Source organism: Acanthochromis polyacanthus, chromosome 6 (assembly GCF_021347895.1).
Source record: "Acanthochromis polyacanthus isolate Apoly-LR-REF ecotype Palm Island chromosome 6, KAUST_Apoly_ChrSc, whole genome shotgun sequence".
Lineage (NCBI taxonomy): Eukaryota > Metazoa > Chordata > Actinopteri > Pomacentridae > Acanthochromis > Acanthochromis polyacanthus.
The window spans coordinates 43,523,919-43,668,097 of record NC_067118.1 but is presented as its reverse complement, the minus strand read 5'-3'; the positions used below and the strand labels follow the sequence as shown (position 1 = coordinate 43,668,097).

General features: G+C 40.7%; 6 protein-coding genes and 1 long non-coding RNA gene across 46 annotated transcripts in view; 5 read left to right on the top strand and 2 right to left on the bottom strand.

Annotated features, from left to right (window-relative positions):
• prkar2aa (protein kinase, cAMP-dependent, regulatory, type II, alpha A) overlaps nucleotides 1–26,053 on the top strand; it is a 54,527-nt gene extending 28,474 nt beyond the window's left edge. The window contains exons 3-14 of one of the 38 annotated variants that reach the window (XM_051949474.1): nucleotides 5,911–5,946; nucleotides 11,608–11,744; nucleotides 13,591–13,697; nucleotides 16,977–17,118; nucleotides 17,491–17,592; nucleotides 18,208–18,282; nucleotides 18,359–18,424; nucleotides 20,643–20,781; nucleotides 24,033–24,498; nucleotides 24,918–24,983; nucleotides 25,074–25,117; nucleotides 25,163–26,053. In XM_051949474.1, coding sequence (XP_051805434.1) covers nucleotides 5,911–5,946; nucleotides 11,608–11,744; nucleotides 13,591–13,697; nucleotides 16,977–17,118; nucleotides 17,491–17,592; nucleotides 18,208–18,282; nucleotides 18,359–18,424; nucleotides 20,643–20,781; nucleotides 24,033–24,157 — 929 coding nt within the window. In that variant the 3' untranslated portion in view covers nucleotides 24,158–24,498; nucleotides 24,918–24,983; nucleotides 25,074–25,117; nucleotides 25,163–26,053. The other 37 variants (XM_051949465.1, XM_051949472.1, XM_051949471.1 and 34 more) reach the window with 37 other exon arrangements.
• On the bottom strand, nucleotides 1,680–3,086 carry LOC127534399 (uncharacterized). Its single transcript, XR_007942512.1, has 3 exons — nucleotides 2,029–3,086; nucleotides 1,906–1,987; nucleotides 1,680–1,864 (listed from the first exon to the last, which is right to left on the bottom strand). It is a non-coding gene; the product is annotated as an uncharacterized LOC127534399 (long non-coding RNA).
• Nucleotides 26,054–28,191: 2,138 nt separating the features above from the next.
• Nucleotides 28,192–29,907, top strand: naa80 (N-alpha-acetyltransferase 80, NatH catalytic subunit; the record flags this gene model as incomplete). Its single annotated transcript, XM_022203323.2, has 1 exon — nucleotides 28,192–29,907. A coding segment is annotated over one exon (786 nt), but the record flags the coding sequence as incomplete, so codon positions are not given.
• Nucleotides 29,908–30,537: 630 nt separating this feature from the next.
• Nucleotides 30,538–34,875, bottom strand: si:dkey-20d21.12 (uncharacterized protein LOC556245 homolog). Of its 2 annotated transcripts, none has more exons than XM_051949792.1 (4): nucleotides 34,601–34,875; nucleotides 32,831–32,971; nucleotides 31,972–32,205; nucleotides 30,538–31,496 (listed from the first exon to the last, which is right to left on the bottom strand). In XM_051949792.1, the coding sequence occupies exons 2-4, from the start codon at nucleotides 32,958–32,960 to the stop codon at nucleotides 31,354–31,356; spliced, it is 507 nt and encodes a 168-aa protein (XP_051805752.1). In that variant the 5' UTR covers nucleotides 32,961–32,971; nucleotides 34,601–34,875; the 3' UTR covers nucleotides 30,538–31,353. The 2 variants fall into 2 exon arrangements, with proteins under 2 accessions (XP_051805752.1, XP_051805753.1); XM_051949793.1 differs by having other exon boundaries at nucleotides 31,972–32,190.
• A 752-nt stretch (nucleotides 34,876–35,627) lies between these two features.
• Nucleotides 35,628–47,491, top strand: amt (aminomethyltransferase). The gene is made up of 9 exons (XM_022203322.2): nucleotides 35,628–35,859; nucleotides 39,361–39,528; nucleotides 39,846–39,926; nucleotides 41,077–41,208; nucleotides 41,281–41,359; nucleotides 41,538–41,683; nucleotides 43,731–43,911; nucleotides 44,109–44,264; nucleotides 46,194–47,491. Exons 1-9 carry the CDS (start codon nucleotides 35,632–35,634, stop codon nucleotides 46,367–46,369), a joined length of 1,347 nt encoding a protein of 448 aa, XP_022059014.2. The 5' UTR covers nucleotides 35,628–35,631; the 3' UTR covers nucleotides 46,370–47,491.
• Nucleotides 47,492–50,365: 2,874 nt separating this feature from the next.
• ifrd2 (interferon-related developmental regulator 2) lies at nucleotides 50,366–75,297 on the top strand. Of its 2 annotated transcripts, XM_051949004.1 has the most exons (13): nucleotides 50,366–51,165; nucleotides 52,775–52,831; nucleotides 60,687–60,803; nucleotides 62,556–62,640; nucleotides 62,769–62,893; nucleotides 64,326–64,483; nucleotides 66,472–66,525; nucleotides 67,104–67,282; nucleotides 68,436–68,544; nucleotides 68,863–68,997; nucleotides 69,234–69,362; nucleotides 69,959–70,051; nucleotides 73,925–75,297. In XM_051949004.1, the coding sequence occupies exons 1-13, from the start codon at nucleotides 51,123–51,125 to the stop codon at nucleotides 74,003–74,005; spliced, it is 1,365 nt and encodes a 454-aa protein (XP_051804964.1). In that variant the 5' UTR covers nucleotides 50,366–51,122; the 3' UTR covers nucleotides 74,006–75,297. The 2 variants fall into 2 exon arrangements, with proteins under 2 accessions (XP_051804964.1, XP_051804963.1); XM_051949003.1 differs by lacking the exons at nucleotides 50,366–51,165; nucleotides 52,775–52,831; nucleotides 73,925–75,297 and having other exon boundaries at nucleotides 59,060–60,803; nucleotides 69,894–70,026.
• Nucleotides 75,298–81,459: 6,162 nt separating this feature from the next.
• Nucleotides 81,460–117,764, top strand: zgc:136971 (S9 family peptidase). The gene is made up of 21 exons (XM_022203321.2): nucleotides 81,460–81,902; nucleotides 84,133–84,268; nucleotides 90,328–90,403; nucleotides 90,518–90,593; nucleotides 95,701–95,813; nucleotides 97,162–97,296; nucleotides 97,464–97,555; nucleotides 98,058–98,095; nucleotides 98,173–98,294; nucleotides 98,363–98,423; nucleotides 98,641–98,735; nucleotides 100,016–100,067; nucleotides 100,693–100,796; nucleotides 104,604–104,736; nucleotides 108,632–108,715; nucleotides 108,790–108,870; nucleotides 109,011–109,099; nucleotides 110,212–110,405; nucleotides 110,484–110,586; nucleotides 111,963–112,069; nucleotides 116,840–117,764. The coding sequence occupies exons 1-21, from the start codon at nucleotides 81,785–81,787 to the stop codon at nucleotides 116,937–116,939; spliced, it is 2,109 nt and encodes a 702-aa protein (XP_022059013.1). The 5' UTR covers nucleotides 81,460–81,784; the 3' UTR covers nucleotides 116,940–117,764.
• Nucleotides 117,765–144,179: the final 26,415 nt, after the last annotated feature.

The following is a 144,179-nucleotide window of genomic DNA, read 5'->3' as shown; positions in this document are numbered from 1 at the left end:
CGTACAACACAAGCAAGAATTCAGACATCAGGAAAAACCTGTAGTAAGTGCAAAAAGTGCTTCAAGTGTGATTGGTCAAAGGTGTTGCCATCAAGTTGCAGAAGAATTGCTACCCCCCCCCCCCCCCCCCCCCCCTTTTTTTTTCACTACTTTGTCAGCGCTAAATAAGTGCTGGGTTTTGGACCACCTGACTTATTCTACCCCTAAGGTGGAGTCAGATTAAGTGCCTAGGTGTTCTCTGAACATTTGAGTCTTCAATTGTCTCTTAAAAGTAGAAAGGGACTCAGCAGAACGCACAGAGTTTGGTAGTTTGCTCCACCATTTGGGAACAACAGAGGAGAAGAGTCTGGATAGAGATATGGAGCCATGCTGGACTGGAACACCAGGCGTCTCTCACATGCAGAGCGAAGTGGGCGTGAAGGGGAGTAGACCTGGATCAGGGACATCTATGGACATCTGTTCCAGCTGAGCAGCTGTTTCCAGCAGCTGGACCAACGATACCTTCAGTTACCAAGCAGCTCCATCATGTAGATCAGCTGTCAGGTCAACACTTCAGATAATTTACTTCTGAGCACTGCAGCTCACTGATACTGGATTTTGTTGGGCTAATTGTTTAATAAATGAGCTCATTATTTGTTGTTACCTTATAATTGAGATACCTGATGTTTAAGAACAAACTTTAAGAGTCAAAGGTACAGAAATAGATCAGATAAATCAGCATATGGAAAGTTTGCTGCTGTTTTTCATTCATGTCAACGATCAGTAGATTGTCAGAAAATGGTTTGAAGTTTTTATCCCTAATTTCAAGCGTGTCTTAAATCTGTATTCCTGAGACTTCTGTGTTTTCCGACCACAGGTTTGGTGTCACTTTATCTGCATTTAGTTTATCTTGTGGCATCATTGAATGGATAGTCTTCCTGTTTCAGCTAATGTTCATTAGCACTTCCATCCAGTCTCATCCAAAGAAGAACCAGAGGTCACTGGCCTCTCTTTGTGTAGAGCCAGTTTGTGGTCAGAATGTACCATAACCTGACCTGTTTAACTGGTTCTGATGGTGTTTGCTGGTTTGTCCATTCTTTATTAAAGCATGATATGTGGACAGGCAGAAGGAAGTTTCAGGTTAGCAGATCCCAGATGAGGCTGAATATCTGGTCTGAATGTGAGAGTTAACACCTGGATGCAAATAGAGTTCAAAAGCTGAAGCAATTTCTTGTGAATTTTTCCTCTGTGGTGCAAAAACATCTCTTTCAAACAGTTACTGGACTGATTCAGATGGTTTCCTTAAATAAGCGACAACATCTTCATTTCCATTTGTAAATGCCACAGATGTCAGTAACTCAGACCGTGGTGTGGATTTATCTGCTGAGTGATAGTCGGAGTGATCTTCAGAGAGAACAGAGTGTTAAACTCCGTCTGTCCCCCCGGGCCATGAGGGAAAGTGGTGTTTATGTGAGAGTTTCCCCCAGGCTGCTGTGTTCACAGTCTGGATCTAATGGGCTCTGACAGGATGGTAATAAGGTAGAACGGACACATACTGTGTGTGTGTGTGTGTGTGTGTGTGTGTGTGTGTGTGTGTGTGTGTGTGTGTGTGTGTGTGTGTGTGTGTGTGTGTGTGTGTGTGTGTGTGTGTGTGTGTGTGTGTGTGTGTGTGTGTGTGTGTGTGTGTGTGTGTGTGTGTGTGTGTAGCGCTGTACCATCCACATGCTGGATAGTAACAGCCTGGCATTAGAAAGCAGGTGTTTAGGACACTGACCTCACCCTCTGAGTGCGTAAATGAGCGTTAGACAGCCACAATACATTATGAAGGACAAACACATACTGACCTACAGAGTCCTCTTATGAACTACTACACCAGAATACTGACCTACAGAGTCCTCTTATGAACTACTGAACCAGAATACTGACCTACAGAGTCTTCTTATGAACCACTACACCAGAATACTGACCTACAGAGTCTTCTTATGAACCACTACACCAGAATACTGACCTACAGAGTCCTCTTATGAACTACTGAACCAGAATACTGACCTACAGAGTCTTCTTATGAACCACTACACCAGAATACTGACCTACAGAGTCCTCTTATGAACTACTACACCAGAATACTGACCTACAGGGTCCTACAGACAGGAGAGGTTTCCGTGTGCAGTTAGCAGTGAAGAGGAGAGGTTTTACTGTGTGGTTTACTAAAGTCCATTTCATGTTTTATTGTTGTATTTATAATGATTCACAGTTTTTATTAAAAAATCATCTGGATAAATGATTATATGAAAGTTTAGCTGTTTCTGGAAGGGATGCTGTTGTATGACTGTTTTTATTTGTAGAGCGTGGGGCAGAACTTCTCTGTTTGAGGCGGAGTTTTGTAGCGATAGACGTCTGTCTGTCTGTCTACATCATTCCTCTGAAACAGACCAACAGATTTGGATGAAATTTCAGTGAAGGTCAGAAATGACTCAAGGACCAAGTGATCAGATTCTGGCAGTGATGCAGCTTATAGTCTGGATCCATGGATTAGTTACAGATTTCTGTATCGTTGCCAGATAGCAGCACGGCGTCACTGTAACCATGACAACCAGTGAACACTACAATATATACATGTAAACAACTATATTTTTATATAATTGTTTACATGTATATATTTTATTTTATTTTATTTTAGAAAATGTTTGTTTGTTTTTGTATTCATCAGTCCGATGGTGAGCTTGTTGCATCAGAATTTCTGTCATAATGTGCACCAGCTAGTGTATGTTCTGGTTGACAATAGAGTGGCTCTTCTGTTCTGTTCTATTGTATTGTATTCTATTCTACATCAGCTGCCTGCTGACGATCACATGATTGTGTTCCTACTACAAATCCACCTCTGAGGACTTATCAGGACTTATCCATCAGAAATGATCCAAAGACTGAGCAGCCTTGGAGGAGGACCGAGGAGCCTTGGAGGAGGAGGACCGAGCAGCCTCGGAGGAGGAGGACCGAGCAGCCTCGGAGGAGGAGGACCGAGCAGCCTCGGAGGAGGAGGAGGACCGAGCAGCCTCGGAGGAGGAGGAGGACCGAGCAGCCTTGGAGGAGGAGGAGGACCGAGCAGCCTTGGAGGAGGAGGAGGACCGAGCAGCCTTGGAGGAGGAGGAGGACCGAGCAGCCTTGGAGGAGGAGGAGGACCGAGCAGCCTTGGAGGAGGAGGAGGACCGAGCAGCCTTGGAGGAGGAGGAGGACCGAGCAGCCTTGGAGGAGGAGGAGGACCGAGCAGCCTTGGAGGAGGAGGAGGACCGAGCAGCCTTGGAGGAGGAGGAGGACCGAGCAGCCTTGGAGGAGGAGGAGGACCGAGCAGCCTTGGAGGAGGAGGAGGACCGAGCAGCCTTGGAGGAGGAGGACCGCACTCTGAGTGCTGTTCTTGTTAGCAGTGTAGTATTAGAAGTGTTGTTATTGTTTGACAAATATATCACCACTACTAAAGCTGTATGTTACTAAGTCCTTGTGGACTGGATGCTACAGGTAGTATTTCTGTTTGTGTCTGAGTGTTGTGAAGCTGAATACAGTGAACATGTAAACAGTGTGATGAACCAGGTCTGAAAGAGCAGCAGCAGGGTTCAGTAATGACCATATTTTCCTTTATTTGAATATATTTGTAGTTTCCTTTCCAGAAAGTTTTAAAGTAGAGAAACATCATGTGTGATCCTGGCGGCTCAGGAACATTAATACTAACCCTATAACAGCATCAAACACAGCGACAGCTTGAAGCTCACACAGAACTCTTCCAGTCCTAACATAAACCGACACACATGTTGCTGGTTCAGATTGATGACCTCTAATGAGATCTGTAAACCACCGTGTGATGGATCTGATACCAACACTGTAATTATCTCTTCTATTGCATTATTCCTTATTTTATTAACTTATTAAAAACACAATAACCTGTGGCTTCAGGCAGTTATTGTGATTATTGCACCTGAGTGTGGTCATGTTTAGTTTTTATTTTCAGTTTTCTCATGCTTTTTGTAAAGTGTGTAAATGAGGATCAGCTGATGTGGTTGTTCAGGGTTAATACTGATGTGGATCATTAGTATCTGGAAAGACTGATAACTGATGTTTGAAACCAATATAAATGTTTTAACAGCATGCAGTAGCAGGAACCTGTCATTAATCAGTAGGCCTCTTCATTAATAAGGTTGACTAACTGAATATGTAAAATAGAAACGGCAGTGATTAATTTTGATTGCTCTGTTTATGTAGAATCCATCAGTTTGTCTCCTGCAGTTACGCATATCTGCTGTTCTTCTGTTCTCTTAATATTTCACTGTTCGATCACTTTTATTGCCAACTAAGGTCCAGATCTTAACGCTTTATTAATTATTGTTTTACAAACTCTGTTTCGGGTTAATCTGCAGCTGCCTGCTAACTTAGCTGCTAGCCATTAGCGTGGCTTTAATAGCTAATTACCTGGTTTGTGGTAGCAGTCTCTGTTTGAGAGATATTTCTGAGACCACAGAGTGACAACAGACAGAGAGGAGACAGCATCAGACCTGAAGCAGAACATTTAATTTAGCAATAATCAGATAATAGAAATAACGATAGAAATAATTAGAAAGAAGCCAAATAACAGCCACATCTGTCTATTCCTAGTGTTTATATACTCTACAGGTCTGATCACAGTAGAATACATTTGTATACACTAGGGGTGTAACGATTCAGTTCTCAGTTAAGGGAAAAACAAAACCTGCTGATATCAGAGCTGGTCTGACTTTCTGCTGAAGTGTGGATGAGAAGAAGCTTCATAACGGGCTCTATCACCTAAAGTAGGAAATATATTTTAATGTAATTGCTTTTTTAAAACAATGCCATTTAGTTAGGCTCTTGTTTACCAGCATAAATATACTAGTAGGCTAAAAAAATACACAATCTAGTCATTTATCTGTAGCAAAGAGCAGTAAAGTTACTGTAAGCTGACCTTCATCTTGAGTTTAAAACCTCAGTTCTGAACAACGGAGTATGGCCGTAGATCTGCTGCTATGAAAACGCCATGGACTTGGTTATTGCTTTAGCCCGTTCTGAAATGCTAGGCAGGGTTTGATGAAATGATGCTGGGAGCATCGTTTGTACAGTTCTGTTTTTTCCTAGCAGCAGGGATAGCTACACTTGGATGGAGCTTTTTCTAATGTGTGTCTCAGTTTGACGTGTTGCTGGATGCAGAGCTGAGGACCGCTTCAGTGTCGGCGTACGGCTTTCGTCTGGTCCACTTGTTCTTCTACTTTTTCTTCACTGGGAAACCGAAGTGATCCCAAACTGGTGATTTTAATGACGGTGGAGCGTCTTCCAGCTCTAGCTTCTTGTAGTTGTTGCTAGCATTAGCTATGAAGCTCCAGCAGGAGAATAACGATCCGTCACATCCTGTGGTTCCCTGGAAACTCCTGCTTGTTTTTAGTTCTGCAATACTGCACTACTGTGTGAGGTGGAGAAGGTCCACCGCAGCTGTGGGCACTACAAAGTTTTAGGTTTCGCAATTAAAACAATTCTGTACGCTCTTTATGGTCTTAGAATTTTCATACTGCGGTTCACCTCTGTACCCAACCGAACGGGCCTGTACCGAACGTTTCGGTACGAATACGTTTACCGTTACACCCCCAGTATACACAGAATATTAACTTGGCATAAAGTCCTTCATCCTGCTTCTTGAATTCTTCCTGTATCAGATCTTCCAGGTTCTTCTGTGTTTCCTCCTGTATGTCAGTCCTACTTTGTCTGATCAGCCGTCTGATTCTTTCTCCTTCTAATCCACTGTCAGCTCCTTTTGTCCAGTTTTCTTCTCCTGAATCTCCTCCTGTTACTTCAGATATTCTGAACAATCAGGAAAGCGTGTAAAATGTGACCTTAAATCAACAACTATATTTATTTCTCTCTTCTTTTCTATTCCAGCTCCTCCACCCAGCAGATTCAACAGGAGAGTGTCAGGTAAGTTTTGTGTGTGTGTGTGTGTGTGTGTGTGTGTGTGTGTGTGTGTGTGTGTGTGTGTGTGTGTGTGTGTGTGTGTGTGTGTGTGTGTGTGTGTGTGTGTGTGTGTGTGTGTGTGTGTGTGTGTGTGTGTGTGTGTGTGTGTGTGTGTGTGCGCACATGTGTGTGTGTGTGTGTGTGTGTGTGTGTGTGTGTGTGTGCACATGTGTGTGTGTGTGTGTGTGTGTGTGTGTGTGTGTTTGTTCCTGCTATTCCAGTGGGGACTTTGACCTGACTATTTGCTATAAAGGTGGGGACTTGTCTTACGGTGGGGACCTAAAATGAGGTCCCCACGGGTGGCAACACCGTTTTCTTGGCCATATTGTTGTTAATAAAAAATGTAAAAGTGCAAAAACGTTCGTTTAGGGTTAGGCATTGATTTGGTGATGGTTAGGGTTAGGAGTTAGATATGAATGGGAGTCAATGGTAAGTCCCCACCGGTATAGAAAAACAAACATGTGTGTGTGTGTGTGTGTGTGTGTGTCGTAGCGTCTGGTGTCTCCAGCGTCACAGCACTGCTCTCTGATTAGACTCTGGGTGTGTCGCTGATCTGTATCTGCTGTCTTCCCCACAGCCTCGTTAAGGTTAGCGAGGCTGTGCTGCTGTTAATTTGTACAGTTGGTCTTCCAGTGCTGTCCCACTACATGTAGCTGTAATTATATGGACACATAGTGGTTGGAGGTTCCTCTGAGGTACCAGCAGAGATGTTGTCAGACATAATGATCAGTTCTGAACCGAGGAGAACTAATGTCGATACGACAGACAGAACGTCACCATGAAGCTCATCAGGTTCTCCAGAGAAAAGTCTGTCTTCAGTTATGTGACAAACATTTTCCCTTTAAAGTGTTTTCTTTTTCGGGTGTTGTACATCTAGAGTTTCCTGAATAAAAAAGAAATCTAAAACTTAAAAAAAAAAATGCATCCATTCATCACTAACATATATTAACTATAAAGCTGTGTGTGAAGCTCCCTGTTTGTTTACACACAGTTTATTAGATAATTGGTAGAAATAAGCAGATGTCACAAGGACACACTCTGAATAAAGGTAGTCTTTGCAGCGTAAATTGCAGAAATTAAAATAAAGCAGCATCCTTTCATTTCACCTGGAGGTAATCAGTGTTTTATCTAAAGTTATTATTGATGGAATTAATTAAAGCTCTTCTTCCTACATTCACAACATTGTCTAGAGAAATCTATTTTATAAAAACAAATTTTACCCAGTCTTCAGTGACTTGTAAAGCAAAAACAGTTTAGATCCAGACATATTCACCGCCTGAATAGAAAGCTCCGTGTTTCCTGTTTCCAATCTTTAAGTTTCCTCCTTCATCGAGTCTGTGACCTGTGGACATACGATCAGCACTACGTTAGCCTAGCATCAGCTATGTTAGCCTAGCATCATCCTAACATGAAACATTAGCCTAGCATCAACTACGTTAGCCTAGCATCATCCTAACATAAAATGTTAGCCTAGCATCAGCTATGTTAGCCTGGCATCATCCTAATGTGAAACATTAGCCTAGCATCAACTATGGTAGCCTAGCATCATCCTAACATGAAATGTTAGCCTAGCATCAGCTATGTTAGCCTAGCGTCATCCTAACATGAAACGTTAGCCTAGCATTAGGTACATTAGCCTAGCATCAGCTGCATTAGCCTAGCATCCTAACATGAAACGTTTGCCTAGCATCTTAGCATGAATCGTTAGCCTAGCATCGTAACATGAAACGTTAGCCTAGCATCCTAGCATGAAACGTTAGCCTAACATCCTAACATGAAACGTTAGCCAAACATCCTAACAACCTAGCATGAAATGTTAGCCTAGCATCCTAAAATGAAGCCTTAGCCTAGCATCCTACCATGAAGGTGGTTCTGCTGCTGTGAATAATAACTGGAATCTGCAGGTTTTTAGTTCTTCAGGTGCTGGGAGGACCTGGAGACTTTAGTGTTCAGTCTAGCAACCAACAGCAGAACATTTGGTGTTCATAGCTTCTATTTTATTTTACAGAAGTTAAATAAATATGACTGTGTTAATAGCTGACATGTTGTATAGAAGTTCAGTAAATAAATCTTCTTATTCTGAGGTTCTTTTGGAAGTAGAGAGGTAAAGTTTGAGCTACAGGACTGTTGGTTCCTTAGTTAGATAAAATCAGCTCAGTAATGTCGTTACTGCTTTGTAAAGCTCATTTAATGGTGGAGAGACTCGAGGAACGACAGAAATAAACTTCATAATGGCTTTTACTTCACACTTTCCAGTTCATAACAACCACAAAACACAATAAGATGGCTTTAATGTAGAAACACACATCCGTTAAAGATTACAGAAAGGCATACATGTTTGTTCCTGTGAGAGGTTTATCAGTAATCTGGTCAATGAGATGGCTTACATGAAGGGAGTTAAATTCTTTGAAAGTGGCTCTATGTAGCACAGCTAAACGGCTAACTCCACATTTATAATATGTTAAACCATCACAGAATGTCTAAGTTCTTATTTTTATTCCTCTTTTAGTGCTGGAACCTGTGATTTAATGTAGAAATCCTGAACTATTAATGACTTTGTGTGGGATGGTGTTCGGCTATTTAACCATATTATTAATCAGTTAATCATTTTTAGGTTTTTCTGAACTTCGCCTCAGATGACAACAAATGAGCAATATTCATGAAATTGTCTTTAACATGCACCAAATTACAAAAGACAAAACTAACACAAACTATAAAATTAAAAACCACTCATGGCTTCATTATTGTGCTGCAAGTTTTATTTTATTTTTAATTTAAAGAATCTGGTTATACTTTCACATAATTTTTAAATAAGACATGTAGAATAAGGTGATTTTTGAGGAAATGTGTTTTTTTTTAACAGAGCAGCAGATCAGAGGAGTTCATTTTGGTGATTTTTTTTTTAAATCTATTTTTTAAAGATAACATGCCTTTTAAACAGACCTAAGCCAGTCCTATGATTTACATGGTATAAGTCGCGTAAATAGACTGAATTGTTCTAAAATTGATCTAATAGATGCGTATTTTGGTATTTATTAATTACATCTTGAAAGGATTCTAACATACCATTTCTTTTGATCATCAAAGCGTCTAATTCTGGTCTCCTCCCGTATTTAAAAGGCTGACTGTCAGATTAACGGTTAAAATGATCGGGTCTGCAGTCGGCTGCTTACCGGTAATACAGTATTTAAACTAAACCTGTTCCTCGTTATCTTCTGTAAATCCACATTCATTCCCATTATAAACCAGTTTATGTTGAGGAATCAGGCTGACATCTGTGGTTTTTCCAGATTATGTCTGTGTTTATTTCTCAGAAAACACAGAAAAGGATTAATATTTTCCTGAAAGCTGCTGAAACATAAGAGCTTCAGAAAAAAAGAGGCTAAAAGACAGTTTTTTATTTTGTGTCATGATTTACATTCCTAGATTGGAATATTTATCCTGCGTGATCTCAGTAGGAAAGATTTCTTTCTCTGTCAGATATTAATTCAGTTTCTGAGCCGTTAATACTTCCCAATAATTCAATGAACAAGAGGAATCAGGCGGATGTTCTATTCTAGTTCCTGTTTAGTATTTTAGATATTTATGGTCTGATCTAAGGTCAGATTGTGTTCCAGCTGAGGACACAGTTATCTGCTGTGTTATAATGATAGCTTTAAGGTTTTTATAGAACCAATAAATCAAAAAACTGTTGTTCCAGCAGTTAGATTTATGTCATACGGTGAATAAATAATTTAAATCAAACACGCTTTCTGCATCCAAACATGTGATCAGAAGCTCATACATGACATTAAACTAAACCAGCTCCTTAGATTAAAAAGTGAGGTGAGTATTTTCCTACATGAGAAACATATGATCCGTCACAACATGGGTTAAATCCTGACTTTATTACACAAACCTGCTGTAAATTAGCTACAGCTGACAGACGCTCCAGAGCAGCTCACTGGTCCCAGAGGTTTGGCTTCATGTGAGAAACAAGAAATCAGATTCAGCTTCATGAACCTGATGAAGAACACAGCTGAGCCTTTGTGAGGAGAACTGGGAGCTGCAGTGCCATGAGAATCTGCATCAGCATGTTTTTATTCTGTTAGCAGCTGATCTAATGCTAACGCTGCTGATATTACAGCTAATAGAGCACTGGTTGGTCTGCGGAGGTGCAGGAGGTTTTATCTGTGAACATTCAGTATTTCACTACATTTACCTGAAGCTAGACTCATTTCCACACATCCTTCACTACTGGACGGCGTCGTTCCTAAAGGCTCTAAACTGCACTGAGAGTGGTAAAATAACTATATTACTTCCTCATTTAACTATTTTCTACCATAGATGTTTATATTCTGTTCCTCTAACTGAATGATCGGTCCGTTTAGTCCAGAAGAGTCCAATGATGCCTCAAACGTCTGCTTTAATGGGAACACACACAGAAAACATTCACATGATGTCTGCTGGAGTTTTACGTTTGGTTGAACCAACAACCAAAAAAACCTGACTATGTAGATTTATTTTGTAGTCAGACCCTCTGGATAATAAACCGTGCAGATGTCTTCAGGTTACTGTGAACTAACAGGTTCCTTTTCTGGGAAAACCTCATGAATTACATAAATTCTGTGTGTAATAGATGGAACTCTTAACGAAGCACTCAGTAGTGTGTCAGAAAACTCTTGGCTGCAGATAAACATTAAAGGATTAAAACATCCTTCACAATAAAAGCTTTGCAGTCTTTAATTCCATTTATTAAACCACACAGTGATTTTAAAAGGTGGTTAAAACAGCAGACCTGCCATCATGTCTGGTTTCTGTGTGCTCGTTTTGTTGCTTTCATTTGGCTTCTGTCAGATTGTGATCTTTCTGACCTGTAATATGACAGGAAGTTATTTTAAACACTGCTCTCGTTGATCTTTTAAGGATGAAGCTTTAAAATACAAAGCTTTAAAGCTGAAGTTTATCCTCTGCAGTGATGCTGATTCTCCTGAAAATGATCCTGATGAAGTGATAGAGATGATAAAACCTCATGGGAGGCGTGGACAGGAAACAGATCCTCAGTGACATCTGAAATGACCTGGTCGCTGTTTGTCATCCAGTGTGGCCGTGCACGTCGCTGTGCACGTGCCGTCACCTCCTTTTCTGTCCCATCTTCCTACCTTTCCCTGTGTCGGAGCGTTTAGCCCAGAGGAGGAGATGACGAAGCCCCTGACATGTTTTCGTCTTTGATTCTGAGCTTGTGAGGAAACAGAACAGAATTCTTTCACATCAAAGTGACAGAACTTTTCTTTTTACGTGTAAACATCTCCTCTCACATTAAACGCTGTCAGCTGAGCCCTCTGCCACCGTTGTATTCAAATAAACTCAGTGTTTATAGCTTTTAGTTTGCAAGTTAAATAAGAAAAGATCCAAAGGTCTTCCCTGCTTGGTTCCTTGGTGTGTTTTTAACAAGGCTGTCATCTTCTAAACGGACTACAACTTGTTGGATTGGCTGTTTTTGTCATGTTTATTTGGAGTTCTTTGATTGGAGAGTCCTAGTGTTTCCTCTTAGTGGCTTTGTTCTCGTCTAAAGCAGTCTGTAGAACACTTCTTACCACCATGTAGACACACAGTGTTTAAAGCTGATTTATGTCTTTCCTTCAGTGTGTGCAGAGGCGTTCAACCCAGACGAGGATGACGAGGACACCGAGCCCAGAGTGGTCCACCCAAAAACAGACGAACAGCGCTGCAGACTGCAGGAGGCCTGCCGAGACATCCTCCTGTTTAAAACACTAGACCAGGTACACGTGTGGTACATATGGAGGAGCTCAGCAGGACAGAAGGATGCTCACATGTGGATGGGGAAAAGAAAAATTAATATGAAGAGTCAGGAGCAGGTTCAGTACTCTGTGGTGTAGATTATAAAAACAGGGTGTCCCAAAAACAGCTGATAACTAACTAACCTCACACCACTAGACTTCTTTTTAAGGGGATACCTAAAAGGCAAAGTCTACCAATGAGACCTGTAACAGTCACTGAATTGAGAGCAACCATTGAACGTGAATGCACGCAGATACCAAGGAACTGTTTCATGATGTGTGCTGTTCCATCGCTTCATGTTGTCGGCAGTGTCTGGACCAGAACGGACATCAGTGTGAGAACAGGCGGTGACAAAACAATAGAATGATGTTTGTAAATTCTTTTACATGTTGAAAATTAAACAGATTATAATAAACACCTAGTTTACAATTATTTAAAGTGTGTATACCTTTTTTGGGACACCCTGTATATAGATTATACAGTTCTCTGGAACTCTACTGGAGGGATAACGTTCTCATTAAACCATTCACTCACACCTTTTCTGGCTTTTTTTACACTATCTTTCAACAGTTTGGGGTCATCCAGATAATTCCATGTTTTCCATTAAACTCCCACTTTTATCCATGTGCTAACATAACTGAACAAGGGTTTTCTAACCATCAATGAGCCTTTCAGCACCATTAGCTAACACAATGTAGCATTAGAACACAGGAGTGATGGTTGCTGGAAATGTTCCTCTGTACCCCTATGGAGATATTCCATTAAAAATCAGACGTTTACAGTTAGAACAGTCATTTACCACATTAACTATGTCTACACTGGATTTATCATTCGTTTAATGCTAGCTTCATTGGAAAAACTGCTTTTCTTTCAACAATAAGGACATTTCTAAGAGACCCCAGACTTTTAAGCAGTAGTTCACGTGCGCACATGCTGTCTGAATATTTACATATAAAAAAGAAAACCTGCAAAGGGCCCGATAGGACACTCCAACACATCCCATAATCCATTAGAAAGGGATAAAAAACAAGATAAGATTATTTCTAGTGAAACTGTGGAATTTCTTAGCAGGAGTTGGAGAGATCAATGGATCTACAGAAAGATTTAGTAGAAGCGAGTGTAAGGGGAGAGATTCTTTTTACTGAGGTTTTTTATTAATTTGTCACCTGTATGCTGAGGAACACATGAAAGACGTTTACCTTCATTAAACTTTACTGTGACCAGAGCAATGTTTATAATGCTGCTGGATCAGTCAGAGAAACAGCCAGCTAACCATTTATTAAACATGTTTAATCACAAACCAACACCGTCTCTGTTCAGATTCATCTGCTCGTCTCATCAACCCCAAACTTTTAATTTATAGCTGATTCCCAGTAAACTAACTACACCTCCTATATTTGGCCATAACTAGATCCTCCCTGTTTCCAGAACATCCAGAAATCATCTCTGTAATGTCGTTGTACTTGATTCATTCATGTTTGTTTTGGCTGCAGAGATGGGCTGAAAATATATGTGATGCTTTTGAAACCTCCTTCTATTCCTGAACAATACAAGACTGGGAGTTAGCTCTGATTAATGCGGGAAATTAGGATGGATTCCTCCTCTCTCTTCTCCCACATGGAGGTTCTCATGCAGTTCATCTGCTGGGATGATTTTATTTCATCTGATCTACCTTCAGGAGCAGAGTTAGGGTGAGGAGCTGAACCTGAGACCTTTGTTAAACTCTAAGCTCACCTTCACTGTTGTTCCTCATTAGTGGATGGATGAATGGATACATACTTTATTAGTCCTGAAGGATCTGACGTGGTTTCTTTGGTCCTGATCCAGGAGCAGTTCTCACAGGTGCTGGACGCCATGTTCGAGTTGAGGGTTCAGCCTCAGGAGCACGTCATTGACCAGGGAGACGACGGAGACAACTTCTACGTCATAGAGAGGTAAGAGTTGGATCTTTAGTTTGAGGCTAAACTTGGTAGAGGAGTTGGATTAAATGATGCTGGAAGAAACACATCTCATTTAGGCTTGATCCAAAAGTTCTCATGTGCACAGTCACGCGAATGCAGTGTGCACTAGCAGTAACTGTCATTATGTCCCATGACTCTACACTGTCAGCATCAGGAGCTGTGGTCCATGTTTCTGTTACCATGGAGATTTCTGTGGACCTTAAACTAGTACAGAGACAAAACATTACATGATCCACCCTTCATGTGGAGGACCAACCTTCATGTGGAGGACCAGAGGACCAAGCTTTATGTGGAGGACCAAGATTCATGTGGAGGACCAAGATTCATGTGGAGGACCAAGCTTCATGTGGAGGACCGACCTTCATGTGAAGGACCAAGATTCATGTGGAGGACCAAGCTTCATGTGGAGGACCAAGATTCATGTGGAGGACCAAGCTTCATGTGGAGGACCGACCTTCATGTGAAGGACCAAGATTCATGTGGAGGACCAAGCTTCATGTGGAGGACCAAGATTCATGTGGAGGACCAAGCTTCATGTGGAGGACCGACCTTCATGTGAAGGACCAAGCTTCATGTGGAGGACCAAGATTCATGTGGAGGACCGACCTTCATGTGGAGGACCAAGCTTCATGTGGAGGACCAAGCTTCATGTGGAGGACCGACCTTCATGTGGAGGACCGACCTTCATGTGGAGGACCAAGCTTCATGTGGAGGACCAAGATTCATGTGGAGGACCGACCTTCATGTGGAGGACCGACCTTCATGTGGAGGACCAAGCTTTATCTGGAGGACCAGCCTTCATGTGGAGGACCGACCTTCATGTGGAGGACCAAGCTTCATGTGAAGGACCAGCCTTCATGTGGAGGACCGACCTTCATGTGGAGGACCAAGCTTCATGTGAAGGACCAGCCTTCATGTGGAGGACCAAGATTCATGTGGAGGACCGACCTTCATGTGGAGGACCAAGCTTCATGTGGAGGACCGACCTTCATGTGGAGGACCAAGCTTCATGTGGAGGACCAAGATTCATGTGGAGAACCGACCTTCATGTGGAGGACCGACCTTCATGTGGAGGACCAAGCTTTATCTGGAGGACCAGCCTTCATGTGGAGGACCAAGCTTCATGTGGAGGACCGACCTTCATGTGGAGGACCAAGCTTTATCTGGAGGACCAGCCTTCATGTGGAGGACCAAGCTTCATGTGGAGGACCGACCTTCATGTGGAGGACCAAGCTTTATCTGGAGGACCAGCCTTCATGTGGAGGACCAAGCTTTATCTGGAGGACCAGCCTTCATGTGGAGGACCGACCTTCATGTGGAGGACCAAGCTTTATCTGGAGGACCAGCCTTCATGTGGAGGACCAAGCTTTATCTGGAGGACCAGCCTTCATGTGGAGGACCGACCTTCATGTGGAGGACCAAGCTTTATCTGGAGGACCAGCCTTCATGTGGAGGACCAAGCTTCATGTGGAGGACCGACCTTCATGTGGAGGACCAAGCTTTATCTGGAGGACCAGCCTTCATGTGGAGGACCAACCTTCATGTGGAGGACCAAGCTTCATGTGGAGGACCGACCTTCATGTGACTTTCCTTTTCTTCCAAGCATCAGAAGAGTCTGACTTATGCTGGGAGCCATAAAGAAGGACAAAAAGTTAGTGAATGCAGCACAATCCAAGGTGGAGTACAACCAGAGAATGGAAACGAAGACGTCTGATAGCACAGCGTGACGACGTATTCATCCGCTCTGCTCATCAACTAGTTCCATGTAACCAGTTCTGATGTATCAATGAAACGCTGTAAGTCGAGGACGTTGTAAACCGAGGACCTCCTGAACTACTATTGCCTTTATCAGTCAGAAATTAAACTCTGTAGTCACCTTAGCACACCACTCAGGTCTTTTATTTAGTCGCATCTTTAGGGCTTGAATTTTCCCCTCAAAACAGAAATATCTACAGTTTACAGATGACCGTGCAGCTCACTGCCAGAAATAATTCTTATTTGTATTTAGTGGTACTGAGATTTAATAAATCACTAATGTCCAATAGTGGACCATGCAGAGAAAATCCTGATTAAGCTCATGTCGTCTGAGTTTGTCCTTCAGCTACAGTACTACACCTCTAAACACACTCAGCATTTTATCATCTACATCTAGAAAACTCAAGTTTTAGAAGGAAACAGGACTTAAAATTCCAACACTTCTTCATGGTATTTATTCATCACGACTGAGTTTTCTGTGTTTCATTCAGGAAGTGATGAAAATCAAATATCTCTCTGTCCTGTTCTTCCTTTTTTTATTCCTGGTGTGAAACTGACCACAGCTTTCAGCCTGGTTTCATCCTCTGAATAAAGAGACAGCCCCCAGTGATCATAGTAATCCAGTCAGCTAATACTCCACAGCTACAGGATTTAGCCCCTCTGCTCAGCCAATGGGAGGACAGCCTGTCTTACTAAATGACTGCCTAATCCTGCCAAGCAACAACACTGCAAATTACCTTCCCCAGGTTTAATCCTCATAGAGAGCAGCATTACAATCTGCCAGATGAGTTACAACCAGGCTGTGTTCTGATTAAACATTCACTAATTAACTCCACATATTCGGCTGAAATACGTCATTTTATACCAGGTATTGTTACTCAGAGTTAACTATTAGAACCAGAGATCGGTGAACACGGGTTTACTGTGTCCTGTCAGACAACATTAGAGGACAGGTTGTGTTGATTAAAACCAGTCCACACGAGTTCCACAGGGTTGATACTGATTATTGGTGATTGATAAAGTCCAGTAACTGATGTTTGTAGAGGATTTAAATCTAATGTTTACCAGCATGTGATATCAGGAACCTGTCATTCATCACTAGACCTCTTCATTAATGAGGGTGATTATAACTGAATATATAAAATGTAAACAGGGGGATTAAATGATCTCTGTTCATCTGCTGTTCTTCTCTATGTTCTAAATGTTTCACTGTTCTGTCACTATCATCACCCACTAAGGTCCAGATCTTAAAGCTTTATTCCTTATTGTTTTCAGGTTTATCTGTGGCTTTGTTCTAACTTAGCCGTTAGCCGTTAGCGTAGCATTAGCCACTGAGAGAGCAGCTAATGTCCTGGTTTGTGGAAACAACTCTTTTTCTCTCCGTTTCCAGGAACATGTATTTGTTGTGTTTGTTTGCTGTGTTTGTTTATTAGTTGTGTTTGTTTATTAGCTGTGTTTATTTGTGGTGTATTTATTCCGTGTTCTGGTCTCTTCCAGGGGTGTGTACGACATCGTGGTAACAGGAACATGCGTGGGGCAGTACAACAATAAGGGCAGCTTCGGGGAGCTGGCGCTGATGTACAACACGCCACGCGCTGCCACCATCGTAGCCACCCAGGAGGGGGCGCTATGGGGCCTGGTGAGGAAACACAAACACCACATGGATTTAGGCATTATTGCTGTAAATGAGGATGGTTTTTTTTACAGTTTTACGTAAATAACTCCTGATATGTTTACTAAATCAGGTCTTTGTCACATTACAATCTTAAGAAGTTTTTTTAAACTCTTTTATCCTCAAGTTGTCTTCTGAGGATTTTATTGTGAAATTTTGGACCCTTCCTTTCTCCAGTACATTGAGCTGTGATGTTAAGAATGAAGCGTTTCAATCTGTGAATGGATCCGGTTAGTTTGTGCTGCTGCAGCGCCTCCTGGTGTACAACAACAGGAAGAGCAGCAGCCAGGCTGTCCAGAGCCTCTGTTTTCTTTTAATTTAGTTTTTTAATTTCTGTAGGACCGCGCTACGTTTCGTAGGCTCATTGTAAAGAACAACGCCAAGAAGAGGAGGATGTATGAGTGTTTCATTGAGTCTGTGCCGTTACTCAAATCCCTGGAGGTGAGTTTAGACTGGAGTGTTTTATATTAGAATATTATTATTGATAATAATAATGCCTTTAAATCCCTTATAAACAGGAATTTCAGCTTTTTCTCTTCTACTTCTGAATAACTTCAGGTTTCCACTTTAGTTCTGTGATTAGTGGTTGTTGGACAGAAATGGTCTTATAAATACTAAAACTGCTGAATTAATCAGCTTTAATGCAGCTAAACAAACTTATTTTTACAGCTGAGCAGCAGAAGATGTGAATCTTTGATTGATGAGAAATCAGAAACAGGTGTTTGTAGGTTTTCACAGACGAGGAGTTTGGTGTTTATTAGTAACATATAGATTAAAAATCTGTTTTTCAGGACAAATAAGAAGCAATAGTTCAAAGAAAATGAGCGGCAGGTCTAATAATGAGATAATAAGGCTTAGAAACTGATAAAAAATACTTCCAGAGTGCAGAAACGTGCACATTTATCACCTTAAATTTAGATTTTGGTCCATCTAAAGCTGAACAGGTGGAAGATGGAGAAGTAAAAAGGTTTCTGATGGACATCATCTGCAGTATTCTCCTGGTTTCCTCTCATTATTTATCACCTCCTGACCTCCTCTCTCTCTGCTGGTGTCCAGGCAACAGAGAGGATGAAGATCGTGGATGTTTTAGGAGCCAAGCAGTTCTCAGATGGAGAGCGCATCATCACACAGGTAAGAGGAGAATAATAGCAGATCTACATTCATATACATGCTGTAATTATATCTAACAGTGTGTTTTAACCCTCAGGGGGACAAGGCCGACTGCTTCTACATCGTAGAATCTGGAGATGTCAAGATCATGATGAAGAGTAAAGTAAGAAGATGAATCCTCTGTTTTAATTTATGTCACTGTTCATCTCTACAAGCGGAGCCTGAAAATAAATGGTTCATGATAAGCAGCAGGAGCTTAACATCTTCCTTCATCCAGTAGTTTAGCAGCTGAACGTCTTCCTTCATCCAGTAGTTTAGTAGCTGAACGTCTTCCTTCATCCAGTAGTTTAGCAGCTGAACGTCTTCCTTCATCCAGTAGTTTAGTAGCTGAACATCTTCCTTCATCCAGTAGTTTAGCAGCTGAACGTCTTCATGCATCCAGTAGTTTAGCAGCTGAATGTATTCCTTCATCCAGTAGTTTAGCAGCTGAACGTCTTCCTTCATCCAGTAGTTTAGTAGCTGAACGTCTTCCTTCATCCAGTAGTTTAGTAGCTGAACGTCTTCCTTCATCCAGTAGTTTAGTAGCTGAACATCTTCCTTCATCCAGTAGTTTAGCAGCTGAACGTCTTCATGCATCCAGTAGTTTAGCAGCTGAACGTATTCCTTCATCCAGTAGTTTAGCAGCTGAACGTATTCCTTCATCCAGTAGTTTAGTAGCTAAACATCTTCCTTCATCCAGTAGTTTAGCAGCTGAACGTCTTCCTTCATCCAGTAGTTTAGCAGCTGAACGTCTTCATGCATCCAGTAGTTTAGCAGCTGAACGTCTTCATGCATCCAGTAGTTTAGCAGCTGAACGTCTTCCTTCATCCAGTAGTTTAGTAGCTGAACGTCTTCCTTCGTCCAGTAGTTTAGTAGCTGAACGTCTTCCTTCGTCCAGTAGTTTAGCAGCTGAACGTCTTCCTTCGTCCAGTAGTTTAGCAGCTGAACGTCTTCCTTCGTCCAGTAGTTTAGCAGCTGAACGTCTTCCTTCGTCCAGTAGTTTAGTAGCTGAACGTCTTCCTTCGTCCAGTAGTTTAGTAGCTGAATGTCTTCATGCATCCAGTAGTTTAGCAGCTGAACGTCTTCCTTCATCCAGTAGTTTAGTAGCTGAACGTCTTCCTTCATCCAGTAGTTTAGTAGCTGAACGTCTTCCTTCGTCCAGTAGTTTAGTAGCTGAACGTCTTCCTTCATCCAGTAGTTTAGTAGCTGAACGTCTTCCTTCGTCCAGTAGTTTAGTAGCTGAACGTCTTCCTTCATCCAGTAGTTTAGTAGCTGAACGTCTTCCTTCGTCCAGTAGTTTAGTAGCTGAACGTCTTCCTTCATCCAGTAGTTTAGTAGCTGAACGTCTTCCTTCGTCCAGTAGTTTAGTAGCTGAACGTCTTCATGCATCCAGTAGTTTAGCAGCTGAACGTCTTCCTTCGTCCAGTAGTTTAGTAGCTGAACGTCTTCCTTCGTCCAGTAGTTTAGTAGCTGAATGTCTTCCTTCATCCAGTAGTTTAGTAGCTGAATGTCTTCATGCATCCAGTAGTTTAGCAGCTGAACGTCTTCCTTCATCCAGTAGTTTAGTAGCTGAACGTCTTCCTTCATCCAGTAGTTTAGTAGCTGAACGTCTTCCTTCGTCCAGTAGTTTAGTAGCTGAACGTCTTCCTTCATCCAGTAGTTTAGTAGCTGAACGTCTTCCTTCGTCCAGTAGTTTAGTAGCTGAACGTCTTCCTTCATCCAGTAGTTTAGTAGCTGAACGTCTTCCTTCGTCCAGTAGTTTAGTAGCTGAACGTCTTCCTTCATCCAGTAGTTTAGTAGCTGAACGTCTTCCTTCGTCCAGTAGTTTAGTAGCTGAACGTCTTCCTTCGTCCAGTAGTTTAGTAGCTGAACGTCTTCCTTCGTCCAGTAGTTTAGTAGCTGAACGTCTTCCTTCATCCAGTAGTTTAGCAGCTGAATGTCTTCCTTCATCCAGTAGTTTAGTAGCTGAACGTCTTCCTTCGTCCAGTAGTTTAGTAGCTGAACGTCTTCCTTCATCCAGTAGTTTAGTAGCTGAACGTCTTCCTTCATCCAGTAGTTTAGTAGCTGAACGTCTTCCTTCATCCAGTAGTTTAGTAGCTGAACGTCTTCCTTCGTCCAGTAGTTTAGCAGCTGAACGTCTTCCTTCATCCAGTAGTTTAGCAGCTGAACGTCTTCCTTCATCCAGTATTTCTGTGACAGTGGCAGCCCACTCTCTCCATTAAACCACCAGAGGACTGAAGGTTTCCTGGTTTCTTCCTAGCAGCAGCAGAGGAATCACAGTGATGTGCTGAGGAGGACAGAAGCCGGCTGGTGGTTTGTAACCTTTCCTGTGTTCTCTGCAGACGAAGGCGGACCATGCAGACAATGCGGAGGTGGAGATAACGCGCTGTAGCAGGGGGCAGTACTTTGGGGAGCTGGCTCTGGTCACCAACAAACCCCGGGCTGCCTCGGCCTACGCAGTGGGAGACGTCAAGTGTTTGGGTAAGAAAAAAACACTCCATTTATCAGCATCACTGTTGGTCCTCCTATCCACAACTGATCGAGTCATGCATGAATGAAAGTATAAATGATTATCTGCATTTGAAGCAGATTTTATTTATGTGAACTCTACAGTTTACACATGAATTTATTACCAACCATCACACAAACCCTTTCTAGTTGAACTTTAAATGAAACTAACAGCAGCTACTAATCGGTATTTAATCCTCTCTTGTGTTCATTTTACACTAACTGAACTGTGAGGAGAGGTTCTCCTGAAGTGCTGTTAGAGTTCTGCTTCATTCTTCTGGTGTGTTTGGTTGATGAAGGCCGTTCTCTAATCATTTCTGTTAAAGTGGTGCTCTAATTACAGCTCTACAGACGACCAGCAGCTCTTCACTTTGTAAAACCAGCAGCTCTTTCTGTGGTGAAAGCTGTTGGTGCTGCTTTTTATTTATCTTTCTTTGGTGCAAATCTTTGTTCTCCTGTTCAGCTTCAAGCACAGAAACAGTAAACGGTAAACTGTCTACCTGCAGCCACCAACTCACCTGTCCTCAGCTTTACTCTCATCCAGTCCTACTGCAGCAGCTCATGTTGTCTTAGAAACCATGAACCAGACTTGAGGGTCTCCTGAGAACATGGAGGTTCCATGGATCTTTAAAAAGTCTTAGACACTAATCTGAGGATACGGAGGTGATTGGTAGCTAAATGTTTAAAATCTGTCTGTTAAAGCCTTCTGATGGTGAGGTAGTAGCAACCAGTGACTGAATCATCTTACAGTAATGCTGAGCAGAGCATCATCAGAACAAACACTTGGATGTTGTTTTGGTCCTGATGCTCAGCAGATGTCTGCTAGCTGGAGACAAGTTAGGGATCCAGCCCAGATCTCACAGCAGCAGTGACCCGTTATCAGGAGATGTTTACGAAGATCAAACTGGGAATGAAGTCAGAGCAGAAACAGAAAAATGTCTGCAGATGCCACAAATGTACCAGTTCTGTTGGATCTTCATCTCCTCCACATCCACGCCCTGCAGATCTCCAGTCATTCAGGTGAACATCTCCACTGAAACATGGAGACCAAACGCTGATCATACAAGTCCAAAGAGCAGAAGACTTCTTCCACTCAGTGTTTCCAGACTCTAGAACTTCTACACATCCATCCATCATCCATCTATACATTATTTAATCCTCATCAGGATCATGGGGGGTGGAGTCTATTCCAACTGACTGAGGGTGAAGACAGGGAACACCTGGACAGGTAACAGGGCTACACATAGAGACATAGAATCACCAGTTAACCTCAGCATGTTTGTGGACTGTGGGAGGAAGCTGGAGAACCTGGAGAAAAGCCACACATGTACAGGAGAACATGGAGACTCCATGCAGGAAGATCCAGGAAGACCGGGACATGAACCGGGGATCTTCTAGCTGTGAGGTGACAGAGCTAACCACTGTGAAGCTCTCCTGATTAAACATAAAACCTAAAATAATATTTTGGTTATCAGTGATCCTGTTCATTTAGAGCAGTGATGGCCTGAACCTTCTACTGGCGGTGGAATGAATGTGTTCATTGTTCTCTCTCTCTGCAGTAATAGACATGTTTAACCCTTTATATTCTCTGTGCAGTAATAGACGTGTTTAACCCTTTATATTCTCTGTGCAGTAATAGACGTGTTTAACCCTTTATATTCTCTGTGCAGTAATAGACGTGTTTAACCCTTTATATTCTCTGTGCAGTAATAGACGTGTTTAACCCTTTATATTCTCTGTGCAGTAATAGACGTGTTTAACCCTTTATATTCTCTGTGCAGTAATAGACGTGTTTAACCCTTTATATTCTCTGTGCAGTAATAGACGTGTTTAACCCTTTATATTCTCTGTGCAGTAATAGACGTGTTTAACCCTTTATATTCTCTGTGCAGTAATAGACGTGTTTAACCCTTTATATTCTCTGTGCAGTAATAGACGTGTTTAACCCTTTATATTCTCTGTGCAGTAATAGACGTGTTTAACCCTTTATATTCTCTGTGCAGTAATAGACGTGTTTAACCCTTTATATTCTCTGTGCAGTAATAGACGTGTTTAACCCTTTATATTCTCTGTGCAGTAATAGACGTGTTTAACCCTTTATATTCTCTGTGCAGTAATAGACGTGTTTAACCCTTTATATTCTCTGTGCAGTAATAGACGTGTTTAACCCTTTATATTCTCTGTGCAGTAATAGACGTGTTTAACCCTTTATATTCTCTGTGCAGTAATAGACGTGTTTAACCCTTTATATTCTCTGTGCAGTAATAGACGTGTTTAACCCTTTATATTCTCTGTGCAGTAATAGACATGTTTAACCCTTTATATTCTCTGTGCAGTAATAGACGTGTTTAACCCTTTATATTCTCTGTGCAGTAATAGACATGTTTAACCCTTTATATTCTCTGTGCAGTAATAGACGTGTTTAACCCTTTATATTCTCTGTGCAGTAATAGACGTGTTTAACCCTTTATATTCTCTGTGCAGTAATAGACGTGTTTAACCCTTTATATTCTCTGTGCAGTAATAGACGTGTTTAACCCTTTATATTCTCTGTGCAGTAATAGACGTGTTTAACCCTTTATATTCTCTGTGCAGTAATAGACGTGTTTAACCCTTTATATTCTCTGTGCAGTAATAGACGTGTTTAACCCTTTATATTCTCTGTGCAGTAATAGACGTGTTTAACCCTTTATATTCTCTCTGCAGTAATAGACGTGTTTAACCCTTTATATTCTCTCTGCAGTAATAGATGTGTTTAACCCTTTATATTCTCTCTGCAGTAATAGATGTGTTTAACCCTTTATATTCTCTCTGCAGTAATAGACGTGTTTAACCCTTTATATTCTCTGTGCAGTAATAGACGTGTTTAACCCTTTATATTCTCTGTGCAGTAATAGATGTGTTTAACCCTTTATATTCTCTCTGCAGTAATAGATGTGTTTAACCCTTTATATTCTCTCTGCAGTAATAGACGTGTTTAACCCTTTATATTCTCTCTGCAGTAATAGATGTGTTTAACCCTTTATATTCTCTCTGCAGTAATAGACATGTTTAACCCTTTATATTCTCTGTGCAGTAATAGACGTGTTTAACCCTTTATATTCTCTGTGCAGTAATAGACGTGTTTAACCCTTTATATTCTCTGTGCAGTAATAGACGTGTTTAACCCTTTATATTCTCTGTGCAGTAATAGACGTGTTTAACCCTTTATATTCTCTCTGCAGTAATAGACGTCCAGGCGTTCGAGCGTCTCCTGGGTTCCTGTAAGGAGATCATGAAGAGGAACATCGCCCACTATGAGGAGCAGCTGGTGGCTCTGTTCGGCTCCAGCATGGACCTGAGAGACTGAACCTCCACCACCACCTCCGTGCCTTCTATCACACACACACCTACCCACACACACACACACACACACACACACACACACACACACACACACACGTTCTTCTCCCATCATGCAGTAGTGATACATACTCAGCAGCTTTACACACACGCATGAAGAAGTGTTCTTGGCTCACCTGCAGAAACATACACACACACAGAAACAAACACACACAGAAACACACACAGCTGTGTAGGCACTGAGAGACGTTCACTCCCCTTAATTTGATCACCACTTCCCCTCGTGCACATCCTATCTGAACACTCCTCCATCAGCTGATTGGTCGATGACTAGCGGCTGATTGGTCGGTGACTGACGGCTGATTGGTCGATGACTGACGGCTGATTGGTCGGTGACTGACGGCTGATTGGTCGGTGACTGACGGCTGATTGGTCGGTGACTGACGGCTGATTGGTCGGTGACTGACGGCTGATTGGTCGATGACTGACGGCTGATTGGTCGATGACTGACGGCTGATTGGTCGATGACTGACGGCTGATTGGTCGATGACTGACGGCTGATTGGTCGATGACTGACGGCTGATTGGTCGATGACTGACGGCTGATTGGTCGATGACTGACGGCTGATTGGTCGGTGACTGACGGCTGATTGGTCGGTGACTGACGGCTGATTGGTCGGTGACTGACGGCTGATTGGTCGGTGACTGACGGCTGATTGGTCGGTGACTGACGGCTGATTGGTCGGTGACTGACGGCTGATTGGTCAGGTGACTGACGGCTGATTGGTCGGTGACTGACGGCTGATTGGTCGATGACTGACGGCTGATTGGTCGGTGACTGACGGCTGATTGGTCGGTGACTGACGGCTGATTGGTCAGGTGACTGACGGCTGATTGGTCGGTGACTGACGGCTGATTGGTCAGGTGACTGACGGCTGATTGGTCGGTGACTGACGGCTGATTGGTCGGTGACTGACGGCTGATTGGTCGGTGACTGACGGCTGATTGGTCAGGTGACTGACGGCTGATTGGTCGGTGACTGACGGCTGATTGGTCGGTGACTGACGGCTGATTGGTCGGTGACTGACGGCTGATTGGTCGGTGACTGACAGCCTCGTCTGCAGCTGAACGTCTCACTGACCTCAGAACAGGTGAAGCAGAATCAGGTCATTAAGTTTACACACTCCAAACTCGTTTTTAAAAGAACTCACGCTTCATCTGTGCAGGCTTTACATTCACATGAACACAAGCCTCAGCCAAGGACACATCGCCCTGCACACACACACACACACACACACACACACACACACACACACACACACACACACACATAAAACACACGCACAGATACTCAGAAACAGACAAAAACACACATCGTGGTAAGAATGGAGACGACAAACTTTGAAAATCTCTGAAAGGAAACCAATCAAAAATGCAAAAACAAGAAAAAAAAGAATAAAGTTTAAAGAAGACAGATAAGTTTTATGAAGATAAGAAACAGAAGCTTTGATAAAATATTATTTAAATAAAAAACAAGTGTTTCCTGGTGGGAGGCTCCGTTTCTTCCTCTGCTGTTGTTGAGTTAGTGCTGGTGATTATTACCAGCGGAGGTAAAACCAGAACAACCCGCCGTTTGTGGGCCGTTGTTCTGTCGTCCACGCCACACGTCATCGTATTGAATTAATTATTAATGTATTGTTATTATATATTGAGTTATTATTTTTTTGTTTTACCTTGACCAATTCTGATAAAATTCACCATCCATCTCTGACAAAATGTAAAAAAGAGAAAAAAAAATCCAATAAAACATATTAGTGCTTATTTCTCCTTGATTATCCTTGAATGAGTTGTCCTGGATAAACAAAAAAAAACTGAAAAAATAAAGCAAACATTTTGTTAAAAAACTTCTTTGTTCAGTTTTTACTTCAACTGACCAAATCCAGAGTCCAGTTGGTAAAATGATGGATCTACATGATTCAGAGCAGAACTTTAAGTTATAGGTGACTATCAGAGGGTTTACTGATCTGACTGAACTGTTTCGGGGCGGCTGTGGATCAGGTGGTACAGCGGGTCGTTCAATGATCAAAGGGTCGGCGGTTCGATTCCCGCTCTGACCTAGTCATGTGCTCTAGTGTCCTTAACCCTTAACCTTAACCAGTGCTGCTCTCACACTGGTGTGTGAATGTTGGTGGTGGTCAGAGGGGCCGTAGGCGTGGATTAACAGCCACGCTTCCATCAGTCTGCCCCAGGACAGCTGTGGCTACAAATGTAGCTTACCACCACCAGAGTGAATGAATAATGGATCCATTGTGAAGCGCTTTGAGTTCCTAGAAAAGCACTATATAAATCTAATCCATTATTATTTCTGTCTTTAGTTTACTGTTGTAAGTAGAGATCTTTTGCACTGTTCTGTTAAAGCTGGAGTAAATAGGATTTATTCAAATTCTGTTGGTTTTTTTCTTCTTTTTTTGGGTCTTCCACACGTCTTCTTACTGCAGCTTTACTTTTCTCTCTTTCCTACAAACAACAGCTGAAATCAGATCTACAGATAAGAACAGTCTGACAAAAATAAAGTCTTTTAAAATGTGAAGTAAATCCGCTCTGGTCAACTAAGATGAACCTGTTTCACATGTTCTTTATTTTTTTCCCAAAACCACATGCAGAGAATTGAGATTTAAGTATAAACAGTAATACCTTGTTGAAAGAGCAGCTGTTTGTGTCGTATTTACTTTTAATGATGATTTCCATCTCACATCATTCAGACGCTTTCTGCTCTGATTTGTTTAAATCTCTATAAACTTTGGGTGTTTAAAATATTTCAGGTCTTTGTCATTCTTGGAGCTTCAGTAAAAAAACAGCTGGACTTCCATCATGTAAGATATTGAGCAGAAACGACAGGTAAACAACAGGAAACAACAGGAAACAGGTAAATAACATGCAGGTCTTTTTTAGTGTATTTTTTGATATGTCTAATACCACTCCCAGCCACAGGGGGCAGACATGACGCCACACGGCACCAGTGTTCTTCCGCTTCCGGCTGCCAGGAGGACGAATACTGCCTCTGAACATGTAGGTAAAGTTAGAAAGGAGGAGGAATTAGAGGTTTAATGACGAGAAACCAGCAGGAATTACAGGTTTTTGTCCTAGAATGGACACTAAACATGTCAGCGGTTCCTCCTGGTAGAGTCTCAGTGCTGAATTCACCTCTTCGGAGGAATATTTTGCCGGGTAGCATGAAGCTAACAGTGTTTAGCATTACCTTATATGGAAGAAAACTAAGGGAGGAGATCAAAAGGTCCAAAATAAAGCCAAATAAATTACTAAATAAGTACCTGTTTTATCATTCTAATGTCAGAGCTGCACAAACCAGGAAAAACGTTCAGTTTATCAGGATTTTATTGAACTTTTACCTGGACTTAGCAACATTTTAACTAAAGAAAACACATGGCTCACCACATGCTGTAATATAATATACCTGTACTAGTTACTGCAGTACTATAACTATAGCTACCTGTACCAGGTAGAGTACCACCAGTACATATATTAATGTATTATTACAGTAGAACTCAGTGATTGTGGTGCTCTAAAAGCAGAATGTGACTTTAATCAGCTTCTGATTCTCTGAGGGATTTTTCTAAAGGTTTGTTTGGTTCCAACTTATAAATGTGATTATTTATCGTCTTTCTGTGATGTTAAACTCAATGTTGTTGTGTTTTGAATCAGTTTTGGTAAATTCTGGTGTTTTGTTCATCCATCCATCCATTCTCTAAACACCCTAACCCTGTCTGTATAGGATTCATAAATGTTTTTAAGACATTAGCGATAAAACGTTTAGAAAATGAGAGAATTCCACAGAAAGTTTGGAAAATGAGCAGTTCTTGATTCAGTCAGTGAAGTTCTGAGGGTGTGTTGTTGTTCCACAGCAGTTTGATGATCATCATGTGAACTGGAACCCTCGATAGAAGGTCTCAGTCTGGAGATTAACCCCAGAACAGAAGAGCTGCTCCTTTAAACTCTTTCTGGTTGAATGGATTCTGACTAAAACCCTGATCACCACAGGTCTGAAGACCAAACATCTCCAGACCCAATACTGGATTCTGATGTTTGTGAGATCTCAACACTGAAGCTGGATGTAGAACCCTTAGAGAAGGTCCATGTGGTTCCCCTCCACCGGCGTCCGGACCTCCTGGTTCCTTGTGCAGATCTGGTGAACTCAGAGTGGCAGAGGAGCCAGGCAGCCCGGGTCCACGCCCTCCAGAAGTCCTGCTCAGAGTTCCCGGTCTGCCTGGTCCTCCTGCGGGGTCCCCGGGGGTCCGAGAAGCTGCTGGGTCACGCCCGTCTGTCCCTGGTGGTGGGTCATGGAGGCAGTCTGTTCGTGGAGTCGGTGGTGGTCTCCAGGCCGGAGCGAGGGAAGGGTTTGGGCCGGACGCTGATGGAGGAGACGGAGCGCTACGCTAAGAACCGAGGCTTCAGACGCCTCGTCCTCACCACCCACGACAAGCAGCACTTCTACGCCCACCTGGGATACGTCCTGTCCACGCCGGTGCAGAACGCCGGCGCCATGACGACCTTCGTTCCCATGGAGACGCTGCTGAGGTTCTCCAGGACGTCCAACGAAGAAACGGAAAGAAGGACGGAGAATGGAGTGACTCAGAGGAGCAGAGAGGCAGCAGGAGGTGGAGGAGGATCATCTCCAGCTCCTGTACCTCCTCCTCCACCTCCTCTTCCTCCTCTTCAGTCTGTGGAGCCGATACTTCAGACACTGACTGAAACTCCCTACAGAGATGCCAAAGGAGTTCCCATCTACTGGATGCACAAAGACATCTGATGAAAACACACATATAAACACACACACATAAACACATAAAACACACACACATACACACATAAAACACACACATGTTGTTTTCAGAAAGATGCTCTCTGCTGTCAAACCAAAGACACGAACATGGATGACCTTTAGTTCCACATTCAGACTCGGTCCTCTTCAGTCACGTCTTTATTTATCAGACTTCAGGTTTTCTGCATCTTTTATCTCCACGTCTGAGAACATGAACGTCTGAAGTCACTTTAAGCTGAACTCTGGTTCCAGCAGAGATCATGAGTCCAACCAGAAAGGAAAGTCTGAAGGATGATGAACACTAAAAGTCAGAAAATAATCATAAACCAGCGTTCTTTAACCCTCGGAGCCCCAAAATCTGCTGTCAGGTTTAAAAAATCTGCTAAATCATTTATCGATGCAGAGAAACTAAAAACAAAAAGAATCTTTGAGTTTCTACCTTCAGAAGGTCCTTAAACTCCTCTTAAAGCTCCAGGTCTCCACAGAGGAAGGACTTCAGAGGTTCTGAAATTAAACTCATTAAATATTTGGTTTTTCACGGTTTGAGGATTTTTTTAGTTCCAGAGAAGAAGAACTTCTAAGAATTTATATCTGGAGATCCGAGCTGTTGGTTTTAGATCCACTTCATCCAGAATTCTGGAGAGCGTTAACGTATGATCAGATGTCTGCAGGTTCCTCTGGTTTCTGGTGTGATGTTCAGAAATAAAATCACTGCTTTGGTCAAATGTCAGGTTTCTGAGCTGATCAATGGACTAATAAATAATGTCATAAATCAGACCTAAGTCTCTTATCTGCTGCTGTAGTTAAATTATGGGATGTTGTGAAGATAACCAGGAGTTCTGAATGTGCCTTTATTAAACCTGTAAAGGTTTGTTACATTTCTGAAAAATAATGGAAATAAAGAGAGTATTTCTCTGACATGTCTATTCTTACATTTTTCATCGTTTAATGTCAGCTTTGCTTCTTGTCGCTGCACAGACCAGCCTTCACTGGTTTCCTTCAGTTTGTGGTTCATTTTAAATCCTGGAACCACTAAAGGTTTATTTCCTGAATAACACAATGAACAGAACTTTAAATGCAGCTGATTCCTTCATACTTTATGTCTGATTTGATCCAACAACTTCCAAACACTAAAAGCAGGGATGGGAATTTACCGCGGATTTCATTTATTTGAACAAGTTTGAACACTTTATTGTCGCTGATACTCCCGCGCGATGGTAACGACGTTAACGATAGCTTGTTAACGACGATTGTAAACGGCCCAGTGATTGGAAGTCGCTGCGCCCCCCCCCCCCCCCCCCCCCCCCCCCCCCGCCGTCAACAACTTTCCGCTAAAATCAGAACTTGCTGATCCCATCCCTGTAAAAGAAATTTCTTCAACATCCCTGAACCCTAAAACCCGTTTTATTTAGTAATCCTCATTACAGCGTTTCAAAACAGAACTTTCAAACACATAAATGTGTATTTAGTTCCTACAGCTGACTCATTCTTTAATTCATTTATGCTGGTTCCATTTTTCTCTTCAGAAATCAACAGAACAGCTGCCTGTGAGAATCTGAGAAATGGTTTTATTCCTTTTAAAAACGGCTCTTCATAAATCAGTAGCTGTGTAAAAATAGGACAGAATCACACAGAAACATGTTTAACTATGAATTCTAGGAGATCCATGCTGAAACCCCCCAGTGTGTTCATAAATGTGATTTAAGTGTTTGTCATCTTCATACTGTGGTCAAGTTAAACACACAAGAAATAAACAACACAAAAATCTTTATGGCTCAATACAGAAACAGCTGGTACAGTTTATAACACACAGTAAGTTTAAATCATAGATTTTTATTAATAACGTGCCTTAATACCAGAGATTTTATTAAATATAAAGTTCATTCATAGAATCACCTGACAGGATTCAGCAGATTCATAACGTTCATTCTGTCGTTTTCTTCTGTTCAACTAGCAGCTCTTTTATCTGATAAAGTTCATGAGGACGATGGTTTTACATCGCTGACGTGTTTCCATTACGTCTAGAAAGAAAGAAAGGTAGAAACTGAACAGTTGGAAAAAGGATCCATCATTAAATAAAAACGTCCAGCCTCTGTTTTACCTAAAAACATCTGAGGAGAATGTTCCTGTCTGGTTGGTCTTCTGTTCTACAGCCTTGTTCTTGTCCTCGTCCTCTGAGGACAGCAGACGTAGAGGAAACATGTCAGGAAGGTAAAACCATCATCCAGACTAAAAGAACTGCTAATCCAACCTGCAGGATAGAGTTTCAGAAACCTTCCTAATGACATGTTTCATCCAGAAACTCCCACAGATCTCCGTCCCATATGAAGCTCATCTATGTCCAGTCCACGTCTGCTTCTGTCCTCATGTCCTCTCATGTCCTCTGATGGACGTCAGGTTCAGCCTCAGACTCTGGAGTTCTTGGATCAGCAGCGATAATTCAGACGCTGCAGCTTCTTTCTGCTTCACAGCTTCAGTCAGAGTCCGGATCAGACCGCCCTGATGGACTGGAACAAAGAAAGAGGAATAAATAAAGAGGAATAAACACGAGTTCATCCAGATTCAGTCACACACTGCTCAGTAACACGCTGGTCCATTACAATGTGAAATGATGGAAAATCCTGTTTTGACAGTTTTCTCTTTTTCCTTCCTGTGTGGTTCTCTGGATGGTTGTCAGGATGGAATCTTGCTCTCCTGTGGATTCCTTTAGTCAGAACATCACGTTCTTTAGCCACATCCATGCTTCACTGTGAGGACCAGACCTTCACTGGAGTAGATGTACTGATGTCTAACATCCTCAGCTGCAAGTTACCAAATTAATGTTAATATTCGCTATCAAGCAGTATCCTGTTCTCACATTTACCTGGTTTAGCTTAAAGCGATAAGAACACAACTTACTGATGGATAACAGCGTAGATACGAACTACATGTAGTTTATTAACATCCAGGACACATGGGGCTGAACTACTGAACACTTCTCACCTATAAAGTAGAAGATGAGCAGCACGGTCAGCAGCAGCAGGGTGATGATAGCACATCCCATAATATACGCTCTGGAGGACGATGGAGTCAACATGTCCTGGAGGCGGGTCTGCCACTGACTGCTGATTGGACGTCCTCTTTGATTGACAGCTGTCATGTCAGCCGGGAAAACGTTCCCGTTTGGAGACGGAGTGTAGGCCGGACGAGGAGGCCTCATCCCTGGAAGGAGACACACTGTCAGAGGGTACGTTTAGAATAGAATAGAATAGAGTATGCTTTATTGTCATTATACAGTACATTTGTAACTGCGTTCAGGTTGTGTGTGTACCTTTGTTGTTGTGTGTTCAGGTTGTGTGTGTACCTTTGTTGTTGTGTGTTCAGGTTGTGTGTGTACCTTTGTTGTTGTGTGTTCAGGTTGTGTGTGTACCTTTGTTGTTGTGTGTTCAGGTTGTGTGTGTACCTTTGTTGTTGTGTGTTCAGGTTGTGTGTGTACCTTTGTTGTTGTGTGTTCAGGTTGTGTGTGTACCTTTGTTGTTGTGTGTTCAGGTTGTGTGTGTACCTTTGTTGTTGTGTGTTCAGGTTGTGTGTGTACCTTTGTGTTCGTAGTGTGTTCAGGTTGTGTGTGTACCTTTGTTGTTGTGTGTTCAGGTTGTGTGTGTACCTTTGTTGTTGTGTGTTCAGGTTGTGTGTGTACCTTTGTTGTTGTGTGTTCAGGTTGTGTGTGTACCTTTGTTGTTGTGTGTTCAGGTTGTGTGTGTACCTTTGTTGTTGTGTGTTCAGGTTGTGTGTGTACCTTTGTTGTTGTGTGTTCAGGTTGTGTGTGTACCTTTGTTGTTGTGTGTTCAGGTTGTGTGTGTACCTTTGTGTTCGTAGTGCGTCCGGTGCAGGTCGCTGATGGAGTCCACAGAGTGCAGCTCTATCTCGGTCAGATCTCTGTCGCTGACTCTGTAGGACTGAGGAGTGGTCTGGGAGGACGGAGGCCTCGACATCCTTCACCAGCCTGAGAGGAAATAAACGATTAGATGTTTTTATCTGATGGTTTAAAGGACGTCCAGCTGGTCTCCACCTTCAAGTTTTCTTTAACCTGAGAGGAGGTAAAGGATCAGGAGGTGTTTAATGTCTGGTGGTTTAAAAGGACGACATCCTAAAACACGTCTGAACATCCACATGAACCGTCTGAACTCTGTAACTCTGTGGATCATCTCTGACCCTCTAACTTCATTTCTTCATTAATTCTGTTTCTGCTGTTTCCAGATGATGTGTTTTTATTGGTTTCTTGCATCTTGATTTTTTTATCTTTCTTTTTGCCACTTTGGGAGAAACTTTTTAGCTTTGATTTTTCAAAATCCTGTATAAAAAAAACCTTTTTCTATTTTTCCTGGGCTCAGGTGTTACAGAGATAAAAATGAAATGATGGATCTACAAACTGAAGATATTTTACATTTAATCAGGTCTCCTCCTGGTCTCTGATCTTCGTCACGTTGCTGCTGATCACAGCTGAGTTTTTACTGATTGAAGACGTTTTTAACCAAACAGTGAATTATCTGTAATGTTTTTAACTAACACACGTAAAGGGATTCAGATGAATTTATGTTTCCTGACAGAACAGCCCAGATAGCAAACTATGGGTGAATCAATGTTGAATCTATGTTGAGACCTAACGTAGAAATTATACAGAAAGCGCAAGGTTGATAAAATGTTGAGTCAACGTTTGCTTACATAGATTACATGTTTGCAAACATAGATTCAACATTAATTAAACATTGACCTGTCAAACATTTTAATTAAACCAAAATACAACGTAGATTCAATGGTATCTTTTAAACACAAACTTCAATGTTGACAAAATGTTGTTGAATCAACGTTGATCCAACCATCAGTCTTCAACCGTAACCACAATTCAACCTTCTTAACCCTAATTCAACATTGATTTAACATCTTTTGCTATCTGGGATTAGTGAACAGAAGCTGAAGATCAGAAGAACAGGTCTTTCACTTTTTACTGATTCTGCTGCCTATAAATGGACTAATTCTGTTTTTTTTAAAGATAACATTCATTCAAACACGTCCAGCTCAGAAAGTTCAGAAGTTTGAGTCCGTGAATAATCCTGATCTGATCCTCGTTTACCGACGACTTTAGTCCAGTTTCATGAACAAGCAGAAGTCAAACAGCTGATGAGAGCTTCTGAAGAACGTTTCCATCTGCTGTGAACTCATCCACACATGGAGAGTTTGTCCATCCAACTGTAGATGAGGGAAGAATCTCTGAATAACTGGGAGGTTGAGGACTGAAGATAGATCAGTTAGACTGGGAATAAAACGCATCATGCAGCTGGAATAGTTCATAATAAATAATAATAAAGAGAGTTAATGAAGAGAGATGAAGCTCTGGAACATGGAGGATGTTTTATAGCTGAAATAATGCAGAGAATGAAAGAATTCATCACATGAGGCTCAGAAACAGAAAGACAAGCAGCTGATTTATCTATTATTAGAGTCCAAAGAACAGATGATTGTTTTATATTTTAATCAGGTGTAAAATAACATCTGAAGCTGAGAAAATGAATGAAACATGATTTACTGTGGTTCTGATTTATAGACAAACCACAGCAGGTTTATCTCCTCCTACCTCCTCTAAGGAACAGAAGCTGCTTCTGTTTTATTCCTGTTTCTTCAGTCAGTCGTTCTCCTCGTCTTCTGACCTGTGATTTCCAGAACATTTAGAGCTTCCATAAAGCCAGATAAACGTCCTCAGAAGTTCTCCAGAGCTGCAGAAATGATCCACTGAGCTCCTGATGCATCCAAACTGTCATTGTTGTCTAGAGAAACTAAGAAAAGTGGAGTTTGTTCCTCAGAGAGCTGCTCCTCATCAGTACCATGTTCTGGTTTATCCGGCCAGCTGCCCCGGACACTCACAGGGAATGAAGCCTCCAAACAGCCTGAAATAGCAGCTGGACTCGGGTTATAATTATCCAGAGCATGACTCATGACGGGCAGACAGGACAAACAGTCAGGACTTTATGTGAACAGAAACACCTCAGAAGCTTCACAAACTCAGATATGTGAGCTGTTAGAGCTGCTCTGGAGAAGGACGAAGGACTGGAGGATTTATGGATGAAAAAAAGATCAATATTACAGTTTACAGATTATTTACATGGAAAATCAGCCAAAAAAACTGCAGTTTGACCCTCTCAAAATCAGGCAATAAATCAATTATTGGTTTAATAAAAGTAAAATATTTAAATATTTAAATTTTATTTAATACAGAGCACATTTCTGGTTCCTCTACTTCACAGAACTGCAGGATTTTATATTTCAGTGAAAAATGAAACCACAGTGAGTGGAAATGTGACTGGAGCCTTAAAATATTGTACATTATGCAAATTTATCTGATTAATTAATTTAAAAAACACTGATAATTAAAGAATTGTGGTTCCAAACATGTATTTGAGATGTTTGGAAAATGTTCTGAGATTCCCTTTTGTGGTTTAATTATTCTGTGGTCCAGATTAAATTTATTAACATTAAATGTGTTTATTGTGCTAATTATCTGATTCTTTCATATGTTTCAGTGTGAGTGAATTAATTCCTCCAACCAGCCATCACAGCTGATATAAACCACTTTAACTACATTTCCCACAAGGCTTTGCTTCTTCCTCCATGTGTTTTTGCCAGAAGTCCGGAGACTTTCCAGACTTCCCCCCTCTGTCCGGGCAGCGGGAGTCAGAGAGCCGCAGCGGGACTTTGAGGTGCATCATGTGGGCTGGGATGACGGTGAGGACCGGGGGCTCGGTGCTCCGGCTGCGGGCTTCCAGGGACGGGCTGCGGGGCTGCGGGGCCGCGGGTCCGGGCAGGAGGCAGCAGCAGAGGCAGGCTTCTGGTTCAGAGGTAGGAGGACTAATGTCGCCATAACACATGCTTTCTGCCTGGAGGAGGACGATCATTTAGAAAGATCTGATTTAACAGCAGCAGAGCGTTCATGTCGACGTTATCCTACTTTATAGTCTTTTAAATCTTATTATCTTCTGTGATTTGTCTCCAGTAGTGACTTTAATATGAATTCTGCCTCATTTTAGTCCCAGGATTTTATTTAAAATGAACATATTTGTGCTGCAGAATGACTGGATGGTAAATGAAAGCGTCCCAGCAGCAGCGGATTCATGCAGACATAAAGAACATCTGTCCTCCTGAACATCTGTCCTCTGGTGTCACTGAGCTGAGATGATTTTATTAAAGCAGTGACTGAATCTAATCTGCTGTTTATTACTCTGATCGTCTGCAGACTGAAACATGAGCTGAACACTAAAACCCAACAGTTGTAGCTCTAACTAAAGGACTTTCTATCACAGAAAGCTTTTCTTCTGCTCCTTCAGACAAACGGCTGACTTTGGACTCGTGTCCCACAATGCATTTCTGCTCTCTGATGACCTTTAGAACCCTACAGTTTGGGTTCTAAGTTCAGCAGTCAGAACAGAAAGAGCAGAAAATCCCGTCACCAGAGCTGTAAACCTGTGAAAGATGTGATCTTATGGCTGACACATTTGTTCTGTTCCTCCTTATCCCAGCTGAGGAGGAGAAAAATGAATCTTTTCTAACAATGAATCCTTCAGTTCTTTGGTCCAAACAGGGGACAGATTAAAGGAAAACTGTGCTGCAGGTAATAAATAAACTCACAGGAGAGATTCCTACAAACTGAACTCAGCTCCTGTTAGTGTCCTGTGTGTAAAAAAGTACAGATTATATTCATCTCTCATTTATGTAAGACGTTTTTATCTCTGTAAAATTTCATTTTTCTGCACGGTTCAGTTTGGAATAGAAAGGTAAAATCATCTTTTTTGGCTCCCTGTGATGTTTTTTAGACAAATATTGATGCTGAAATGTGGAAAAATCTTCCTAAAATCACTTCACAATCTGTTTCTGTGATGCAGTTTATACCTGTGCAGGTTGAAAGGTCGACTCCGTCAGACTGCTGCTTTTTTACATTGAAGTGCCCGAGGTTCTCATTCAGACGTGAAACTGACTCATAGATTATCTAAAAGTGATTTATGCTGGTTTTCCTTTAATTTGTCGCCTGTTTGTATGTTCTCATTCTTAGGAGTGGGGAACAGGGGGGAGCAAATGATTTTTAGATCCAGCGGTTGGAAAAAAACACACATTAACATCTGTCTAAATAATCGACCTGCTAAGCCTTCATTCTCTGGAGTTCTATTCCTCGTTTCTGTGTCCAAACAGCGACTGAACATTTAAAATATCAAAAACCAAGCCCATAATCAGAATGTATTTAGGAGAGACTGAATCTAAAGGTTGGAATCAGGACAGATTAAATCATTTTATAACTGATTAATATCAGACTGAATTCTTCACAGTCTGCAGCATTTTTAAACATTTTTAGCATTTTAAAGGCCTTTCCACATCTAGAAATAAAAAAAACACAGAAGAAGAAGAATCCCATCAGTCCCCAGATTTCCACTCAGGACATGAGCTGTTGGACAACGTTTGTTCATTTACTTTTATTTTTTCCTTTCCCAGCATTGATCAGCTGTTTCCTCGTTATTTGGACAGGAGGATGATGGCAGTACTGTCTCAGATCTGTTCCCAGATGTTTATAGGTCTGTAGTTATGTAATGAAGGAACACAGAGCACTGAAACCTGACGCCAAATCATTGTGATAAAGCAGCAGCTCTGACCGATTATCACCACTGGAGAGGAGACCGAGCTTTAAATGACGCTGAGACGATCAGAATTACAACTAGACTGAACAAACTAGGGCTGGACGATTTGGTCTAAAAAAATATCTCCGATTTTTTAAAGAAAAATTCGAGTTTCGATTCGATTTTCGATTTTTTCTTTCAATGCACTTAAAAATTACTGCAGACATCAGATATACTGTCAAAAGTAACTTTATTGCTGTAATTGTCCTCAGAATAAAAAAAACGCATGTAAACAATTTAATGAACAAGTTAATGAGGCTCTGTAATTCAACAATTTCCCCAGGAACTGAGAGCATCTTTTAATCCGTGGGCAATTATTTCACCGGTGTGGTAATCGGGGAAATATGCTGTCTGGAGGCAGATGCTGTGCATGGTCCAGCTGTCGTTGCGCTGTGAGACTCATGTACGGCTGCATTGTCCGGCCACCTCCTCCAGCTCGTTGCGGATCTTTTGCCGAGTGGTATTGTACAGGTGAGGCAGCGCCACATCGGCGAAATACTTGCGACTGGGTACAACGTACCTTGCATCTAACACTTTCAACAGCTGCAGTCAATTCCAGCCGTTTTCAGTTCAAAAAATCGCTAATATTCTATTTGTAAATAAAAAAATATGACGAGAAATACAGGGAATATTGGACGGGCATCGCGAGGTGCATTTTCTTGAAAACGACCGATTCGTGGATTTTATACCAACTTCAGGACATGTTTTGGACAAAATAGTTTACTGGCTTGTGTCATCTGGATGTAAAAGGTTGGATTTTGGCCGTTTTTTGTGGAATCTTTTTTTCTGTGTGTAATAATAAACCCGGAAATGTGAGTCGCGCTGTGTGCGTTGAAGCCGTGTATAGAGAACGGATGGATGGATATTCGTTGTTTGTCGGACAAATGTGTTTTTCTCACCCGCTGTGGTAATCGCATCTGAAAGTGGTTTATACCGGCGGATTCGTGAGAATCTAAGCTTTCCATCGGTGTATAGTGTTTGTATAATCGCGTTTGGAGCCGTCAGACATTCTTGAAACTCCTATGCAAAGTAGGAAGTGTACCGCCGGCGGTACACTGAAGTTTTAAACATACTTTGCAGCGAGGCTTTGTCTGTTGTTCGTCTGAAGCATCAAAACCGAACCAGTTCCAAATGATTGAGTTAGCTGTGCCTTTCTTTTGAATGAGTTCTCTGTTACATGCTGCCGCTGCCACGGGGAAGGGGGCTGTGTCACACCGCGCTACGGAAGCCCACGAGGAATGGGCGGACGGAAAGCGAAAGATGCCGGAAAACAGCGGGGGGAAAACTCGAGTTTGCAAAATAAAAATCTTTTTTAGCAACAAATTCGATAAATCGATCAAATCGATTTTTTGCCCAGCCCTAGAACAAACTGACGTTTTTATTGTCGTGTTGTGGTGCAGTTTGTCCCAGAGATATTAGAGATATTAGAGATATTAGAGATATTAGAGGAGCAGCTGTAGTTTGACTGCTGTGGATTCAGTCAGTGTTAGAACTGTACTTATTACTTTAAAATGCATTAAAAGAGCAGAAAACTGGAAAATATAATCTAGACGACTGTAATCCAATATTAGTGCAGGAATGAGTCCACAGCCCGATAGGTGAGGTTCCTTCCAGTATGTTATCAGTGATTGCTGTGTTCTCTGTGTGTTTTCCGTCTCTGTGCTTTCTCTTCCCTCAGGCTGCTCTGAAGAAGACTCCTCTGTTCGACTTCCACCGGCAGCAGGGAGGGAAGATGGTGGAGTTTTCCGGCTGGAGTTTGCCGGTGCAGTACAAAGACAGCCACATCTCCTCACACATGCACACCAGAGAACACTGCTCCATCTTCGACGTCAGCCACATGCTGCAGGTCAGAGACCAGAGGATGAAGGATAGCACTCCTTTTACTGCTTCTGTCACCCCTCTCACCTTTTGGTGTCACACCTTTGCATCTGTCTGCCAGACCCTTCATTCTATTCGTCTTTTTTCTTTTAACGTCTGACACTGATTAGCAGCCAAATAAACCTCCATCCAGCCTACCTTCTGACCGGTTTACCTCTTCAGACTCTGTGTCATTAGAACACCAGGAAACATACAGCAAACTATCAAGGACTAAGAGTTTCTCCAACAGGTACCACTATAAATGTCAGACCGCTGACGGGTTTATCTTCGTTTCTTCTCCGTCAGACCAAAGTCCACGGCAGAGACCGGGTGAAGTTCATGGAGTCTCTGGTGGTTGCAGATATCGCAGAGCTCAAGGACAACCAGGTAGATGAAGGATTGTTCATTCTTATCTGCTCTACCGGGGCTGGAAACACACCACTGATATATTATCACCAGAGTTTTCTGTTCCCGTCACATTTTTCCTCCCTGTGGGTTCGTTTTTCATTACAGGATAAAATCCTGCATCTCTATGGAAACAGAACAACTGTGGATAGATGTAGAGAGAACTTAGAGCTGTTTTATGCAGCTATACTCCCAGTAATCATTAAAAAATACTAAATGAAATCAATAAATACATGTGTTTGATTACGTATTTGGCAGAAACAGGTCCAGCGTTTCTCCAATGCTGGAAAAAAAATGGTGCCGCCACATAATGTACATATTTTAGTATTTATATTTTAAATATGTCTCCATAATCTGCTCTGATTAATCACTGCATGCAGTTCTGCAGGTTTGAGGTTTATTCCACCAAATATACCACTTTGTGCCCAAATAGTTCTCCTTTTAAAGGTTTCTTTGTCCAAATTCCTACTTTGTGTCCAAGTCCTTTTTTACAGCGCTATGCAGAAGTCTGGGCATCCCTCATAATTCAAGGTTTTCCTTTATAAATCACTGGTTGTTTGGATCAGCAGTTTCAGTTCAATACATCATGTAGCAGACGAACACAGTGATGTTTGAGAATATTATGTTCCAATAATTAGTCCTAAAGGTGTTCAAATCAATAAAACAACAAGGGTGCCCAAATTTATGCACCTGTCTACTTTTGTTTAAATAATTATTGCACACTTTCTGTAAATCCTGTAAACTTTATTTCACTTCTCAAACATCTCTGTGTTCGTCTGCTACATGATGTATTGAACTGATTTCTGATCCAAACAACCAGTGATTTATAAAGGAAAACCTAGAAAATGATCAGGGGTGCCCAGACTTTTGCATACCGCTGTATTTATGGGTTTATTCCACCTACAATATTATATTCTGTCCACCTACTTGTAGCTTTCAAGGTTTATTCCACTCAGACAGGACTTTCTGACTAATGAGTTCCACGGAGGTGCAGAACTTTCTATTGCAGTGAAGAATGAGCCCAGAGTGAGTAGAAATGTGACAGAAGTTTAAATAAAGTGTGTGGGGTGATCAGAGTCCTGGTAGGAGGTTAAATCAGACCAACGTTCTTATTTCTGGTTCACCTCCTCAGGGTTCCTTGTCTCTCTTCACCAACGACCAAGGAGGGATCATGGACGACCTCATCGTGACAAAGACTGACCAGGGCTACCTCTACGTCGTCTCCAACGCCGGCTGTGCCGACAAGGACTCTGCTCATATGAAGGTCAGTAAAGTGGTGGACCTGCAGACAGACCTGGGGTCAGCTGGAAAGGTTCTGATGTTCGCTGTGTTTCAGGCCAGACTGGCAGAGTTCAAAGCTGCAGGTTTTGACGTTGATCTGGAGTTCCTGGATGAAGCACTGATCGCTCTGCAAGGTCACATATGCACTTATTCATCCCTTCTTTCATGCTATTTATTTTTCTGTCCTTTCTTCTAATTATACTTCTCCCTCCTTACTATCTTTCTTTCTTGAAGTTGAAGATGTGACCTCCTCCATGTGTGTCCTCAGATCTCCTGTAAACCATGTAAATCCTGACCCGGCTGTGTCTTCAGGTCCCAGCATGTCTCAGGTTCTCCAGAAGGGGCTGAAGGATGACCTCAGGAAGCTGACCTTCATGACCTCCACGCTGGCCACGGTGTTTGGTGTTCCTAACTGCAGAGTGACTCGCTGTGGGTACACCGGAGAGGACGGGGTGGAGGTGGGCATCAGCACTTATGTGCTGGAAGTTTCTCACAATATATCATAGATGTACGTGTTGTCGGTGTAAATAGACTACGTAGCATCCAGATACTTGTGGTTTTAAGGCTTATTTCACCCCATTTCCTACTTTGTATCCAAGTCCTTTATGAAATACTGTATTCTATCCAAATACTTGTAGTTTATTCCACTCAAATAGTACTTTCTGACTAATGAGTTATGATTTGTAAAGTTTATTCCTCTAAAATTACTACATTCTGTCTGTACTTATAGTTTTCAGGGTTTTTTTACTCAGTATACTCCATTCTGTCCACACCAACACTTTTAAAGTTTTCTTTCACCTTAAAATAATGCTTTGAGTGCAAGTCCTTTGAATTTTACAGGTCCTAAAATACTAAATGTTGTCCATGTACATCGTTTTTTAAAGTTTGTTCCATCCAAACAGTACTTTCTATGAGTTTTGGTTTTGAAGGTTTATTCCAAATAAATATCAAATATTATTTTCTGTCCTGCACTTCAGTTTGCTGACATCCTTCCCCTAGTTATGCAGTTCATTTATCAGACGCTTTTATCCAAAGCGACGTACATCTGAGAGTAGATCCAACACCAGCAAGGAGCTAGTCAGGAGGAAACAACCTGGAGAAGATCCAAAAACAGCTTCAAGTTCAGGTCAGTAGGTGGCGCTGTTGCTAAAAAGTTGAAGTAAACTGAAGCTCCAAAGGCCTCCGTGTTAGGACTTCATAGACGGTTCTCGGCCTCAGCTCCACTGTCTGGATCAGCTGGATGAGTCTGTCCAGGATTGTTTTGAGTAGAGTCGCCACAATCACCTTCAAAACTGCAGAAACTTTGGGTGACATCCCAGAGGGTTCATCTCTCTTTATATGTATCACGTGAGTGTTAAAAAATGGTGAAATACTTGAGTATTACAGGCATAAAAGCAACATTTTCACCATGTTAGCTTCCAGGATTTACAGTTAGCGCTAAACACAAAATACAGCTGAGGTTGATGCAGATGTTTGGAGATGTTAAAACCTGACCTGATGATGGCAGGAGATGAACAGATCACCAGATATGGTACAGATGATGCTACAGAGGCCATGAATGATGGCACCGCCCTTCAACAGTCCATCTAAACATTTCTCTCCAAACAACAAACCTAACGAAGAGGTGAAGGTAAAGATCGATTCTTTGGGAGTCCATCCAGTAGCTGTAGAGATGGTTCATCCTGGATGGACCAGAGGTGAACTTTTACTGATGTTTTCTTCTTCCTGTGATGAATCTGAAAGGATTTCATAGTTGGCTTTAAAGCTTTATCAGACCTCATTTTGATGCACAGTGGCAAAAAGTTGTGTTCATTTTTTTTGTATAAAAGCATATGTGAAACAATAGCCACATCAGAGAAAAGGGATCCCAATGGGCCAGTCAATGGTTCACTGCAGCTCAGTTAAAAGGTGGAAAATGAAAACTGTACTTGAACAAGTTAGATACAGCACTCAGGCACTGGAACAATTCAAGTGAGCATAGAACATAGAGACTAATGACCTCCATGACATATATATGATCATAAAGATGGGGAATGAAAGTCCTTGACTGGACATGTTTCAAAGAGCCCTGGTAAATTCAGTTTATTTCCAGTATTCAGCCACCTTCACATCTTTCTCTTGTTGTTCCTCCTTCAGTATGGCGATGTGCCGCTTAGTAACACCGCTAACAGGACCAGATATGTGAGGAATCCCTGATTTTACTGGATGAGTCTATCTGCCCACTCTGTAGTCCTCTGTAGGAAGCAGGGAGGATGTGGGTGAATCTGTCTTTGTCTAACAGAGGGATGGTGGGAGTTTTGTTTTCTTTATTTTCTTTTCACTCAGAGCACCAAAGACTGGCATGAATCATCCTCCACGAACATCTAGAGTTCTGCAAAACTAATAACTGAACTTAATCATTACTTGTTTGATGATTCTCCTCAACAAACTGATTTCTTCAGGTTAAATATGCATTTTTAGAACATTACTGGATGAAGATGAAGCTCTCCAGTCTGTGTGCTTCAGATCTCGGTGCCTAAAGGCAGAGTGGTTGAACTGACGGAGAAGCTGCTGACCAACGGGGAGGTGAAGCTGGCCGGTCTGGGAGCCAGAGACAGTCTGAGGCTGGAGGCGGGGCTCTGTCTCTATGGCAACGACATCGACGAGACCACCACACCTGTAGAGGCCTCCCTGGTCTGGACCATAGGTGAGACTTAGACACTCATGCACTGTTTTTATTGTAGCAGGCATGAACACTGCTTTTACCTGTTATTTTCCATCATTTCTCACCAAATGTGGTAAAAACACAACTTTGAAAAGACATTTAGATGTTCCAGGATGTGGTTCTTTGCATCTGTACTTTCTTCTATCCATTAACGCCATCGCTTTGCCTTTTTCACACAGGAAAGCGCAGACGTCAGACCAAAGACTTCCCCGGCGCCAACATCATCGTACCTCAGATCAAAGCCAAGGCAGACAGAAAGAGAGTCGGCCTGGTGTCCTCCGGTCCTCCGGTCCGTCAGCATACCCCCATCCTCAGCCCTGATGGCACGGTCATCGGTAGGAGACCACCGGGTGGAGACCTGTGCTTCCACTTTGTTAAAGTTAACAGTAGAAGAAAATAAGAGCTGAAATACAATAGGATCAGTGTTATTTAGACGTACATTTTCCATTTGTTCTCTTAATAAAACCTAAAAAAACAACAAATGTAGAACCAAAACTAGAAAGCCTCAATGTTGCCAACATAAAGGTGTGTAATATTTAAAATCGCTGTGTGTAGAAATAATAAGAGCTTTATTGTGGCCCAAACATTTCCAGATCCAACACACCTCAGTTGTAAAACATAAAGATGAATTTGATTATTTTTACATTAATTTGACACCATATTTAACTTTATAATGAAGACTAGTGCATGTCATTTTGCATAGTAAAGTCATATTCCATGATTTCAAGCATATTACACATGAATGGATGCATAAATGACTGATTGATGATGTAAATAAATCTGTGTGTTGCTCAGAGAGTAGGTGAAGGATGGAATAAGACTTTAAAGTTTTAAAAAAAGTAGAACATAGAAAGTAGAAACACTTTAAAGTTTCTATCTAAAGGTTTTATTATGACTTCATCTTAAAGGACCAGTGTGCAGAACATAGTGACACCTGGTGGTGAGATTACAGATTGCAACCACATAAATCAACCCTTACTCTTCCAAACATGTAGGAGAACCCATAGCACTGTCACTTCAGTGTAAAAATAGGAAAGGTTCTCTGTAGAACCACAGTTTGGTTTGATCATTCATGGTTACTATAGAAACGGACACTCATTCCTTCCAAATGTAGAAATGCAGGATTTATCCTTAGCCAATGAAAACACAACAATTCATAATCCTATCGGCTTCAATAGAAGTCAGCTGGACTTCTTTTCTAAATGGTTTGTAGTTCCAAATTTCTACAGTCAGTGCGACTCACATGTCTGATGGTCCATGAACAACCCAAGAACTACATGAAGCTGCCAAGTCAGAAACGAGTGGAGGTGTTAATGTCAGTGAAACTTTCAGGAGTGATTGTCAGGACCTATAAGATGGCTGTTCCAGGTTAACATACGTGGCTTCCATCATTCCTCTCCAACCATCTGTCTTTTGGTCTAGAAAGTGATCATTGCCATCCTCAACCTAAACATAGGTCCTGCTCTCCTGGATCCGTTGGTCTGCATATATAAAGGTGTTCAGCTTCTGTTTGGGTGTTTCATTCTTTGGATGGACCAGTTTTTGTGTCAGAGTGATGCTGAGTCTGAAGTTTCTCAGATACCAGCTATATGCTCAAAGATGAGAGATGAGATGTCTTCAGGAACCAAAACGAGAAGTCCAGTTGTCTTCTATTGATGCTTTTAGTATTATCAGTACCTGGATGACTGAGAATCTACAAACTCAACAGTTTGTAGTTATCAATGTGGAATCCATCCATCCATCCTCTATACACTGTTTTATCCTCACTAGGGTCATGGGGGGTGCTGGAGTCTATCCCAGCTGACTCAGGTGAAGGCAGGGGACACCCTGGACAGGTCACCAGTCTGTCACAGGGCTACATATACAGACACACAATCACACTCACATTCACACCTACGGACAATTTAGAGTAACCAATTAACCTCAGCATGTTTTTGGACTGTGGGAGGAAGCCGGAGTACCCGGAGAAAACCCACGCATGCACAGGGAGAACATGCAAACTCCATGCAGAAAGATCCCAGGACCAGGCCGGGATTGGAACCGGGGATCTTCTTGCTGCAAGGCGACAGTGCTAACCACTAGCCCACTGTGCAGCCCATCAGTGAGGATAAACTCATGAAAACAAACCCTAACCCTCCAAAAGTCCGTTTCTGCTAAGAGAGTCCCCTCAGTCCTCCATGCCTGATTTCCTCAGAAGTTCTTGTCAGAAACTGCATCAACCAGAGATTTCCTCTGAAATCCTTCTACCTGTTTGTTTACTCCAGGTGAGGTGACCAGCGGCTGCCCGTCTCCCTGCCTGAAGAAGAACGTTGCCATGGGTTACGTGGACGCAGCGTTCGCAAAGAACGGAACAAACATCCAGGTGGAGGTCAGGAAGAAAGCCGTACCGGCCATCGTCAGCAAGATGCCCTTTGTTCAAACCAACTACTACTCTGGATAAGAGATGCACTCAGATGGTTCCATGTTTATCAATGCTGCCCCCTTCTGGTTACCTCCAGCAGTGCACAACAATACATAGTCAGCACATCTCTCTGGTGAGAGAAAACAATCCAAAACTATAAACTTTAAAGCAATAAAGTCTGAGTGCAGCACATTAAGGCCATAAAATTTAGAGCGGAATAAACCCGATTAAAGAACAGGAGGTCAGATATTATACAAAGACTTTGTAAAGTGTGTCAGTATTGTGTTTAAGAAAAGCATTACCATGATTCCATTACTATGGTTCCACCTGTGGATGGATGTGTAGAGAATCCTCAGCAGCTTACATGTTCCCAGCAGTAACCTGAGGATGTTTGTAAGATTCCACTTTATAGATGCAGTTAATAGATGCTCCATTAATGCGGTTCATAGACCAAGTTTTTCTTTTTCTAGTTTATAAGAAGCTTAAACTGAAACAACTCGCTGCACTTTTAGCCAAACCTGCTAAAGTGCGGCTGTAGTTCCATTAAATTCTGGCATTTAATTAACCTTAAGTCATAGAATAAACATGATCGAATTTCCATTTGTCACCACTGGACCAAAACAAGATTCCAATCTGCCTCTTTGATGTGAAACCATCACATGCCTGCTTTTTTTGTTTAAGTCTTCTGGTTGTTTTTGAATACTATAGTAGTAACAGCTTGATTAAAGCAGGTATAATTGTATAAATATATAAGAGGTAGTAGAACAGGCTCAGCTTGTTTTCCTCCAAACAAACCTGTCAGGTTAGTTTGTTATTTTTGCTCTTGGATTGGTCAAAATCTTCAACAGTTTCTCAGATATTTCATGACATAATAACACGTCTAACTTTAAAAGAGAAGTTTACACTACATGTGGTATAATAATAGTCTTACTTGAAATCTTAATGACACTTTAGCTGTAATTACGTTGTTTATGTATTTAATTTCTTTTTGAGATTAGGACACTGTGAGTCTTCAGAAATAACACTACTGATTTATGAGTTAAAGCTACACTGTGTGTGAACTTTAATGTTGAGCTGAATGTTGATGTAAACAGGGTAAATAATATTTTCTATTTGATTCAAATAACATCTTTTCTTTAATAAAAGACATTTCCTATCTAATTGTTTCTGGTCTGCAATTATTGGACCACAACAATGAGCAGTAATGTGAAAATAAGGTCACACAAATGTGGAATATTCAGGATTTTTTCCTTCACATTGTTGTGGTTCATCAGCCACAGGGTTAGACGGATTAAAGCCACATGGATGGAAATAAAAAAAGAGATCTTCTCAGAATTAATCACTAATTTGACTTGTTCCAAAATTCAGTTTAAGGCCAATATAGCTCTGGCAGAGCATAATTCTGTCTAAAAGTATTGGAGAATTTTGTTCTGAACATTGTTTAAAATTCTGATTGAAGTTTTTATTCTCTCTGTGTTGATTTTAGACTCAACAAATACAACAATTTTCAGTCTAATTCAGTTCAGCTCAATTTCAATTCAAAGAGCTTTTTTTGGGATAAAATTTCAAATTATATTATATCCACAATAATAGTAATTTAAACATGAATACGCCACTCACAAGCAGATTAATTCAATTTGTCCCAGATAGAATTATAAAAGCAGTTAAAGCCGTCAAATGGTGACTTTTTTAAAGTTGTTTTACAAAGTTTATAAATGTCTGCAGCTGATTACATGTGAATAAATGTGTAAATACACCTAAATTTAATGATAAACTGTGACTGAATAAACGTGAAATATTTGTAGCTTATAGCATAATTAGGCATGACATGATAATTATAAGCAGTATTATGATATTGTTCATTCTGTATGTGTTTGGTGCATCTAATATCCTTGTTTAGACTGTAAATAGCATGATTTATCCATTAGTTTATAAATAAAGTAAAGAAATGGTCTGTATCATCCTGAAAATATATCACTCTTGACTGAAATCAGGTAATTTTTTTACCTTTAGTGGCTGTAATCACATTTTGGCACATTATAACAACTAAACGGTGAAAAAAAATGACTGAAATCAAGTCATTTTTTACCTTTAGTGGCTGTAATCACATGTAATCACAAAAGAGCATGACTTCTTTCTGATCAAATCTGTTCCTCTGCTCACATTCTTCACCTTTATAGTCCACTTTTAAAGTCCAGCAGACAGGTGCTCTGCTGTGGAGTGTGATGATGTCATCAGACTGAAGTTTCTGTTTCACCCACAGCGAGCTTTAGGACACCCGGGTCAGACTGATGTTAGAAATACTGACCGACAGCTCAGATTTAACTGACTGTAGTTCTGTTTTGATGGATGTTAAATTTTCACTCAAAGCCTCCAGGAGCTGAGTCTTTAAAATAACCGCCGTCTGGTTACAGAGTGAAAGCAGCAGTTCCTCCTTAAGGTCAGAGACTGCAGCATCTGAGGGCCTCTTCTGAAGAAGATGTAGTTGATGAAGATGTTCTGGAGCAGAAAGACCACGACCAAGCAGCCTGGAGATTTTAGGCAGCGTCTCCCTCAGGTGGGTGTCAGTGGTGTTCACGGTCAGTCTGTGGTTATCCTGTCAAAAAAACAAAACAGAAAAAAATCTAGATTATAAATCAACGTGTAACCAAAGCACTGTGTGTATAACACCATAGTATAGGATGGAGTTCAGGAAATGTCAAAGTATAGTTTACTTTTCAAGAATAACATAGTATGGCCTGTAGTTCATAGTATAGCATGTCAGCTATCCATCCATCTATTCTCTATCTACCGCTTTATCCTCACTGGGGTCATGGGGGGTGCTGGAGCCTAGCCCAGCTGACTCGGTGAAGGCAGGGGACACCCTGGACAGGTCACCAGTCTGTCACAGGGCTACATATACAGACACACAATCACACTCACATTCACACCTACGGACAATTTAGAGTAACCAATTAACCTCAGCATGTTTTTGGACTGTGGGAGGAAGCCGGAGTACCCGGAGAAAACCCACGCATGCACAGGGAGAACATGCAAACTCCATGCAGAAAGATCCCAGGCCCAGGCCGGGATTTGAACCGGGGATCTTCTTGCTGCAAGGCTAAAGTACTAACCACTAACTCACTGTGCAGCTCACAACACAACATGTGAGCAGAAAAATCACAAAGTCTGTCATTAGTTCTGCTGAAAATATTAATTTTTGTCTATTTTAATTACCAAACTTTTCAGGAAGTAGATGAAGAATAATTAAAGCTCTCATGTAGAACTCCAACTTACTGTGGAGAGTTTAATCTTAGAGTTTGTAAAGCTGTTGAGTTTTTAGAGTCACATGGATTGTTTTGACATTTAATAGAGTTTAGTGTCTGACTGTAATTCTGTTCAGTGAATGGATCATTTAAGTTATGAAGTCATGTTTTGTTTTTGCTTCAGCACTTTTTATTGTTTAGTTGCTGATGTGGTCAATTTGAAGCTGTTGAGTGCATTAAAATCCTCCAAGACAAATGTTACAAAGTGGTTGCTGGAGTTATTTCAGTGATGCAGATATTTATGGAAAATACTGAAATGTGTTGTGCTCATCCAGCCACAGAACTTTCATCCATATTTTACACGAAGAACCATTTTCAATACTGCCTGCCCTTGCTCTGTTTTTTTTCCTGATTGTTTTAAGCTCAATTTTTTATTTATTTATTATCCCTTAATTTTATCTCCATAATAAGATTTTAAAAGGGCAAAATGTTCTTAAATTACACCAGAATGCAGGAAATAGGATCAATAATTTTCAAAATTTTCTGGGGGAAGGCAACCAGACCCCCTGTCAGCATCCCACACAAACCAAATGTCACTCTAAGGTCTGGTCACAAGTTGGCAGTCCTGTGATTATAGCCATTACATGGTGAAAAAAAATTACTTGATTTCAGTATTTTTTTCACCGTTTAATGGCTATAATCACATTTGGCACATTACAGCATCATATGAGTTGAATTAGTCCTTTAAAACTATTTTATTGCGTTAAAAACAACCGGTTGACGCTCACTCCTAGCAGAGCGGACCTGGCAACCCGGCTAACGGTCGGTTCACGAGGAAAGGATGGCGGACCTGGCAACCCCGGCTACTGGTTACCGAGGAGAAGATGGTGGACCTGGAGATAGCAGCGTGTTCACAACTCCGTCCCAAACATTTTGATAAACACCTCCCCTCCCAGCCCGGTGTCAGGTACAGACTACCCGGGGACAGGCACAGATAATACGGCCTGGAGCCCGCTGGAAGGCCGGACTTTAGCTCTTTATCCCGGGGGTGGAGGAGAGCTCGGCTCAATAGCTAGAGACACCCGGAGCGGCGACACGAGTCCGGAGGAAAAAGGGCATTTTTATCAGCTTTTTAACCCAGCTGGAGATACAAATCACCGGGACCAGCCTGCCGTGGTTTCCCGCCGTCTCCACACCAGCTGTCAGACCCCGTGGACCGGAGGACCGGAGCGGGCTAACTGTAGCTGCTAACAGGAGGACCGGAGAGGGCTAACTGTAGCTGCTAACAGGAGGACCGGAGAGGGCTAACTGTAGCTGCTAACAGGAGGACCGGAGAGGGCTAACTTTAGCTGCTAACAGGAGGACCGGAGAGGGCTAACTTTAGCTGCTAACAGGAGGACCGGAGAGGGCTAACTTTAGCTGCTAACAGGAGGACCGGAGAGGGCTAACTTTAGCTGCTAACAGGAGGACCGGAGAGGGCTAACTTTAGCTGCTAACTTCAGCTGCTAACCTGCTAGCCGTGCTGTGGACTGTTGGATCAGGGCGACATGCCGAGGAGTAAAAAAGGGAAGCGAGGCTCCAGTAAGCCGGGTAAGTAACCACCATTTATCTTCTGGAATACAAAAATAAAACAAGCAGGAAGTGACAGAGTTTTAAAAGCTAAAAGGAGTTAAATGACAGCTTTAAATCCACTCTGTGTTAACGGATGGATGCTAACAAACAGCCTGTTGCTCCTCAAACTTTAGAAGGTTTTTGTTTTGCTTCCAGCTTTGCACATACATGTAGAAATCACTTTTTACTGGCTCTAATGAAGCAGATTCCTAAAACAGTGAAACATCCACGTGTTTACCTCCATTAAAGCCATGCTGCTGCTGGACTCAGGTTAACTTCAGAGGTTTAAAGTGTGTTCATACCAACTCAGGTTATTTTTAGCGGCATGCTGTTAAAGAGTCTCCCGGTTCATTTACACATGAAGGTAGTTCTATGAATCACAGCTACACGTTTATTTCTGTCTGTACAGTAGCAGATCCTGACCTCCATGTGCTGGTTGAGGTTGGAGCTCCACGTTTCCAGGAGTCTGTAGAGGTAGAGGCTGTCTGCCGGTTTATCTGCTCTAGATCAGGAGGAACATAAAGGCATGGAGAAGATCTGTGCAGCTTTATCACCAAAAAATGAAAGGAAAGAGTTAGAGAACTGTGGTGTTTAGTCGGAGTACAGTAAATAGGTCAGTGGAATACAGAATTACACTGAGGTTAGTAGTAAGATCGAAATAAAAAAGAAAACAAGTTTCTAAAAGTGTTTACAGAGACATTTTCATTTGTGTCCCCTAACCCTTGTGTCGAAATATCTTTATTTTTTAGATTTTATCCAAACCAGATGTCACATAAAGCAAGAACTTAAATAGCAGGAAACTTCTGAGGCAACATGTGAAGTTTAAGTTTTGCATTTTGTCCTTAAGCTCATTCCCAGAACAGAAGAAATATGTCCTAATGCAGAAATGATAAAAGCTATCATACACAGCGAACTACTGAAGAGAAAAGACTAAAACATCCACACACACAATACAGATCAAAAGAGAATCCACAGAGTTCAGACTGAGATGATCTTCAAAGGAACACAACATTTATTTATCTATAACTGAACCAGAGAGGATTTACTGGAGGATCACAACCACAAAAATCAGATAAAAAAAGACCAAAAACAAGACAAAATATGACAATAATGAGACACAAAACGATAAGAGCAAAGAACAATCTAGTATTTTACTTTCTGATCAAACAACCTGTCATGGTCTAGAAATGATTTTAAATTTATAGTTTTACTAATTTACAATCTGCAGTTAATGTCTTCTCTGTAGTTTTTACACTCTGAGGGCCGGATTGGACCCTCTGGAGGACCACTTTTGGACCACGGGCCTCATGTTGGACACCCCTGATCTGTAGGAAGACCAAAGAGGAGGTTTTATAGTGAAAGAGGACATGAAGTTAGCTCAGATGATGCAGAGGATGAAGTTAGATGGAGGCAGATGGTTTATGGTGGTGACCCCTGAAGGGAACAGAAGATCTGTGCAGCATTGTTAATGAATTTGTCCTAAATGGGAAGATTCACCTCCTTGTGATGTTTTCTTCCTCATCATGGTCATTCCTTGGTTCCATCCATCCAAACACCTCTCCACCATCCGTTCATCCATCATCTCCAGGCTCTCTTCGTCAGGAGGTTCTCCAGCTGCAGCTGTCGGCTAAAGCGTCGCTGAAAGGTAACTCTCCAGCCTGCGGTCCAGCTGAATCCTCCTTCAGAAGCTCTTGAACCTCACAGCGGTGCATGCAGTAAACCCAGCAGACCTTTAGACGCTGAACTGACCTTTTATTTCCTCCCAGCTGCTCTGAAAACGTTTAACATGACTGACTTCACCTCAGAGTCTTCATGCATGTCGCTCTTGAACATCAGGACTTAACGCTCCCCCTCTCTGCTGGGATTCACTCAGAATTCACAGAATTATGCAGAACCTTTCACCACATCTGACCTCATCTCCTAGAAGTGCTCCACTAACTGGAGATGGTTGATGGTCAGCTTCATCACCATCTGATCTTCAGAGTTTAAAATCACGCCACCAAACCTCTTCTTCTGATATTTAGTGACTTTAGAGGGACAGCCCTGATTCTAAATCACTCGTTGCTCTTTGTGGCTTTTCCTAACCTGCTTCCATGTGTTTGTTGCTGAACAATAAGAAGTCATATTTCACACGGGACCTTTCAGAAGAAAAAGCTTCACAAAGCATTAAAATACACAAAACATGAGATAAAACAGTAAAAGAAATAAAACACAAGTAACAAAAAAAGAGCAGTAGCAAAGCACCAGAGTAGGAATAAAAGTTGTATTAAACAGATTAATTACAGCAGCAGGAGAATAAATATCTGATCTGAAGCTGGAATCAGGAACTCTGTCCAGCCCTAAATATAATGTAGGAATTAGAGAGTTTAAAGTTCTGTAAAGTTGTGTAAATTAGGGATAAATGATTATCGGTGTGGGCAGTTGTCATGGCCGATATGTTTTCAGATTATCGGTGTCTGTGTTTTTATTGATAAACCAAATGCTCTACTTCAGCTCTTCTCTGAATTATCTCTCAATCACAAACAGCAGAAACAGAAACACAAACCGTCACCATATAACAGGAAACTAGCTGCTGTCATAGTGGCTAAAGCTAAGCTAACGGCTAGCGGCTAAATTAGCATGCAGCCACAGATTAACCTGAAACAGTCTGGAGAACTCGAACTAATAATTAATCCTTTAAGATTCAATTCAATTCAGTTTTATTTATATAGCGTCAATTACAGTCAAATCGTCTCAAGACGCTTTACAGAACCCATATGCCTGACCCCCAGAGCAGCCCAAAGGAGACAGTGGCAGGAAAACACCCTTTTAACAGGGAAGAAACCTCGAGCAGAACCCGGCTCTATATAGGGGGGACCCATCTGCCTGCTGGCCGTATGGACCTCAGTGGACAATAAAAATGAAATATTAAGAAGATAGAGAAGAAGAACAGCAGCAGTAACGTAGCTGATCACTCTCAGTCACATAACAGTCTGTGGTCCTAATTCAGTCCTTCCAGGGTTTCGTGGGCGTGTTTCCAGATTGTTCTGTCCCTAAAATATCTGAATTTGCGGCAGCTTTTCTAAAAAAATTGCAATGTACGTTGCAATGTTTTAAGCGGATTTGTTGCAATGAAATTGTGGGAGACGGTGACTAAAAAGTTGCATTTCTTCAGCTTTTAAAACATGTTTCAACATTTCAATTGACAGTATTTCTTCCTCCAACCAGAGCTGATGTGAGAACGTTCTTCCTACACCACCTTTTAGTCGTAGGAGCTTCAGGGGAAACCAGCCGGACTTTCGGTTGGTTTCTACTGACGCTCCGATGATACCAGGACCTGGATGAGTTTATCTACCAACAGGCACCATGATAAAGACTTCTGTGGTCGTTAATGACCTCAAGCACTAATTCCAGGAATAAATTACGCTGAATTAGAATGTTTCTATTGCAGAATGTCAGCTTTAACCAAGCCCTCCTTTATTATTTTTTTAACAAAAGCATCGTGTTTAGTTCTTAATTCACCGTTAATTCTTTAATTCTGGTATCCAGTTCCTCGTTACATTCATGATTAGACAACACAAATAATACAAAAACTAAATTCAGTCCCTCCAGGATTTGGTTTTTCCATATTGTTTCATCCCTAAAATGTCTGAATTTGTGGCAGCATTTCTAAAAAAAATTGCGGTGTTTTAAGTGTTTTTGTTGTGATGAAATTGCGTGAGACAGTAACAGTTGCTAATCAGCTTTTAGAACATGTTTCACCATTTTAATTGGCAATATTTCTTCCTAAACTAATTCTGTAACGCTCCAACCCATTTCCACCTGCTGGAACACCACGGTGGGAAACCAGCAGCAGCCAGATGCTGGTTTAACAGGAAGCGGTTGGTAGATTTAAACGATCATTTACTGTTGAAGGAATCATTGAAATGCAGCCTGAGGGTCTGAACTGTAACGTGGACCCGGCTAAATGGACCTTGGTGTCCTGCATCTTGAACTTGTGCTTCCATGTGGAGGTTCTAAGAAGCTGCTGGAGCTTTTCTCCCTCCGTTTGGTGTGGGCAGTCTGTAGAAGGAGCTTTTCTCCCTCAGTTTGGTGTGGGCAGTCTGTAGAAGGAGCTTTTCTCCCTCCGTTTGGTGTGGACAGTCTGTAGAAGGAGCTTTTCTCCCTCTGTTTGGTGTGGGCAGTCTGTAGAAGGAGCTTTTCTCCCTCAGTTTGGTGTGGGCAGTCTGTAGAAGGAGCTTTTCTCCCTCCGTTTGGTGTGGGCGGTCTGTAGAAGGAGCTTTTCTCCCTCAGTTTGGTGTGGGCGGTCTGTAGAAGGAGCTTTTCTCCCTCCGTTTGGTGTGGGCAGTCTGTAGAAGGAGCTTTTCTCCCTCCGTTTGGTGTGGGCAGTCTGTAGAAGGAGCTTTTCTCCCTCCGTTTGGTGTGGGCAGTCTGTAGAAGGAGCTTTTCTCCCTCCGTTTGGTGTGGGCAGTCTGTAGAAGGAGCTTTTCTCCCTCCGTTTGGTGTGGGCAGTCTGTAGAAGGAGCTTTTCTCCCTCTGGTGTGGGCAGTCTGTAGAAGGAGCTTTTCTCCCTCCGTTTGGTGTGGGCAGTCTGTAGAAGGAGCTTTTCTCCCTCTGGTGTGGGCAGTCTGTAGAAGGAGCTTTTCTCCCTCCGTTTGGTGTGGGCAGTCTGTAGAAGGAGCTTTTCTCCCTCCGTTTGGTGTGGGCAGTCTGTAGAAGGAGCTTTTCTCCCTCAGTTTGGTGTGGGCAGTCTGTAGAAGGAGCTTTTCTCCCTCCGTTTGGTGTGGGCAGTCTGTAGAAGGAGCTTTTCTCCCTCAGTTTGGTGTGGGCAGTCTGTAGAAGGAGCTTTTCTCCCTCCGTTTGGTGTGGGCAGTCTGTAGAAGGAGCTTTTCTCCCTCTGTTTGGTGTGGGCAGTCTGTAGAAGGAGCTTTTCTCCCTCAGTTTGGTGTGGGCAGTCTGTAGAAGGAGCTTTTCTCCCTCTGGTGTGGGCAGTCTGTAGAAGGAGCTTTTCTCCCTCCGTTTGGTGTGGGCAGTCTGTAGAAGGAGCTTTTCTCCCTCCGTTTGGTGTGGGCAGTCTGTAGAAGGAGCTTTTCTCCCTCAGTTTGGTGTGGGCGGTCTGTAGGAGGAGCTTTTCTCCCTCAGTTTGGTGTGGGCAGTCTGTAGAAGGAGCTTTTCTCCCTCCGTTTGGTGTGGGCGGTCTGTAGGAGGAGCTTTTCTCCCTCAGTTTGGTGTGGGCAGTCTGTAGAAGGAGCTTTTCTCCCTCAGTTTGGTGTGGGCAGTCTGTAGAAGGAGCTTTTCTCCCTCCGTTTGGTGTGGGCAGTCTGTAGAAGGAGCTTTTCTCCCTCCGTTTGGTGTGGGCAGTCTGTAGAAGGAGCTTTTCTCCCTCCGTTTGGTGTGGGCAGTCTGTAGAAGGAGCTTTTCTCCCTCAGTTTGGTGTGGGCAGTCTGTAGGAGGAGCTTTTCTCCCTCAGTTTGGTGTGGGCAGTCTGTAGGAGGAGCTTTTCTCCCTCAGTTTGGTGTGGGCAGTCTGTAGTAGGAGCTTTTCTCCCTCCGTTTGGTGTGGGCAGTCTGTAGAAGGAGCTTTTCTCCCTCTGTTTGGTGTGGGCAGTCTGTAGAAGGAGCTTTTCTCCCTCAGTTTGGTGTGGGCGGTCTGTAGAAGGAGCTTTTCTCCCTCAGTTTGGTGTGGGCGGTCTGTAGAAGGAGCTTTTCTCCCTCAGTTTGGTGTGGGCGGTCTGTAGAAGGAGCTTTTCTCCCTCTGTTTGGTGTGGGCAGTCTGTAGGAGGAGCTTTTCTCCCTCAGTTTGGTGTGGGCAGTCTGTAGAAGGAGCTTTTCTCCCTCTGTTTGGTGTGGGCAGTCTGTAAAAGGAGCTTTTCTCCCTCAGTTTGGTGTGGGCAGTCTGTAGAAGGAGCTTTTCTCCCTCCGTTTGGTGTGGGCAGTCTGTAGAAGGAGCTTTTCTCCCTCCGTTTGGTGTGGGCAGTCTGTAGAAGGAGCTTTTCTCCCTCCGTTTGGTGTGGGCAGTCTGTAGAAGGAGCTTTTCTCCCTCTGGTGTGGGCAGTCTGTAGAAGGAGCTTTTCTCCCTCCGTTTGGTGTGGGCAGTCTGTAGAAGGAGCTTTTCTCCCTCAGTTTGGTGTGGGCAGTCTGTAGAAGGAGCTTTTCTCCCTCCGTTTGGTGTGGGCGGTCTGTAGAAGGAGCTTTTCTCCCTCCGTTTGGTGTGGGCGGTCTGTAGAAGGAGCTTTTCTCCCTCCGTTTGGTGTGGGCGGTCTGTAGAAGGAGCTTTTCTCCCTCAGTTTGGTGTGGGCGGTCTGTAGAAGGAGCTTTTCTCCCTCAGTTTGGTGTGGGCAGTCTGTAGAAGGAGCTTTTCTCCCTCAGTTTGGTGTGGGCGGTCTGTAGGAGGAGCTTTTCTCCCTCAGTTTGGTGTGGGCGGTCTGTAGAAGGAGCTTTTCTCCCTCAGTTTGGTGTGGGCGGTCTGTAGAAGGAGCTTTTCTCCCTCAGTTTGGTGTGGGCAGTCTGTAGAAGGAGCTTTTCTCCCTCCGTTTGGTGTGGGCGGTCTGTAGAAGGAGCTTTTCTCCCTCAGTTTGGTGTGGGCGGTCTGTAGAAGGAGCTTTTCTCCCTCAGTTTGGTGTGGGCGGTCTGTAGAAGGAGCTTTTCTCCCTCAGTTTGGTGTGGGCGGTCTGTAGAAGGAGCTTTTCTCCCTCCGTTTGGTGTGGGCAGTCTGTAGAAGGAGCTTTTCTCCCTCAGTTTGGTGTGGGCGGTCTGTAGAAGGAGCTTTTCTCCCTCAGTTTGGTGTGGGCGGTCTGTAGAAGGAGCTTTTCTCCCTCAGTTTGGTGTGGGCGGTCTGTAGAAGGAGCTTTTCTCCCTCAGTTTGGTGTGGGCGGTCTGTAGAAGGAGCTTTTCTCCCTCAGTTTGGTGTGGACGGTCTGTAGAAGGAGCTTTTCTCCCTCAGTTTGGTGTGGGCGGTCTGTAGAAGGAGCTTTTCTCCCTCAGTTTGGTGTGGGCAGTCTGTAGAAGGAGCTTTTCTCCCTCCGTTTGGTGTGGGCAGTCTGTAGAAGGAGCTTTTCTCCCTCCGTTTGGTGTGGGCGGTCTGTAGAAGGAGCTTTTCTCCCTCCGTTTGGTGTGGGCGGTCTGTAGAAGGAGCTTTTCTCCCTCCGTTTGGTGTGGGCAGTCTGTAGAAGGAGCTTTTCTCCCTCCGTTTGGTGTGGGCAGTCTGTAGAAGGAGCTTTTCTCCCTCCGTTTGGTGTGGGCGGTCTGTAGAAGGAGCTTTTCTCCCTCCGTTTGGTGTGGGCGGTCTGTAGAAGGAGCTTTTCTCCCTCTGTTTGGTGTGACACGCCTTCAGTTGGTTTCTCTTGGTTTTCTGATGAGTGTTTTTGAGTGTGAGAGTGGTTGTGTTTTGAGGGAGAGGGTAAATTGTAGAGTTTTGTGAGGGTTTATCTCCAAGGAAATGGTTGCACTTAATATTCCCCCCCCACCAAACGATTCTGCCTTTGTTTGAGGCCTCTTTAGTTTGCTTTCTTCTAGTAAAATGAGTGTGTGGCTGTGGGGAGTCGTAGCTCCACTCCACCTTTTAGACCCCAACAGCCTTATTTTTGTTTTCTTCCAAAGGTGCAGATTTTCTGTTTGTTACTGTCCTGTCCTTCACATCATTGACACTACATATGTATCAGTGAAACTTCTGATATTTTCTTTAGGAACATTCACAAAAAATCAACCAAAATCCAGCAAAATTTGCTTTTTGTGAATGTTCTTTAACATTTTCAGCATTTTTTCACCAAGAAATGTTCAAAGATTTCATAAAAATGTTGAAAATGTGGACGTCAGAAGTTTGACTGTGGAAATAATGTTTTTGTTCCCCACATTTTCACACTTTAAAACGGGTCAGTTTTGGCCTGCAGGACGACACAAGGGTTAAAGATGTTGACAGAAGATATCAGAACTTTCCTGCTAGGAGGAACTTTAGATTCCTAAATAACTATTATCAGCCAGTTTTCTTCAATGGGATTTTCTTTACTTTTGATTTTTTATTTTTTTTACTTTTATTTACATTTATTTAACTTGTTTTTAAAGAGCTTTAAGCCAGCACCAGAATCATCTGAATTTAATTAAACTTTCAGACCATTTTTGTTCCTTATTAGTGTTTTTATTAACTTTTATTTAAGTAATTTTTGGTGCCCCATAACAGGTTTAAGCTTTAATTAGGGTTTTAGTTACTCGAGTAAAGTCTGTATTTTCATTCCTCAAACTGTCAGAAATAAACAGATTTTTGCTGTTTCACTGTTTGTGCTGTAAATTGACGATCATGTTTCATTTTGTCTTCTGAGCAGGAATAATATTAGAAGCTGTTCCGTCATATCCTTCATGATCTAACAGTGTTTTTATTGCAGTATTCATGAATAAGTTTTCATCTGATGTTTTATTGACAGAAAAGGAGTCACAGTCTGCCTCTGTGTGGAAATGTTTTCTAAAAACCCCAAACTACTACTAACAGAAAGTATGTCCTTAAATGTGCTCTAAAAAGGGAAACTTTTAAGGAATTATTGGAATTTTCTTCCTGAAGGTTTTGCAAATTTTCAGAAATTTTGGGATTTTTTTTGCTGAATTTTAGGATTTTTTTCAGAGAAGGAAACAATATTTTTGGTGCCCATAAATGAGGACAACAGGAGGGTTCAGTGATGTTCTAACCGTGTAGCTCCAGTCTGAATGACCTCTGGGTTACCTTCATGTCCCGGCTGACCTGGACACAAACATTCTGGATTCCACAGTGAGAGGATGAACCAGCGACCGGCCTCTCTGCTCTGCAGTAATCCCTCCAACAGTAGAAAGTCCTGAACCAGCAGGAACCTGAGGGTTAGCTGAGCTCATCCTACTGACAGGTTCCTCATGTCCGTTGGTGTTTAGATTCTGACCTACAGCCAGCTTCCAAAAGCACATCTTTCTGAGCACCTTTATCATTTTATAGGAAATAAAACTGACTTTTCAAAGAGTCCAAAGCACAGATAAAAGAAACCAGTGACCTAAATCACCACAGAATAGAAATAAGACCTCTGACTCTGATCACTAAAAAACAGACCGTTATGAACTTTTCTAACAGCAGAATTATGGTTAAACGACTTCTTTATTTAATAGCATTCTGAGGTTTCTGCTCCAGTCTCTTATATGTAGAACCAGACAGCAGATGGACGGTAACACTGCAGCTTTTAATGTATTTTTAACCCTTTAAACCTTCACTACAGGCTGTTTCTGTCCTTGGACATAGTTTGGCAGTGAGCTTGTTGGTTCTAACATGACAGACATGCTCAGTTTGATCCACAGCAGCTGATCGTATACATACATATATATATATATATGGAGATAATGGAGGCTTCTCTGTGTGTTAACTTCATTCATTCACATTTACTCTCAATACCCAAAGAAAAGACTCAAAACATGAAGATCAGGTTTTATATAACAATGAACACAGGTTCTTTCCACATCCACCGTCTCCTCTTTCTTTCTTTCTTGTTATTTATCTTTCTTTTAATCCTCCAGGGGTAAAGAATGGGATGAAGGGAGAGTCTGCAGCCAGTGATGATGATGTGGCGTCTGAGATCCTCAGTCATTACAGCAGCGCCAGCGACACCACCTCAGTGCTGGAGGAAGGAACAGGTTTGGACCCAATATTACACACAGAGCTTCACATGATCATCTTTACTGATTATTTGGTTAATTATTTCATCTGAAACTAGTGCTGCTGCTCAGTAGTTCTTTTAATGCTGATAGATTAAATTAGTAGTTTAACTGGGTGCTTTTTAATACATGGAGCATTAGTTAGCAGTGAAACGATGAAAATATTCTACAGCTTCTAAAGCCTTAAACCAGGGGTGTCCAACATGAGGCCCGTGGTCCAAAAGCGGTCCTCCAGAGGGTCCAATCCGGCCCTCAAAGTGGAAAAACTACAGAGAAGACATTAACTGCAGATTGTAAATTAGTAAAAGTATAAATTTAAAATCATTTCTAGACCATGACAAGCTGTTTGGATCAGAAAGTAAAATACCAGATTGTTCTTTTGGTCTCATTTTTGTAATATTTAGTTTTGTTCTTTTTTGTCTTTGTTGTCTGACTTTTGTCGTTTGTCTCATGTTTTTGTCGTTTTATTTCTTGTTTTTGTCGTTCTATTTCCTTTTTGTATCGCTTGTGATGTCTTAGGCTACGTTTACACGAGGACCATCTTAACAGAAAACGCAAAAGTGGCGTCTTGTCATTTCACGTTTAGACGAGCGGTTTTGAAGGAAATCTGCATATATACGGTGACTCTATAGTGTGTGGAATTCTATTGGATATGCATGCTAGGCAGCTGGGTGGCGCTGTGATAAAACTCCGCCATGTCTACACGCATGCTTACTGTCTCCCTTTTCGGATCTCCGCCGTGGTAAATGTTCATGAATGGAATCTGTACAGATTCTGTACGTTTGTTGCTACGACTCCTGTAGTGTACATAGAGCTGCCAGAGCTGCTTGAAGGGATGAAGGATGGAAATAATCACACATCTTTGTTTACGTCCTTGTACCGGCCGGCAAACCAAAGCACGTATGTGACGTAATCGCGTACGCGACGTGGTCAGAGCTCGGCAAAGTTTTGTGTTTTGCTGTTTAGACGGAAACGTAACGGCGGAGCGTTTTCTACTTTTCCACTCTGGAGGCTGGTTTCAAATTTTTGCGTTTTCAAGCCCCCAAAACGCCGTCCTCGTATAAACGATAGGGCGTTTTGTTGAAATATTTTGACGTTTTTACCTGCAAGCGTCCTCGTGTAAACGGCCCCTTATTTTTTGTGTTTCGCTTTATTCATTGTTTTGTGTTTCCATTTCTGTTTTTCTGTCTCGTTTGTGTCGTTTGTTTAATTTTTTGCCTCGTTTTTGTTGCTTGTCCATTTTTTTGCCTATTTTTTTGTCTCTTCTGTTTTGTTTTGTGTCATTTGTCTCATTTTTTGTCATTTTGGTTTGGTTGTTGTCGTTTTGTGTCATTGTTGTAATATTCAGTCTTTTTTGTTGTTGTTTTTTGTCTTTTGTTGTCAGATGCTTTGTGCCTTTGTGGACGCTGTAAATCATAAACTGAGGCATACTATTGCTGAAATTGAAGTTATTTTTCTGAAGAAACTTCCAGTTGTTCATGGTGTTTTGTTCATTAAATGTGAACACTATTTTGCATGAAAACAAAGGAAACATTTGGAGTTGTCATGATTTATGGATTAATATGCTGAAATCTAACTGGTCCTGCCCACTTAAAATCAAATTAGGCTGAATGTGGAGCCTGAACTAAAATATGTTTGAAAGCCCTGCTCTAAAGCCTTACACTGATAACTGTCCTAAAGCTGTCTGTAAATCAATCGGGTAATGATTGGTGTGTTATTGATCCAACCCAGGAGGTGAGCAGGTGGATGAGCAGACGGCTCAGGAGGAAACAGAAGACAAACTGAAGCAGTGTATAGACAACCTGATGGATAAGAGGTCAGCTTTGTTCTTTTATGTCCAACAAGAAAGAACACATTAAGGTTACCAGAAGCACACTGTAGTGGATATGACTGTCACAGACCGTCCTTTAACATGAGCTGGTTGTCTTCTTCTGTGTCTTTTAGCTCAAAGACTCGTCTGGCAGCCCTGGAGTCCCTGAGACAGGCCTTCTCCTCCAGACTGCTGGACGACTTCCTGACAGAAAGACGTCTGACTGTCAGCGACTGTCTGGAGAGGAGCCTGAAGAAAGGTCTGTCCGTCTGTCCATCCGTCCACAACATTCCTCTGAAACAGACCAACAGATTTGAATAAAGTTTCCAGTGAAGCTCAGAAATGACTCAAGGACCAAGTGATCAGATTCTGGCAGTGATGCAGCTTATAGTCTGGATCCATGGATTAGTTAAAGATTTCTGTATCATTGTCAGATAGCAGCACAGCGTCACTGTAACCATGACAACCAGTAATCACTACATCAGCTGATTGTGATCCTACTACTAATCCACTTATCAGGACTTCAGGGCTCCAGACTAGCTTTTTTCCTAGGAGCACAGTGGCCCCTAACTTCAAAGTTTAGGAGCACAACCAGAAAATTTAGGGGCGCACACCAAAATCGACTTGCAAAGTAAATATTCACATTCCATCTCATTTTCACTGTATTGCTGATAAATACTTACACAATAAATGCAGAAACTATGTTTTCAATTCACATTTTATTGTGCAGCAGTTAACATAGCATAACTAGAATATCACTCAGAGAGCAGTACTCCACCAAGGCTGCTCAGTTGATGGATCATTTCTGACGGATAAAATCTGTAACAAAAAAGAGCCTGTGCTGAGTACAGGCATGTGTTATGCATGGGCACGTTGCAGCTGGAATGGAGACGAACTGACAGTGTTTCCTGAAGAAAGGAGGGAAGGACAAAAGGTGAATTTGTGTTCAAAGTAAGGCTGAGCGTAAATAAAGGCTTTGTGAAACATCAGGAGCTTCACCGTCATTCACCCCCCGCTCTCACACACATTGGCCCGCCTCCTTCTTCTTTGGTGTTCGACTCCTTTCTTCTTCTTTTCGAGTTAATGTCGGTCTGGCTGAAGTGTGGAGCAGACGTCTGTCAGCAACAAAAATATTCAATAGTAATTTAAAAAGTCGCCAAATTTACTGGTCGCACATGCGCGAGTAGATGAAAAATTTACTCGCACTCGCTCAAATTTTGGTCGCAAAATGCGACCATTTAGTCGCAGTCTGGAGCCCTGAACTTATCCATCAGAAATGATCCAAGGAACAACTGATTAAACTGTGGGGGTGTTTCTGAGCCGCCGCTACATATTTAGGTCACGTGATCCGGTATCCGTACATGACGTACACATGCAGAACACACGCCTGTACTCATTTAGTTTGTGAGTACATCTATATTATAAATGTGCTGTGATTTCTAATCATCAATAACTAATAAACAAATGCTGCATTTCTGCCATATAGGGGAATGAGCAGCCTTGGAGGAGGACTGAGCTCTCTGTGGGCTTTTCTAGTTTAGCTTTTTGCCAGCTTGATGATGAACATTTAGCAGAAATGAAGCTTTTACCTCGTGTGCTTGAGCTGAATAGGAGTCCTTTCTTTGTGGAGGTTACCAACAGAAACTGTGATGATCCTAAACAGAATTAAAGACGTCTTCTTGTGTTTTCAGGCAGTGGGGAGGAGCAGGCAGCAGCAGCCACCGTCTTCGCTCTGCTCTGCATCCAGCTGGGGGGTGGAGACGAGGCAGAGGAGGGCTTCAAGATGCTCCGTCCCATCCTCACCGCCATCCTGATAGACAGCACTGCCAGCATAGCAGCCCGGCAGAGTGTGAGTGACCAACCTGCTGCAGGAGAACAGGAAATAATAATAATTATTATTATTATTGTCATTATTAGGCTGTACAGCATGTCTCTGCTCTGTGTCAGTCAGTGGGCTTCTTACCGAAATGTTTAATTTCTACATTTGATTTGATGGAGTTTTACAAGTTTAACCCTCCTGTCATCCTGCGGGTCAAATTGACCAGTTTTAAAGTTTGAAAATGTGGGGAAAAAATATTTTCACAGTGAGAAGTTCTATAATTTCAACATTTTTGGGATTTTTTTAAAACATTTTTTGGTGCAAAAAAAGAAATGTTAAAATGTTTCTTTAAGAACATTCACATAAAAATCAACCAAAATCCAGTATTAAAAGTTTTACTGATATCTGTGTAATCACTTTAGATATTTTTAGGATTTTTTGGAAGATTTTTACTCGTTTACATTTTTTGTTTTTTATATCCTAAATTTTTATTTCTTGCCCAATTTTTTACGGAAACTTTCAAGAAATTTTGGGAATTTTCTTCCTGAATATTTTGCAAATTTTTAGCAATTTGGGGAATATTTTGATATTTATGGTACCTGTAAATGAGGACAAGAGGGTTATATGTTTAAATTGTAGATTTGTGTGGAGGAGTTTTAAATGTTTAAATACCTGTCTCTCTGTAGTCTGACTGTTCGACTGTAGTCTGGCTGTAGTCTGGCTGTAGTCTGACTGTAGTCTGGCTGTAGTCTGACTGTAGTCTGGCTGTCTGACTGTAGTCCAGCTGTAGTCTGACTGTCCGACTGTAGTCTGGTTGTAGTCTGGTTGTAGTCCGGCTGTAGTCTGGTTGTAGTCCAACTGTAGTCTGGTTGTAGTCTGGCTGTAGTCTGGTTGTAGTCCAGCTGTAGTCTGACTGTAGTCTGGCTGTCTGACTGTAGTCTGGCTGTCTGACTGTAGTCTGGCTGTCTGACTGTAGTCCAGCTGTAGTCTGACTGTCCGACTGTAGTCCGACTGTCCGACTGTAGTCTGGTTGTAGTCCGAGTGTAGTCTGACTGTAGTCTGGTTGTAGTCCGGCTGTAGTCTGACTGTAGTCTGGTTGTAGTCCGGCTGTAGTCTGACTGTAGTCCGGTTGTAGTCCGGCTGTAGTCTGACTGTAGTCTGGTTGTAGTCCGACTGTAGTCCGACTGTAGTCTGGTTGTAGTCCGACTGTAGTCCGGCTGTAGTCTTGACTGTAGTCTGGTTGTAGTCCGACTGTAGTCCGACTGTAGTCCGACTGTAGTCTGGCTGTAGTCTTGACTGTAGTCTGGTTGTAGTCCGGCTGTAGTCCGACTGTAGTCTGGTTGTAGTCCGACTGTAGTCTGGCTGTAGTCTTGACTGTAGTCTGGTTGTAGTCCGGCTGTAGTCCGACTGTAGTCTGGTTGTAGTCCGACTGTAGTCTGGTTGTAGTCCGACTGTAGTCTGGTTGTAGTCCGACTGTAGTCTGGTTGTAGTCCGGCTGTAGTCTGACTGTAGTCCGGCTGTAGTCCGACTGTAGTCTGGTTGTAGTCCGACTGTAGTCTGACTGTAGTCTGGTTGTAGTCCGACTGTAGTCTGGTTGTAGTCTGACTGTAGTCTGACTGTAGTCTGGTTGTAGTCCGACTGTAGTCTGGTTGTAGTCCGACTGTAGTCTGGTTGTAGTCCGACTGTAGTCTGGCTGTAGTCTGACTGTAGTCTGACTGTAGTCTGACTGTAGTCTGACTGTAGTCTGACTGTAGTCTGGTTGTAGTCTGACTGTAGTCTGGTTGTAGTCCGACTGTAGTCTGGTTGTAGTCCGGCTGTAGTCCGACTGTAGTCTGGTTGTAGTCCGACTGTAGTCCGACTGTAGTCCGGTTGTAGTCCGGCTGTAGTCTGACTGTAGTCTGGTTGTAGTCCGGCTGTAGTCTGGCTGTAGTCTTGACTGTAGTCTGGTTGTAGTCCGGCTGTAGTCTGACTGTCCGGCTGTAGTCTGGCTGTAATATGACTCTTCCTGTGTCCCTCAGTGTGCCAGGTCTTTAGGGATGTGCTGCTACGTCTCTGCTGCTGAAGATGGAGAGGTGAGGAGAATATTAATTATTCTCTGTCATTTTACATTAGAACATGAAAGACAAAATCAGATGTTGGTCCACAGATGTAGTGTTTAGTTTGGGAAATGTTTGTACGTCTTATTTTCATTGTTGTTCTTTATCTTTTTAGCCTTGCACAATAACTGCAATGTGTCTACACTGTCTGTTTGAGCTCAAATGGAAAATACTACATCCACAGCTTCACTTTTGTTAGCTTATACTTTGACTTTGTCTGTGTCACATATCCTGTCATGCATGTATCCAAATGTGTGTTGTGTTTTCCTTGCTTTCCCACCCCTCCCTCTTCTCCCATCCCTCCCCCTTGCCCTCTTCTGTCCTTCTCAACCCCCCCGGCCAGCAGGCAGATGGGTCCCCCCTATATAGAGCCGGGTTCTGCTCGAGGTTTCTTCCCTGTTAAAAGGGTGTTTTCCTGCCACTGTCGCCTTTGGGCTTGCTCTGGGGGTCAGGCATTTGGGTTCTGTAAAGCGTCTTGAGACGAGTTGACTGTAATTGACGCTATATAAATAAAATTGAATTGAATTGAACTTTTCCCTCTTGTTTCCTTCCAGGACTTGATCAAGTCTCTGGCGCTGCTGGAGAGCGTCTTCATGTCTTCCTACCCCAACAGGGAGGGAACGCTGCCGACACCCAAACCTGGCAGTTCAGGGCTCCACAGCGCCGCCCTGCAGGCCTGGTCGCTGCTGGTCACCCTCTGCCCTGCTTCCAGATTGACGGTGCTGCTCCACCTGTGGGTCAAAAAAAGGGTCACAGTTGATGTCCAGAGATGGGAAAGTCTGTGTTTGTATGAATCCAGGACGTCTTTGATTTACCTCAGAGTTCTGTTCCTGCAGTGTGACGGAAGTCGATTTTAGACATCAGTCTGAACTCTGGTTAAAATGTAAACAGTCGTTACTGCATCAGGATGTCCATCAGTTTACATATTTGGACAACTACAGTAACGACAAACAGTCATTAGGAAAATACCAGAGAAAATGTGAACAAAGGCGTCTTATAGCGCTGCGTGACGATGTATTCATCCACTCACCAACTCGTTCCACTGAACCACTTCCAACTTAACGATGAAACGCCGTAAGTCGAGGATGTCGTAAACCAAGGACCTCCTGTAATCTCCTTTTTCTTGCATCTGAAGTCGATATTTATGTCTTTTTCCCACCAAGATCCCTTTAGTAGTTTTATTTATGTCATGTTTTAGTGATTGTTTAATCTCACAGAATGTTAATTATAATTTATTCTGCCACTGTAGAAACACTACAGCTGATCAGGGAGTTCATTCAGACCAATAACTGACATCCTCTGTAGTCAGAATGTAAACACATCATCAGCTGGAATAGAAAACCTGGTGCACACAAACACTTCTAAACTTTATGCATATTAGTTTTTGTCAGATGTTGAAGAACCTTCAGTTTGTCTGTGTGTTTTTCTGTCACTACTGGCAAAAGTTGCACCTGATGGAAATTACGTCAGTGTTAGTAGCAGTTATATTAGTTAGAAAATTTAAATTGTTCTGACATTTTGCTACAAATATACACTACTATCAACAGTTCAGGGTCATCCAAACAATTTCATGTTTTCCAGTAAAACTCCCTCTTTTATCCATGTACTAACATAACTACAAGGGTTTTCTAATCATCAATGAGCCTTTCAGCACCATTAGCTAACACAATGTAGCATTAGAACACAGGAGTGATGGTTGCTGGAAATGTTCCTCTGTACCCCTATGGAGATGTTCCATTAAAAATCAGACGTTTACAGCTACAATAGTCATTTACCACATTAACTATGATTCATTTCATGCTATCTTGGGTCACCATGTTCAGTAAAAATCCACCAGCAGATCCTACTAGTGTAACTAACGGCGGTTCTCTCTGTTTCTGCTGCAGTCATCTCCCTAAACTCCAAGCATGTCTTCAGAGCAGTGATGTTAACTACAGGATTGCAGTAGGAGAGACCATCGCTCTGCTGGTGGAGCTGGGACGAGACTTAGATGAGGTAAACTTCTAGTCTTTTTCCACCAACACTGAATGTTCAGAGCTGCTGTCGTGTCTTGGACTAGTTCCTCTCATTTTAACTGCCAGCAATCCGAAACTGGTTCCAAATGAGCACCAATACTTCTAATTATTCTAGGAATAATGATCCTGACAAACACAACCAACTGTAACTTTGTGACCGGCACTTTTTCTGGGAAGTCTGACTAATTCAGAGATTCTACATCTACATCCTGAACTTTACCAGGAATCTACAGTCTACTAGATGTGTTTTAATGTCATTTGCAGCTTTGTCATTTAGTGTGTTTCTGTGTGTTTGCAGGATTTTGAGGTGGACGACAGTGAAAGTCTGTGTGAAAGTCTGAAGAGTTTAGCTACAGACGGAAATAAACACCGAGCCAAGAATGACAGGAGGAAACAGCGCTCCATCTTCAGAGAGGTGCTGCATTATATAGAGGTATGATGGTTATATCTGTAGTTTTTAATCATTTTCTTTAGTATTGTGGCATTAATATTGGTATGTGAGTAAAGCCAGCTTGTGAAGCTCCACAGCAGCTGATTTGAAACAGTTTAAACAGCTTCAGGTGTTGGTCGTGCTGTAAATTCTGATGGAGAAAGGTTTACTTGTTTGTTTTTGTCCTTCCTGGAGCAGGTTTCTTCATCAGTTTCTGACATCGTCTTTCTCTCCTGCAGAACGAAGACTTCACAGAGGAGAAGATCAGGTTTGGTGTGGAAAACGTTTACATCGACGGCTGGATGAGGAGAAGAATCTACGATGCCTTCAAGGAGATCCTGGAGTCTGGAGTCCGACACCATCTCCAGGTGAGGATCTCCTGAAGCTGCAGGATGAAGTTTATATTCAGACTGAAATGAGGATCAGACCAGCAGAATCCTGCAGCTGTCTGTCCTTCAGGTTTACGTCTCTTTATTACAGTATAGAAGTCATAATCCAGGGGTGTCCAACATGAGGCCTGTGGGCCAAAAGAGGTCCTCCAGAGGGTCCAATCCGGTCCTCAAAGTGTAAAAATTACAGAGAAGACATTAACTGCAGATTGTAAATTAGTAAAACTATAAATTTAAAATCATTTCTGGACCATGACAAGTTGTTTGGATCAGAAAGTAAAATACTAGATTGTTCTTTTGTGTCTCATTTTGTCATATTTTATCTGCTTTTGTTGTTTGTCTCATGTTTTTGTCATTTTCTGTTTTGCTTTATTAGTTGTTTTGTTTGTCGTTTTTGTCGTTTTGTGTTTTTTTGTCTTTACACTTAATTCAGTTCATTTTTCAGGTGAATTGTGTGTTTTTTTTTAAAGCAGTCTAATGCATATATTTCACCTCCTTTTATCCTTTTAGTTGTGCAGCGTGAGCCACCACAGTAAAAATCTGCAGTTTTGACCATTTCCTCCTTTCTGGTGCAGTTTAACCCTCTACTGAGGGACATCTTTGGCCTCGGTCCTCCCCTCATCCTGGACGCCTCCGTCAAAGGAAACAAGATCTCACGGTTTGAGAAGGTAACCATCGAACCTCAGCTGAATCCATCACACCCAAGAGCCTGTCATCGAAGTTTTTCTCCTCATTTATTTAATCTGGATTTCAGTTGAATGGTTGATGTTAACTCTGATCCCCCAAGCAGTTTGAATGGCATGTTGTCATTAATAGGACTATTAATCTGTGCTAGAAGCTGTAAAAACAGAAAGAAACATCAGTTTGACTTTTTCCAACCGTCCTTGAACTCATCGTGTGACTTGCAGCTGGAAAAATAAAAATGTACAAATAAAATATTTCATCCAAATACTTAAAACTGGCCAAAAAATAAACAGATTGTTCTAACGAGGTTCTGAAAGAAAAACTAAAACTTCTGTGTTTCTGTGGACAACCCCGAAATCTTTAGAGACTCAGCTGAGACCAGAATTCAGCAGCTTTTCTGCTCAGCTGAAGGCCGAGTAATAAACACAAACGGTTAAATATCTAGACCCTTAAGAAAAACGCGGGCTAAAATCCTTGATTATGCGAATAAATATGCGGGGTTTTTATGCCATTTGATGCAGGGAAAGTTGCAAAGTATGCGAATATTTGTGAAATATGCAAAAAGATGCGAAATATGTAAGAACTGGGGAAAAAAAGGTGATTCTCCTACATCCTGTTACTAGGCGACCACTAAGTTGTTGTTTGAGTCCTTTGTGTTCAGCAAACCTTTTGCTGTGCTTCGTCGTGGAGAAGTGCTGCAACACGGTTGATTTTCTTCGGTGCTCTAGAACGATGTTGTACGGGGTAAAAAAAGTTTCCCCCCCGCTTTGGTGCAGTAAATCTGGGTACTGTTTTGCCCGGTCTCTGGCTGAAATATTCGTAGATAAATGTGATCTTTGAGCATTCGCTGTTCTTGTTTTTCGTCTCTGAGCAGTGTTACCAACTCCTCAGTAAGGAAAGTCGCTATTGGCCGTCCTAAAAGTCGCTAGAAGTCGCTAAATGATGTCATCTCCTAATTTACATATTTCACAGTTTGCATGTAATTGTAATCAACGTTGTAGGAGAGGAATAACGTGGAAGAGACCAAAAAGTGAGTATAAAACACCCACAATATGTTTTTGTACTAGAGGCTAAATGCTGTGGTTTATTTTAGTATGACAGTGAAGAAACATTTTCATTTATATTCCGCTCCATAAGTCTGGATGGGATCTGTAGTGACTTTGTGCATGCGTGATTCACCTGCCGTCTGGAGGGATGTGTCCTCTAATCAGACACTGGGACTGCTGTGGGGTTACTGGACTGACAGTCTGTGCTCTGGGAGGAGGAGAAGCTCACAGCAGCACCTGCTGCTGGTTAAGGACAGTCACTGCAGAATGATCCCAGTTTTCCTGTCAGAGTCTCCAAAACAGCAGAAAAAGTCGCTAGATTTGTCGCTAGTCGCTTTAGACAAAAAAAGTCGCTAGGAGGCTTTGCAAAGTCGCTAGATTTAGCGAGAAAGTCACTGAGTTGGCAACACTAGTTGGGTTTCCATTACAGTTTTTCCCAAATTAAAAGTGATATTTCTAAAATTTCGACAAAGTATATTTGCGCTTTGAACGTGTTTCCATTGAAGGTTGTTCTGGGCAGAAGCATCATAACTCTCGTAAAATATCATCCCGCGAGATTTCAGTGCAGGAAGATGGACGCCCAAAACCTGCTGTGTGTAGGTGTTGTTATGTTTACATCGACTGCTGTTTGCTGTCTAGTATGACAGTGATGTTTTTCTCAAGAATAATGACAAGAAAATTCTCGGTCTCCTCTTCTGTCCACACGTACCGCGCCGTGTTTACTCAGAGAGAACTGGTCATGTGACCAGGTACGTCACGTCTGGTGACGTATAATTGCGGAAAAAAGTGTTTCCATTGCGCTTTTGCGATATTTTTCAATATCGAAACGTCTGAAAAACCACCTCATGAGAGTAAAAACTTTTTAGCGATATTTTAGTCCTTTTTCGAAATTCAGGTGTTTCCATTACTGTTTTTTTATTGCGCTATTTACATTTTGCGCATATCTAAGGGTAATGGAAACGCAGCTACTGTCCGCATCAGCTCGTGCTTCTAGTGTGTGTGAATGAACTGATGACGTCAGGCCGGGCGTCACATAAAAACTCACAACTCCATTTATTTTGGTTATAGTTTTCTCATTTTATGCCGAAATTGTGAAACCAAGCGGGACCCGCATATTTCCCTTTATTTCGTGGAAATGTGAGATTCTTGCAGGAATTATGCGCTGTTTGTGAGGATTATGCGGCCTTTTGGGAAATAATTGACCCCCGCATAATCAGCGGCATTTTGGTGATTAATGCGGGAATTCATGCGATCGCATAATCACGTTTTTCTGGAGGGTCTAAATATCTAACAGCATCTATATGTGGTACTTCTATTTTCTTTAATTGTTTGTAAAATGAAGTCCACTTCTGTGATTGTGTTTTATGATTTATGGCATAACTTTAGACAAAAACACTAAATACAGATCAGCGTTCTCTCTGTTACCATCTGAGCTGCTTTTAGACCTCTACACTCCAACCCAGACCAAAGACACCAACAGTGAGAGAATGGTGGTGATATCTATGGTCTGGGCTCTAAATCGGTGGTCCTACGTCTCACTGTGAGACAGGTTCAAGGACGGCCGTTGTCATGGTGACCAAAGACAAGGTGCCATTAAGTTCTGGGTGATCATCTCCCAGTGTGATGCTGCTGGACCTACGACAACCTTTGATTGTAGGTGATCTGTTCATGTTTGCCTAGTTTCCCTGTGATTGTAGGGTTCATGTTTGACTAGTTTCCCTGTGATTGTAGGGTTCATGTTTGACTAGTTTCCCTGTGATTGTAGGGTTCATGTTTGACTAGTTTCCCTGTGATTGTAGGGTTCATGTTTGGCTAGTTTCCCTGTGATTGTAGGGTTCATGTTTGGCTAGTTTCTCTGTGATTGTAGGGTTCATGTTTGGCTAGTTTCCCTGTGATTGTAGGGTTCATGTTTGGCTAGTTTCCCTGTGATTGTAGGGTTCATGTTTGGCTAGCTTCTCTGTGATTGTAGGGTTCATGTTTGGCTAGTTTCCCTGTGATTGTAGGGTTCATGTTTGGTTAGTTTCTCTGTGATTGTAGGGTTCATGTTTGGCTAGTTTCCCTGTGATTGTAGGGTTCATGTTTGGCTAGTTTCTCTGTGATTGTAGGGTTCATGTTTGGCTAGTTTCTCTGTGATTGTAGGGTTCATGTTTGGCTAGTTTCCCTGTGATTGTAGGGTTCATGTTTGGTTAGTTTCTCTGTGATTGTAGGGTTCATGTTTGGCTAGTTTCCCTGTGATTGTAGGGTTCATGTTTGGCTAGTTTCTCTGTGATTGTAGGGTTCATGTTTGGCTAGCTTCCCTGTGATTGTAGGGTTCATGTTTGGTTAGTTTCTCTGTGATTGTAGGGTTCATGTTTGGCTAGTTTCCCTGTGATTGTAGGGTTCATGTTTGGCTAGTTTCTCTGTGATTGTAGGGTTAATGTTTGGCTAGTTTCTCTGTGATTGTAGGAGCTCCGTTTCTGCTTCGGTTGTTTATTTTTCATGGATGGACGGTGCACGCTGATGACGTTTTATTTTTCATTCACATCGACTCACGTACATCGTAGGCAGAGATTCAGCTTTGTTTTCATCGTTAATCTGCACAGAGCAAACTTCTCATCGTGTCCAAAGATTCTTAAATTCATGTCCTACAGCATAGCAAGCAGGGAACTTATAGATCTTTAAAATCACACAGTGTGGAGAGGCCTTTGGAGCTGCAGGACTTTTGAATTGAAAATGCTCCCTAAAAACATCAGACACTACCTGGGGTTCAGAGAGTGAACGTCCTGAGAACTCTAGATATGATGACTGATCGTTTCTTTCTTTCCTGAACAGCATCTTTTCAACTCCGCTGCCTTCAAAGCCAGAACCAAACAGAGAAGCAAAGCCAGAGACAAACGAGCCGACGTCATGTAGAGGACAAGGACGGAGGAGGATGGAACTCTTTCTACAGAGAAGATTTAACTCGATGCCTTCAGACTCTCTGCAAACAGATGCTTTTTCCCTCTAAACCTGTAATTAAACTCTCCATATTCACATTGATCCTTCCTGGTTTTTTCTAACTTCGGTGTTTTGCTCAGAATGGAGGTATTACCGACCAGCAGATGTTTTCCAGTTGTAGAATTAAGTTAAAATAACTTCAGTGTGCATTATGGTGCAACTAGACGTGGACTCTGTAAATATTTCAGAGGTATTTATCAACAGAAACACAGTAAAGTGTTAAATGAGTTGTTTTGAAGGATCTGCTGATCTCTGGTGCTGCTGGTTTTATTTTAATTCTCAGCCAGGTGTTTTTAAATCTAATTACTGCTGCAGCAGGTATATACATAATATATACATAAATATACAACAGAGCCAAGGAACTGTTCTGTAAAACCTCCTGATTCGTCCTCTGAGGTTCAGCTGCCAAATGAAACCAGACTTTATAGAAGTCTGAAGAACGTGTGGTGTTTGTGTGAGAGCGTGTTTTATTGGGATTTAATTTGATTAACTCCTAATCATAGAAACAAGAAGATGCCTGATTAAAGGAGATGAAATCAAAGAGCTAATTTTGTCATCTTTTTATTCAGTTGTATAAAAAAGGACATTTTCTGCTGAATAATTGTTTTACTTTCTAATTTATTGGAGAACGGCTGTGTGGTTTTTATTAAGGATTTAAACTGTTTACAGATAATTATGGGATAAACTTACTTTGTTTCATTTTCATTTGGGTTAGAGGTTCATGTGTTTGTTTTATAGATCTATGAACAGATTTATGGAAATATGTGTTTATGAAATGCATTTAAATGATTTTAACTCTGAGGAGCAGAAAATAATCAGAGCTGCTGATCCGACACGTTTGGTGATGCTGGTTTTTAAATTTGGAACATTTAACTCCTGCTGTTGGTGTTTTTGAGTAGTTTAGATTAAAAACAGAGCAAATTAAGTTTGTTTTTGCTGGATCCTGGTACTATGGCCTCACCAAACGGTCCGTTCAGCGCTCCAAACGATGGTTCAAATGGATTAAAGACTCTCTGAGATCTTTCTCTGTTTCATGTAATTCCATAAAGAAATGATGCTTCTGCTTTGGAAAGATTAATCTGACGGGAAGTGTTCAGATCCGTCGGTAAAAGTATGAACAGAACGATGGAATACTCCACTACAGGTAGAAGTCCTGCATTCAGAGCTTTACCTCTGGAAATGTATTACCAGTAAAGTTTGAGTTTTCATACAGTGTCAGTGTCAGTTTGTGACTTTTCTAGAAGCTGTTTTTCATATTTGTGCTGCATTAATGTGCTGCAGATGTTTAAAGCTGTCCTAACATGAACTATAAACTAGTTATCTGCAATAATTCGTTCTATCACATCCTCTGGTTTGTAAAAAGCTTCTGCTGAGCTCTGAACAGTCGTGGTGACGAAGCGTTTTCCTGCTAATCCCAGAGGGCTTCTAATGGTTTATTTAATTTAACAAGTCAGAGAATTTTGTGAACCGTTAAAGGAACACCTCAAATACATCTGGAATATTAGAATGTGGAGAATAACTGAAGCAGGTAGTGGAGTTAGAAAGACTTTACACCTCTGAGATGTTTGAAGTTGAGCTCTAAAGTAGCATGAAAAAGTATTTATTTGATAGGGACAGTGCACGTTAATGAACGTCTATTAAGACAGCCATAGATGGAAATATGCCAGATTATAGGAAATAATTTCTATCCACAGTCCCTATAGAGGTTAAAAAAAACAAAACAGTGAAACATTGGCCGATTGGCCACAATAAAAGCACATTCCATAAAGTACACAAAGAAGTAAAGAAAGCTTTTCTGTCATAGAGAGACAGACAGATAAATAATGAATTCTATGTTGAATTCATGAATGGACCATACATGTTTGGTCCATTTGGAAGAGTGGAGCAAAATGACCACAAAGGGGCAGCAGAGACCGCCTACTATCTATGATATGATATATGAGTTAATATGGATCTGTTATCCTGCCGGTCCCTCTTTTCCTCCAGACTGCAGTGACCTCACATGGACTCAGTTCTCACCCCTGGATTCCTGCTTAGTTTTGTTCATCCCCTGTTCCGTCTCCTTCCTGCCATTCTGAGCCTTTTACCCTGCGTCCTGCTGGTTCAGTCCAACCTTTCTCTGAACCTGTTTTTGCCTCTGCCTTTCCTGAGCCTACAGCGTCTCCACCTGCTCAGAAAGCTCCAGTCTTTTAACATCAGCAAAAACATTTTAACCCTCGTTCATAAATCACTTATCGAATCATCCTCACCTAGAGCATCTCAGCTTGGTTCACCTTCCTCACCATGAAACACAAAGCAAAACTCACCTGAATAATAAATCAGGCCAGTAAAATCACTCAAACAGCCCACCCCCCCGTATGAACTGGATGGATGATGGATGGATGGATGGATGGATGGATGGATGGATGATGGATGGATGATGGATGGATGGATGGATGATGGATGGATGATGGATGGATGGATGATGGATGGATGGATGGATGGATGGATGATGGATGGATGATGGATGGATGGATGGATGATGGATGGATGGATGGATGGATGGATGGATGATGGATGGATGATGGATGGATGGATGATGGATGGATGGATGATGGATGATGGATGGATGAATGGATGATGGATGGATGGATGGATGGATGGATGATGGATGGATGATGGATGGATGGATGGATGATGGATGGATTCTTCATTGATCCTCCAACAGGGAAATATATGGTGTAATAGCAGCAAATAGAATAACAGGATGAAGAAAAAGACTTGCATACAGTGCACAGATATAAATAGATACTTTCTCCTTCTAAAAGAAAATATAAATATTTACAGCAAAATTTCTATGAAATTGCATGGTATTAATACTTACATTTATAATTTGCATAATTTTTTTATTATTTCCAGTTTTACTGTGTGTATATAGGGTCGGTTTTCAGCGGTGCTGCCAGTGAAATGTTAGTCTGGAGTCCTGCATGAGCAGAAACTAACATAACCTAAAATATAAGTAGGAAAGTATGACCTAACAACATAACCTGTAAAATTTGCTTCTCCTGAGGAAATAAAGTGTAACATACAGTGTATATGGTGTTACTGCACATCATTGAGTGTAAAGTCAAGAAGTGAAATTAACTGAGAAATTAGTGAACTGTTCTGCAATTAAACATGAGTTCAGTCCAAAGACTCAGAGTCTGATCCTGTGAAGGAGTAGCTTCAGTCCACCATGGGAAAAAGCCTGAAGCCGTCGATTACAGCAGCCCTTAAAGGTGATCTGACCAGAGAGACAACTACACTTACATGTTGAACAGTGTTTTCAATGCTTATAACATTTCTATATATAGACACAAATTAAATGTAATATGCATAAATATAAAATATATAACCTTTATAGCTTCGCTGTCTTGTGCACAATGAATCGTCAAACTGAATAAAAGTCAAACACATTTTTTTACCCCTTTTTAAAGTAAATTACAGCCCAAATTTCATTTGTTTACTGCTGTAAAATTGTACAAGACATCATTTATTAATGCAGAAATTCATCCTCTTATGTTCTTTGTGTTAGATTTAGTGAATATTTTGTTTTTATGTGTTTCCTGTAAAACTCTGCAGGATATAATTTATAAACTGCAGAGATTTATCTCAAAATCAGCTAAAATTTGTATTTTATGTTGAGATTTGTTGAATATTTTTTAAATTTTCAGTGCTGAGTATGATTTAAAACCATATTTTAATTAAGATTAGTTTAATTTTCATCCATCAAAGGTATTGAAATGCTTTCAGATGATTGTTTTTTAAGATATTATGTGTCTTTCTTTAATCTTACAGTAATTTTATGCGTCTTTGTCACTATTTTTTATGTTTTTGTGGCTGTTTCTTTTCTTAACAGTCAGGTTGTGTCTTTTTGTGGTCATTTTGCATCTCTTTGTAGTTGTTTTTGTCTCTTTGCAGGTGATTTACATCTCTCCTTTGGTTTTGTGCATCGATGTGGTTGTTTTATGTACCTTGGTGATTACTTTCAATCTTTTTGGGCTTGTTTTGCAGTTAATTTGCATCTTTCTGTCATCAGTTTGTGTCTATTATTTCCAGTTGCTTTTTGGTCTCTTTGGGCTCATATTGTGTCTCACTACAATTGATTTGTGTCTCTTTGTGGTCATTTGACACTTTTTAAAGTAAATTACAGCAAATGTTTCATTTATTACTGTGGTAAAAATGTGCAAGACGTCATTTATTAATGCACAGATTTATCTTCAGATCATGTAAACTCATAGATTTGTTGATTATTTTTAGTTTTTTAAGCATCAAGCATGACTTAAAATCACATTTTAATTAAAATAAGTCTTTTTTCTTTGATTAAAGGTTTTGAAATGCTTTCAGATTCTCATCATTATTACATTTCTTCTTCTGTTATTGTTCACATACAAGTGTCTGCAAGAATTTTGCACATTTCTTCTTCTTTTAATCCAGCGTTACGGCACCACTTCTCACATTTAAGTCCAAACCTGAGACCTGACATGATTTTTTTCTGGACTCGTTGGACTCATTTAACAGACAAACAGTGGAATGAACAGTCTGGATGTTGGACGTTAGAGGTTGGAGGTGATGCCGATCCAGTGTCTGATGAGCTGGTGGGCGATGGTCTGTCTAGGAGAGACTATGAAGGCCGGACGGAAACTTTGAAACATCAAGTCAATCACCTGAGAACAGAGAAAAAAAGGTTGTGCAATCAGACTAAGGCAGAACACAAAAGCTTCCAACTGTTTTCTCAACTAACAGCAACAACAAGCTTCAAGGTTCAGGACTTCTTATTTGCCTACAGAATAATGAGTGAAATGCAGTCAGAATGAGATGGTCTGGTTCAGAAATCTGATGCTGTAGAAGTGAAAATAGTAATTCACGGGGAGCAGTGGCGCCATCTAGTGTGGAAACTGGTGTTAGTTGTTTTTCAGGCTGCAGCTGTGACTGTTTGCGCTGTTGATTAATGTGTTGAGTAATTAATTGATTAGTTGTTTGAGAAAATGGTTAGAAAATGTTGTCTCCCCCCCACACACACACCAAAGTCAGAGATGATTAATGTTGTGTTTTGCCCAAATATATTCAGTTTGGTGTCACAGAGCAGGAAAGAAACCAGAAAATATTCACATTTAAGAAGCAAAAATCTGAAAATTTGAACTTTCCTCATAAATAATCATTTAAATGGTTAATTAATTAGTAAACTAGCTGTTATGCACCTAAATGTTATAACCAAAACTTAATTATAACTGAACTAAATGTTATATTTTATATTTCCACATTTCTTATTGTACTTTTAAAATGCTTCTGATTGAGTGAATCCATGAACGGACAAGGTACGTTTTATCCGTTTGTTTCCTGGCTATAAAACACACAAGCAGAAACAAAAAATCAAGCCGTTTTTTCGTTTTGAGCAAAAAACAAAAAAACAGGAAACGGTTCGTTTTTTCGTTTTTTCGTTTTCACCCCCAAAATGAAAATACGACTCAATATTCCGTTTCATTGGTGGGCGGGGCTTCGGAGCCTGCCCATCACAATAAAGCTCCTGCCCATCACAATAAAGCTCCTGCGCTGGCATTCATAGACAGACTGACTTTCATTGTATTGCCTGCCCCCACTGCACTTCCCCTAACTCTAAATCAAAGCAAGTCGTGTACACAGTAATGACAGTCATAACCAGTGGTGTAGTCTAGTTTTTTCTAGTGGGAATACTCCAACCTCATAAACCAAAGCCAGGTCAGGTTCTCATATATGTGCGCGTGCACTCACACGTCCACACGCACACACACACACACACACACACACACAGCAGCAGCAGCAGCTCCTTTATTTCAAACTACCAATTAGATACTTATAGACATTATAGCGTCAGCAGCTCCTCCTCCTGCCATCAGGTAGAGCTGATGTTTCCTCTTCATCAGGTAGAGCTGATGTTTCCTCTTCATCAGGTAGAGCTGATGTTTCCTCTCCATCAGATAGAGCTGATGTTTCCTCTCCATCAGGTAGAGCTGATGTTTCCTCTCCATCAGATAGAGCTGATGTTTCCTCTCCATCAGATAGAGCTGATGTTTCCTCTCCATCAGGTAGAGCTGATGTTTCCTCTCCATCAGGTAGAGCTGATGTTTCCTCTCCATCAGGTAGAGCTGATGTTTCCTCTTCATCAGGTAGAGCTGATGTTTCCTCTTCATCAGGTAGAGCTGATGTTTCCTCTCCATCAGGTAGAGCTGATGTTTCCTCTCCATCAGGTAGAGCTGATGTTTCCTCTCCATCAGGTAGAGCTGATGTTTCCTCTCCATCAGGTAGACCTGATGTTTCCTCTCCATCAGGTAGAGCTGATGTTTCCTCTTCATCAGGCTCCCTTTCCTAAACTTTAACCTTAGCTCCAGCTGTAGTGTTCCCTAAAGCGGCAGTATTCACAGGACAAGCAACAGGCTTATTAAAACACTGAAATAGTTTCATTTAGCTTTGCTTTCTTTTCTTGTTTTTTCTCCACTGACTGATGTTGGGTCATTAGAAGTTCTAGACTCATGTCCCTCTTCTTCTAAGCCAGGGGTATTCAGCTAAAATTCAGAGAGGTCCAGTCAGCAAAGGTCCAGAACATCATAATGTCTAACTTGAGTTACTGTGATATATGCTGATGTAACCTGGTAGTTTTATTAGAGTCTGCCTGTAATCAAAAACTGACCGTCAAATAAATTCAGTACGGTTCAAAAACATTTAGACATTTATTAATAAATAACTTATATGTAACTGTATATCTTAAAATAAAGTGCAGAACTTAAAAAAGCATGACTGAACAACCTGAATCAACTTCTATACATCTTTAACAATAATTAAATCTCATAAATGTAAACATTTGAACACTTTTACATTTTTGTCTGTCTCATATCACTCCCCTAATATCTCTGCAGCTTAATGGGAGAGCTGAGCTGCTGCTTGTTTGAGCCGTTCTCAAAACATATTTTGATTATGTTCATAGATGAGAAAGCTGCCTTACAGCTGTTTGCTGAGCCAAACATGGTCAGCATGATGGGCAGGAGCTTTATTGTGCACTGGCAGGCTCCGAAGCCCCGCCCACCAATGAAACGGAATATTGAGTCGTATTTTCATTTTGGGGGTGAAAACGAAAAAACGAAAAAACGAACCGTTTCCTGTTTTTTTGTTTTTTGCTAAAAACGAAAAAACGGCTTGATTTTTTGTTTCTGCTTGTGTGTTTTATAGCCAGGAAACAAACGGATAAAACGTACCTTGTCCGTATCTTGTCCCTCACATCTTTGGCTCACATCTGTATCTTATGCAGTGGCTCTCTCCTGCCCCTCTGCGGTGGTTCCTTCCATTACACCCCTCCACAAGGACCAGAGTGGTACGGTCCATCGATGAACTCAACATGGAGGCTGCTGGTTGTTGTGGAACTCTGAATCAGGAGATTTCATCATTTAATAATCATTCACACTCTGCTGGGGATGAATTCATGAAGTGAACCTTTGATTCAGGTCCCGAGGAGGAGATTTAATCACTGACAGACTTCTGTGGATGAATCCATGAAGCTGTGGCTCCTTTCTGCCTCCACTAACCGCCCTGTTGGAGGAATTTACTGAGCTAACGGAGCTCTGACTGACGGTTAGCTAACTCTGGTGATTTATTAATGATCTAACGGTGCTGTCTGACCGTTAACTGTGGTCTCCGAGGGACCGGATGGAGCCCCGGCAGCTCACCGGGCTGTTCGGACAGCTCAGCGGGTTCCCAGCTCCTGTTGGGGCTCATGTGACCGAGGAGCAGCTGGAGGGGGTCCGGATCTACCGACTGGCTGCAGGTGAGCTAACGGCTAACTGCTAACGGCTGCTACCATTCACTGGAGAAGGTTTGTGAACCAACTGAGGGTCTCTGTGGAGGTTATGAACCAACTGAGGGTCTCTGTGGAGGTTATGAACCAGCTGAGGGTCTCTGTGGAGGTTTATGAACCAGCTGAGGGTCTCTGTGGGGGTTATGAACCAGCTGAGGGTCTCTGTGGAGGTTATGAACCAGCTGAGGGTCTCTGTGGGGGTTATGAACCAGCTGAGGGTCTCTGTGGGGGTTATGAACCAGCTGAGGGTCTCTGTGGGGGTTATGAACCAGCTGAGGGTCTCTGTGGGGGTTATGAACCAGCTGAGGGTCTCTGTCAGCTGGATTCTATTCTACTGCATGGTGACAAAAACACCTCCACCATCCTGAACTTCTGCAGGTTTATCAGAACACACACTACTGTTCAGAAGTCTGGGGTCACTTAGAAATGTCCTTATTTTTTTGAGAGAAAAGCAGTATTTTTTACATGAATATAGCATTAAATGAATGATAAATCCAGTGTAGACATAGTTAATGTGGTAAATGACTATTGTAGCTGTAAACAGCTGATTTTTAATGGAATATCTCCATAGGGGTACAGAGGAACATTTCCAGCAACCATCACTCCTGTGTTCTAATGCTACATTGTGTTAGCTAATGGTGCTGAAAGGCTCATTGATGGTTAGAAAACCTTTGTTATGTTTTGTTAGCTCATGAATAAAAGTTTATCCTGATGGCCCCAGACTGTTGAACGTTAGTGTGTGCGGTTAGGCTTTTTAAATATTGCATTTTTAGGTTTTTGACTGATAATTTGACGTATTTTCAACTTATTTAATCTATTAAATAGTAGAAATTTAAGTAAGGTTCCACTTTATTTCTGATAGAATAAAGTAATAGGATTAACCTCTGGTTAGGTTCATTTCTCAGGATGTTTCTGGGTCAGTTTCACCTGGCACATGTTTAATTATCCAAAAACTCACAATAACAATAATTTATATCTCATTATTAAAACATTTCTATCAGTATTTGGTGCATGGTGTTCTTTATGAGGATAATTCACGTATTTTTCATAAAAACGTATTTAAAACTTTTTAAATGTACATTAGAAAGGCTACATTTCAGTTAAAATAGTTTCACATGACATATTTTGATTTATTTTTATTTTTCTGGAGTTGATAAATTAACAGCTGTTTTCAGGGTCAGTTTGTAAAAATGTGAAATGAACCTTTTTATATGTTGATTATATTTATTAAACCAAGTAGAAGAAGTTTCGTACCAAAAATACTTTTATCTATTTATTTGTTAATTAATTTTTTACTTTTTAATGAGTCAATTTGAACAACGACGTAACACGAGTAGATTCAAATGAATAAATAAGAAAAATCACACCATAAAAAGCAAAATTTCACAATTATAAAAAAAGCAAAAATAGAAACAAAGCTTCAGTTTAAAAATAAAAGAAGGTTGTTTCCCAATAATTCATTAAATAAATGAGGTGGATTTCTCTTTAAATCCTCAGTTTAAGTAATGATGATTTTCTTTTTGTTCATTTTTCTCCTCCTGAACCTCTTTAGAAACAGAACAAACACAGATAGAAGTAGACATAATTCAGTATGTGTTCTGTGGGATAACGCCATAAATCATAAACAAAAAGTTTATTTATTTTACCAAAGAAACTGGAACCAACTTGTAGAATATTTTTCCTCCAAATGTTCCCAAAGATACAAAGAGTTGAAAAGTTCCTTCTGCTGGACTTTATCAAGATGTTTAAAGTTCTGCCCTGGTGCTCCTGGATGGAACAGAGCAGAATGTTACAATGTGAACCTTTTTCTGTGATCAGACACGTATTTTTGTCAAAAACAAACCTGACATGTTTCCATGGAGCCTTCCGTCTTCGTCAGAGGTGTCACTCTGTGGTGTGTGACGTAGTTAAAAACCAGCTGATGTCACTGGGGCGGAGTCGACCTGTCACACTTTGACAGGTTGACTCCGCCCCCTGCTGTCCCCTCGCCTCTGGAGGATGTCGCTCCATGTGTGTGACAGTAGGAAGGCCCCCTCATCCCGCTTCATGAGCTCCACGCCCCGGTGCCAGCTGACCCATGGCCTGGTGGTTGGGGACCACTGGTGTAGAACATTTAGCATCTTAGACTTGTGTGTCTGAGAACCAGTGAGCTCATTTGTCTTCATGAACCAGCTGTAAACCGTCCTCTGTGTCCGTCCAGAATGGGGTCAGAGCGACCTGGTCCGAGGGTCCAGACTTCGGTTCTCCCAGCAGTGGACTCTGATCGCAGACAGCAACAACCACCAGACCATCAGGACCGTCCTCCCACCGGGGACATGTGCCCCACTGTCTGCAGAGTGAGTTTTAAAACACTCTACATTTCTAATGGTTTTAATAATTGACCAAAACATCTACTTACACTTTTTGTGCTGAACCCTCGTAATCCCAGAGCCTGTCAGACATGTTGTCCTTTAAAAAATGGATGAAACTGCTCCATTTATCCAAACCAGAAACGATAAAACCAGCAAGAGTTGTGAGGATTGGATTATGTTTCTATTGTGATAAAAAAGGACACGTCAGATGACACTCTGAAGAAAACTGCAGATGCACTCGAAACATGTCGGCAAGGTAAAACCAGACTGTCCTTATTAAGTTCTTAGTATTTTTTTATATGTTTATTTAATAGGGACAGAACACGAGGCATTGTTACAATAACCGATGCCATGTTCATAGGTCAATAGCTATCAGCTAATTCACAGACCAGGTCCCTAGCACAGAAAAAAAACAACAATAAACACAACAATCAATGTTAAATAAATGCATACAAACACATTTACATATAATAAAATGTCTATCAGTGCTTTTGGTTTGATTTGAGCCATCAGTTACAGTGAAACTCATTCAGATCTGTCAGGTGTTTCAGTTCAGCAGGTAAGGTGTTCCAGATCTGTGGCCCTTTCACTGAGAATGCACTCTGTCCAAAAGCGGCTTTACACCGGCCTGTTCTGCAGTCTCCGTTTGCTACTCCTCTTGTAGTCATAGAATGAGTTTGACTTCTTTGGATCATACCGCTAACAGAATCTGGAGCAAGACCAGTAAAACATTAAAAAAAAAATTTAAAAAAAGTGTATTTTTCAGAATATTTCAAAACTTAAAAGATTGTGTTTTTGTAAAAGTTTGCAATGGTGCCATCTCATGGGCTTTGGGTCAAGCACTTTTAAAGCTTGTTTGTAAAGGGAGATTACGCCTGAAGCTGACTGGATTGCCTGGCCCCAGACAGTGGCACAATATGAGAAATGGGACATGATCGTCTAATGAAAATACAACTTGGCTGCATTGATTGTCAGGTAAGATCTTATTAGGTGAAAACACTTTAAATTAGTCCTAATTGTTTTTGATATTTTCTTTGTATGAGCTTCAAATTTCAGATGAGAGTCTAAGACCACTCCCAGATATTTGACCTGATCTACTTTTTGAATTATATTTTCATTTGTCTGTATCTGGAAGTTGTCTAAGGACCTTGGCATTAAGGTAAAACACACAGAGACCGTTTTGGAGCAATTTAGAAAAAGACAGTTGTCCTCCAGCCATTGGGAGACCCTGACCAACTGTTTGTTTAGTAACTCTGCCGCTTTCTCTGGAGTCTTTGCTAAGACATAGATGACAGTGTCATCAGCATAGAGTTGACACTCCGCCTCAGTGCAGATGGACGGAAGGTCATTGATGTAAAGACTAAATAGAATAGGACCCAGAATGGAACCTTGAGGTATTCCTATTCTATTTTCCTTAGGTTCCAATAAAGTGTCATTGATTTTCACACCCTGTACTCTTGACTCCAAATGTGATGTAAACCAGCTGAGAGTCTGTTGTGAAAGATTTAGCTGCTTTAGTTTGTGTAAGAGGACAAAGTGACTGACTGTGTCACAAGCCTTATGAAGGTCTAAGAACACTGCTCCAACTTGTCCAGACTTTTTCTGATCGTATCTGTTAGATAACAAGTAGCAAGTTCTGTTGAATATTTTGGCTGGAAACCAAACTGTTTAGGATGTAAAATATGATGATATTCAAGGTAGTCTATTAGTTGGTTCCCTACTACATTTTCAATAACTTTTGAAAAGACTGGAAGGATTGAGATTGGCCTATAGTTACAGGCTTGGTCACGGTCCCCTGCTTAAATTGGACTGATGAGGCCTTGTTTTAGTAATTCCTCACTGATGATAGATAAATTAACCAAATGGGTTAAAGGGACAGATAGACAGTCTTTGAGCTTTCTTATAAAATCAGAGTTTAATCCAAATACATCCTTAGCTTTTGATGGTTTAACTTGAGATATTGTTTATTTACATTAAACTCATTATTTTGTGAAATAGAGAATGCACTTTCAGCTTGATTTTCTGATATCATAGAGAGTTCAATTGGATTAAAGGATGCCGCTATTTGTTCCACTCATGTCACAAAATGCGTATTAAGACAGTGAGCAATATGCATATGGTCAGTTTGCCATCAACATTTGATTGTGTTAGTGCTCTGGTGTCTTGTTTGGAATCTTGTTTCGTCAGTCTGTTGATGTGTTTCCAGAGATGTGCACTGCAACCTCCGGATTCTTCCATCAAGCACACAAAGTATGCAGTTTTAGCTTTCCTTTCCACTTTGAGTTCTGTGCATTCAAGTGTTCTTCTGGCATACGTTAAGACACCCCCTCCTGTTCCTTTTTGTCTGTCTTTGCGAAAGCAAACATATCCTGGAATGCCGATCATCTTTGTAGGGGTACGAGAATTCAGCCACGTTTCACTGAAGGAGAGAAAATCCAAATTTGAAGTCAGTCAGCAAGTGTTCAACCTCGTCTCGCTTTGGGACTAGATGACTAGACGGCATATATTCAAGTGGCCTCTGAGAATACTTCTACGTTTGCTGTCAGAATCCCAAATCACTCTAGCATGGTTAACAGTTTGGAAGTACCTGTATTTCTGTTGTGTTATCCTGGTTCGCTTGCGCAGCTGGTGGTTCGAGTTGTGTGTTCTTGACGCTGTGGATATCATTCATCTTTCCCATCCTGAACGCCTGAGACGTCCCAGTAGTAGAAAAATATATAAAGTGTATAAAAGTAACGCTATTCTAGAGCTGTGAGAAAGTTGAAAATCTAACATGAAATATGGAGTTCTGTTGAGAAAATGATCAGAATCTACGTTTAAAAGTGTCGTATTTCATCAAAATGACTTTACATGTTTAGTTTTTTTAATGCCATAAAGATCACCAATTATTCTCTTCGGATTCTGTAAAAAACTAAAATTCTGTTCATCTCGGTGCAACCAGGAAGTCGTTCAAGACTCAGCTGTGACCAACAGTCACGGGACAAAAACTCAGTGACATTTAGACTGAACTTCAGGATGTTTACATAGAACAGATATAATAGGATAAAAGCATGGAAACTGATTTAAAATGTAAAATACTGTATGTGGTATGTAGAGCAGGAGAGTCAAACTCATCTTAGTCCAGGTTCCTCATCCAGTCCAGTCTGATCTCCAGTAAAACCAGTAAAACCAGTAAAACCACAGCATAATAACCTCTAAATAACCACCACTCCTAATGGTTCCTTTGTTTTAGTGCAAAAATGTTCACATTTAAGGAATTATCTTTTTACTAAACATCATGAACAACCTGAAATTTATGAAGAAAAATAAGTTCAGTTTCATCCACATTCATCCTCAGTTTATCATTTCCACATCACAGCTTCCAGATCAGAGTGTCTACAAAGGAACACAACATTTAGTCACCTGGAACTGAACCATGGAGGATTTACTGGAGGATCACAACCACAAAAGAAGACAAAACAACAGAAACAAGACAAAATATTACAGAAATGAGACACAAAACAACAAAAACGACAAACACAATGATAAAAATGAGACACGAAAGTTAAAAAGCGACAAAAAATGTACAAATGAGAAAAACGAGACAAATAAAGACATAAATGACACAAATTAAACAAAAATGACAAAAGGGAGAAAGGAAACAACAAATAACCAATGCAAACGAGAAAAAAAACACAAAATGACACAAACTACACAAAACAACGAATAAAGCAAAAAACGCAAAATGACAAATGAGACAAAAAGGAAACACAAAACAACAAAAACATGAGACAAATGACAAAAATCAGATTTAATAAAAGACAAAATAACAACAAGACAAAACGACAGAAGAACAAAGAACAATCTAGTAATTTACTTTCTGATCCAAACAACTTGTCCTGGTCTACAAATGATTTTGAATTTCTAAATTTGGATTGGACCTTCTGGAGGACTGCTTTTGGCCCGCGAGCCACATGTTGGACCCCCTGATCTGTAGAATCATGGATTGTTCTGAGTATTAGTAACACCTAAAGGCTGTTCTCAGTTTTTCTAAAAGGATATAGTCAAAGAGATTCAACTTGTTTTAACTATCTGTGGCGTTCTAACTTCGTCATACAGACCTGAAGTAAAAAAATCATGTGATAGTGATGGTCTAGATATGTTCATTATTAAAGAAAGTATACATTGTATATTAAGCCCATTAACCTACATATTTAATTTGTCATTCAGTACAGGGGTATTCCCAGATAAGATGAAGGTAGCCAAGGTTATTCCTCTTTTTAAATCAGGCGAAAGGAAATGTCTTACAAATTATAGGCCAATATCTTTACTGTCCCAATTTTCAAAAATATTGGAGAAGCTGTTTGTTAAAAAACTTGATTCTTTTATTGAAAAACATTTGTTGTTACATGAAAATCAGTTTGGCTTTCGAAGTCGCCACTCAACAGCCTTGGCATTACTGAAAATCACTGAGGACATTACCACACAATTAGATAATAGGAATCACACAATTGGAGTTTTTATTGATCTTCAAAAAGCCTTTGATATGCTTGACCATGGAATAATGATATCCAAACTACAGAAATATGGAATTAGAGGGATTGCATTAGATTGGGTCGCTAGTTATTTAAAAAATAGACAACAATATGTTGAGTTTGCAGGTTATCAATCCAAATTAGAAACAATTCAGTGTGGAGTTCCACAAGGCTCAGTATTAGGGCCCAAACTTTTTATTTTATATATTAATGACCTCTGTGAATTTTCAAAAGTGTTGCGCTTTGTCCTTTTTGCAGATGACACAAATTTTTTTGTGTCTGGAAATAATTTAAAAACATTAATAAAAACAATTGAGACAGAAATGGTCCTGCTTCGGAAATGGTTTAATAAAAATAAATTATCATTAAATTTAAGCAAAACAAAGTTTATGTTGTTTTCAAATCAAAAAAGTCCAGAAATTGTAAACTTGAATTTAATTGGACATTGTATAGAAAGAGTGTCTGAATTTAAGTTTTTAGGAGTATTCATCGACGAAAAGTTGAAATGGAAGTCGCATATTGGACACGTAAAGAAGAAAATATGTAGAAATATAGGTGTGATGAGTAAAGTTAAGTATTTGTTAAATTATCATGCATTGAGAATATTATACTGTTCTTTAATTTTACCGTATTTGGTATACTGTTTGGAGGTTTGGGGTAATTCATATCCTACTCATCTGTTACCCTTAGTTATTTTACAAAAGAGGGCTCTTAGAATAATTAATAAAGCCGCTTCAAAAGAGCATACAACAAAACTGTTCCTGAAGTCAGGACTATTAAAATTGAAGGATTTAATTGTTTTACAAACATTAATAGTCATGCATAAAGCAAAAAAAGGCCTGCTACCTTGTGGTTTGCAAACACTTTTTACTCTGAATAGTGAAACAAGTAGAAGAAATCTTGACTTTAAACATAATTCTGCAAGAACGACTCTTAAAGGAATGTGTGTATCTGTCGCGGGGGTGGAAAAATGGAATTCCTTGGAAAAAGAAGTGAAGCAATGTTCAAACATTTTGCACTTTAAATGTAAGTTTAAAGAAAAAATATTTAACATTTACGCAAAGGAGCAATAACAATGATGTGATTGAGCTGTTGATTGATTGTGGCCATCTGATGTTTTTTGTTGTGGTTGTTTTCTGTTTGAGTTTGGAAAAAAGACTGGGGTAGGAGTTAAAAAGACTTATTCTTCATCCTACTCCTGTTCTTGTACATGGGATGTGTGTATTCTGTGCTTTATAAATTGTATCCATTTGTTGTTGTTGTTTTTTACGCATTACCATGGAAAAGAATAAATGAAAGAATAAATGAAATGAAAGGCGTCTCTGAGTTCCTCTGCTTCTGGTCCTGGTTGATCTGTTTCCATAGAGGAGCTGGACTTTCTGTTCCAGACAGAAATGAACCAACAGGAAGTAGGAATGTGACCTAAAACACCAGAACCTACCTGGAGTTCAGCTGAATGCCTTCTATCTGACTCTGGGTGGTTTATTTCTCTCTGATCTCCTCAATCATGGTTCATGTTCTGCTCCTCAGGTTACTGAGCAGTCGTTCTCCAGTCCAACACCTCAGAGCTGTGCTGAAGGACATCAGTGGCCACCATCTCCTGGAGGTACAACCAGCATGGACTGTAGATCAGTGTTCAGACAGACTGCTTCTGGTTCTTCTGTAGGTCCATAGATTAGTGTTCAGATGCTCTGACAGACTGCTTCTGGTTTTTCTGCAGGTCTGGGACCACCATGGACTCACTAAATGCTTCAACCTGACGGCCCTCAACAACCACGGCAGAGTGTATGAAGACGGTGAGAAGGATGCTGCAGATTCTGATTTTACTCATTAAATTTAGGTTTTCTCCACCACAAAGTGAAATCTGATTCATCTCCACTCAGAATAAGCTCATATATTGTTGTGTTTGTGTGCATTAATACCAGCTATTAGTGTGTTTGTGTGCATTAATAAGCTCTGGGTGTGTGTTTGTGTGCATAAATACCAGCTATTGTTGTGTTTGTGTGCATAAATACCAGCTATTAGTGTGTTTGTGTGCATAAATACCAGCTATTAGTGTGTTTGTGTGCATAAATACCAGCTATTGTTGTGTTTGTGTGCATAAATACCAGCTATTGTTGTGTTTGTGTGCATAAATACCAGCTATTGTTGTGTTTGTGTGCATTAATACCAGCTATTGTTGTGTTTGTGTGCATAAATACCAGCTATTGTTGTGTTTGTGTGCATAAATACCAGCTATTGTTGTGTTTGTGTGCATTAATACCAGCTATTGTTGTGTTTGTGTGCATAAATACCAGCTATTGTTGTGTTTGTGTGCATTAATACCAGCTATTGTTGTGTTTGTGTGCATAAATACCAGCTATTGTTGTGTTTGTGTGCATAAATACCAGCTATTGTTGTGTTTGTGTGCATAAATACCAGCTATTGTTGTGTTTGTGTGCATAAATACCAGCTATTAGTGTGTTTGTGTGCATAAATACCAGCTATTAGTGTGTTTGTGTGCATAAATACCAGCTATTAGTGTGTTTGTGTGCATTAATACCAGCTATTAGTGTGTTTGTGTGCATTAATACCAGCTATTAATGTGTTTGTGTGCATAAATACCAGCTATTAGTGTGTTTGTGTGCATTAATACCAGCTATTAGTGTGTTTGTGTGCATAAATACCAGCTATTAGTGTGTTTGTGTGCATAAATACCAGCTATTGTTGTGTTTGTGTGCATAAATACCAGCTATTGTTGTGTTTGTGTGCATAAATACCAGCTATTAGTGTGTTTGTGTGCATAAATACCAGCTATTGTTGTGTTTGTGTGCATTAATACCAGCTATTGTTGTGTTTGTGTGCATAAATACCAGCTATTAGTGTGTTTGTGTGCATAAATACCAGCTATTGTTGTGTTTGTGTGCATAAATACCAGCTATTAGTGTGTTTGTGTGCATAAATACCAGCTATTAGTGTGTTTGTGTGCATAAATACCAGCTATTAGTGTGTTTGTGTGCATAAATACCAGCTATTAGTGTGTTTGTGTGCATAAATACCAGCTATTGTTGTGTTTGTGTGCATAAATACCAGCTATTAGTGTGTTTGTGTGCATAAATACCAGCTATTGTTGTGTTTGTGTGCATTAATACCAGCTATTGTTGTGTTTGTGTGCATAAATACCAGCTATTGTTGTGTTTGTGTGCATAAATACCAGCTATTAGTGTGTTTGTGTGCATAAATACCAGCTATTAGTGTGTTTGTGTGCATAAATACCAGCTATTAGTGTGTTTGTGTGCATAAATACCAGCTATTAGTGTGTTTGTGTGCATTAATACCAGCTATTAGTGTGTTTGTGTGCATTAATACCAGCTATTAGTGTGTTTGTGTGCATAAATACCAGCTATTAGTGTGTTTGTGTGCATAAATACCAGCTATTAGTGTGTTTGTGTGCATTAATACCAGCTATTGTTGTGTTTGTGTGCATTAATACCAGCTATTGTTGTGTTTGTGTGCATAAATACCAGCTATTGTTGTGTTTGTGTGCATAAATACCAGCTATTAGTGTGTTTGTGTGCATAAATACCAGCTATTGTTGTGTTTGTGTGCATAAATACCAGCTATTAGTGTGTTTGTGTGCATAAATACCAGCTATTAGTGTGTTTGTGTGCATAAATACCAGCTATTAGTGTGTTTGTGTGCATAAATACCAGCTATTAGTGTGTTTGTGTGCATTAATACCAGCTATTAGTGTGTTTGTGTGCATTAATACCAGCTATTAATGTGTTTGTGTGCATAAATACCAGCTATTAGTGTGTTTGTGTGCATAAATACCAGCTATTGTTGTGTTTGTGTGCATAAATACCAGCTATTAGTGTGTTTGTGTGCATAAATACCAGCTATTAGTGTGTTTGTGTGCATAAATACCAGCTATTGTTGTGTTTGTGTGCATTAATACCAGCTATTGTTGTGTTTGTGTGCATAAATACCAGCTATTAGTGTGTTTGTGTGCATTAATACCAGCTATTGTTGTGTTTGTGTGCATTAATACCAGCTATTGTTGTGTTTGTGTGCATAAATACCAGCTATTGTTGTGTTTGTGTGCATAAATACCAGCTATTGTTGTGTTTGTGTGCATTAATACCAGCTATTGTTGTGTTTGTGTGCATTAATACCAGCTATTGTTGTGTTTGTGTGCATAAATACCAGCTATTAGTGTGTTTGTGTGCATTAATACCAGCTATTAGTGTGTTTGTGTGCATAAATACCAGCTATTAGTGTGTTTGTGTGCATAAATACCAGCTATTAGTGTGTTTGTGTGCATAAATACCAGCTATTAGTGTGTTTGTGTGCATTAATACCAGCTATTGTTGTGTTTGTGTGCATAAATACCAGCTATTAGTGTGTTTGTGTGCATAAATACCAGCTATTAGTGTGTTTGTGTGCATAAATACCAGCTATTGTTGTGTTTGTGTGCATAAATACCAGCCATTAGTGTGTTTGTGTGCATAAATACCAGCTATTAGTGTGTTTGTGTGCATAAATACCAGCTATTAGTGTGTTTGTGTGCATTAATACCAGCTATTGTTGTGTTTGTGTGCATAAATACCAGCTATTAATGTGTTTGTGTGCATTAATACCAGCTATTAATGTGTTTGTGTGCATAAATACCAGCTATTAGTGTGTTTGTGTGCATTAATACCAGCTATTGTTGTGTTTGTGTGCATTAATACCAGCTATTGTTGTGTTTGTGTGCATAAATACCAGCTATTAATGTGTTTGTGTGCATTAATACCAGCTATTGTTGTGTTTGTGTGCATTAATACCAGCTATTGTTGTGTTTGTGTGCATAAATACCAGCTATTGTTGTGTTTGTGTGCATAAATACCAGCTATTGTTGTGTTTGTGTGCATAAATACCAGCTATTAGTGTGTTTGTGTGCATTAATACCAGCTATTGTTGTGTTTGTGTGCATTAATACCAGCTATTGTTGTGTTTGTGTGCATAAATACCAGCTATTAGTGTGTTTGTGTGCATAAATACCAGCTATTAGTGTGTTTGTGTGCATTAATACCAGCTATTGTTGTGTTTGTGTGCATTAATACCAGCTATTGTTGTGTTTGTGTGCATAAATACCAGCTATTAGTGTGTTTGTGTGCATAAATACCAGCTATTGTTGTGTTTGTGTGCATAAATACCAGCTATTAATGTGTTTGTGTGCATTAATACCAGCTATTGTTGTGTTTGTGTGCATTAATACCAGCTATTGTTGTGTTTGTGTGCATAAATACCAGCTATTGTTGTGTTTGTGTGCATAAATACCAGCTATTAGTGTGTTTGTGTGCATAAATACCAGCTATTAGTGTGTTTGTGTGCATAAATACCAGCTATTGTTGTGTTTGTGTGCATAAATACCAGCCATTAGTGTGTTTGTGTGCATAAATACCAGCTATTAGTGTGTTTGTGTGCATAAATACCAGCTATTAGTGTGTTTGTGTGCATAAATACCAGCTATTGTTGTGTTTGTGTGCATAAATACCAGCTATTAATGTGTTTGTGTGCATAAATACCAGCTATTAGTGTGTTTGTGTGCATTAATACCAGCTATTGTTGTGTTTGTGTGCATTAATACCAGCTATTGTTGTGTTTGTGTGCATAAATACCAGCTATTAATGTGTTTGTGTGCATTAATACCAGCTATTGTTGTGTTTGTGTGCATTAATACCAGCTATTGTTGTGTTTGTGTGCATAAATACCAGCTATTGTTGTGTTTGTGTGCATTAATACCAGCTATTAGTGTGTTTGTGTGCATAAATACCAGCTATTAGTGTGTTTGTGTGCATAAATACCAGCTATTAGTGTGTTTGTGTGCATAAATACCAGCTATTAGTGTGTTTGTGTGCATAAATACCAGCTATTGTTGTGTTTGTGTGCATTAATACCAGCTATTAGTGTGTTTGTGTGCATAAATACCAGCTATTAGTGTGTTTGTGTGCATAAATACCAGCTATTAGTGTGTTTGTGTGCATAAATACCAGCTATTAGTGTGTTTGTGTGCATAAATACCAGCTATTAGTGTGTTTGTGTGCATTAATACCAGCTATTGTTGTGTTTGTGTGCATAAATACCAGCTATTAGTGTGTTTGTGTGCATAAATACCAGCTATTAGTGTGTTTGTGTGCATAAATACCAGCTATTGTTGTGTTTGTGTGCATAAATACCAGCTATTAGTGTGTTTGTGTGCATAAATACCAGCTATTAGTGTGTTTGTGTGCATAAATACCAGCTATTAGTGTGTTTGTGTGCATTAATACCAGCTATTGTTGTGTTTGTGTGCATAAATACCAGCTATTAATGTGTTTGTGTGCATTAATACCAGCTATTAATGTGTTTGTGTGCATAAATACCAGCTATTAGTGTGTTTGTGTGCATTAATACCAGCTATTGTTGTGTTTGTGTGCATTAATACCAGCTATTGTTGTGTTTGTGTGCATAAATACCAGCTATTGTTGTGTTTGTGTGCATAAATACCAGCTATTAATGTGTTTGTGTGCATTAATACCAGCTATTGTTGTGTTTGTGTGCATTAATACCAGCTATTGTTGTGTTTGTGTGCATAAATACCAGCTATTGTTGTGTTTGTGTGCATAAATACCAGCTATTGTTGTGTTTGTGTGCATTAATAAGCTCTGGGTGTGTGTTTGTGTGCATTAATAAGTTCTGGGTGTGTGTTTGTGTGCATTAATAAGCTCTGGGTGTGTGTTTGTGTGCATTAATAAGCTCTGGGTGTGTGTTTGTGTGCATTAATAAGTTCTGGGTGTGTGTTTGTGTACATTAATAAGCTCTGGGTGTGTGTTTGTGTGCATTAATAAGTTCTGGGTGTGTGTTTGTGTACATTAATAAGCTCTGGGTGTGTGTCTCCAGCTCAGTTTGGGTGTCTATCATGGTCTCCATGTGAGAACAAACTGCTGTACATCGCAGAGAAGAGCAAGATCTCATCAGGAGAAGGTCAGGATGGAGAATCTGGAGGCAGGAAGGTATCACACACACACACACTACATGTGTGTTCAGTCATACAGGAAGGTGTTTGTGTTCATTCTTCACGACTTAAAAAGCAGCGTGGTTTCAGGATTTACAGGGAGGAGGAGCTTTGATCACTGATTATTTAATATTTGTTTATTTTTGTTATTTTCCATGTGGTACACATGTAAATAAATAACAGGGGTAGTGAGGGACTGATGAAATGGAGAAAAGTAGGAAGAGATAAGTTCATGCCTCATCCTGCTTTATGTTGGATTTTATTTATTGCTTTATTATGTTTGGAACGTATGAATTTGTTTTTGTTACTGTTTTTCTCACGTCGGAAATAAAACATTAATCCATCATCCATCCATCATCCATCCATCCATCTATTATTCATCCATCCATCCACCCATCCATCATCCATCCATCTATTATTCATCCATCATCCATCCATCATCCATCCATCCACCCATCCATCATCTATCCATCCATCCATCCATCATCCATCCATCCATCTATTATTCATCCATCCATCCACCCATCCATCATCCATCCATCTATTATTCATCCATCATCCATCCATCATCCATCCATCCACCCATCCATCATCTATCCATCCATCCATCCATCATCCATCCATCCATCTATTATTCATCCATCCATCCACCCATCCATCATCCATCCATCTATTATTCATCCATCATCCATCCATCATCCATCCATCATCCATCCATCCATCATCCATCTATCCATCATCCATCCATCTATTATTCATCCATCATCCATCCATCCATCATCCATCTATCCATCATCCATCCATCTATTATTCATCCATCATCCATCTATCCATCATCCATCATCCATCCATCCACCCATCCATCATCTATCCATCCATCACCCATCCATCATCTATCCATCCATCCATCCACCCATCCATCATCCATCCATCTATTATTCATCCATCATCCATCCATCCACCCATCCATCATCCATCCATCCACCCATCCATCATCTATCCATCCATCATCCATCCAACATCATCCATCCATCCATCATCCATCTATTATCCATCCATCATCCATCCATCTATTATTCATCCACCCATCCATCCATCCACCCATCCATCATCCATCCATCCGTCATCCATCCATCCATCCATCATCCATCCATCATCCATCCATCCATCATCCATCCAACATCATCCATCCATCCATCATCCATCCATCATTCATCCATCATCTATCCATCCATCACCCATCCATCCATCCATCCTCCATCCGTCCATCATCCATCCAACATCATCCATCCATCCATCATCCATCCATCTGTCATCCATCCATGTCTCTTCTTGTGTCCATTCAGGACAGGAGTGTGTACTGGGAGGACTGGGGTGAGGCTCTGACCAATAAGAGTGTTCCAGTGATCTGTGTGGTGGATCTGCAGAACGACACCGTTGGTGTGTTGCAGGGCGTCCCAGCTGACGTCTCACCTGGACAGGTGAGGACAGAATGGATCACTTCTTCACCTGACACTGCAGCGTTATTACTGGCTGAGCTGTATGGATTTATGACCTTCACTCACACCCGTCTTTAAAACTGGAGAAGAGTACGACGTCTTCCTGGCAGCTGGATTCTATATCTGACATGATGTTGTGTTTCCTCCAGGCTCTGTGGGCTCCCGATAGTCAGTCGGTGTTTTTTATCGGTTGGTACCACGAACCCTTCAGACTCGGACTGAAGTTCTGCTCCAACCGCAGGTTAGAAAGCTCTTATATAACGATAGAAAACATGACAACCTGCAGCAGCTCACGGTAGGTCAGGACAGAACAACCTTCTGGTGGTCCTTAAACAGAACAACTGTTAGGCTTCATCAGGAAAAACAACCAGTTCTGGGCTAAAACAGGAGATGTTTCATCAAAAGCACCGTGTTCTGAATGTCTCAATAAAAATCTGATTTTAAAAAATTGCCAAAAACAAGCAAATTGCAGAATCAGAAGGTGTAAAAAGACAAAGTATCCTCCATCACCGGCCACACAGCTAAAGCTCTGGGACTTTTCAGCTGAACAGCAGGAGACAAACATGTAGAAAGTAATAAAATCATTATCTGCAGTATTAACACAAGTAGACACTTGGATAAACGCTGTACACGTTGATTTGAGTGTTTTTTTTTCAATTTCTGTGAAATGAATAAAGTGTGTAAACTGTCTATTCAGCTTTTTAAATATTTCTCATTTTGAATCTTTCTGTAATCTGTTTCAGGTCGGCGTTGTTCAGACTGGACCTGGATGGAAGCTGTGGTGAGAACTTCACTGGTTTTCTATGAATGCATCAGACTCTTTGTTCCACTTATCTGTTCCCTCTTGGTTCCAACCAGAACGTCTGTCTGGGGAGAACCTCTCGGTGTCATGTCCCAGGCTCAGTCCAGATGGATCTACGCTGGTCTACCTGCAGGGGGCAGTGTTTGGTCCTCACAGCCAGTGTCTCAGCCTGCAGCAGGTACTGATGATGGTCTTTGTGGAGATCTACTGGTGTTTCTGCAGCTAACAGCTGGTTCTACTCCACAGCTGGACCTGAGCAGCAGGAGGACGTCCACCCTGCTGGATGTTGTCTGCAGACCTCAGCCTGGTGGGTTCCTCTCTCCACAGACATTAAACATCTGCTGGATGGACTTCTGTGATGTTTGGTCCAGATGTTCCTGTTCCTTCAGAATAAAGTCTCAACATCAGACAGAAACCATCCATCTTCATACTGACCTGTCCATCAGCTGTGTGTGTTCTGTTCAGTCCAGAAAGAAAAGAAAACTAGAATCCAGTTAAAGTTCTGTCCTTGGTCTGTGTTTCAGGTCAGTTTGCAGGAATTTATGAAGCTCTGCCGTCCTGCTGCTGGTCTGCAGACAGTCAGAAAGTCATCTTCAGCAGCGCCCGCAGGAACTGGAAGGTAATGCACACACACATATACACACACATATATGCACGTGCTCGCGCGCACACACACACACACACACACACACACACACACACACACACACACACACACACACACACACACACACACACACACACGTTTGTTTTTCTATACCGGTGGGGACTTACCATTGACTCCCATTCATATCTAACTCCTAACCCTTACCCTAACCCTAACCTTAACCATCACCAAATCAATGCCTAACCCTAAACAAACGTTTTTGCACTTTTACATTTTTTATTAACAACAATATGGCCAAGAAAACGGTGTTGCCACCCGTGGGGACCTCATTTTAGGTCCCCACCGTAAGACAAGTCCCCACCTTTATAGCAAATAGTCAGGTCAAAGTCCCCACCGGTATAGCAGAAACAAGTACACACACACACACACACACACACACACACACACACACACACACATGTCTGGTTCTTATATCCCCGTGGGGACTTACCATTGACTCCCATTCATATCTAACTCCTAACCCTAACCTTAACCAAACCCTAACCATCACCAAATCAATGGCTAACCCTAAAGATACGTTTTTGCACTTTTACTTTTTTAGTAACGACAACATGGCCAAGAAAACACTGTTTAAATTGTGGGGACCCTATTTTTGGTCCCCACTGTGACACGAGTCCCCACTGAGATAGCAGAAACAAGTACGTACACACACACACACACACACACACACACACACACAGCGCCTTCCATAATTATTGGCTCCCCTGGTTAAGATGTGTTTTTTGGTTCAAGCCAATGAATGATCAGATCTTTGCTGAACTTCCCCCTGTAGTGTTTGAGTCTAATGAGGATCTAATGGTTCTATTTAAACTGGATCAGAGTCAGCAGCTGTAGCTGATGATCAACACGGAGGTCATGTCCATAAATAAATTTCTACATCAATAAAACTGATCGTTTAAGCTGCTGGATGCACATTTCTGTCCCAGCAAACTGTCAGATTTCCAGAAGACCTATAATCAATTTATGAAGAAACCAAGATAAAAATTGTTTTTGTGACAAAGATTCATGTTTCAGTGATTCCATCAAAGGAATTAAGAATGGTTAGAGTCAGTGGTAACTCAGGACTGCGTGATGAACATGGTCCGTACACGTATGTAGACTTTAGTTCACAGCTGTGTGATGAACCTTTTCTGCTAGTTTCCTGATATAACTCATTAATTCTATTTATTCTGATAAACGCTTGTTTTCATGCCATCATAAAAACTCACTCCTCTCTTGTTTCTCCTCCTCAGGATCTGTTCCTGGTGGACAGAAGATCTAAGAAAGTCTCCTCCCTCTCTGATAGTAAGACCCCATCCTCTCCTCCTCCTCCTCTTCCTCCTACTCTATCTTCATCTACATCTCTTCTTTTCCCTCCCCCTCCTCCGACTCCCCTCTCTCCTCTCTTCCCTCCTCCTCCTACTCCTTGTTGGTCTTCCCATCCTCCTCCATCTCCTCCTCCTCCTCTATCTCCTCTTCTTCCTCCTCCTCCTTCTCCTTTCTTTTCTCCAACTCCAGCTCCTCCCCTACTTGCTGAGGCTCACTTTGCCCTTCCTCCTCCTCCTCCTCCTCCTCCTCCTCCTCCTCTTCTTCCTCCTGATCCTTCTCCCCTTCCTCCTCCTCCATCTCATCTTCATCAGGAGCTCAACAGAGAGCTGGAAGGTATGATGAGACCAGCAGAGTTCAAATCACTGCTACCAACATCTTAGTGAGATGCAGAAACACCACAGCAGCATCAAGCAAAGACCTCCAAACTCATGATTATTAATATTTATTATTATTAATGTCTGATTCCATCCAACAATCAGTTAGCAGTGTCTGCACAGTTTAATCCATCTCTCTGAAACCAGACCTTTATCTCCGTGTTGTTTCCACGTTCTGTCTTTTCTTTGTCACATTTTTATTCATCTTTCTGTCTTCTCTTCTTCAGATCTCTCTGATCCTTTACAAGTTTATGGAAGCTGGAAGCTGCTGACGGTCCAGAGAGACCTGATGGTTGTCTCCTGTTCCAGCCCCAACACACCTCCCACCCTGGTCAGAATAACCCTAAACTAACTATCCAGTACAAAGCCCTAAAACACACCAAGAAACACATTAAAGAGGATTTTACTGTTGGAAGCTGCAAGCCAACGCCTAAAGAACAAACTAAAGCAACAGAGCCAAACCCGGTTCAGTGAAGAGAAGCAGAGGAAATGTTTGACTGCAGACATAAAGCAGGAAGACACTGAGCTGCTCAGGTGTTCCTGATGACACCAAGCAGCCACCTGGACAGCCAATAGGAACACAGCTTACTGGAAGTCCAGAGGGCTGGCTTAGTGAAGGACATTTAGTTTAAAGTTGAAGCAGAAAGTTAACAGAGAAAGTTGAAAACCACCTTCTGATCCCTGAAATCTCTGAGTTTTCACACATAGAACACCTGAACATGTCAAACTGGTTCCATAGTAGAACCTTGACTGTAAAAACATCACAGTATGATGTGTTGATCAGAAAACATTACAACCGGCTGTCTAGGAGCGACACAAAAACAGGACAAACACTGGTTTCCAGGGGGTTGAAAGAGTAAGTTTACAACAACACAACATGTGAGCAGAAAAATCACAAAGTCTGTCTTTAGTTCAGCTGAAAATATGAGTTTTTGTCTTTTTTATTGAGCAAACTTTTCAGGAAGTAGATGAAGAATAACTAAAGCTCTCATGTAGAAGTCCAACTTCTTTGGATCCTTGTGGAGAGTTTAATCTTAGAGTTTGTGAAGCTGTTGAGTTTTTAGATTGTTCTGACATTTAATAACAGAGTCCTGAAATAAAATTACAGTTGTGGATTTCTGTCATTTAGTCTGGATTAAACAAATAACAGCAGCATAAATCTCAAACGTCTTCATGAGGAATCTGGATTGAGGTTTCTCACTGGATAATGATAAAAATATGAAATTTAGGTTGGTTTAAAGGAATATTCCACCTTAAATCTTTGATTGTTGACCTAAAAGGTTGGTTTCAGGAAGTATTCCACCTACAAGGTCCTCACACATCCACCTTAAAGGAACATTCCACCTTAAATCCCTGGACATGCACCTAAAATGTTGGTTTAACCGAGTATTCCATCCAATGTAAAAAGGAATATTTCACCTAAAACCTCCACTAGGGCAGTCTGTGTAGCAGCGACAGCAGAAAGAGGTCCTCTCTGGGTGGAAGAACGGCGTCTGAGTAGCAGCTTCCTTTCTGCTCTGACCTTACTCACTGAACTCAAGGTCCATGGAGGACTCCAGTAGTTGATGTTTCCTGCTGCAACCTTCTCTTTTTCAGCTTTCTTCCATGTCCGATTGCTCCAGACCTGGTTTTTGTTGACGTTTTTGATCCTTTTTCTGAGCTTTGACCGATCTGAGAACATGAAGTCCATCATCAGCATTGACGGTGTAACCGATGGAGGGAAAACCAGCCTCACCAACCACCTGATCAAGAACCTGTCCAACTGCTGCTGGTCCATCAGGATGACTTCTTCAGGACCCAAGATCAGACTGAAGTTGGTGAAGATGGCTTTAAGCAGTACGATGTCATCACTGCTCTGGACATGGACGCCATGATGAGGAGGATCTACGCGTGGCTGGAGAACCCGGTGAAGTTTGAGAAGTCTCATGGAGTTAATAACACCCTGGACACAGAGATGGTCCTGAAGGAGGAGGAGGAGACTCACATCCTCACTGTGGAGGGCTTCCTGCTTCACACCTACAGGCCTTTGATGGACGTTTTAAACCAACGTTACTTTATTTCCATCCCATATGAAGAATGCAAAAAGAGGCATATAGCTGTACAGACATATAGCTATCACACTAGTTCAGGTTTGACATTATGATGTTCTGGAGCTTTGCTTTAATACAGTTTCTCAGACTGGACCACTCTGAATTTTAGTTGAAGACCCCTGCTCTACTGGATTACAATTGTTTTTTTGTTTTTTTTTCCAACTTGTCAACAAGTTTGTATCGGTCTCTAGGGATGTTTTTGAATTTTTGTTCTGAAAATCTGACCTCTCTGTCAGTTTTTGTTATTCAAAAATTAGTGCTTGATTCAGTCGACCGATAATGCTGTGGGCCGGTCTGGGCCAAAAATGCCAGAGCTGATTTTTTGTCCCAGTCCACCCCTGGCTAACCATGACCATAACATTCCCCACCCTGGTCAGAAATAACCCTAAACCTAACCCTAACCATAACACTAACATAACCCTAATCCTACTAACCATAACCATAACCCAACCCAACACACCTCCCACTCTGGTCAGACAGCAGAAATAACCCACAGACACACACATTCCTGAATAAACATTTAACACACCGTTAACCCTCTGAACCAGTAAAAACATGGAACTTTCCAAAAAATCTGCAACTTTCAATAGAAACTGTAAAAACAACAAGAATCATCAGATTTTCGACTTTTCAAAGGTCCTTGAACTACTCGTCTGTAATGATCCACTAGCTGCTAACTTTAATAGCTGTTTAATAAGGAAAACTTTACGTGTTCCAGGACCCTAACCTGCCCCACAGACGAGGCAGAAAAGAAGCACAAACACTACGAGAAAATGCAACAGATCTAAAATCTAAAGATATAATAACAAGAACCCCCTCAGAGAGAATATACCATATGTCCATTATGACAGTGAATTTACATATGGATATGGTGACACATGACATGATGAATTTAAATATTTATATTCATATAGACAGATAGATACAGGTTTATCATGGAGGATAATGTTCCCACAATTCTGTTGTTGGAGTCAAAAAACGTGATTATAGGAAAAGACCTTTGGTTACCATGGTGTTATTCCACATGATGACCTGTTTTCAGTCCGGTTGGTCCATCTGGAATTATTCACCAAAGCTAAGCTGTTGTGTTTCCTCATGACCACTCTTCTGTGATGTTCAGGCTGGAAAATGATCTAAATTTAACTTTAAAACTGACGTTTCATCAACATCACTTTCTTCTACAGGACTCATTTTAAAATGTGTAAACTAGATTTTGTTAAAAAAAACTAAAAATTCTGCGTTCCTCAGAAGAACCATGAAGCCATCAGTAAATCAGCTGCAACCAGCAGTCATGTGACACAGACTCAGGAAGTCCTCGACTGAACTGCAGGCAGTGTCCACACAGAGCAGAGAATAGACGGGTAGAGTTAAATATCTATGCAGTCAGCCCTTTAACAACGCTGGAACACCAGTGTGCACGTGGAAAAGGCTGTGCATGTTGATTTCAGGCTGTTTCATTTTTTGTAACATCAAAGTCAAAGAAAATCAACTTTTTTCCTTTTTTAAATAACTTGAGGCATTATAACTGTCAAGGCTCCAGCATCCCCCCACCCCCACCCCCACCCTAGTGAGGATAAAGCGGTGTACAGAGGATGGATGGATGGATGGATGGATGGATGGGTGGATGGATGGATGGGTGGATGGATGGATGGATGGATGGTGGATGGATGGATGGATGGATGGATGGATGGATGGATGGTGGATGGATGGATGGGTGGGTGGATGGATGGATGGGTGGATGGATGGATGGATGGATGGATGGATGGTGGATGGATGGATGGATGGTGGATGATGGGTGGATGGATGGATGGGTGGATGGATGGATGGGTGGGTTATAACTGGCATGTTGCACAAAATAAATTTCTGAGTTCCCTCTCCTTTCATGCATGATTGTTCTGTTTCCATGGAGATACAGGAGTTTATATTGTAGTGAAAAATATAAAAAAAACAAAAACAGCCAGAAACTGCTGGAGTTCAGAGGGTTAAATCCAGTTTGATGCATTAGTGAGATGTTTATCCATGTCCACGTGTCTCTCATGTGTCCTCAGAGGGTGGGCTTCCTGCCAGCAGCAGGTGCAGCTGTAACCTGGAGAACTCTGCAGGAACCCATCATGACCTTCGACTTCCAGTGGTCCATTTTAGATGTTTCTCCTCCACCAGAGGAGGACAACAACCACTACTGTGAGCTTCTGACTCTGCTTCAGTATGAAGCTTCTTCTAAAGCAATGCTCTGTTCCTCTGAGGTTCTCTTTCTGCTTCTCTGAGATTCTCTCTGTGTTCCTCTGAGATTCTCTCTCTGTTCCTCTGAGGTTCTCTCTCTGTTCCTCTGACGTTCTCTCTGTGTTCCTCTGACGTTCTCTCTCTGTTCCTCTGACGTTCTGTCTGTGTTCCTCTGACGTTCTCTCTCTGTTCCTCTGACGTTCTCTCTCTGTTCCTCTGACGTTCTCTCTGTGTTCCTCTGACGTTCTCTCTGTGTTCCTCTGACGTTCTCTCTCTGTGTTCCTCTGACGTTCTCTCTCTGTTCCTCTGACGTTCTCTCTGTGTTCCTCTGACGTTCTCTCTCTGTTCCTCTGAGGTTCTCTCTCTGTTCCTCTGAGGTTCTCTCTGTGTTCCTCTGACGTTCTCTCTGTGTTCCTCTGAGATTCTCTCTGTGTTCCTCTGACATTCTCTCTCTGTTCCTCTGAGGTTCTCTCTGTGTTCCTCTGACGTTCTCTCTGTGTTCCTCTGAGGTTCTCTCTGTGTTCCTCTGACGTTCTCTCTCTGTTCCTCTGACGTTCTGCTCTGTTCCTCTGACGTTCTGTCTGTGTTCCTCTGACGTTCTGTCTGTGTTCCTCTGACGTTCTCTCTCTGTTCCTCTGACGTTCTGCGCTGTTCCTCTGACGTTCTGTCTGTGTTCCTCTGACGTTCTCTCTCTGTTCCTCTGAGGTTCTCTCTCTGTTCCTCTGACGTTCTCTCTCTGTTCCTCTGAGGTTCTCTCTCTGTTCCTCTGACGTTCTCTCTGTGTTCCTCTGACGTTCTCTCTCTGTTCCTCTGACGTTCTCTCTCTGTTCCTCTGACGTTCTGTCTGTGTTCCTCTGACGTTCTCTCTCTGTTCCTCTGACGTTCTCTCTCTGTTCCTCTGACGTTCTCTCTCTGTTCCTCTGACGTTCTCTCTCTGTTCCTCTGAGGTTCTCTCTCTGTTCCTCTGACGTTCTCTCTGTGTTCCTCTGACGTTCTCTCTGTGTTCCTCTGACGTTCTCTCTCTTTTCCTCTGACGTTCTGCTCTGTTCCTCTGACATTCTGCTCTGTTCCTCTGACGTTCTCTCTCTGTTCCTCTGACGTTCTCTCTCTGTTCCTCTGACGTTCTCTCTCTGTTCCTCTGACGTTCTCTCTGTGTTCCTCTGACGTTCTCTCTGTGTTCCTCTGAGATTCTCTCTGTGTTCCTCTGACGTTCTCTCTGTGTTCCTCTGACGTTCTCTCTCTGTTCCTCTGACGTTCTCTCTCTGTTCCTCTGACGTTCTGCTCTGTTCCTCTGACGTTCTGCTTTGTTCCTCTGACATTCTCTCTGTGTTCCTCTGACGTTCTCTCTGTGTTCCTCTGACATTCTCTCTGTGTTCCTCTGACGTTCTCTCTCTGTTCCTCTGACGTTCTGCTCTGTTCCTCTGACGTTCTCTCTCTGTTCCTCATACGTTCTCTCTGTGTTCCTCTGACGTTCTCTCTGTGTTCCTCTGACGTTCTCTCTGTGTTCCTCTGACGTTCTCTCTCTGTTCCTCTGACGTTCTGCTTTGTTCCTCTGACATTCTCTCTGTGTTCCTCTGACATTCTCTCTGTGTTCCTCTGACGTTCTCTCTCTGTTCCTCTGACGTTCTCTCTGTGTTCCTCTGACATTCTCTCTGTGTTCCTCTGACGTTCTCTCTCTGTTCCTCTGACGTTCTGCTCTGTTCCTCTGATGTTCTCTCTCTGTTCCTCATACGTTCTCTCTGTGTTCCTCTGACGTTCTCTCTGTGTTCCTCTGACGTTCTCTCTGTGTTCCTCTGACGTTCTCTCTCTGTTCCTCTGACGTTCTCTCTGTGTTCCTCTGACGTTCTCTCTCTGTTCCTCTGACGTTCTGCTCTGTTCCTCTGACGTTCTGCTCTGTTCCTCTGACGTTCTCTCTCTGTTCCTCTGACGTTCTCTCTCTGTTCCTCTGACGTTCTGCTCTGTTCCTCTGATGTTCTGTCTGTGTTCCTCTGACGTTCTCTCTCTGTTCCTCTGAGGTTCTCTCTCTGTTCCTCTGACGTTCTCTCTGTGTTCCTCTGAGATTCTCTCTGTGTTCCTCTGACGTTCTCTCTGTGTTCCTCTGACGTTCTCTCTGTGTTCCTCTGACGTTCTCTCTGTGTTCCTCTGACGTTCTCTCTCTGTTCCTCTGACGTTCTGCTCTGTTCCTCTGACGTTCTGCTTTGTTCCTCTGACATTCTCTCTGTGTTCCTCTGACGTTCTCTCTGTGTTCCTCTGACATTCTCTCTGTGTTCCTCTGACGTTCTCTCTCTGTTCCTCATACGTTCTCTCTGTGTTCCTCTGACGTTCTCTCTGTGTTCCTCTGACGTTCTCTCTGTGTTCCTCTGAGGTTCTCTCTCTGTTCCTCTGACGTTCTCTCTGTGTTCCTCTGACGTTCTCTCTCTGTTCCTCTGACGTTCTGCTCTGTTCCTCTGACGTTCTCTCTCTGTTCCTCATACGTTCTCTCTGTGTTCCTCTGACGTTCTCTCTGTGTTCCTCTGACGTTCTCTCTGTGTTCCTCTGACGTTCTCTCTGTGTTCCTCTGAGGTTCTCTCTCTGTTCCTCTGACGTTCTCTCTGTGTTCCTCTGACGTTCTCTCTGTGTTCCTCTGACGTTCTCTCTGTGTTCCTCTGAGGTTCTCTCTCTGTGTTCCTCTGACATTCTCTCTGTGTTCCTCTGACGTTCTCTCTCTGTTCCTCTGACGTTCTGCTCTGTTCCTCTGATGTTCTCTCTCTGTTCCTCATACGTTCTCTCTGTGTTCCTCTGACGTTCTCTCTGTGTTCCTCTGACGTTCTCTCTGGGTTCCTCTGACGTTCTCTCTGTGTTCCTCTGACGTTCTCTCTCTGTTCCTCTGACGTTCTCTCTGTGTTCCTCTGACGTTCTCTCTCTGTTCCTCTGACGTTCTGCTCTGTTCCTCTGACGTTCTGCTCTGTTCCTCTGACGTTCTGTCTGTGTTCCTCTGATGTTCTGTCTGTGTTCCTCTGACGTTCTGCTCTGTTCCTCTGACGTTCTCTCTCTGTTCCTCTGATGTTCTGTCTGTGTTCCTCTGACGTTCTCTCTCTGTTCCTCTGAGGTTCTCTCTCTGTTCCTCTGACGTTCTCTCTGTGTTCCTCTGACGTTCTCTCTCTGTTCCTCTGACGTTCTCTCTGTGTTCCTCTGACGTTCTCTCTGTGTTCCTCTGACGTTCTCTCTGTGTTCCTCTGACGTTCTCTCTCTGTTCCTCTGACGTTCTCTCTCTGTGTTCCTCTGACGTTCTCTCTGTGTTCCTCTGACGTTCTCTCTGTGTTCCTCTGACGTTCTCTCTGTGTTCCTCTGACGTTCTCTCTGTGTTCCTCTGACGTTCTGCTCTGTTCCTCTGACGTTCTGCTCTGTTCCTCTGACGTTCTCTCTGTGTTCCTCTGACGTTCTCTCTCTGTTCCTCTGACGTTCTCTCTCTGTTCCTCTGACGTTCTCTCTCTGTTCCTCTGACGTTCTCTCTCTGTTCCTCTGACGTTCTCTCTCTGTTCCTCTGACGTTCTGCTCTGTTCCTCTGACGTTCTGCTCTGTTCCTCTGACGTTCTCTCTGTGTTCCTCTGACGTTCTCTCTCTGTTCCTCTGAGGTTCTCTCTCTGTTCCTCTGACGTTCTCTCTCTGTTCCTCTGACGTTCTCTCTCTGTTCCTCTGACGTTCTGCTCTGTTCCTCTGACGTTCTCTCTCTGTTCCTCTGAGGTTCTCTCTCTGTTCCTCTGACGTTCTCTCTCTGTTCCTCTGACGTTCTCTCTCTGTTCCTCTGACGTTCTCTCTCTGTTCCTCTGACATTCTCTCTGTGTTCTTCTAAGGTTCTCTGTGTTTTCTCCTCCAGCTGGTTTGGACTTCGGGGCCTTTCTGGTGAAACCTTCTCGTCCTCTTGGTGAAAGCAGGACTCCGCTGGTCGTCTTCATTCACGGTGTGTTGGTGGGTTCCTTCGTTCTAAAATGAACTCTTGGTGTTTATTTTAGCGTTCTGCTTTTTCTCCACCAGGTGGACCTCACTCCCAGTCCCCTGCAGAGTGGAACTTCACCACAGCTGGACTGGTCAAACTGGGCCTGGCGGTGCTCATGGGTGAGAGGTTGAACGCTGTGAGAGGATGAATGTGAGAGGATGAATGTGAGAGGATGAACGCTGTGAGAGGATGAATATGTGAGCAAGTCTTCCAGCTTTTCTCTCTTGGTTGAACTTCTGTCCTCATGTCTGTCCTCCAGTGAACTACCGAGGATCCACAGGGTTCGGCCAGGATAGCATCCTGTCTCTGATTGGTCAGATCGGGAACCAGGATGTAAAAGACGTGCAGGTATTGGTTCTACCTGACCTGTAGTCCTGGACAGAGTAAAACATATAAATATATGTAAATATAGCAGCACAGTGAGCAGAAATGTGACAAACTTCAGTCAGATGGAGATGCGAGGATAGAACAGAACATCTTTATTGTCATCATACATGACAGAAATATAAGTAGCTGCCATTAAAACAAACTAGACATATAAAATCACACATCATTCAGAATTCCATCATATTTAGAAGAGGCCAGATATCTCCAGTAGAGAGGGAATGAGGTCGAATAAAAACAGTAAAACAGAATAAACAACCCTCCTGTTGTCCTCATTTAGAGGCACCAAAAAATATTGTCTCCTTTGAAAAAAATCCAAAAAAATCAGCAAAAACAAATTCTCTAAATTTCTGAAAATTTGCAAAATCTTCAGGAAGAAAATTCCAATAATTTCTTAAAAGTTTCCCTTAAAAGTTTTATAGAAAATCCCCCAAATTTGGCAAAAAAGTTCTTGTAAATATTTTCAAGAATTAAATAAATGTCTTCCCAAAAAAACTCCTAAAAATATCTAAAGCAATATTTTTTCCCACATTTTCAAACTTTAGATTTGAAAAACCGTCAGAAAAAAAAATTCCAATAATTCCTTAAAAGTTTATTTAAAAAAATCCCCCAAATGTGGCAAGAAAATTCTTGTAAATACTTTCAAAAAATGAGTAAAATTATTTTTAAAAGATCTTAAAAATATCTGAAGTGATTCCATACATATCAGTAAAACTTCTATTTTCTTTGAGAACATTCACAAAAAAATCAACCAAAATCCAGCGACTTTCACTGGATTTTGGTTGATTTTTATGTGAATGATCTTAAGAAACATTTTTAACATGTCTTTGTTTTTCACCAAAAATGTTCAAAATGTGGACATCAGAAACTGAAAATATATTGTTTTTTTCCACATTTTCAAACTTTAAAACGGGTCAGTTTGACCTGCAGGACGACACGAGGGTTAAAGCTGTAGATTGTAGTTTAGAGTTCAGGAGTCAGAGGATTGTGGGTAAAAACTGTTTGCAGTCCATCTGTTGTGACAGCAGGACGATCATCTGGCTGCTCAGATCTTCTCTGACTGTCTTCTTCTCCAGAGGGCCGTCCTCACGGCGTTGCAGACCCACGCCTGTCTGGACCCCAAACGCTTGGCTGTGATTGGTGGTTCTCACGGCGGTTTCCTGTCCTGTCATCTGATTGGTCAGTACCCAGACTTCTACAGAGCGTGTGCAGTGAGGAACCCGGTCATCAACGCTGCTACGCTGCTGGGAACCAGTGACATCGTGGACTGGTGAGACAGATAGCTGCTGTATCTCTGGAGGCTTTTCCTCCTCTACAGGTCAGGATCTGAACCTTCTTCTCTCTCCAGGCGTTACACCAGCGCTGGGTTTCCCTTCTCCTACGACCAGATCCCCTCAGCTGAAGCTCTGGCTGCCATGTTACACAAATCCCCCATCAGCCACGCTGCTCAGGTAGGACTCACTAACATCTGGATTAACATCTGCTCTCCAAAATGTACATAAAACCAGCATTTAGTCTGTCAGTCTGCAGGTTCCAAACACTCTGAACGCTCAGATCCAGCAGCAGCTTTAACCCTGGTGTCAGATTGACCCGTTTTAAAGGGAAAAACATTTCCGATGGCCACATTTTCATCATTTTTGACAAATCTTTGAACATTTTTGGTGGAAAAACGAAATGTTGAAAATGTTTCTTTAAGAACATTCACATGATTTTTATGTGAATGTTCTTAAAGAAAATAAGAGAAGTTTTACTGATTTATATGGAATCACTTTAGCTATTTTTAGGATTTTTTGGAAGATTTTTGCTCATTTTTTGAAAATATTACAAGAATTTTCTTGCCAAATTTGGGGAATTTTCAAAAAATGACACTTTTAACGAATTGTTGGAATTTTCTTCCTGAAGGTTTTGCAAATTTTCAGAAATTTGGGGAATTTTTTTTGCTGAATTTTTGGATTTTTTCAGACAAGGAAACAATATTTTTTGGTGTTCATAAATGAAGACAACAGGAGGGTTAAAAAAGGCAAAATTCCATAATTTATTAGAGCCAGAACAGAAAGAATGCTGTGAATGTTTCGCTTTCCCACAGTCCCTGAAGGCATCACACGTGACTTTTGGTTTGATTGGAAAATGAACCAAATGTGAGCTTAAAACTGTGATTATTCACCCGGCTCATTTAAGAACTAGACAAAATAAATCACTTAAGCTCACCAGATTTAGTAAAATACTAGAACTTGTGCGCTTGGAATCCAGAAACCACGACTGATTCATGTCTGACAAACTAAAGGATTCAGGGACTGTTTGTTTACACAGAACAGATGGATGAAGATCCACATTAAATTAAAACTGCATAAATAAAATATATTCATCATTATTATTCCATAATGCTGCATTCACTGATTCCAGCTTTTTCTTCCGTTTTTACAAAATAATCAACCAAAGAAATAACATTTTTATTTGATTTCTACCATACCTGTGTCATTCTGCACTGAAGGCTTTTCTTAGTTCCCTTCATGTTCCCCTGCAGCTCCTGTTTCCATAGACGACCTTATAATGCAGCTAAAATGAACCCACAGAGAGGAAACAGGAGAAAGAACATTGTGGGATGATGAGGGCTAAAAAGAAGCTTCTGGAGCTGTCTTTAAAAAAATGAAGCGTACATTACATTTCTGAATGTTTTTACCTGCTGATGAGAAGATCCTGAAAGTGGTGCCACTTTAAAACAACGCTGCAATGCTTAGTGAAGATAGATTATATTTGGTTTAGAGCAGTCTGAAACCTCCACAAGTTAGAAGGAGGTCATCATGCTTCGTGTTTCCTCTGCTGTCAGATCAAGGCTCCGGTGCTGCTGATGCTGGGAGGAAGAGACAGAAGAGTTTCTCCTCACCAAGGTCTGGAGCTCTACAAGGCCCTGAAAAGCCGAGGTTCACCTGTCAGGTACGACACGGTAACCCAGACATAGAAGATATGATGGTAGAAACACGGTAACCCAGACATAGAAGATATGATGGTAGAAACACGGTAACCCAGACATAGAAGATACGATGGTAGAAACACGGTAACCCAGATATAGAAGATATGATGGTAGAAACACGGTAACCCAGACATAGAAGATATGATGGTAGAAACACGGTAACCCAGACATAGAAGATATGATGGTAGAAACACGGTAACCCAGACATAGAAGATACGATGGTAGAAACACGGTAACCCAGACATAGGAGATATGATGGTAGAAACACAGTAACCCAGATATAGAAGATATGATGGTAGAAACACAGTAACCCAGATATAGAAGATATGATGGTAGAAACACGGTAACCCAGACATAGAAGATATGATGGTAGAAACACAGTAACCCAGACATAGAAGATATGATGGTAGAAACACGGTAACCCAGACATAGAAGATATGATGGTAGAAACACGGTAACCCAGACATAGAAGATATGATGGTAGAAACACGGTAACCCAGACATAGAAGATATGATGGTAGAAACACAGTAACCCAGACATAGAAGATATGATGGTAGAAACACAGTAACCCAGACATAGAAGATATGATGGTAGAAACACGGTAACCCAGACATAGAAGATATGATGGTAGAAACACGGTAACCCAGACATAGAAGATATGATGGTAGAAACACGGTAACCCAGATATAGAAGATATGATGGTAGAAACACGGTAACCCAGACATAGAAGATATGATGGTAGAAACACGGTAACCCAGACATAGAAGATACGATGGTAGAAACACGGTAACCCAGACATAGAAGATATGATGGTAGAAACACGGTAACCCAGATATAGAAGATACGATGGTAGAAACACGGTAACCCAGATATAGAAGATACGATGGTAGAAACACGGTAACCCAGACATAGAAGATATGACGGTAGAAACACGGTAACCCAGACATAGAAGATATGATGGTAGAAACACGGTAACCCAGACATAGAAGATATGATGGTAGAAACACGGTAACCCAGATATAGAAGATACGATGGTAGAAACACGGTAACCCAGATATAGAAGATACGATGGTAGAAACACGGTAACCCAGATATAGAAGATATGATGGTAGAAACACGGTAACCCAGACATAGAAGATATGATGGTAGAAACACGGTAACCCAGATATAGAAGATACGATGGTAGAAACACGGTAACCCAGATATAGAAGATATGATGGTAGAAACACGGTAACCCAGATATAGAAGATATGATGGTAGAAACACGGTAACCCAGACATAGAAGATATGATGGTAGAAACACGGTAACCCAGATATAGAAGATATGATGGTAGAAACACGGTAACCCAGATATAGAAGATATGATGGTAGAAACACGGTAACCCAGATATAGAAGATATGATGGTAGAAACACGGTAACCCAGACATAGAAGATATGATGGTAGAAACACGGTAACCCAGATATAGAAGATATGATGGTAGAAACACGGTAACCCAGACATAGAAGATATGATGGTAGAAACACGGTAACCCAGATATAGAAGATATGATGGTAGAAACACGGTAACCCAGATATAGAAGATATGATGGTAGAAACACGGTAACCCAGATATAGAAGATATGATGGTAGAAACACGGTAACCCAGATATAGAAGATATGATGGTAGAAACACGGTAACCCAGATATAGAAGATACGATGGTAGAAACACGGTAACCCAGACATAGAAGATACGATGGTAGAAACACGGTAACCCAGACATAGAAGATACGATGGTAGAAACACGGTAACCCAGACATAGAAGATACGATGGTAGAAACACGGTAACCCAGACATAGAAGATACGATGGTAGAAACACGGTAACCCAGACATAGAAGATACGATGGTAGAAACACGGTAACCCAGACATAGAAGATATGATGGTAGAAACACGGTAACCCAGACATAGAAGATATGATGGTAGAAACACGGTAACCCAGACATAGAAGATACGATGGTAGAAACACGGTAACCCAGATATAGAAGATACGATGGTAGAAACACGGTAACCCAGATATAGAAGATATGATGGTAGAAACACGGTAACCCAGACATAGAAGATATGATGGTAGAAACACGGTAACCCAGACATAGAAGATATGATGGTAGAAACACGGTAACCCAGACATAGAAGATATGATGGTAGAAACACGGTAACCCAGACATAGAAGATACGATGGTAGAAACACGGTAACCCAGACATAGAAGATACGATGGTAGAAACACGGTAACCCAGATATAGAAGATATGATGGTAGAAACACGGTAACCCAGACATAGAAGATATGATGGTAGAAACACGGTAACCCAGACATAGAAGATACGATGGTAGAAACACGGTAACCCAGACATAGAAGATATGATGGTAGAAACACAGTAACCCAGATATAGAAGATATGATGGTAGAAACACGGTAACCCAGACATAGAAGATACGATGGTAGAAACACGGTAACCCAGACATAGAAGATATGATGGTAGAAACACGGTAACCCAGACATACAACACAATAACTTTACTAATCCCTGAAGGGAAATTAGCCCTGTGACAGACTGGTGACCTGTCCAGGGTGTCCCCTGCCTTCACCTGAGTCAGCTGGGATAGACTCCAGCACCCCCCATGACCCTAGTGAGGATGAAGTGTTGTATGGATGGATGGATGAAGGGAAATTCAATTGTTTGGTCTCATCTGTTTACTTTAGAATTAAATAGTTTAATTGCTGTTGGTGAGAAAGACGTCCTGAATCTTCCAGTCCTGCAGGGATAGGAGCTGTCCGCTGATGTTTCGTTGTTCATTGAGGCAGATGTGAAGTGGATGATCCACGTTTGTCAGAATGGCCTCCATCTTGCTCAGTGTCCGTCTCTCCACTTCATCCTCCAATGTGTTCAATCTGATTCCAACCACAGAGCAGCTTTTTTAATCAGTTTGTTCAGACGCCTTGCATCCTTCTGTTTTATGCTGCCTCCCCAGCAGACTGCAGCATAAAACAGGACACTTGCTACCACAGACTGATAAAACATCTGCAGCATCTTACTGCAGATGTCTAGTGATCGAAGTCTTCTGAGGCAATAAAGTCGGCTCTGGCCCTTTTTGTAGATGAAGTCTACGTTTGTAGACCAGTCCAACTTATTATCATGGTGGACACCTAAATATTTATATGATGTCACCATCTCGATGTCCACGAGTGTTCACTGGCTGAAGAGGGGGTTTGGATCTGTGGAAATCTATGATCATTTCCTTTGTCTTTGAGGCGTTGAGTAGCAGCAGTTTTTGTGACTCCAGTCACTGAAGGCACTTATCAGATCTCTGTATTCAGCTTCATGTCCATTTCTGATACATGCCACCATAGCAGTGTCATCAGAGTATTTCTGAATGTGGCAGGACTCAGTGCTGTATTTGAAGTCAGATGTATACAGAGTGAACAGGAATGGAGCCAGGACTGTTCCTTGTGGAGCCCCAGTACTACTCATTAATGTCCCAGAAACACAGTTCCCCAGCCTGACAAACTGTGGCCTTCCTGTCAGGTAATCTGTGATCCATGAAACACAGGAAGGATCCACTCCCATCTCTGTGAGCTTGTCTTTGAGGATGGTGGGTTGGATGGAGTAGAATGCGTTTGAAAAACCAAAGAACATGATTCTCACATAAACTCCAGGTTCCTCCAGATGAGACAGGGCACGGTGAAGCATGAAGAGGATGGCATCATCCACTCTAATGTGTTCTTTGAATGCAAACTGCAAGGAATCGAGTTTGTCTTTGACCTCAAGCCTCAGTAGACGTAAAACCAGCCGCTCCAGAGTTTTCATGATGTGTGACGTCAGAGCAATAGGTCTGTAATCATTTAGTTCAGCCGGACATTTGATTTTTGGTACCGGTACGATACAGGATGTTTTCCATAGAGCAGGCACCCGCCCCAGCTGTAGACTCAGGTTGAAGATCCTGTGGAGAGGTTGACACAGTTGTGCAGCACAGTCTTTAAGCAGCCTTGGACATACACCATCTGGGCCAGCTGCCTTCCCAGAGCAAAGTCTCTGAAGCTCCAACATCTCAGCTCTGTGACAGAGATGGATACAGGTGCTGGAACGGAAGTGGCTGCAGCTGTGGAGACGTGTAGGAGACGGAGGAGAAGGAGGAGGAGCTATAGTGGGGATTTCCATATGTTGAGGAGAAGGAGGAGGAGCAGCAATGGAAGTAGGTGTGTCCACAGTGTCAAATCTGTTGAAGAACAAGTTGAGTTCATCAGCTCTTTCTACATCACCCACTATTGGCTCCCTCCTCTTTTTATTGTTGTGTCCAGAGATGGTATTGATTCCTCTCCACACATCACGGATGTTACTGTGTTGAAAATTCCTCTCTATCTTCTTTTTGTATTCCATCTTTGCCGCTTTCAGTCTCCTCTTCAACTCATGTTGCACTTCTTTGAGCCGTTCTTTGTCACCATCTCTAAAAGCTTGTTTTTTCTGGTTGAGAATTGCCTTTATGTCGCTTGTGATCCATGGTTTGTTACTGGGGAAACAGAGAACAGTCTTTGCAGGTCTTTGATGTAGAAGCTGTGGTGGTAGAAACACAGTAAACCAGATGTAGAAGTTGTGATAGAAACAGGAAGAGCAGACTGATCCTGGTGTCATCAGGAAGGAATCATATCAGAGCTAATAACTGCCATTAAGCTGTCTGCCGTTTTTTCTTCTCTTGAAGGTTGCTGTGGTTTCCAGAAGACGGACATTCTCTGTCCAGAGTGGACACGCAGGAAGACTGCTTCCTGAACACGGTGCTGTGGCTGAACCAGCATCTCTGAACTGATGGAGGTTTGCAGGAGCTGAGAGCTGCACGACCAACACACATTCATTCATTAACACTGAAGCCGAATGAACTTAAACCTGCTGAGCTCTGCCAAATCAAAGTGAGAATAAGTGACTTATTTCTGAGGGAGGTTTGAGGTTTTGGAGAACAGCTGACATGAAGAAAGTGTGACTGTTAAACTGGCTTTGTAGTGCAGCCCTCAGTTCTGCTGCAAACTCTGATAGGACACAGCTCAGACAGACCACTGCCTTTAATATCAATGCACCTAACTGTAAAAAAAAAAAATCAGAGCATGTAATAAAGGAAATCTTGAAAACCACTGATGTGTAGATTACTGCTCATTTCATGTTTTTGTGACTTTGTGTCACATTTCAGACGACACACTAAACTAGAAAAGCGCTCAGAGAGCAGTACTCCTCCAAGGATGCTCAGTTGATGTATCATTTCTGACGGATGAAATATTTAATAAAAAAATGACCTTGTGCTGAGTGCAGGCATGTGTTTTGTATGTGCATGTTATGTATGAATACCAAACTGTAAATTACTGTTCTACAGGTTGGTTGGTCATCATTTTTGGCAAGCCTTTGTTTTGCTAGTGTTAAAATAACTGTTCCTTCTATGCTTTTATTTTGAAGATGTAATTTTTAATGTTATGGTGCTTTTATTTTGTCACGGTTCCAGCGGCACAGGAACTGGAAGAAGCAGTTGCTTAAACATGACGACAAAGTTTTTAGTTCTTTTTCTCCAAGTAGTTGAAGAAAGATCACCGCAAATTAGCATTTTTTTGCATTGAAATAAAATGTAATATCTCAGAAACTGATGGCGTAGTTCCGTATTTTATGTCTGTCTCTTTTGTCAGGCAAAAATGCTTTGCCTTGGTTGGGGAGTACTGGAATGAAAAAATAGTACACAGGGAGTACATCACTGGAAATAGAGAATCAATGGAGAATAGTATGAGGGGGAAAAATGAAATGAAATAATAAAACACGCCATATGATGAAATAATGTAGGCCATGAAAAACACGACAGAGCAGTTTTCTTTATGACATCAGTAGGATTTCAGATGTGGCAGAATAAAATGCATGCATGAAGGTGCAAGATCAAGCCGCTGGCAGCAACAGCCCAGCCATGTGGGCCGCTCCCCAACAGCCGCAGAGTGAGTGCGAGGAGAGAGCCTGAGCTCGAGAGCGGAAGCAAGCTTTTATACTCGAGCGCCGGAAGACAAACTGGACCCTTAGCCGTCCTCGGTCGCCTCCTGCTGTCAGCTCCTTAAAGGAAAAACAGACATTAGGACTACCACACGAGAGCAGGATGGGGCCGTCACAACAGTATGTAAAAAATAAAATAAAAAGACATTTTTTCAACATGTCGTAAAAACATGCCATATGATGAAATAATGTAAAGTTGGCCGTGAAAAACACTATAGAGCAGTTTTCTTTGGACGACATACTAGACTATGACGTTTTAGTGACATTTTCGGATCACTTCCTATCTTGTGACTTTTTGTCCATTTTCGGGCAACATACTGAACTATGACGTTTTTCTCCGTTTTCGGACGACATACTAAACTATGACATTTTCGTCCATTTTTGGTCGACATACTAAACTATGACGTTTTAGTGACTTTTTCGGACGACATACTAAACTATGACGTTTTAGTGACATTTTCGGACGACATACTAAACTATGACATTTTAGGAACATTTTCGGACGACATACTATACAATGACATTTTTGTCCATTTTCGGACGACATGCTAAACTATGACATTTTAGAACATTTTCGGGCGACATACTAAACTATGACGTTTTAGGAACATTTTCGGACGACATACTATACAATGACATTTTTGTCCATTTTCGGATGACATACTAAACTGTGACGTTATAGTGAGATTTTGGTCGACATACTATAATATGTCGTTTCTGTCCATTTTTGGATGACATAATATAGCATGATGTTTTTGTCCATTTTTGGAAAACATACGATACTATGACATTTTTTTCCATTTTCGGACGACATACTAAACTATGACGTTTTTGTCCATTTTTGGACGACATACTAAACTATGACATTTTAGTGACATTTTGGACGACATACTAAACTATGATGTTTTTGTCACATTTTGGACGACATACTAAACTATGACCTTTTAGTGAGATTTTGGACGACATACTATACTATGACCTTTTGTCCATTTCGGACGACATACTATAATATGACGTTTTTGTCCATTTTTGGATGACATTATATAGTATGATGTTTTTGTCCATTTTCGGACAACATACTATACTATGACGTTTTTGTCCATTTTTGGATGACATAATATAGTATGATGTTTTTGTCCATTTTCGGACAACATACTATACTATGACATTTTTGTCCATTTTTGGACGACATACTAAACTATGACGTTTTAGTGACATTTTGGACGACAGACTAAACTATGATGTTTTTGTCCATTTTTGGACGACATACGATACTCTGACATTTTCGTCCATTTTTGGATGACATAATATAGTATGATGTTTTGTCCATTTTCAAACAACATACTAAACTATGACGTTTTTGTCCATTTTCGGACAACATACTCAACTATGACATTTTAGTGACATTTTGGACGACAGACTAAAATATGACGTTTCAGAACACTTACTATCTTGTGACGTTTTTGTCCATTTTTGGATGACATGATATCATATGATGTTTTTGTCCATTTTCAAACAACATTCTCAACTATGACGTTTTAGTGACATTTTGGACGATATACTCAACTGTGATGTTTGAGTGACATACTAAACTACGATGGCCGCGATCAAGAATCGAACCCAGGACACCAGCTCCTGTTGGGAAAACCACCCGCTTAACCCATTGAGCTATACGGGCGCCCCATATCAGTGACATTTTTGACGACATACTATACAACGTCGTTTTTTGTCCATTTTCGTGCGATGTACTATACTATGACGTTTTTGTCCATTTTCGGACGACATGCTAAACTATGACATTTTAGAACATTTTTGGGCGACATACTAAACTATGACATTTTAGGAACATTTTCGGACGACATACTATACAATGACATTATTGTCCATTTTCGGATGACATACTAAACTGTGACGTTATAGTGAGATTTTGGTCGACATACTATAATATGCCGTTTCTGTCCATTTTTGGATGACATAATATAGTATGATGTTTTTGTCCATTTTTGGAAAACATACGATACTATGACGTTTTTGTCCATTTTCGGACGACATGCTAAACTATGACATTTTAGAACATTTTCGGACGACATACTATACAATGACATTTTTGTCCATTTTCGGATGACATACTATACAATGACATTTTTGTCCATTTTCGGATGACATACTAAACTGTGACGTTATAGTGAGATTTTGGTCGACATACTAAACTATGATGTTTTTGTCACATTTTTGGACGACATACTAAACTATGACCTTTTAGTGAGATTTTGGACGACATACTATACTATGACGTTTTAGTGACATTTTGGACGACATACTAAACTATGACGTTTTTGTCCATTTTCGGACAACATACTCAACTATGACATTTTAGTGACATTTTGGACAACAGACTAAAATATGACGTTTCAGAACATTTTCGGATCACTTACTATCTTGTGACGTTTTTGTCCATTTTTGGATGACATAATATCATATGATGTTTTTGTCCATTTTCAAACATCATGCTAAACTATGATGTTTTTGTCCGTTTTTGGATGACATTCTCAACTATGACGTTTTCGTGACATTTTGGACGACATACTCAACTGTGATGTTTGAGTGACATACTAAACTACAATTGCCGCGATCAAGAATCGAATCCAGGACACCAGCTCCTGTTGGGAAAATCGCCCGCTTAACCCATTGAGCTATACGGGCGCCCCATATCAGTGACATTTTTGACGACATACTATACAACGTCGTTTTTTGTCCATTTTCGTGCGATGTACTATACTATGACGTTTTTGTCCATTTTCGGACGACATGCTAAACTATGACATTTTAGAACATTTTCGGGCGACATACTAAACTATGACGTTTTAGGAACATTTTCGGACGACATACTATACAATGACATTATTGTCCATTTTTGGATGACATACTAAACTGTGACGTTATAGTGAGATTTTGGTCGACATACTATAATATGTCGTTTCTGTCCATTTTTGGATGACATAATATAGCATGATGTTTTTGTCCATTTTTGGAAAACATACGATACTATGACATTTTTTTGCATTTTCGGACGACATACTAAACTATGACGTTTTTGTCCATTTTTGGACGACATACGATACTCTGACATTTTCGTCCATTTTTGGATGACATAATATAGTATGATGTTTTTGTCCATTTTCAAACAACATACTAAACTATGACGTTTTTGTCCATTTTTGGACGACATACTAAACTATGACATTTTAGTGACATTTTGGACGACATACTAAACTATGATGTTTTTGTCACATTTTGGACGACATACTAAACTATGACCTTTTAGTGAGATTTTGGACGACATACTATACTATGACCTTTTGTCCATTTCGGACGACATACTATAATATGACGTTTTTGTCCATTTTTGGATGACATTATATAGTATGATGTTTTTGTCCATTTTCGGACAACATACTATACTATGACGTTTTTGTCCATTTTTGGACGACATACTAAACTATGACGTTTTAGTGACATTTTGGACGACAGACTAAACTATGATGTTTTTGTCCATTTTTGGACGACATACGATACTCTGACATTTTCGTCCATTTTTGGATGACATAATATAGTATGATGTTTTTGTCCATTTTCAAACAACATACTAAACTATGACGTTTTTGTCCATTTTCGGACAACATACTCAACTATGACATTTTAGTGACATTTTGGACGACAGACTAAAGTATGACGTTTCAGAACATTTTCGGATCACTTACTATCTTGTGACGTTTTTGTCCATTTTTGGATGACATGATATCATATGATGTTTTTGTCCATTTTCAAACAACATTCTCAACTATGACGTTTTAGTGACATTTTGGACGATATACTCAACTGTGATGTTTGAGTGACATACTAAACTACGATGGCCGCGATCAAGAATCGAACCCAGGACACCAGCTCCTGTTGGGAAAATCGCCCGCTTAACCCATTGAGCTATACGGGTACCCCATATCAGTGACATTTTTGACGACATACTATACAACGTCGTTTTTTGTCCATTTTCGTGCGATGTACTATACTATGACGTTTTTGTCCATTTTCGGACGACATGCTAAACTATGACATTTTAGAACATTTTTGGGCGACATACTAAACTATGACATTTTAGAACATTTTCGGGCGACATACTAAACTATGATGTTTTAGGAACATTTTCGGACGACATACTATACAATGACATTTTTGTCCATTTTCGGATGACATACTAAACTGTGACTTACACACGTGGACAAAATTGTTGGTACCCCTCAGTTAAAGAAGGAAAAACCCACAATTCTCACTGAAATCACTTGAAACTCACAAAAGTAACAATAAATAAAAATTTATTGAAAATTAAATAATCAAAATCAGCCATTACTTTTGAATTGTTGATTAACATAATTATTTAAAAAAACAAACTAATGAAACAGGCCTGGACAAAAATGATGGTACCTCTATAAAAGATTGAAAACTATTTGACCAGAGTGACATGATTAACTCAGGTGTGTCATTTAATTGACATCACAGGTGTTTCCAAATTCATAATCAGTCAGTCTGCCTATTTAAAGGGAGACAAGTAGTCACCCTGCTGTTTGGTGAAAAGGTGTGTACCACACTGAACATGGACAACAGAAAGCGAAGGAGAGAATTGTCCCAGGACATCCGAAAAAAAATTATAGACAAACATCTTAAAGGTAAAGGCTATAAGACCATCTCTAAACAGCTTGAAGTTCCTGTGACAACAGTGGCTCATATTATTCAGAAGTTCAAGACCCACGGGACAGTAGCCAACCTCCCTGGACGTGGTCGCAAGAGGAAAATTGATGACAAATTGAAGAGACGGATCGTTCTAATTGTATCCAAAGAGCCCAGAGCAACCTCCAAAGAAATTAAAGGTGAACTCCAAGGCCAAGGTACATCAGTGTCAGATCGCACCATTCGTCGTTGTTTGAGCCAAAGTGGACTTCATGGGAGACGACCAAGGAGGACACCACTGCTGAAAAAAACTCATAAAAAAGCCAGACTGGAATTTGCAAAAATGCATGTTGACAAGCCACAAAGCTTCTGGGAGAATGTCCTTTGGACAGATGAGACCAAACTGGAGCTTTTTGGTAAGGCACATCAACTCTATGTTCATAGACTCAAAAACCAAGCATACGAAGAAAAGAACACTGTCCCTACGGTGAAACATGGAGGAGGCTCAGTAATGTTTTGGGGCTGCTTTGCTGCATCTGGCACAGGGTGTCTTGAAAGTGTGCAAGGTACGATGAAATCTGAAGACTATCAAGGCATTCTGGAGAGAAATGTGTTGCCTAGTGTCAGAAAGCTTGGTCTCAGTCGCAGGTCATGGGTCTTCCAACAGGACAACGATCCAAAACACACAGCCAAAAACACCCAAGAATGGCTGAGAGAAAAGCGTTGGACTATTCTAAAGTGGCCTTCTATGAGCCCAGATCTGAATCCCATTGAACATATGTGGAAGGAGCTGAAACATGCCATTTGGAGAAGACACCCATCAAACCTGAGACAACTGGAGCTGTTTGCTCATGAGGAGTGGGCCAAAATACCTGTTGACAGCTGCAGAACGCTCATTGACAAATACAGAAATCGTTTAATTGCAGTGATTGCCTCAAAAGGTTGTGCAACAAATATTAAGTTATGGGTACCATCATTTTTGTCCAGCCCTATTTCATTAGTTTGTTTTTTTAAATAATTATGTTAATCAACAATTCAAAAGTGATGGCTGATTTTGATTATTTAATTTTCAATAAATTTTTATTTATTGTTACTTTTGTGAGTTTCAAGTGATTTCAGTGAGAATTGTGGGTTTTTCCTTCTTTAACTGAGGGGTACCAACAATTTTGTCCACGTGTGTATAGTGAGATTTTGGTCGACATACTATAATATGTCGTTTCTGTCAATTTTTGGATGACATAATATAGTATGATGTTTTTGTCCATTTTTGGAAAACATACGATACTATGACATTTTTTTTCCATTTTCGGACGACATACTAAACTATGACGTTTTTGTCCATTTTCGGACGACATGCTAAACTATGACATTTTAGAACATTTTCGGGCGACATACTAAACTATGACGTTTTAGGAACATTTTCGGACGACATACTATACAATGACATTTTTGTCCATTTTCGGATGACATACTAAACTGTGACGTTATAGTGAGATTTTGGTCGACATACTAAACTATGATGTTTTTGTCACATTTTTGGACGATATACTAAACTATGACCTTTTAGTGAGATTTTGGACGACATACTATACTATGACGTTTTAGTGACATTTTGGACGACATACTAAACTATGACGTTTTTGTCCATTTTTCGGACAACATACTCAACTATGACATTTTAGTGACATTTTGGACAACAGACTAAAATATGACGTTTCAGAACATTTTCGGATCACTTACTATCTTGTGACGTTTTTGTCCATTTTTGGATGACATAATATCATATGATGTTTTTGTCCATTTTCAAACATCATACTAAACTATGATTTTTTGTCCATTTTTGGATGACATTCTCAACTATGACGTTTTCGTGACATTTTGGACGACATACTCAACTGTGATGTTTGAGTGACATACTAAACTACAATTGCCGCGATCAAGAATCGAATCCAGGACACCAGCTCCTGTTGGGAAAATCGCCCGCTTAACCCATTGAGCTATACGGGCGCCCCATATCAGTGACATTTTTGACGACATACTATACAACGTCGTTTTTTGTCCATTTTCGTGCGATGTACTATACTATGACGTATTTGTCCATTTTCGGACGACATGCTAAACTATGACATTTTAGAACATTTTCGGGCGACATACTAAACTATGACGTTTTAGGAACATTTTCGGACGACATACTATACAATGACATTATTGTCCATTTTCGGATGACATACTAAACTGTGACGTTATAGTGAGATTTTGGTCGACATACTATAATATGTCGTTTCTGTCCATTTTTGGATGACATAATATAGTATGATGTTTTTGTCCATTTTTGGAAAACACACGATACTATGACATTTTTTTTCCATTTTCGGACGACATACTAAACTATGACATTTTTGTCCATTTTCGGACGACATACTAAACTATGATGTTTTTGTCCATTTTCGGACGACATGCTAAACTATGACATTTTAGAACATTTTCGGGCGACATACTAAACTATGACGTTTTAGGAACATTTTCGAACGACATACTATACTATGACGTTTTTGTCCATTTTCGGACGACATGCTAAACTATGACATTTTAGAACATTTTTGGGCGACATACTAAACTGTGACGTTATAGTGAGATTTTGGTCGACATACTAAACTATGATGTTTTGTCACATTTTTGGACAACATACTCAACTATGACATTTTAGTGACATTTTGGACAACAGACTAAAATATGACGTTTCAGAACATTTTCGGATCACTTACTATCTTGTGACGTTTTTGTCCATTTTTGGACGACATACTAAACTATGACCTTTTCGTGAGATTTTGGACGACATACGACGTTTTAGTGACATTTTGGACGACATACTAAACTATGACGTTTTTGTCCATTTTCGGACAACATACTCAACTATGACATTTTAGTGACATTTTGGACAACAGACTAAAATATGACGTTTCAGAACATTTTCGGATCACTTACTATCTTGTGACGTTTTTGTCCATTTTTGGATGACATAATATCATATGATGTTTTTGTCCATTTTCAAACAACATACTAAACTATGATGTTTTTGTCCATTTTTGGATGACATTCTCAACTATGACGTTTTAGTGACATTTTGGACGATATACTCAACTGTGATGTTTGAGTGACATACTAAACTACAATGGCCGCGATCAAGAATCGAATCCAGGACACCAGCTCCTGTTGGGAAAATCGCCTGCTTAACCCATTGAGCTATACGGGCGCCCCATATCAGTGACATTTTTGACGACATACTATACAACGTCGTTTTTTGTCCATTTTCGTGCGATGTACTATACTATGACGTTTTTGTCCATTTTCGGACGACATGCTAAACTATGACATTTTAGAACATTTTTGGGCGACATACTAAACTATGACGTTTTAGGAACATTTTCGGACGACATACTATACAATGACATTATTGTCCATTTTCGGATGACATACTAAACTGTGACGTTATAGTGAGATTTTGGTCGACATACTATAATATGTCGTTTCTGTCCATTTTTGGATGACATAATATAGTATGATGTTTTTGTCCATTTTTGGAAAACATACGATACTATGACATTTTTTTTCCATTTTCGGACGACATACTAAACTATGACGTTTTTGTCCATTTTCGGACGACATACTAAACTGTGACGTTTTTGTCCATTTTCGGACGACATGCTAAACTATGACATTTTAGAACATTTTCGGACGACATACTATACAATGACATTTTTGTCCATTTTCGGATGACATACTATACAATGACATTTTTGTCCATTTTCGGATGACATACTAAACTGTGACGTTATAGTGAGATTTTGGTCGACATACTAAACTATGATGTTTTTGTCACATTTTTGGACGACATACTAAACTATGACCTTTTAGTGAGATTTTGGACGACATACTATACTATGACGTTTTAGTGACATTTTGGACGACATACTAAACTATGACGTTTTTGTCCATTTTCGGACAACATACTCAACTATGACATTTTAGTGACATTTTGGACAACAGACTAAAATATGACGTTTCAGAACATTTTCGGATCACTTACTATCTTGTGACGTTTTTGTCCATTTTTGGATGACATAATATCATATGATGTTTTTGTCCATTTTCAAACATCATGCTAAACTATGATGTTTTTGTCAGTTTTTGGATGACATACTAAACTGTGACGTTATAGTGAGATTTTGGTCGACATACTATAATATGTCGTTTCTGTCCATTTTTGGATGACATAATATAGCATGATGTTTTTGTCCATTTTTGGACGACATACTAAACTATGACGTTTTAGTGACATTTTGGACGACATACTAAACTATGATGTTTTTGTCCATTTTTGGACGACATACGATACTCTGACATTTTCGTCCATTTTTGGATGACATAATATAGTATGATGTTTTTGTCCATTTTCAAACAACATACTAAACTATGACGTTTTTGTCCATTTTTGGACGACATACTAAACTATGACATTTTAGTGACATTTTGGACGACATACTAAACTATGATGTTTTTGTCCCATTTTGGACGACATACTAAACTATGACCTTTTAGTGAGATTTTGGACGACATACTATACTATGACCTTTTGTCCATTTCAGATGACATACTATAATATGACGTTTTTGTCCATTTTGGATGACATTATATAGTATGATGTTTTTGTCCATTTTCGGACAACATACTATACTATGACGTTTTTGTCCATTTTTGGATGACATAATATCGTATGATGTTTTTGTCCATTTTCGGACAACATACTATACTATGACATTTTTGTCCATTTTTGGACGACATACTAAACTATGACGTTTTAGTGACATTTTGGACGACAGACTAAACTATGATGTTTTTGTCCATTTTTGGACGACATACGATACTCTGACATTTTCGTCCATTTTTGGATGACATAATATAGTATGATGTTTTTGTCCATTTTCAAACAACATACTAAACTATGACGTTTTTGTCCATTTTCGGACAACATACTCAACTATGACATTTTAGTGACATTTTGGACGACAGACTAAAATATGACGTTTCAGAACATTTTCGGATCACTTACTATCTTGTGACGTTTTTGTCCATTTTTGGATGACATGATATCATATGATGTTTTTGTCCATTTTCAAACAACATTCTCAACTATGACGTTTTAGTGACATTTTGGACGATGTACTCAACTGTGATGTTTGAGTGACATACTAAACTACGATGGCCGCGATCAAGAATCGAACCCAGGACACCAGCTCCTGTTGGGAAAACCACCCGCTTAACCCATTGAGCTATACGGGCGCCCCATATCAGTGACATTTTTGACGACATACTATACAACGTCGTTTTTTGTCCATTTTCGTGCGATGTACTATACTATGACGTTTTTGTCCATTTTCGGACGACATGCTAAACTATGACATTTTAGAACATTTTTGGGCGACATACTAAACTATGACATTTTAGGAACATTTTCGGACGACATACTATACAATGACATTATTGTCCATTTTCGGATGACATACTAAACTGTGACGTTATAGTGAGATTTTGGTCGACATACTATAATATGTCGTTTCTGTCCATTTTTGGATGACATAATATAGTATGATGTTTTTGTCCATTTTTGGAAAACATACGATACTATGACATTTTTTTTCCATTTTCGGACGACATACTAAACTATGACGTTTTTGTCCATTTTCGGACGACATGCTAAACTATGACATTTTAGAACATTTTCGGGCGACATACTAAACTATGACGTTTTAGGAACATTTTCGGATGACATACTATACAATGACATTTTTGTCCATTTTCGGATGACATACTAAACTATGACGTTATAGTGAGATTTTGGTCGACATACTAAACTATGATGTGTTTGTCACATTTTTGGACGACATACTAAACTATGACCTTTTAGTGAGATTTTGGACGACATACTATACTATGACGTTTTCGTGACATTTTGGACGACATACTAAACTATGATGTTTTTGTCCATTTTCGGACAACATACTCAACTATGACATTTTAGTGACATTTTGGACAACAGACTAAAATATGACGTTTCAGAACATTTTCGGATCACTTACTATCTTGTGACGTTTTTGTCCATTTTTGGATGACATAATATCATATGATGTTTTTGTCCGTTTTTGGATGACATACTAAACTGTGACGTTATAGTGAGATTTTGGTCGACATACTATAATATGTCGTTTCTGTCCATTTTTGGATGACATAATATAGCATGATGTTTTTGTCCATTTTTGGACGACATACGATACTCTGACATTTTCGTCCATTTTTGGATGACATAATATAGTATGATGTTTTTGTCCATTTTTGGACGACATACTAAACTATGACGTTTTTGTCCATTTTTGGACGACATACGATACTCTGACATTTTCGTCCATTTTTGGATGACATAATATAGTATGATGTTTTTGTCCATTTTCAAACAACATACTAAACTATGACGTTTTTGTCCATTTTTGGACGACATACTAAACTATGACATTTTAGTGACATTTTGGACGACATACTAAACTATGATGTTTTTGTCCCATTTTGGACGACATACTAAACTATGACATTTTAGTGAGATTTTGGACGACATACTATACTATGACCTTTTGTCCATTTCGGATGACATACTATAATATGACGTTGTTGTCCATTTTTGGATGACATTATATAGTATGATGTTTTTGTCCATTTTCGGACAACATACTATACTATGACGTTTTTGTCCATTTTTGGATGACATAATATCGTATGATGTTTTTGTCCATTTTCGGACAACATACTATACTATGACATTTTTGTCCATTTTTGGACCACATACTAAACTATGACGTTTTAGTGACATTTTGGACGACAGACTAAACTATGATGTTTTTGTCCATTTTTGGACGACATACGATACTCTGACATTTTCGTCCATTTTTGGATGACATAATATAATATGATGTTTTTGTCCATTTTCAAACAACATACTAAACTATGACGTTTTTGTCCATTTTCGGACAACATACTCAACTATGACATTTTAGTGACATTTTGGACGACAGACTAAAATATGACGTTTCAGAACATTTTCGGATCACTTACTATCTTGTGACGTTTTTGTCCATTTTTGGATGACATAATATAGTATGATGTTTTTGTCCATTTTCAAACAACATACTAAACTATGACGTTTTTGTCCATTTTTGGACGACATACTAAACTATGACATTTTAGTGACATTTTGGACGACATACTAAACTATGATGTTTTTGTCCCATTTTGGACGACATACTAAACTATGACATTTTAGTGAGATTTTGGACGACATACTATACTATGACCTTTTGTCCATTTCAGATGACATACTATAATATGACGTTTTTGTCCATTTTTGGATGACATTATATAGTATGATGTTTTTGTCCATTTTCGGACAACATACTATACTATGACGTTTTTGTCCATTTTTGGATGACATAATATCGTATGATGTTTTTGTCCATTTTCGGACAACATACTATACTATGACATTTTTGTCCATTTTTGGACGACATACTAAACTATGACGTTTTAGTGACATTTTGGACGACAGACTAAACTATGATGTTTTTGTCCATTTTTGGACGACATACGATACTCTGACATTTTCGTCCATTTTTGGATGACATAATATAGTATGATGTTTTTGTCCATTTTCAAACAACATACTAAACTATGACGTTTTTGTCCATTTTCGGACAACATACTCAACTATGACATTTTAGTGACATTTTGGACGACAGACTAAAATATGACGTTTCAGAACATTTTCGGATCACTTACTATCTTGTGACGTTTTTGTCCATTTTTGGATGACATGATATCATATGATGTTTTTGTCCATTTTCAAACAACATTCTCAACTATGACGTTTTAGTGACATTTTGGACGATATACTCAACTGTGATGTTTGAGTGACATACTAAACTACGATGGCCGCGATCAAGAATCGAACCCAGGACACCAGCTCCTGTTGGGAAAACCACCCGCTTAACCCATTGAGCTATACGGGCGCCCCATATCAGTGACATTTTTGACGACATACTATACAATGTCGTTTTTTGTCCATTTTCGTGCGATGTACTATACTATGACGTTTTTGTCCATTTTCGGACGACATGCTAAACTATGACATTTTAGAACATTTTTGGGCGACATACTAAACTATGACATTTTAGGAACATTTTCGGACGACATACTATACAATGACATTATTGTCCATTTTCGGATGACATACTAAACTGTGACGTTATAGTGAGATTTTGGTCGACATACTATAATATGTCGTTTCTGTCCATTTTTGGATGACATAATATAGTATGATGTTTTTGTCCATTTTTGGAAAACATACGATACTATGACATTTTTTTTCCATTTTCGGACGACATACTAAACTATGACGTTTTTGTCCATTTTCGGACGACATGCTAAACTATGACATTTTAGAACATTTTCGGGCGACATACTAAACTATGACGTTTTAGGAACATTTTCGGATGACATACTATACAATGACATTTTTGTCCATTTTCGGATGACATACTAAACTATGACGTTATAGTGAGATTTTGGTCGACATACTAAACTATGATGTGTTTGTCACATTTTTGGACGACATACTAAACTATGACCTTTTAGTGAGATTTTGGACGACATACTATACTATGACGTTTTCGTGACATTTTGGACGACATACTAAACTATGATGTTTTTGTCCATTTTCGGACAACATACTCAACTATGACATTTTAGTGACATTTTGGACAACAGACTAAAATATGACGTTTCAGAACATTTTCGGATCACTTACTATCTTGTGACGTTTTTGTCCATTTTTGGATGACATAATATCATATGATGTTTTTGTCCATTTTCAAACAACATACTAAACTATGATGTTTTTGTCCGTTTTTGGATGACATACTAAACTGTGACGTTATAGTGAGATTTTGGTCGACATACTATAATATGTCGTTTCTGTCCATTTTTGGATGACATAATATAGCATGATGTTTTTGTCCATTTTTGGACGACATACGATACTCTGACATTTTCGTCCATTTTTGGATGACATAATATAGTATGATGTTTTTGTCCATTTTTGGACGACATACTAAACTATGACGTTTTTGTCCATTTTTGGACGACATACGATACTCTGACATTTTCGTCCATTTTTGGATGACATAATATAGTATGATGTTTTTGTCCATTTTCAAACAACATACTAAACTATGACGTTTTTGTCCATTTTTGGACGACATACTAAACTATGACATTTTAGTGACATTTTGGACGACATACTAAACTATGATGTTTTTGTCCCATTTTGGACGACATACTAAACTATGACATTTTAGTGAGATTTTGGACGACATACTATACTATGACCTTTTGTCCATTTCGGATGACATACTATAATATGACGTTTTTGTCCATTTTTGGATGACATTATATAGTATGATGTTTTTGTCCATTTTCGGACAACATACTATACTATGACGTTTTTGTCCATTTTTGGATGACATAATATCGTATGATGTTTTTGTCCATTTTCGGACAACATACTATACTATGACATTTTTGTCCATTTTTGGACCACATACTAAACTATGACGTTTTAGTGACATTTTGGACGACAGACTAAACTATGATGTTTTTGTCCATTTTTGGACGACATACGATACTCTGACATTTTCGTCCATTTTTGGATGACATAATATAATATGATGTTTTTGTCCATTTTCAAACAACATACTAAACTATGACGTTTTTGTCCATTTTCGGACAACATACTCAACTATGACATTTTAGTGACATTTTGGACGACAGACTAAAGTATGACGTTTCAGAACATTTTCGGATCACTTACTATCTTGTGACGTTTTTGTCCATTTTTGGATGACATGATATCATATGATGTTTTTGTCCATTTTCAAACAACATTCTCAACTATGACGTTTTAGTGACATTTTGGACGATATACTCAACTGTGATGTTTGAGTGACATACTAAACTACGATGGCCGCGATCAAGAATCGAACCCAGGACACCAGCTCCTGTTGGGAAAATTGCCCGCTTAACCCATTGAGCTATACGGGCGCCCCATATCAGTGACATTTTTGACGACATACTATACAACGTCGTTTTTTGTCCATTTTCGTGCGATGTACTATACTATGACGTTTTTGTCCATTTTCGGACGACATGCTAAACTATGACATTTTAGAACATTTTTGGGCGACATACTAAACTATGACATTTTAGAACATTTTCGGGCGACATACTAAACTATGATGTTTTAGGAACATTTTCGGACGACATACTATACAATGACATTTTTGTCCATTTTCGGATGACATACTAAACTGTGACTTATAGTGAGATTTTGGTCGACATACTATAATATGTCGTTTCTGTCCATTTTTGGATGACATAATATAGTATGATGTTTTTGTCCATTTTTGGAAAACATACGATACTATGACATTTTTTTTCCATTTTCGGACGACATACTAAACTATGACGTTTTTGTCCATTTTCGGACGACATGCTAAACTATGACATTTTAGAGCATTTTCGGGCGACATACTAAACTATGACGTTTTAGGAACATTTTCGGACGACATACTATACAATGACATTTTTGTCCATTTTCGGATGACATACTAAACTGTGACGTTATAGTGAGATTTTGGTCGACATACTAAACTATGATGTTTTTGTCACATTTTTGGACGACATACTAAACTATGACCTTTTAGTGACATTTTGGACGACATACTAAACTATGACGTTTTTGTCCATTTTCGGACAACATACTCAACTATGACATTTTAGTGACATTTTGGACAACAGACTAAAATATGACGTTTCAGAACATTTTCGGATCACTTACTATCTTGTGACGTTTTTGTCCATTTTTGGATGACATAATATCATACGATGTTTTTGTCCATTTTCAAACAACATACTAAACTATGATGTTTTTGTCCATTTTTGGATGACATTCTCAACTATGACGTTTTAGTGACATTTTGGACGATATACTCAACTGTGATGTTTGAGTGACATACTAAACTTCAATGGCCGCGATCAAGAATCGAATCCAGGACACCAGCTCCTGTTGGGAAAATCGCCTGCTTAACCCATTGAGCTATACGGGCGCCCCATATCAGTGACATTTTTGACGACATACTATACAACGTCGTTTTTTGTCTATTTTCGTGCGATGTACTATACTATGACGTTTTTGTCCATTTTCGGACGACATGCTAAACTATGACATTTTAGAACATTTTTGGGCGACATACTAAACTATGACATTTTAGAACATTTTCGGGCGACATACTAAACTATGACGTTTTAGGAACATTTTCGAACGACATACTATACAATGACATTTTTGTCCATTTTCGGATGACATACTAAACTGTGACGTTATAGTGAGATTTTGGTCGACATACTATAATATGTCGTTTCTGTCCATTTTTGGATGACATAATATAGTATGATGTTTTTGTCCATTTTTGGAAAACATACGATACTATGACATTTTTTTTCCATTTTCGGACGACATACTAAACTATGACGTTTTTGTCCATTTTCGGACGACATGCTAAACTATGACATTTTAGAACATTGTCGGGCGACATACTAAACTATGACGTTTTTGTCCATTTTCGGACGACATGCTAAACAATGACATTTTAGAACATTTTCGGGTGACATACTATACAATGACATTTTTGTCCATTTTCGGATGACATACTAAACTGTGACGTTATAGTGAGATTTTGGTCGACATACTATAATGTGTCATTTCCGTCCATTTTTGGATGACATTATATAGTATGATGTTTTTGTCCATTTTAGGACAACATGCTATACTATGACATTTTTGTCCATTTTCGGACGACATACTATGACATTTTTGTCCATTTTCGGATGACATGCTAAACTATGACATTTTAGAACATTTTCGGGCGACATACTAAACTATGACGTTTTTGTCCATTTTCGGACGACATACTAAACTATGACATTTTAGTGACATTTTGGACGACATACTAAACTATGATGTTTTTGTCACATTTTTGGACGACATACTAAACTATGACCTTTTAGTGAGATTTTGGACGACATACTATACTATGACCTTTTTGTCCATTTTCGGACGACATACTAAACTATGACGTTTTAGTGACATTTTGGACGACAGACTAAAATATGACGTTTCAGAACATTTTCGGATCACTTACTATCTTGTGACGTTTTTGTCCATTTTTGGATGACATAATATCATATGATGTTTTTGTCCATTTTCGGACGACATACTAAACTATGATGTTTTTGTGACATTTTGGAAGGTACACTAAACCGTGACGTTTTCGACGATATACTAAACTGTGATGTTTGAGTGACATATGAAACTATGATGGCCGCGATCAAGAATCAAACCCAGGACACCAGCTCTTGCTGGGAAGGTCGCCCGCTTAACCCATTGAGCTATACAGGCTCCCCACGTTAGTGACATTTTGGACGACATACTATACAATGTCTTTTTTTGTCCAATTTCGGACAACATTCTAAACTATGATGTTTTAGTGACATTTTTGGTCGACATACTAAACTATGACGTTTTAAAAATGTTTTATTTTTTGCCTTTTTATTTGATAGTGGCAGTGAAGTTCAAGAGTAAATAGTGGAGAAGAAGACATGCAGCAAAGGGCTGTGATCAAGAATCGAACCCAGGACACCAGCTCCTGTCGGGAAGGTCACCCGCTTAACCCATTGAGCTATACAGGTGCTCCATTTTAGTGGCATTTTTGACGACATACTATACTATGTGGTTTTTTGCCCATTTTCGGACGACATACTCTGCTATGATGTTTTTTTTCATTCAATTTTATTTATATAGCGTCAATTACAGTCAAATTGTCTCAAGACGCTTTACAGAACCCATATGCCTGACCCCCAGAGCAGCCCAAAGGCGACAGTGGCAGGAAAACACCCTTTTAACAGGGAAGAAACCTCGAGCAGAACCCGGCTCTATATTGGGGGGACCCATCTGCCTGCTGGCCGGGGGGTTGAGAGGGACAGAGGAGGGCAAGGGGGAGGGATGGGAGAAGAGGGAGGGGTGGAAAAGCACGGAAAACACAACACACATTTGGATACATGTATGACAGGATATGTGACACAGACAAAGTATAAGCTAACATTGAAAACTGACTCATAGTTTACTCTGATGATGTACATCTCTGACATTGAACATACTCCATATATAGCTAGCAGTAAAATTCAAACAGTATGTAAGTTAGCATAACAGTATAGTGAAGGCAATGCAGAGTTGACTGGTGGAAAGGGGGAGCTGGAAGCAGAGGGCTGGAGGAAGGTCAGCAGCAGCATCCCACAGTGGACATGATGGAGACTGGACCAGCTGGTGGAACATCAACCGCAGATCTGAAGCATCCAGCTCTGGGACCAGGGACACTCGGAGAAATAGCACAGGGGGAAACAGAGTGAATGTACTGCAATAACGGTATACATATTAAATGTAAAGGTAGATAGAGAAGGGCTCAGTGTGTCAAGAGAAGTCCCCCAGCAGCCTATAGGCCTATAGCAGCATGACTAGAGGCAGAACGAAGGGACGTCCAAGAGGGAGTCAGCTGTGCAATGAAGACACAAGCCGAACCCCTGTGGGTCACCCAGTCAGCCCCAACTATAGGATTTGTCAAAAAGGAACGCTTTAAGCCTGGTCTTAAAAATAGAGAGGGTGTCTGCCTCCAGAACCCAAACTGGGAGCAGGTTCCACAGGAGAGGAGCTGATAACTGAAGGCTCTGCCTCCCATTCTACTTTTAGAAATTCTAGGAACAACAAGTAAGCCTGCAGTTTGAGAGCGAAGAGTTCTACTAGGATAATAAGGTACTATCAGATCTTTAAGATATGATGGAGATTGGTTATTAAGAGCTTTATATGTCAGAAGAAGGATTTTAAATTCTATTCTGGATTTAACAGGAAGCCAGTGAAGAGAAGCAAGTATAGGGGAAATATGATCTCTTTTGCTAACTCCTGTCAGTACTCTCGCAGCAGCGTTTTGGATCAACTGTAGATGTTTGAGAGCTATTTGGACAACCCGATAATAAGGAATTGCAATAGTCAAGCCTGGAAGTAACAAAAGCATGAACTAGTTTTTCTGCATCACTCTGAGACAGAATGTTCCTGATTTTTACAATATTACGCAGGTGAAAAAAGGTAGTCCTACAGACTTGCTTTATGTGTGAGTTAAAGGACATGTCCTGGTCAAAATAACTCCAAGATTCCTCACAGTAGTACTGGAGGCCAACGTGATGCCATCCAGAGTAAGTATTTGCTTTGAAAGCGAGTTTCTAAGATGTTTGGGGCCAAATACAATGACTTCAGTTTTGTCTGAATTTAGCAGTAGGAAGTTAAAAGTCATCCAGGTTTTAATGTCCTTAAGACAATCTTGCAGTCTAGCTAACTGATCAGTTTCATCTGGCTTCATAGATAAATACAATTGTGTGTCATCTGCATAACAATGGAAGTTAATATAATAATAATTAATACAATAACTAGAATTAAACTAGAATGGTAGATTGCTGCTACTCCTCCTCCTCGGCCTGTGATTCCAGGAATATGACAGTTAATATGACTAGGGGGAGTTGATTCGTTTAGGCTAACAAATTCTTCCTGCTGCAACCAGGTTTCAGTCAAACAGAACAAATCAATCTGGTGATCAGTTATCAACTCATTTACTAGCAGAGATTTAGACGAGAGAGATCTAATATTTAACAGACCACATTTAAGGCCTCCCAATTAACCGACCAGCCCACTTGATAATTTGGTTGAGGGAATTTTTGTCCTGTAGAGACAAATTTCCAAACGAGGTAACCAGGGCTAAAGATAATACAGACTCAATAAAAGCATGATAAAACAGGGTCAGCATAGATCTGTCAATATTAAAACGGGACAGTTTCCGCAAGTAAAATAAACGCTGATGTCCCTTCTTGCACAGCTCTTCACAATTCCTACTAAAAGTCACTTTAGCGTCAATGACAGTCCCAAGATATCTGTAGCAGTCTTTGACTTTGACTCTGCCTAGCAACAAATTCATGGCTGAAATGTGATTGGTTAAATGCCTTAATATGAAAATACATGTCTAGAAACAGCACAACCAGGGGAAAAGCTATGAAAGGAAGTGGACAAACCATTTGGAATTAATAAGTATTCATGGACAAAGTATAATTAACAGTCTGTGATTCAGATATATTTTAGGCCAGCAGAGAAGGCCTTGCAGGCCCTGACGACCCACCGCTGGACATTTTAAAGTACTTTGGGTGACATACTAATCTTTGACGTTTTTACGGTATTGTGGACGATATACTAAACTATGACGTTTTTTTTAGAGTGGACATGCAGGCCGACTGCATCGTCAACACGGTGCTGTGGCTGAACCAGCATCTCTGAACACACTGATGGAGGTTTGCAGGAGCTGAGACACATTCATTCATCATCAAAGTGTGTTCAAGCCCAAAACCAAACTTAAATCTTCAAACCTTCTGAGCTCTGCCGTAGAGAACCCACTCATGAAAGCCTGACAGAGTTGTACAGGAACCTACATGCATTTAATTAGTGATTTTTAAAATGTATAAATACATTTAGATTTTATTGTAAAAGACCTGATTTGACGCCTATTTTATACTGCTGGTACCACAGTTTGAAAATTGATTCGCTAGTTGAATATTCTCTCTGATAAATACCAATCAATGACTAGGTTTCACCAAATTAAAGTGAGAATAAACTGATTTTAACATATTTTTAAAATACGGAGTCAGACCTAAATGCATATATAAAATTTAAATATATAAAGCTCTAATGTTAGAAGATAAATGCTGCATCGGTAGAGCACTGAATATATTAACTTTCAGTTTTCTGCCAGCATTCCTGTCAGTAACAGAGCTTTTTACCAGAATTAAATTTTATATTCTTCATTACTCTTCATTTTAACAGCCTGTTTTGGTCCATTTTTATTTGATCACATCCAGACATTGACCAAGGAAACCTGGTTAACAAAGATTGTTTTTCACCACCACTGTGATTCTTATTATTTCTGACGGAGGTTTGAGGTTTTGGAGAACAGCTGACATGAAGAAAGTGTGACTGTTAAACTGGCCTCAGTTCTGCTGAAAACTCTGATAGGACACAGCTCAGACACACCACTGCCTTTAGTATCAAATGCACCTAACTTTGCAAAAAATAAATAAATCAGAGCATGTAATAAAGGAAATCTTGCAAACCACTGATGATGTGTAGATTTTTGCTCATTTAATGCAGTTGGATTTATTTTAATTTACTTCAACATATCTGAGGGAAAAACACCGTTAATTTTTCATCAGTTGTTGTGTGTTAGGTCTATGTCATTTCTGCAACTTTGCAGTGTTTTTCTACAGGTTAGACTGGTTTGGCAAAGATAGAGCAACATTTATGGTACATGCAATTCATGCAAATGTCCAGCAGATGGCAGTCTGTAGCTGTATAACTGCTTTTTAAAAAACAATAGTGTACCTACAAAATGAAATATTTCTGCAGTTTAGTGATGCATATTTCCTGTTTTATTTTTCTTTAAATAACTTTCATGCACTTGAATTCAGCTAAACATTAAAGCTCCATCATCACATCATCAGCTGCTTTCAACTTAACAAAAAGAAACAAAGCAAATCAAAGAGATCCAGAACTTCTGAGCGTTATTTGACATCTGAAGAGCCTCTGCAAACAGCTGAAACCTCATCTGGAGCCTCTAAAGGAGACTCTGGACCTCCTTCCTCATCATGGGGCTGAAGAACAAATATTCTAGTGTCAGGCTGACCTTTAAGAGTTATAAACATGGTCCAAGAGAGCAATCTATTTGGATTTCTTATCAATAACAGAATACAATGGGTGTGAACAGTTGACTTTGTCTTTCATCCACTTAGCAGTGAGCAGATCTTTCTCCCATAAAACCTAAAGTCAACATTACTGATGTCAGTTCTCTCCTACTCAGCAAAGCGGTCTTTATTTTCACAAACAAACCCTGGATTTTCTTCAAGGATAAGAGGTGTGCTGCCTTGTTGAGACTCTCCTGCAGCCTTGAACTGGTGTTTCCCAGACAACACGAGATGCTGGCAGCAAATTAAATCCACAGAGGCAGATTCTGAGAGATGAAGTGTCCAGAATGAGACACGGAGGTGGCTGATGTCTTCCAGAAGTCCCAGACACAGTGGCGGTCTTAATTGTCCTCTTCCACCAACACTTTGCTCTGCGGCCTTGACTGCAGCTGCTGGTGAAGTCAGCGTGATGTGGGCGTCGGTGAGATCACCGCTTTGAGGGAGAACATGGAGGCTGCGCTGACGAGGAAGTGACAGATAAAGAAAAGAGGAGCGAGACAGAGGCGGCCCTGCGCCCCAGACAATGAATGGAGCAGAAATAGAGGGAGAAGTTCACGGCGCCCCTCGGTGGTATTCTGGTGTGTGGGCCGGCCCTCTGAGTGAAGCTTTGTTGGAAGCTGGAGACCAGGGGAAAGACTCATGCTCACACTGGGCGAACGTAGGAGGTGGACACACAAAGGCAGGAAAGAGCCAAAGTGTGTTTTCTGACGCTGGCGGACAAAGAGGCTTTTGGGTTTTGGTTTGTTCTGGTGCTTCCCCTCTCGAGCAGAGGGACTGAAGTAGAACACAGCAGAAGTTTAAAAAAAAAAGCTGAATAGAGCTGGAAGAAACGCCAGGTTGGATTGGTAGAGTTTTGAGTGAAGGCTTCATCCTCTTGGGAACATGAGGGAGGAGAGAATAGAAAGATGCAACTAATGAGATTTAATCTTGTGCACAAGTCCAACTTTGCCTTAATAGTGGCTCTAGAGGAATCACCGACATCAGGACTCATACTTTCAGGACTACAACCTTCAAAAAACTACTATTAAGAAACATTCACGTCCATTAATGAGTATCATAATAATGCAGTGAAGGATCAGTGATGTTTTTCTTGAGAGGTCGCTGTCCTCGAATAGATGTCAGTTTGTTTTACTGTTGATTTGTCTGCCATCTATCTGTTTTATGTAACTTTTGTATTTTGTATGGCTGCTACCTTGGCCAGGTCTCCCTTCTTCAAGAGATTTCTAATCTGAGTGGGACTTCCTGGTTAAATAAAGGGTAAATAAAATACAATCAGCTGCAACACTGAAAGTACCTGCCAGATATTAAGATCCTCACAGCCTGACCTCCTCAGACCTTTAAAAGTGTCCAAGATGTTAGTAGCAGAACCTTTGACAGTTGTGGTCTCCATAAGCCACACTTCTTTCTCCAGCATGTGCAGATGGAGCTCTGGGGGATTCGGAGGCCAAATTATCCCCTTGAGCTCTTCATTCCTCAACAGCATCATGGCAGGAAGCATCATCCTGCAGAAAGAATGAAGGGATGCACTTTGTTCAGGTTGTTGGTACAAATCAAAAGTCACATCCACACCCAGGATTCTCCAGCAGAACATTGCTCAGGGCATCGCACTAACTTTTGCTGTCTCTTACCATTTCTTCACCAGTGAAACGGGACACATATCCAGTTGTCCATAAAGATTGGGTTCACAGGTCCATTGTAGGCAGTGGCATCATCATGGACTCTCTGACCAGTCTGCAGCTCTGAAGCCTCATGAACAGCAAACTGAAATGCTCTTCTGTGTTTCCATTCCAGTCAGCATTCAGGTTTTTAATAGTTTGTGTTGCAGTAGCTCTCTTGTGAAATCAGACTTTACTCACCATGAACCTTCTGCATCCATGACCTGGACACCAGCTGTCCTTCCTTGAACCACCTTTGGTTGTTCTGAACCTCGGCATAGCTAGAAACACCCAAAAGACCTGCTGTGCTGGAGATGTTTTGTCCCAATCAGTCATCACAGTTTAGCCTTAGTCATTCAGATTCTTTGTCATTTTCTACAAACACAAGTTCAAGAACCACCCGTTGACCTGCTGCTTCTCAACAGATTCCGTAGTAACGAGATAATCAGCATTATTATTATTATTATTATTAAAACCAGCAGATGGTGTGTAGTGGAGACAACTAGATTCAAGGTAAGTCTGACTAAACCACTAATCAACACATTAGACACCTGCTTTATTGATCCACGGATATCTATGATAAACCGCTCCTTATCTCTTCTGATTGAGATATGTTGCTGTTTATTAAGAGTGAGTGGATTTGTCTTATTTTGAAGAATTAGAATCACATTTTGAGCAAACTTTATTCTGTGTGAAGTCCAATAATAGTTAAATAAATCAATAAATCATCCCCTACTTTGTGCTGTAGGGCGTCCCTGACTGAGCTTTGCTTCTTAGTACTGTTCAGAGGAAATAGACTGACTTAGACCGGACTCCAATGGTAAGGATAGAAGTTTTTCAAACTACTTTAAGCCAAAAGAATAAAGAAATAAAGCCCTCTGCTAGATTGGAATGGGTTGACTGTAGATGTGGACTGGCTTTGACTCTTTTTCTTGCTGGTAATTGGTTGTTCCGTCATCCGCTTCCTGGTCAGCAATTGCAAAAAAAAATCTAATTTACGAGGTGAATAAATCAAATTCTGTATCACAAAGTTTCAGCATCTGCAGCTCTTTACGCTTTGTTAGGGCGACTTCCCGTCTTTTCACTGAAATCCTCGAGCCGTGACCTTCACCTGAGACGTTCATAGAAGAAGTGTGTTTTTGAAAAGAGGCAGTATATAAAACAGCTTCTGACGTTACAGGATCCAATAAAAGCCTCCTGGTTACGTTTATGCTGCGTAGCTCTCTTCCTGCCCTCAGTCCCTTTTATTTCCTTTGTCTTCTTGTTTCTAACCGTGAAAGAGCGTTTGTGAGTGTGCACAGCGTTCATTCACAGGTCTATGAAAACACCTTTTACTTTGGATCCATGCTGTTTGAACAGAACGGGCCCCAACAGCACAACAAGGGACTTTACATTCTGCCTCTGCTGCACAAACTGTCACCTTCCACAGGTTTTCTGTCATCCTTCTCATAAAGTCCCTCCATTCTCTCCATAATTCGGTCCTCTTTTGCTCTTCTTCTGTCTTTTTGTGAGCTTTACTGAAGGCCATTGAGTCACATAGAAATGGGATGTCTCTGAATTCATCTGGTTTAAAAACACAGCTGGTTGGGACTGAGATGGACTCTGGGTTCCTCATCTATTGTGCGTCTTTGTAGTGTAAAAGCTGAGGTGTGTTGGTGGTTCTGAGGTTCTGTACAGTCACTAGGGTCAGGTTTCTGGTTGTTTTCCAGTCGGTGTGTTTATGTGAGCCTATTAGGAAAAATATGCATCTTTTGGATAATTTTGTTCCATTATTATGAGGGAAAAGTTATTTCAGAGCAGTGAAAACTGACAAAGTGTAACTGAAATGTTGTTCAAAGAGTCACTTTCCTTGATTCTCGGATGATAATCTGCCTCATTCTTAGAAACTTCCTCTGAAAAACTGATTTAATGGAAACAGGATCAAATTATTTGGCTACAGGGTCACATTTTTCCTTCATTTTAAGACATTTTTTCTTGATTCCAGGATCATAATCAGCCTTAATCTGAGAAATTTCTTCTTAAAAACTGATTTAATGGAAACAGAATTGAATAATTTTGCTATAGGTTCACATTTTTGTGCGTTTTATGGAAAATCTTCTTGATTCCAGGATGATAATCTGTTTTATTCTTTGAAATCTCCTCTGGAAAAACTGATTTAATAGAAATCGAATGAAATCGTTTTACTACAGTATCAGATTTTTTTTACAGCGTTTTAAGAAAATCAGGTTATTGAAAGTCAGTGATGAGCGATATAACTGGAGATGGAGAGCTTCTGAAGTGGTTTGCCCTTTAATGTATTCGTCCTGGTTCAACATTTATGAGCATTAACTAAAGCGTATTTGAATGTTAATGTCTACTGTATTTACAGTAGGTCTCTGTGCATTAACTAAAGTGTATTTTAGTGTTAGTATTTACTGTCTTTACAGTAGGTCTGTGGCATCCAGCAGATCCTGGGAATATTCCCTCTCTGCTCTTCTTCAGCTGTGGGATCCGTCACACCTCTTTCATCTCTCCGCCTCCAGCCTCTTGGCTCGCCTCCATCTTTCTTTTGTCACATTGATCTATCTCTCTGTTCCCATGCTAAGCTACTCTTGTAGCGGTGCCATG

What these genes read in the sequence shown, in the direction of transcription:
- amt (XM_022203322.2), top strand. Translation starts at nt 35,632, where the DNA reads ATGTGTTTTTGCCAGAAGTCCGGAGACTTTCCAGACTTCCCCCCTCTG. An exon ending in CAGAGCTCAAGGACAACCAG is followed by an intron (nt 39,927 to 41,076) that starts GTAGATGAAGGA and finishes TCACCTCCTCAG; the next exon opens with GGTTCCTTGTCTCTCTTCAC. An exon ending in AGGACTCTGCTCATATGAAG is followed by an intron (nt 41,209 to 41,280) that starts GTCAGTAAAGTG and finishes GCTGTGTTTCAG; the next exon opens with GCCAGACTGGCAGAGTTCAA.
- zgc:136971 (XM_022203321.2), top strand. Translation starts at nt 81,785, where the DNA reads ATGGAGCCCCGGCAGCTCACCGGGCTGTTCGGACAGCTCAGCGGGTTC. An exon ending in GATCTACCGACTGGCTGCAG is followed by an intron (nt 81,903 to 84,132) that starts GTGAGCTAACGG and finishes GTGTCCGTCCAG; the next exon opens with AATGGGGTCAGAGCGACCTG. An exon ending in CTGACGTCTCACCTGGACAG is followed by an intron (nt 97,297 to 97,463) that starts GTGAGGACAGAA and finishes TGTTTCCTCCAG; the next exon opens with GCTCTGTGGGCTCCCGATAG.
- ifrd2 (XM_051949004.1), top strand. Translation starts at nt 51,123, where the DNA reads ATGCCGAGGAGTAAAAAAGGGAAGCGAGGCTCCAGTAAGCCGG. An exon ending in GACAACCTGATGGATAAGAG is followed by an intron (nt 62,641 to 62,768) that starts GTCAGCTTTGTT and finishes TGTGTCTTTTAG; the next exon opens with CTCAAAGACTCGTCTGGCAG. An exon ending in CTGCTGCTGAAGATGGAGAG is followed by an intron (nt 66,526 to 67,103) that starts GTGAGGAGAATA and finishes GTTTCCTTCCAG; the next exon opens with GACTTGATCAAGTCTCTGGC.
- si:dkey-20d21.12 (XM_051949792.1), bottom strand. Translation starts at nt 32,960, where the DNA reads ATGTCGAGGCCTCCGTCCTCCCAGACCACTCCTCAGTCCTACAGAGTC. An exon ending in GACGCACTACGAACACAAAG is followed by an intron (nt 32,206 to 32,830) that starts GTACACACACAA and finishes ACCCTCTGACAG; the next exon opens with TGTGTCTCCTTCCAGGGATG. An exon ending in GCTCATCTTCTACTTTATAG is followed by an intron (nt 31,497 to 31,971) that starts GTGAGAAGTGTT and finishes TCTTTGTTCCAG; the next exon opens with TCCATCAGGGCGGTCTGATC.